At 39.0% G+C, this 144,179-nt stretch overlaps 2 protein-coding genes across 2 annotated transcripts; both read right to left on the bottom strand.

The window, feature by feature from the left end:
* Positions 1-13,391: 13,391 nt before the first annotated feature.
* Positions 13,392-96,911, bottom strand: PRRG1 (proline rich and Gla domain 1; the record flags this gene model as incomplete). The annotated part of the gene is made up of 4 exons (XM_079727995.1): positions 13,392-13,877; positions 76,726-76,886; positions 95,296-95,346; positions 96,689-96,911. 4 exons carry the CDS (start codon positions 96,909-96,911, stop codon positions 13,392-13,394), a joined length of 921 nt encoding a protein of 306 aa, XP_079584121.1.
* On the bottom strand, positions 59,837-67,810 carry LOC307069048 (ferritin heavy chain-like; the record flags this gene model as incomplete). Its single annotated transcript, XM_079727192.1, has 4 exons — positions 59,837-60,500; positions 60,531-60,662; positions 65,619-65,740; positions 67,796-67,810. The coding sequence occupies 4 exons, from the start codon at positions 67,808-67,810 to the stop codon at positions 59,837-59,839; spliced, it is 933 nt and encodes a 310-aa protein (XP_079583318.1).
* Positions 96,912-144,179: the final 47,268 nt, after the last annotated feature.

Raw genomic sequence — 144,179 nt, forward strand, 5'->3', positions numbered from 1 at the left:
AACAGCTGGTTAGCTGAGGAGACAGTCTGTAGAAATGGAGAGAATGGAAGATTTGAGACAGTGATATTAGAAGAGCATGAAGCAACTAAATGAATGAAGAGGCGTCAGAGAGGAAAAATTTTTCCTCTACCCTTCTGAGTTCTTCTGGCTGGTCTAAGAATTAATCTGACATGAGACAGATTGACAGCAGAAAATCAAACATAAATTTAGTAACATGTAGACATGGGAGAGACCCAGGAAAATGGAGTAACTTGCCAGAATGTCTGAAGCCCTCACCTTAAATACCATCTTCGGCTAAAGACAAAAGAGGATGTTGGGGGCAGTGGTTTGGAACTTCAACGGGGAGGAAGGCAATTCACACAGAGATGGAAAAGCAAATGTTTGCTAAACAAATGTTTGCTGGGCTTTGCAGAGATGATGCAGAAACAGAGTGGACCCCGATCTCTAGGCCCTGCTGTGTTTCCCCAATACATCTAGCCTGTGTTCTTTAGATATCTCTAGTGATAGCTCTATTCTGGGACAGGACTTCTGTCTAAATTCTTTTAGGCAGTGAGGTGGAAGGTCAAAGATTCTTCCTGAGTCTTTGGGCCTTGATGGTTTTCACCTTGAAATAATCCGCATGTCAAAGAGACACATTTTGGTGTGGCAAATTTTGTTCCCCTGTAGAGTAAAAGTGTTATAAAGGTATAGTGTTAATATTTTTAAGGGAAAGAAAGGAAGTGATAAGCCACAAACAAAATCTCTTAGATCAAGAAAAAGCCCTAGTGCAAGCTCCCTGATAGAAAAAAAAGCTAGAGATAGCTCATAAGCCCCCAATGTAGAAAAACTAACGTCACCCAAAAGACTGATAACATTAGCCCTAAAAGCCCTGTGGGACTTCAGAGTAGCCAAAATGCTCCAGAAATAAACAGGATGAGGTCAAACTAATTAATCTAATTTATGGCCCACGTTGGGAAAGAGCAATCTGGCAACTTCCTCACTGGATGCAAGAAAAATAAATTATTCTGTTTATATTTATTTTGGTTATATATTTTCTATGTAAGTTTAGCATCTTTTTTCAAATAAGTACTGCCCTTCCACTTAAGATTGATAACAGAGAAAATCAGGCTGGGGTTTTCTTTCTTATTGAGTTCAAAACTGAACAAGAAATGACTATAAAAGCTCAAGAACTTACAGTATAGACTCATGAAATAAGTTACAGAGGCGTGTAACTGAGAAAAGGAAGGGAAGAAGAGTGAGAAGATAAGAGCAAGGAGGGAAAGAGGGAAGGCAGAAGAGAGGGAGGATTTTTTTCTTAAGTTTTAAATAGATTTTGTTTTTAAAAGAAATGAGCCACATACGCTACAAGTTCTCAAATTCAATCTGAGACTCTCCATTACCAAAATTCTTAAATTGCTTTTAAAAGTTAAATTAACTGTTTAATTCTTCACAGTTTAGGCGTTCTAGGCATCCCTGTTGAGAACATTGACCTGATTAGTTTTTCACTTTACTTTTGGAAATTAGTTCTTTAGTCTGTAATTAAGCCATGTGCGTAGACTGAACAATGAACCCCAAAGATATTCACATCGCAATCCCTGGAACCCGTAAACATATCAGCTAACATAGTAAAAGGGTCTTCGCAGGTGTGATTACTTTCAGGATCTTGAGGAGGGGAGATGAGCCTGCGTTATTCAAGTGGGCCTTAAATGTGATCGCAAGGGTTCTTATGGGAGAGAGGCGACGGGAGATTTGGCAACAGAAGAGGGAATGCAAAATGGAAGCAAAAGGTTGGAGTGATGTGAGGAAGGGGATGAAAGGGACCACTAGCCAAGTGATATAGGAGACTTCTGACGATTGGAGAAGGCAAGGAGACAAATTCTCCCCTGAAGTCTCCAGAAAGAACACACCCTTGCCAACACCTTGATTTTAGACTTTTGCAGATTTTAGACATTTCTGATCTCCAGAGCTATAAGAAAATAAATATATGTTGTTTTAAGTCAGTAAATTGTGGTAATTTGTTACAGCAACAATAGGAAACTAATATAGCAAGCTGGTTTGAATGGATCTGAAAGTAAAAAACAGAAAAAAACAAGGCTCTATATAATGTATATATATGTGTGTGTGCATGTATACATGCATATATATGTTCACATTCATATATACATATATAAACATATATTAAAAAGCTATTGATATATATCCATATATAAAAAGCTATTCATATATATATATACACACACACACATATATGTATGAAATCAAGTATCTGACATGTTAGACTTTTAATAAAAATGGAAAATACAACACATTCCTCTGGAATCATGTGAAGGTGATGTGCATAATCACTATACCACTTTTACTACACTTCATCTTAGCCAAACAACCGAGAAGCAATTACTATACTGCTTGTGACTGTAGTGAAACACAGATGAGATTTAAATATGGCAGAAACTCTCTTCACTGACCTCCTCCTGAAGGAGTTGTGGATGAAATGATGATCATTTAACTGTAAAACACACTAACCCACGTCCACAGCACAGTGAATACTCTTGGGCAATAATACTCATGCCTACTTCTGTCCCACCAGTTAAGTGGTCTGCTCTTCGTTGCGTTTGTTCCCAAACCTATTTATTTCAAGTACACATTTGTAACTTGATCACAAATATTGTAATTCTGTATGTACAATTTAAATTCCATAATTTGACTAAACATTTCATAAATGGATGAAATATAAATTGGAATTCATGAAATTCCAACTGTTGTTTTCATGAAAATACTTTGGAAAGATTTAATGCAGATGAAGAGCTCGTAAAATTGCTGTTAAAATATGTATGGGGGAGACAACTTAAAAGTTTTGGATAAAAATCATAAAAGTCTAGGATTCTGTACTTAGACTGCTTCACAAATGCCTTTAGTTTTGTAAAAGCTCTTCTCTAAGGACACCCAGAAGTGGAAATTAGAGATGATGTTGTGCTGGTTAAGAGTGTAAACTTGGAAGACAGACAACATGTGTTTTAATCTTATCTCTACCATTTACTGACTGTATAACGTTAGGCAAGTTTCTTAACCTCAAATGTGAAATGAAGATGATAATAATTGCTACCTCAAAAAGATACTGGGAGGACTAAAAGTACATGACACATTGTAGGTGCTCAAATGTTATTATTAATACTGTTATTGCTACTATGTATATGGTTTATTCAAGAGTGACTACGGGGACCATCTATTGATGGAGCCATACTCAAAGAAGACCCCCGGGCTTTAAGTCAAAAGACTGATAAATAAATGTACATATAGCTTTATGTTAAAATGAAGTTTTCAATTCTCCACTTTAGCCAGCTTTGCCAATTACCAAACCAATTCCAATCCTAATTGCTTTTGATGAGGGAATTCTCCTACAAGTTGGCTTATTTTTCTGCAAATTATTAGCTTAAAAACACAAAAATAAGACCCAAATCCTATGAAAGTACAAAGCTCCCATGACAGGTAAGTATCACTTCGCTCAACCCTTCCTTCCATAGTTTTTTAAAGATTAAGAGTTTAAAACAGTAAAGCCATGTGCCTGTGGCCCATGGCACCCTGTACCAGTCTGGCTTCACCCTCTGTCCCTATGCAACATTCATCTTATAAAACAAGGGCCAAGGTCTTTTCAAGCTGAGATTGCCTTCTGTAGCTGCTGCAGGATTCCCATTGCACCTTGCTTTCAAACATTTCAATGTTGCATCTCTCTTGTTATCTTACCTTAAAAAATCATATTGAAGTAAATGGTGTCAGAACTATCCTAAGACCTAGCCTGTTGTATTGGCCTAGGTCACCCAGAGGGGTCTACCCACGATAAATGAAGGAAATTAATCACTACCTCCCGACAAAATAAGTGGCAGGTGAGCAGACAAGCCTCTCGGGCTGCTGAGTGCTGGTTGGCACCGATCCTCTGTGCAGGAATCTCTCCGCTGTGCCCTCTTTACCCCTGTTGCTGTGCTCTCCTCCGCTACTCCGAAGCTTCCCCCCTCCGCCACCCGCAGTCTCCGCCCGCGAAGGGGCTTCCTAGTGTGTGGAAACCTTTCCTGCTTCACGGCTCCCTCCCACTGGTGCAGGTCCCGTCCCTATCCTTTTGTCTCTGTTTATTCTTTTTTCTTTTGCCCTACCCAGGTACGTGGGGAGTTTCTTGCCTTTTGGGAGGTCTGAGGTCTTCTGCCAGCGTTCAGTAGGTGTTCTGTAGGAGTTGTTCCACATGTAGATGTATTTCTGATGTATTTGTTGGGAGGAAGGTGATCTCTGCGTCTTACTCTTCGGCCATCTTGAAGCTCCTCTCTGGATCTTGTTTTTTAATCCATTCATTTATTTTATGTCTTGTGATTGGAGAATTTAATCCATTTACATTTAAAGTAATTATTGATAAGTAAAGACTTGCTATTGTCATTTTTTTAAATTGTTTTCTGGCTGTTATGTAGATCCATTGTTCCTGCTGTCTTTGTATGTGTGTGTTTTGATGTCTTTTAGTATCTGTATGCTTTGAATTCTTTATCATGTTCTTTTGTGTAACTCTAAAGGTTTTTTTCCTGGTGGTCACCATGAGGCTCACATGAAATAGCTTAAAATTATAACACCCTGTGTTACACTGATAACAACTTAACTTCACCTGAATTTCTAAGCTTTACATTTTTACTTCTCCTTCCCCTCACATTTTTGGTTATTGATATTACAGTTTACATATTATTATATTGTATAACTAATAACAGATTATTATAGTTATGGTAATTTTTACATTTGCTTTTTAACTTTTAAACTAGAGCTGTAAGTGAATTAGCACCACCATTATCATAGTAAAGAATCTAACTTTGACTATATATTTACCATGATCAGTGAGTTTTACTCTATCTTCTTACGTTTTTATGATGTTTATTATTGTCCTTTTACTTTCACTCAAAGAACTCCCTTTAGCATTTCTTGTAAGGCAGGTCTAGTGGTGATGAACTCCCTCAGCTTTTGTTTGTTTGAGAAAGTCTTTATCCCTCCTTCATTTCTAAAGGACAGCTTTGCTGGGTATAGGAATCTTGGTTAACAGGGTGTTTTTTTTCCTTACAATATTTTGAATATATCATGCTATTCTCTTCTGACCTGAAACGTTTCTGTTGAGAAATCTATTGATTGTGTTATGGGAGTTCCGTTGTACATAACTTCTCTTCTTTTGCTGTTTTCAAAATTCCGCCTTTGTGTTTGACATTTGACAACTTAATTATAATGTATTTTGGAGTAGCTCTCTTTGAGTTCAACCTATTTGGCATCCTTTAAAGGCTCATGGATCTGGATGTCAATTTCTCTCCCCTGGTTTGGGAATTTTTTCAGCCATTATTGCTTTAAATATACTTTCTGGCCCTTTGTCTTTTTCTTCCCCTTCTGGAATTCCTATAATGTGGATATTGTTTCTTTTCATTGTGTCCCATATGTCCCGTCAACTTTCTTTACTCTTTTTATTCTTTTTTCTCCTCTGACTGGATAATTTCAATACTCCTGTCTTCTCAGTCACTGATTCCTTCTTTGGTATGGTTGAGTCTGCCTTTGAAGCTCCCTACTGAATTCTTCAGTTTATTCATTATATTTTTATATTTTTTAACTCTAGGATTTGTTTTTGTTTTTGATGGTTTTTATTCCTTTGAAGTTTTATTTTTGTTCATGTATTGTTTTACTGATTTCATTGAGTTGTCTGTGTCTTCTTGTATTTCACTAAACTTCTTTAAAAGGATTATTCTGAATTCTTTGACAGTTCGTAATTTATATTTCTTTACGATTAGTAATTGGAGTTTTCTTAGTTTCCTTTGGTTTCATATTTACTTGGTTTTTTATGATCTCTGATTCCTTACATTGGTATCTGCACATTTGAGTACATGGTTTCCTCTTCCAGACTTAACAGGTTTGCTTTGTCAGAGACAATTCTTCACCAGTCAGCTGTTGGGTTCCTGTACATGTCTGCTGGTAACATCCTTGGGCCACTTGGGCTTGCTGGGTCCATTTTGGGGTGAGGCCACTACATGAGCTCGAAGGTTGGGGGTGTGTGTTGCTGGCTGAGAACTGTTGGATAGGACTGTTGGCTTTGTACCCTGCCCACTTGAGGCTGTAGGATGGGCTCCACAGTTGCCTGAGTTTTCTCGTCAGGCTTCCTAGATGGTGGGGACTGGGGACTATACTGAGCAGTAAGGTGGAGCTATGAATTAATATTAAAGGATAGCAACTCTGGAAATCAGATTCTTCCCCCTCCTCAGGGTTTGTTTTTGCTACTTGTTTTAGTTGTTGTTTGTTGCTTTAGTAACGTTTTAATCTCATTTTGTAAAGTCTGTATTCTTTGTCATATGTGGTTGAAGTCGTATGTGGCTGAAGTCTGTACTCTTTGTCATGTGATAGAAGTCTCGTTTCTGTTATTGTAGTGGTCAGCTAGTGACTTGACAGAGTTCCCTAAATGCCTAGAATGCCCCCCCAAAAAAGTGTCCTAGTTTTGGCAGATGGGCTCTTTGTGTTGGAGGAAACCTTCAGCTGTCAGCCAAATAATATACAACTCTATCATAACCTTCACTTCTTGCTTATGGAGAACCTGAAGATCAGACAAAGGTGAGAGTTTTAAAGCCTCTCAGATTTTTTAAAATTTTATTTATTTATTTATTTTTGGCTGTGTTGGGTCTTCGTTGTGGTGCGCGGGCTTCTCATTGTGGTGGCTTCTCTTGTTCTGGAGCACTGGCTCTAGGTGCGCAGGCTCAGTAGTTGTGGCACATGGGCTTAGTTGCTCTGTGGCATGTGGGATCTTCCTGGACCAGGGCTCGAACCTGTGTCCCCTGCATTGGCAGGCGGATTCTTAACCACTGCGCCACCAGGGAAGCCCCAGCCTCTCAGATTTTTTAGAGCAGGTACCCAGCTTTGGATATGTGCTTGGCCTTCTATTAATAGATTCCTAAGACTATCTGGGAGTTTTTCAAAGTCCTTATTCTCTTCATTCCCTAGTCTTTCCTCCCAAGTTTTTCATTTTGTCTCTTGTTTATCCCAACTGTTACTTCTTGTCCAGGAGGTAGCAGCTAATGCTTTTACCTTTTAAGTATTTTTGAATGTCCCCACCCCACCCTGGTAGCTGCCTCCACCTTGGGAAAGTTCCAAGTGAGGTGAAATAAACATAAGCCCTTTGTGCTGGTACTTCAGGAAGCCAAAATAAAGGGCTAAACAACCAACCTCAATTCTTTGAGAATAAGGTTCATTTTTCTCCTTCTGGTACTAGGAACCTATACATGGAATGTGAGCTGTTGTCTTCCAAGATGCCACTGAGAAGGGAAGCAGGGGATAAGGACAGGGTAAGTTAAAGTTTTTTTTCTTGATTGGTTGCTATAAACTTTATTTCCAGAGTGCTAATGAAGTTGATTCTGACAGTTTTTGGCAGTTTATTTGCTGCTTTTGTGGAAGAACAGGCTTTTGGAGTACTCTGTCCATACTATTTTCATTGACATTACTCTATGCTTATTTTAAAATATGGTCTGTGGATACAATCAAACTATCATTTCCACAAATGCAAAAGGACTGAGTATTGAAAATGTAGCTAAAAGTATGGTGATGATGGAAATGATGTAACCAAAGAATCAGAACTATTAACATTACGTGGTGCTGTCCTCTGACAAAACTTTGATAGTGTTTGTTGGTGGCCAGTGCAGTATGCTAGGAACAGTTGGACCAGAAAGAACATTTTGAACCCTAAGCAGTGTGTTAGTGGAGGAGATTCTGTAGATTGCTTTTTTGTGTGTGTGGAAAAATGAGGGACTAAGAAATTGGACATCAATAGGAGACGTTATAGTGGTTTTCCAAGGAGATGTTTCAGTGGTTTTCCAGTTATGTTCATCAAATTCTAATGTTTGCAGAGGGAACTTGGACTGACTTGAAGTAAGGGGGATTGACAAGGAAGGTCACAGATGGTGAGGTTCCAAGCTTCCCACTTCTGTAGTCAACCACAATAGTCTCATCTGTTTAATATATTAGGGCTGTATGAAAAAAAATTTCAAATTTAGTTTCCATTGTTAAAAACTTATAAAAGTCACAACATAGCCTGCTATAAAGGACTACATGATAAAGATGACTGATTATAAATACCATAGAACTTTGGGCAAAAAGAATCTCTGTGAGATGGGGTAGAATTAGGGTTGCACTAAATTAGAAGATTAGGAAGTTATCCCAGTCTCATCCCCAGGGAGAAGGGCTATAGGCACCATTGCCTTCTAATCCCATTATTGTCTAACACAAGGTAGGTACTTTTGTAAATATCTATCATCTGAGCTATGGAAGGAAATAAGGTTGGATAAGCCTGTGGGGCCAGATTATAGCAGGTTTTGATCTAAAGGAAAAAAAAGTAGTAGATAAAGTAAATAAAATTCCTGAGAACAAAATGTTAGCATACAAAGTTTAAGGAAATGGCATGTGATAAGAATTTTAGGATGAAGACAAGCATTAAGGGGACCAGCCAGAAAGGTACTGATGGTTTGGTCAATTTATAGTATTAGAAGAGTCCTCACTTTTAGGTATTTGGTGTATTTGTGGAAGAGAGTTAAAAGCATTAAACATAATTTTGGCCCTCAAAGAGCCTCAGGTATGTAGAAAAGGCTTAGAATGAGTAGGTGAGTTCAAGGAGGGCCAAGAGATGGAAGAGCAGCTCTGGAACTTCTAGCTTGAAGTTTTTGGAAATTTTTTAAAAAAGGAAAAGGGGCGGGCTTCCCTGGTGGCACAGTGGTTGAGAGTCTGCCTGCCAATGCAGGGGACACGGGTTCGTGCCCCGGTCCGGGAAGATCCCACATGCCGCGGAGCAGCTGGCCCCGTGAGCCATGGCCGCTGAGCCTGCGCGTCCGGAGCCTGTGCTCCGCAACGGGAGAGGCCACAACAGTGAGAGGCCCGCGTCCCGCAAAAAAACAAAACAAAAACAAAAAGGAAAAGGGGCAAGTCCATATGGACTTCAAACAAGTATGAAATTTTAAAAACTGATATTTTATGATCAAAGTGAGAATAGTGTTCTCTTTAAGGAGGGGGCGGGGTAACAGGGAGCCTTCTCGGGTCCTGGAAATGTCTTGATCCAGGTGTTGGGTTTCATGGATGTGTTAAGATGTAAGTTATGTAAGTTTTAGAAATTGCTATATGTTTTTAAAAGTACCTTTCTATGACATTTTGGACAATTCTCTGAAAACTTATGCTTATAAAATGTATATTTAAACTTATAATTTATACCTAAAATTCTTCCTTGGATATGAGTAAACAGTTTAAATTTTTTTATACCATAAAGCCCAAGTCATATTTACATTTGCTTGGTTAATGACATGGCACATCAGCTTTTAGTCTTGAGGTAACTGCACTTAGGGAGATGCCCTGTGGTCACATATGTTTGTATCCTTTGCTTTCCTTTCTCATTTTCTCCTGTCAAATGCAAGCTATTCTGCTAAGGAGGAAAAACCCAGCTCCTTTGTATCTGCAGACAACACTAGTCCCAGTAATTTACAAACCACACTATAGCAGGGAACTCAATGTATCCCTTTGGAGCAAGTGTTCCCATTTTGTATCATTCCAGCATCATTCACAACTAGTACAGATGGTTCTTTCTTATGCTGAGAACAGCCTAAGTTTTCACCAGGTAATTTTTGATTTCTTTACTGACCAATATTCCCTAAATTCATAAGAAAAAATGTAATAATTTTACCATGTTAAAAAGATCACAATAAGAGCTTGTTTATCACCTAACCACAATATAGTTAACACATGGCAGAAGAAATTGCCTGGGTTTAAAAATAGCTTTATTTAGCATACCAAAAACACAGAAACATAAGAAAAACCTTACCTAGAATAAACATAAAAACAGTTAAATACCATAATTTAATGTAAACCAAGTGTTTAAAAATGTGTAATATTATAAAATACATGCTATTTACACAGAACCAAGTTAAAGCTACCTCCACAGTTATCCTATCAGATCATCAATCTTGAAGTCATCAGTAACAGTGAATCAAACATAGCATCTGTATTTGTACTGGTCAATAGGAAAACAAGAAATCATTTAATTTACTTTAAACAGATAACAGTTCATTGTAACATTCAAAGCAGGGAGGCAGAAAAGTGCCAGTTCTAGGATTCCAGACACAAGCAGTGCATGTGGAGGCCTGGAAACGGGTCCACTGGAAGACCCGGAAGCTCATTCTTTCATTTAAATGCACATTGGTTGATTCAATTTAGTTACTGCTTAAGGAAGGTACTAAATATATCTGTAAAAATAAACCTTTATTAAAAATAATCAAAGGTGAATGTAATAATCAGTCAGGTAAGAAAGGCCAAAGCATAAAAAATATATGTTATTCCAGATAAGCCCCTTTAATTATAACAAATGTTAAGAAACGCAGTTTATAAAACCAGATGGGGTAGCAAAAGGGTTTCTAAAAATGTCAAACCCAAACCAATATCAAACAAAACAAAGTAACCAAAGAGACTGTTTCTTGAAGAAAGTATTTATTTTGTTTATCTTAAAAATTTACTTATCCTGTCATTATCACCTGAATGCTGCCAGGAGACCTGTGGCTGATGCCAGTTATCACTGTGGAGTAGTGTGGTCTGTGACCAACAGTCTAAAAAGCTGTAGTCATTGATCAGTTTAATCATTTGGCTTTTCCTTCAAGGATCAACATTCATTCTTATACTGAAATTCGGGTATCTCTAAAGAGGCAGCATTAAGTCCAATACCAGGAGTTTAGAATGTAAAATAAAATTGCAAGAATACATACTTAGTAATAGAACATCCTGCTTCTTTGTCTAATCCTGTAATTCTCAAACTTTTGGTCTCCAGACCCTTTTATACTCAACATTTGTTGGGGATCTGGACACCAAAGAGCTTTTGTTTATGGAGTTTATATGTACCAGTATTTGCCATCTAAGAAAGTAAAACTGAAAAAATTTTTAAGTATTTATTCATTTAAAAAGTAAAAAGTCCATTACATGCTAACATAAATAACACTTTAAAGAAAATAGTTACGTTTTCTAAAACAAAAAAAAATTCATGGGAAGATGGCTTTTACATTTTTAACTACTTTTTTGAGAGAGAGAGAGAGTGGAAAGACAACTAATGTCTTGGTTATTATTATGAGAATACTTTTGATCCCACAGATCCCCTCAAAGGTTCTCAAGGACACCCAAGGGTTCACTGGCCACACTTTGAAAACTGCTGGTTTAATCTAAGGCCTGTTATTAATGACAAAAAAGTCCACACAAAAGGAGCCTTACTTTTGTTTTAAAAATAAACCAAAATACATACCTACACACATGCACACAAATCACTGGCTCAAACACTCCCACTCTCAGCTTTAAATAGAAGCCACAGATCACCATGAACTCATGACCAAATTCAAAATAATATTGTCATTTCTGCTGAGACCAGGTTCAAGATTTATTCATTTTTAGTCCATGAAAGCTATAAAACCTATTATCTAAACATAGACATCTTAGTTCCCTTTCCAACATTTGCTTAATCCTGTTTGTGCTGAGCTGGCAGTCGTCATTAGGTAGGCGCAGCATCGGTAGGGGCCAGAGAATGACAGGTGTTTAACTAAGAGCCCACACACCCAGATCAGGAACACGTTAGCCATTTATGGAGCCGCCTACTCTACTTCCTCACTCTGTGAAAACTCAGATACATTTTAGGGAAACGGGGAGAAAATTCTCCCTTCATAGGAGCAATGAGAACGATGCTATGACCTTTCACCTAGAGAGCTCTTCCTTCTTACAAATGACTTTCATGCACACCACCTCATTAGATACTTTTAAAGCCCCAGGAGAAAGGCAGGGCAAAGGATACTATTGCTGTTTCAGAGGGGAGAAATTTGAGGGTCAGATGTGGGTCTTTGCTAAGGTAGCCTGGCAAGTGTATGGCAGAGCAGAATTCGAATTCAGGTCATCTGACTCCTTAGTTCAGGGTCCTCCTTCCTTGGGTTTCGGGGAGTCTGGGTGGGCTGGAGATGGAGGCAGCAGGGTATGACACTTCCAAAACCTGCATTCCTGCTGCCTGCTCAACCATTTTATCCAACACTACGCAGTCATGGGAGTGGCACAGACATTTCCCTGACCGATATAATGAATTTTCCATCAGTGCATGTATAACTTTTATTTTTCCTTTCTGAGCCAGTTTATTCACAGCCTGTTCCCCCTGCTCCAAGGGAAAAGTAAAAATCCTGCAGTTAAAAAAAAATCTGATGAAAATACAAAATGAAATAGCAACAGTGAGGTCTGTGTGCAGGTATAACTAGATTTATTGTGCACGTGGCACAGCACAGACTTTGCAATCTTCCTCCACCAACTGGAGAACAATATAAAAATCACAGTTCTTAATTTAATGGAAAATTGCCTCCTAATCATCTTGAGACAAAGGCATCACTCTATATAAAAACATTAAGAAAATAATTTCAGGAATTTTAACTAAATTCTTAGGTGCTTGAAGATTCTGTGGTGGTAGGAGAAGGAGTAGAGTAAAGGGCAATGAAACGAGAAAACAATACTGTGGCCAATGGGCAAAGGAGAAATCTGCATCTGTTCCCTGTCATTAATACGTGTATCTACTTGAGAAATTATTCTTTTGCCAGGAAATCCACTCCATCAAGATGTTAATACAAATAGCATGAGACATGCAAAGATACTGAGCAAATACTGTTTAATTTTTGTGGGGGAGGCAGTCAATAACAGCAACAAAAATCCCTCCTATGAAACCAGCCAAATGCCACTAAGGACCCATGATTTTCTTGCTGTCCACTGAAATAAGCAAGGTATTGTTTATTGTGCCTTCCTTCTCTGTTGCCTTCTGAGATGTTCCTAAAGTCAAGATTGACTGCTTGCATTTTTCTTTCCTTTTAAGGTAGTTGAAGAAGGTTAACAAAAGCCTGTAAGAATTAGAAAACATGCTATGCTAAGTTCATCTTATTTTCAAAATTCAACAGCATGTTGCTACCTGTTACACAACTTGTTGGTGCCTTCTCCCCCACCCCGGTTTTGGTGAGTAATGTTCTAACTTTACAGGTGATTTAGATAGATGTTAATGGCTTTTTAAGACAGTTGCCCGTACACTGGGCTGATGTACAAACACATATATGTACATATATACATAAACATATATACGTACACACATGTACATCTCCTCACATGAAGACCTCCACTAGTATTTTTCCCTCTTAACATATTTCCATTAGCAAAAATGAGCATGGATAATGAATTTATAGTAGGAAACAAAACTAATGAAAATCAAATCAGAGGATGTGAAGTGGTATGCTGTCAGAATCCAATAAGTCAAATGCACATTTATGTAGTGGTAAAGTGCTAGAAAGTTCTTTCATTAGTATTTTAAAAATGATTATAATAAAAAGAAGTGTGCAGTTTCATTTGATGGTGGTGACCACAGGCACCATAGCAATGGCACTGGCTGAGTTGGAGTTGATGATGTCCTCATACTCCGGGGGTGGATCTAAATGAGGTTCTGTTTCACTCCTCCGCAGGTTCACCTGACCAGTGGCTTCCTCGTAGGTCGGTGGGGGATCGCAATTGGACAGGCGAGTGGAGACGGAATCTGAGCGCCCAACTACATATTCCAGAAAGCCTGGCGACAATCCGCTGCTATCAAAGACTTCATCTGGTGGTGGAGGCGGAGTGATAATATTGAGGTTCTGAGGGAAAGGAATATGGCCTTCAGTCACCGTCTGTCGGCGAGTTTTGTTTCTTAGGAAGCATCTCCAGATTAGGAAAATGACAAGGAGGATAATGAAGAGGCCAAAGATTAATGGAAAGGTAAGGTAAAACTGAAACCAGTCACTTCCTCTGTTACTCTCTCCTTGTTGTGCTTTTGTGTAAGTGTTCCAAAACTCCTTCTGAAAATACAAGACGAAATGAATTGAAAATCAGTGTAATCAAAAGATAGGAGATAGCAAATGAACACATATCTGGGTTCTAATTAACATGATGAAAACAAAACCCAAAACCAGACTCGCTGGTTCAGATGACCTATAGCCTATATTTTCCCTGACAAGAAATTACAAATCATGGTGCTCACTCTGGATCCTCCCCTAATATGGTCAGTCAGAACCAAAAGTCTTTAAGACTTGGTGTTATTTGTATTTTCAGTTATGACATATTACAAGGGGAAAAAAAGCATAAGGAATTTTCCTTTTTCCAAATATACCACATAATCTTCCCTTTAAAATCTAAGTTAAATACCATTTTCCATGTCCAATTACGAGCTTCTCATTCACGGATCCCATCATCATTGTGCTATTTCTGGCCGTTCAAATGCTTCACAGATGAATGCCTTGTTTTCTAATGGTTCTGTTTGGGATCCTCTTCTACCAGATATTCCTCCCCAGCCCCAAAGTACACAGCTCTAATGCATCTAAGGTAAGTCCCTAGCATATAAACATTGAATAAGTAGTAGTGATTATAATGAATTCTTGTATATCATAATCAAGCCTCTGCTTCAAACTGACTGATTAATGTATATCCCAAACCTTGGTACAAACACCACCCCCAACGCTATTGACTTTGTTTTCAAGGCTTAAACTTAGCCAATAATAGCTTTTTTTTAAAACAATATTTGCAGGCACTACAGGTCACTGATATTATTTAAATATCTGGCAGAAAGTAAGACGGTGGGCACTATAAAGCTGCTTGTTTTATAGTACTATATTTTCTTAGTCATAAAGGCTTTTAAAATACTCTGGGTATAACAAATGACCCACAGTCATCAATGTTCCACCCCTGAACTCAATCTCCTATAAGGTACATTATTATTCCACCATTCTGTGATTCTAAGATAAAATTTCAATATGCTATAAGAAATATGGTATTTACTAAAGGCTATGTACAGATGAAAATACACAAGGTGCACTATTAAAACAAGCCAAGATTAGAGACAGTATAATCCCAAATCATACAGCATTTATCTTAGGACAATACCCCAAACTTGAAATTATATTTTTATTCGTGAAACAATCACTTGATAATCACAGGTTGAAAACTCATGAAACACAGATACATGAAGCTTTTTTTAAACAATAAAACTGTACACTATTAACTTTTTGCATAATTGTTACTTTTAGGATTGCCAACTTTATTACAGAAAATATATATTACATAAAAATTTACTAATGCAGAAACATCTAAAAAAGAAAACCACTCATCTGCAATGAATTACATTGCAAAGATATAATCACTAGTAACATTTTCGGTTTACATCTACTCTTACTTCCAACTCACATTTGAATCCTTACACACATACACATTCTTTAGAAATTTGGAATCAAACTGTACTAAACCACAAGAAACTTTTTAATAATGTACTTACAGAGACCTACCAAGTATCTGATTTGTAGTTGATTTTCTTTACCTATATAGATGAGGATTTCTCCTCTCTTCCTAATCTCTCAGATCATCATCTCCTTCCCCCCCCCCCGGAATTTAATCTTAACCACAAAACACAATAAATGTGATTTCAGATAATTATCTAATGCTAATCTTAGATAAACACAATAAAATGTGGCTTTTTAATCTTGTCCAGTCACTTTGGGATAATCGAGCATCAATGATGCACATGAAAATGATTCTTTTTTTTCATGCTTGGCTTGTGTGATTCAATTTCTGTGGTTTCTTTGGCATGCTCAGAAATCTACAGACTAGTAATTTTTTTTCCTTTGGGAGAAAAAAACTTTAAAACAAAGTCACACTTTTATTTTCCAGGGTTAAAAATAAAGCTTAGGCAAAAATGGAATTACAACACTGATTTTTACTTTACCTATAGCAACTCAATTCTTAAGCCACACCCAATAATGAAGGTATAATTATCATCCCTACTTGCAGATGAGGAAATGGAGGCTCAGAGATGTTACCAAATTATAAAACCAAGGTCATTTAACACACAAATGTTGGGGCTGGGATTTGAATGCCACAGGCCTGGCGTCAGAGCAAACCAAAAAGCAATCTGCCCTGATGTATAAGGTTTTTTAAACCTGGACACTTTCCTAGAAAATTCAGTCTTCTCATCATGTTAAATGTGGAGTTGAAAGCAAGTAACATTGATCTGAATAAAAGGTACTGACAGATTTATTTCTTGGGAAACTAGCCTAACTTTGTCTTTGAGGCAAGAGAATTGGAGAAATAGTCACATGAGATCAAGTAAAACACTACAACTGCCATTCAAACAAATAAACCCAGTTTATGTCTTTCTGAGCTCTTTAGATTATTCTCTATCTATCTTACTGAAAACAGCCAGAACATATTCAGAAAGAGCAAATAAATGATTTCAAGACTTGGTAAAAAACCTTAATCTTTACTGCAGAAGGTATTCATATGGATTAAGACTTGCCCACCAGGTGAGTGCCAAGCAGCCTGCTTTATGAAGAAGGTATGATTGATCTCCAATGTGAGGTAACACAGGTTTTGTTGTTACTGATGCTTGTTTTGTTTTGTTCCTTCTTTCCATGATGGCTTTTACTTTTGTCATTTCTTAACCCTGGGTCTGGATCTTTCAGATTACATGTAAGGATCAAATTTAACTTGCATGGAAAATAATTTATAGCTAAGTGTAATATAATAATGATATATTACAATGTGATATTATAACTAATAAAAATATTATAATATAAAAGACTTGGTAAAACAGTGCTTTAGAGAGAATGAAAATTTGTTTAATGAAGAAAAAATTTTAATGAAAAAGATGAAAGGGATTCAGTAGTTTTAGATAAGGCTAAAATTACACAGATAATAAATGTAATCTGAAGGGACCAGACAGGTCTGACAATCATTTCAGATATGGAAAAACCCTTGCATCCCTGGGATAAATCCCACTTGATCATGGTGTATGATCCTTTTAATGTATTGTTGGATTCAGTTTGCCAGTATTTTGTTGAGGATTTTTGCATCTATGTTCATCAGTGACACTGGCCTGTAATTTTCTTTTTTTGTAGGATCTTTGTCTGGTTTTGGTATCAGGGTGATGGTGGCCTCATAAAATGAATTTGGGAGTGTTCCTTCCTCTGCAATTTTTGGGAAGAGTTGGAGAAGGGTAGGTGTTAACTCTTCTCTAAATGTTTGATAGAATTTGACTGTGAAGCCATCTGGTCCTGGACTTTTGTTTCTTGGGAGTTTTTAAATCACAGTTTCAATTTCAGTACTTATGATTGGTCTGTTCGTATTTTCTACTTCTTCCTAGTTCAGTCATGGGAGATTGTGCCTTTTTAAGAATCTGTCCATCTTATTGGCATAGAGTTGCTTGTAGTAATCTTTCATGATCCTTTGTGGCATGTGCTGTAACTTCTCCTTTTTCATTTCTAATTTTATTGATTTGAGTCCTCTCCTTTTTTCTTGATGAATCTGGCTAAAGGTTTATCTTCTCAAAGAACCAGTTTTAGTTTCATTGATCTTTTCTTCATCTCTATTTCATTTATTTCTACTCTGATCTTTATGATTTCTTTCCTTCTACTGTGGGTTTTGTTTCTTCTTTCTCTGTTTGCTTTAGGCATAAGGTTGTTTATTTGAGATTTTTCCTGTTTCCTGAGGTAAGATTGTATTGCTATAAACTTCTCTCTTAGAACTGCTTTTGCTGCGTCTCATAGGTTTTGGATTGTCATGCTTTCATTTTCATTTGTCTCTAGGTATTGATTTCTTAAGTGATCCACTGGTTATTTAGTAGCATATTTTTTAGCCTCCATGTGCTTGTGTTTTTTTTACACATTTTTCCTTGTAGTTGATTTCTAATCTCATAGCATTGTGGTTGGAAAAGATGCCTCATATGATTTCAATTTTCTTAATTTTAAACCGAGGTTTGCTTTGTGGCCCAGCATGTGACCTATTCTGGAGAATGTTCCATGTGCACTTAAGAAGAATGTGTATTCTGCTGCTTTTGGATGGAATGCTCTATAAATTTCAATTAAGTCCATCTGGTCTAGTGTGTCATTTAAGGCCTGTGTTTGCTTATTGATTTTCTATCTGGATGATGTCTATTGATGAAAGTGGGGTGTTAAAGTCCCCCACTACTATTGTGTTACTGGTGAGTTCTCCTTTTATGGCTGTTAGCATTTGCCTTATATATTGAGGTACTCCTATGTTGGATGCATATGTATTTACGTGTTCTGTCTTCTTCTTGGATTGATCCCTTGATCATTATGTGGTGTCCGTCCTTCCTTGTCTCTTTAACATTCTTTAGTTTAAAGTCTATTTTGTCTGATATGAGTATTGCTACTGCAGCTGTCTTTTGATTTCCATTTGCATGGAATACCTTTTTCCATCCCCTCACTTTCAGTCTCTGTGTGTCCCTAGGTCTGAAGTGGGTCTCTTGTAGACAGCATATATATGGGTCTTGTTTTTGGATCCATTCAGCTAGTCTGTGTCTTTTGGTTGGAGCATTTAGTCCTTTACATTTAAGGCAATTATTGATATGTATGTTCTTATTGCCATTTTGTTTTGGATTTTGTGGTGAAGGTCTCTTTTCTTCCCTTCCTCTTTTGGTCTGTCCTCTTGTGATTTGTTGACTATCTATCTTCAGTGTTGTGTTAGGATTCCTTTTTCTTTTTTTGTGTGTGTATCTATCTATTGTACATTTTTGGTTTGTGGTTCCCATGAGGTTTTGATATAGCAGTCTATATATAAATAAGATTGTTTTAAAAGTTACTGGTCTTTAATTTCAAATGCATTTGTACTCTCCTCTTCTCATGATTGCTGGTTGTGATATCATATTTGTGTGTTTGAGAGACAACCAAGAGCTAGGGCAGGGTTGAATGATGAGGTTCATCTCCTACATGAGGCTACTCCTTCAAGACTGAGAGAGGTGGTTGTTTCATCTACTATATAGAAACCAATATAAAGAGTCAAGGAAAATGAAGAAACAGAGGAATATGTTGCAAATGAAACAAGATAAAAACCTCAGAAAAAACTCCTTAATGAAACAGGTAAGTGACTTAGTTATCTGATAAAGAGTTCAAAATAAATAATGGTCATAAAGATGTTGTTGTACTCAGGAACATCAGGTAAGGAATGGATAAACTCAGTGATAACTTTAAAAGGAAGTCACAGAGCTGAAGGATACAATAACTGTACTGAAGAATACACTAGTGGGGTTCAACAGCAGACTAGATGAAGAAGGTCAGTGAACTCAAAGACAGGGCAGTGGAACTCAGTCAGAGCAGCAAAAAGAAAAAAAGAATGAAGATGATCGCTTAAGGGACTGTGGGGACATCAAGCTGACTTAACATTCACATTTTAGGGAGGTGCCAGGAGGAGGAAAGAGAGATAAAGGGATGGAAAGATATTTTGAAGAATATTTTGAAGAAATAATGGCTGAAACTTCCCTAACTTGGGGAAGGAACCAGACATCCAGATTGGGAAGCCTAGGGAGTTCCAAACTAACAAGATGAACCCAAAGAGACACACACCAAGACACATTATAATTGATAAAAGTTAAGGAGAGACTTTTAAAAGCAGCAAGAGAAAAACAATTTGTAACATACAAGGGAACCCCGGTAAGACCAGCAGTAGGTATTTTAGCCGAAATGCTGCAGGCCAGAAGGGAGTGGCATGATATAGTCAAAGTGCTGAAAGAAAAACTTCCAACCAAGAATAATCTGCCCATCTAAGTATTGATAGTTAGACAGAAAGAGTTTACTGGACAAGCAAAAGGTAAAGGAGTTCATCATCAGCCTTACAGGAAATGTTAAAGGAATTTTTCTTTAAGCTGAAAAAAGGCACTAATTAGTAACAAGAAAGCATATGAAAGGATAAATCTCACTGGTAAATATATAGTAAAATGGTGGATTAAAGCTAGTATGAACGTTAAAGGACAAAAGTAGTAAAAATAACTACAGACAGACATTATAGTTGACCCTTGAACAACACAGGGGTTAAGTGTGCTGACCCTCCACCCACTTGAAAATTTGCATATACCAGTTCCACATCTGTGGAGTCAACCAACTGTACATTGTGTAGTACTATAGTATATATTTAGTGAAAACAAATCCATGTGTAAGTAAGTGGACCTGGGCAGTTCAAACCCATGTTATTCAAGGGTCAACAGTATGTAAGGGATATAGAAGATAAAGAGATGTAAAATGTGATATGAGAAGCATAATGTGGAGGGGGGAGGAGTAAGAATGTAGAACTTCAGAATGTGTTCAAAGTTAAAATATAGACTGTTAAGTTGTTATAAGTTGCTATATGTAAGCCTCATGGTAGACACAAAGCAAAAACCTATAGTAGACACACAAGATAAAGCAAAAGAAATCTAAGCGTACTACTAAAGAAAATCATCAAATCACAAAGGAAAAGAACAGAAGAAATGAATAGAGAACTATAAAGCGGTAAGAAAACAATTAACAAAACAGCAATAAGTATATACCTATAATTCATTACTTTAAATGTAAACGGACTAAAGTCTGTAATCAAAAGACAGAGTGGCTGCATGCATTAAAAAAAAAAAACCTATCTATATGCTGCCTTCAAGAGACTCATCTTGCATGTAAGGACACACAGACAAAGTGAAGGGATGGAAAAAGATACTCCATGCAAATAGGAACCAAAAGAAAGCTGGGGTAGCTATACTTACACTAGACAAAATAGACTTTAAAACACACACTGTAATAAGAGAGAAAGAAGGGCATTACATAAAGGGGTCAGTCCAACAGGAGTATATACCATTTGTAAATATTTATGCACCCAACATCAGAGCATGTCAATATATAAAGCCAAGATTAACAGCCCTAAAGGGAGAAATAGCAGTACAATGATAGTAGGGGACTTTTATACCTCACTTTCATCAATGGATAGGTCAACCAGACAGAACATCAATAAGGAAACATCAGCCTTAAATGATACATTAGAACAGATGGACTTGAGAGATATAGAGATCATTCCATCCAAAAGCAACAGAATACACATTCTTGTTAAGTGCACATATAATTTCTTCCAGAATAGTTCATATGTTAGGCCACAAAACAAACCTTAATATATTAAGAAGACTGAAAGCTGCTATCAAGCATCTTTTCCAACCACAGTGGGATGAAACTAGAAGTCCGGTACAAGAAGAAAACTGGAAAATTCAGAAATATGTTGAGATTAAACAACAAATGGGTCAATGAAGAAATCAACGAGAAAAAAAAATTCCTGGGACAAATGAAATGGTAATAAAACATATCAAAACGTATGGGATGCAGCAAAAGCAGGTCTAAAGGGAAGTTCATTGTAATAAATTCCTACATCAAGAAACAAAAATTGTAAACAACCTAATTAATTTTATACCTCAGTGAACTAGAAAAAAGGAAAAAGTAAGGCCAAAGTTAGTAGAAGGAAGGAAATAACAAAGATCAGAGTGGAAATATATGAAATAGGGACTAAAAAAGACAATAGAAAAATCAGTGAAACTGAGAGCTGGTTCTTTGAAAAACTAATAAAGTTGACAAGCCTTTAGACTCACCAAGAAAAAGGGAGGACTAAAATAAAATCAGAAATGAAACAGGACACATAACAACTGATACCACAGAAACACAAAGTATGTAAGAGACTACTATGAACAATTACCTGCCAACAAATTTGACAACCTAGAAGAAATGGATAAATTCCTAGAAACATACAAACACCAAGACAGGATCATAAAGAAAGAAAATCTGAATAGACCAATTACTAGTAATTAAATCAGAGATGATTAAACTAGAGATTATTAAACAAAAAACCTCCCAGCAAAAGACAAGGACCAGACAGTTTCACTGGTGAAGTATACAACACATTCAAAGAAGAGTTAGTACCAATTCTTCTCAAAGGCTTCCAAAAAAAAGGAGAGGGAACACTTTCAAACTCATTTTACAAGGTGAGCATAACCCTGACTCCAAAACCAGACAAGGATGCTACAAGAAAAGAAAGTTACAGGCCAATATCCCTGATGAACACAGATGCAAAAATCCTCAACAAAATACGAGCAAACTGATTTCAACAATATATGAAAAGGATCACACACCATGATCTAACCAACTCAGGTGGGTGACCCCATCTGAGAAAGGGCACTGCTTACCTGAGGTCTGTTGAGCTGCTATGTGCTTTCACATACTGCCTCTGTTGCATGTTGCTTGTGTATCATGGCTGCTATAATAACTCAACAATATACCCAGAGCAGTGTAATCAAGGGCATATGGTCTAATAAGGTGGTTAGGCCACTAACTGTAGAGGCTTTAATGGACTATGAATGTGTGTGAGGGTACTCCATACCTCAAGGCCAAGGAGAACTTAGGAAGGTGGACTGGATCACCAGGCTATTGTCACTGACCAAGGAGAGGCTCTAGGTTAAAGGCAGGATGAAAGGATTCCTATAGGTAAGGAAGATAGGAGACGACTTCTTGTGAAAATTGAGTTGGTGGGTCATGCTTGAACTGTGAGCCTTAACCCAGAACAGTGAAATAGCCTCCTGACAGGAAACTGATGGCAACACAAAAGGGAAAATACAACAGAGGCCCACAGTCTCTGTGTCACTGCTTCACTCACTACTGTTGCTCTTCGCCTCCCAGACCTGATGAGATAATCATCCCTGCCATCATGTTGCTAAACAATTAATGGACAAATATTTATAAATGTCCTGTCCTGAACACCTGGTGCCAGCAGCTCCTAACAAGTCTAAGGAGGTGTACCAGCTCCTTGATAAATGTAAAACCCCATGGAAGCTTCCAGGGCATTTACTCAGTGCCAGCATACCAACATGCCAAGATTGTGGTATTATGCTCCAGAGGCTTTTTCCAAAGACCTTGTGTGTATCATGCTAGTGGAGGCACACCCTGGAAAGGAAAACAGCTGCCCACAAAAAGGGCTCACAGTGATGTCATTCAGAATTTTACAATAATAATACTTAAGACTGAGGCAATAGGAAAAAATCAAGAAGTACAACAGAAACAGATCAGAAACTATACCTTAACTAAATTCAAACCTTTCTTAAAGATTTTATGCAGCAGGAAGAAGAAGGGGAAGCTAACTGGCCATTGCAGGTTTTTGTGTTTTTGGGGGGGAACAAGCTCTGAATTGTTACTCATGGCTGCCAAAACGTGTTAACTGGTTGGTATCCCTGAAGATCCTAAAATCTATAACCTGCTCCTCTCCTCTATGATACCACAGATCCCGAGCCCCTCAGCTTTCCCCTGAATGAGGCAGAATGGAGAAACATGCCTCATGAGACATTCCTGCCACCAAAAGAAAAGCTGACGAGATTATCGGGGCCTCTAATGAGGAGGAGGAGGGAAAAGGGAAGGCAAAGGTTCCTAGAGCCACTGATACCTGTACCAGGGCCGTCCCTCTCCTTACTTGGATATTTATTGCCTAGCACCATCCCCATCCTTCCACCACAGTGATCACTGCTAAGCATCACAGTGAATGGAAAACATTAAGACGAGAACCATCTCCTGCTGCACAAAATTGGCACAGTCCAATGGGTTGATGGTTTCCATGACCAGAGTGACCCAAATGACCCCTTCTTCATTTCCAACCCTGAATGGGCCCCCTTTGACCCTGAGTCCAGAGAATTCTTTTTACAGGGTGCATCCCCCTAATTATTGGGGGGGGGGGGTGCCACTACCTTTTATTGGGATTCCTGAAATGATTCAAAGGGCACTAAAACTCCTAGGAGAAAACTTACAATCTTTCTCTGTCCCTTGAAGATGTAAATCTTAGCTCCTGGGGAGATTATATTTCAAAGACATGGTAAGTAAAACACTGCTCATAATCACCTAAGACAAGAAAAAGGGGGGGGATGCTTTTAATAATGCAACTGCCTTAAAAGCTCCGTTGCACAAAATCTACTCCATAGCCTCCATAATATTACTTGTCAAGGACAAATACAAATCTTTAAAGTCTTCTCCGAAAATATTAGTAAAAAGCTTTAGCCAGTGGAGCAGGTAATCCTAACTTGTTCCATCTGCCAGACACAATTTGGATTCAATCATTATTTATACACAAGTGAGTTTTGTATTGTTGTATCTTATTCATGGCTAAAATTTGGAATGGAAGCTATAAGGTCTCTGTGGGTCTATGTATGTCTTTGGATGCATGTTATGTATATGTGACCTTTTTTCTACCTCTGGGTTATACTGCCAAAATTAATTTGTTTAAAAAAGCTCTATAACATCACCTCACACTGGTCAGAATGACCATCAAAAATCGAACAAACAGAAAAGACGAACCAAGATGGCAGAGTAGGACGTGCTCTCACTCCCTATTGTGAGAACGCCAGAGTCATGGCTAGCTGCTGGACAATCATCAACAGGAGGACACTGGAGCCCACCAGAAAGGGTACCCCCACATCCAAAGACAAAGGAGAAGCCACAATGAGATGGTAGGAGGGGTGCAATCACAGTAAAATCAAATCCCATAACTGCTGGGTGGGTGATTCACAGACTGGAGAACACTTATACCACAGAAGTCCACCCACTGGAGTGAAGGTTCTGAGCCCCACGTCACGCTTCACAACCTGAGGGTCCGGCAACAGGAGGAGGAATTTCTAGAGAATCAGACGTTGAAGCCTTGTGGGATTTGATTGCAGGACTTCGACAGGACTGGGGGAAACAGAGACTCCACTCTTGGAGGGCACACACAAAGTAGTGTGCGCATTGGGACCCAGGGGAAGGAGCAGTGACCCCAGGGGGGTACTGAGCCAGACCTACCTGCTAGTGTTGGAGGGTCTCCTGCAGAGGCAGGGGGTGGCTGTGGCTCACCGTGGGGACAAGGACACCAGCAGCAGAAGTTCTGCGAAGTACTCCTTGGCATGAGCCCTCCCAGAGTCTGTCATTGGCCCCACCAAAGAGCCCAGGTAGGCTCCAGTGTTGGCTTGCCTCAGGCCAAACAACCAACAGGGAGGGAACGCAGCCCCACCCATCAGCAGTCAAGTGGATTAAAGTTTTACTGAGCTCTGCCCACCAAACCAACAGTCAGCTCTACCCACCACCAGTCCCTCCCATCAGGAAACTTACACAAGCCGCTTAGATAGCCTCATCCACCAGAGGGCAGACAGCAGAAGCAAGAAGAACTACAAATCCTGCAGCCTGTGGAACAAAAACCACATTCACAGAAAGATAGACAGGATGAAAAGGCAGAGGACTATGTACCAGATGAAAGAACAAGATAAAACCCCAGAAAAACAACTAAATGAAGTGGAGATAGGCCACCTTCCAGAAAAAGAATTCAGAACAATGATAGTGAAGATGATCCCGGACCTCTGAAAAAGAACAGAAGCAAAGGTCGGTGTAACAAAGACCTACAAGAATTAAAGAACAAACAAACAGAGATGAACAACAATACAATAACTGAAATGAAAACTACACTAGAAGGAATCAATAGCAGAATAACTGAGGCAGAAGAACGGATAAGTGACCTGGAAGACAGAAAGGTGAAATTCACTGCTGCAGAAAAATAAAGAAAAAAGAATGAAAAGAAATGAAGACAGCCTAAGAGACCTCTGGGACAACATTAAACACAACAACATTCGCATTATAGGGGTCCCTGAAGGAGAAGAGAGAGAGAGAGAAAGGACCAGAGAAAATATTTGCAGAGATTATAGTCGAAAACTTCCCTAAAATGGGAAAGGAAATAGCCATCCAAGTCCAGGAAGCACAGCAAGTCCCATACAGGATAAACCCAAGGTGAAACACACCGAGACACAGTAATCAAATTGGCAAAAATTAAAGACAAAGAATAATTATTGAAAGCAGCAAGGGAAAAATGACAACATACAAGGGAACTCCCATAAGGTTAACAGCTGATTTCTCAGCAGAAACTCTACAAGCCAGAAGGGAGTGGCAGGACATATTTAAAGTGATGAAAGGGAAGAACCTACAACCAAGATTACTCTACCCAGCAAAGATCTCATTCAGATTCAATGGAGAAATCAAAAGCTTTACAGACAAGCAAAACCTAAGAGAATTCAGCGCCGCCAAACCACCTCTACAACAAATGCCAAAGGAACTTCTCTTAAGTGGGAAACACAAGAGAAGGAAAGGACCTACAAAAACAAACCCAAAACAATTAAGAAAATGGTCATAGGAACATACATAGCAATAATTACCTTAAATATGAATGGATTAAATGCTCCAACCAAAAGACACAGGCTCGCTGAATGGATACAAAAACAAGACCCATATATATGCCGTCTACAAGAGACCCACTTCAGACCTAGGGACACATACAGACTGAAAGTGAGGGGATGGAAAAAGATATTCCATGCAAATGGAAATCAAAAGAAAGCTGGAGTAGCAATTCTCATATCAGATAAAATAGACTTTAAAATAAAGACTATTTCAAGAGACAAGGAAAGACACCACATAATGATCAAGGGATCAATCCAATAAGAAGATATAACAATTGTAAATATTTATGCACCCAACATAGGAGTACCTCAATACATAAGGCAACTGCTAACAGCTATAAAAGAGGAAATCGACAGTAACACAATAATAGTGGCAGACTTTAACACCTCACTTACACCAATGGACAGATCATCCAAAATAAAAAAAAAAATAAGGAAACAGAAGCTTTAAATGACACAATAGACCAGATAGATTTAATTGCTATTTATAGGACATTCCATCCCAGAACAGCAGATTACACTTTCTTCTCAAGTGCGCACAGAACATTCTTCAGGATACGTCACATCTTGGGTCACAAATCAAGCCTCAGTAAATTTAAGAAAACTGAAATCATATCAAGCATCTTTTCTGACCACAATGCTATGAGATAAGAAATGAATTACAGGGAAAAAATGTAAAAAAAACAAAACACATGGAGGCTAAACAATCTGTTACTAGATAACCAAGAGATCACTGAAGAAATTAAAGGAGAAATCAAAAAATACCTAGAGACAAATGACAATGAAAACATGACGATCCAAAACCTATGGGATGCAGCAAAAGCAGTTCTAAGAGGGAAGTTTATAGCTATACAAGCCTACCTCAAGAAACAAGAAAAATCTCAAATAAACAATCTAACCTTACACCTAGAGGAACTAGAGAAAGAACAACAAACAAAACCCAAAGTTAGCAGAAGGAAAGAAATCATAAAGATCAGAGCAGAAATAAATGAACTAGAAACAAAGAAAACAATAGCAGAGATCAATAAAACTAAAAGCTTGTTCTTTGAGAAGATAAACAAAATTGATAAACCATTAGCCAGACTCATCAAGAAAAAAAGGGAGAAGACTCAAATCAATAGAATTAGAAATGAAAAAGGAGAAGTTACAACAGACACTGCAGAAATATAAAGCATCCTAAGAGACTACTACAAGCAACTCTATGCCAATAAAATGGACAACCTGGAAGAAATGGACACATTCCTGGAATGGTATAACCTTCCAAGACTGAACCAGGAAGAAATAGAAAATATGAACAGCCCAAGCACAAGTAATGAAATTGAAACTGTGATTAAAAATTTTCCAACAAACAAAAGTCCAGGATCAGAGGGCTTTACAGGTGAATTCTATCAAACATTTAGAGAAGAGCTAACACCCATCCTTCTCAAACTCTTCCAAAAAACTGCAGAGGAAGGAACACTCCCAAACTCATTCTATGAGGCCACCATCACCCTGATACCAAAGCCAGACAGAGATACTACAAAAAAAGAAAATTATAGACCAATATCACTGATGAATATAGATGCAAAAATCCTCAACAAAATACTAGCAAACAAAATCCAACAACACATTAAAAGGATCATACACCATGATCCAGTAGGTTTTATCTCAGGGATGCAAGGATTCTTCAAAATTGAAGAATAAAAACCATATGATCATCTCAATAGATGCAGAAAAAGCTTTTGACAAAAGTCAACACGCATTTATGATAAAAACTCTCCAGAAAGTGGGCATAGAGGGAACCTACCTCAACATGATAAAGGCCATATACGACAAACCCACAGCAAACATCATTCTCAATGGTGAAAAACTGAAAGCATTTCCTCTAAGATCAGGAACAAGACAAGGATGTCCACTCTCACCACTGTTATTCAACATAGTTTTGGAAGTCCTAGCCACAGCAATCAGAGGAGAAAAAGAAATAAAAGGAATCCAAATTGGAAAAGAAGAAGTAAAACTGTCACTGTTTGCAGATGATATGATACTATACATAGAGAATCCTAAAAATGCCACCAGAAAACTACTAGAGCTAATCAATGAATTTGGTAAAGTTGCAGGATACAAAATTAATGCACAGAAATCTCTTGCATTTCTATACACTAATGATGAAAAATCTGAAAGAGAAATTAAGGAAACACTCCCATTTACCATTGCAACAAAAAGAACAAAATACCTAGGAATAAACCTACCTAGGGAGACAAAAGACCTGTATGCAGAAAACTATAAGACACTGATGAAAGAAATTAAAGATGATACAAACAGATGGAGAGCTATACTATGTTCTTGGATTGGAAGAATCAATATTGTGAGAATGACTATACTACCCAAAGCAATCTACAGATTCAATGCAATCCCTATCAAATTACCAATGGCATTTTTTTACAGAGCAAAAAAATCTTAAAATTTGTATGGAGACACAAAAGACCCCGAATAACCAAAGCAGTCTTGAGGGAAAAAAACAGAGCTGGAGGAATCAGACTCCCTGACTTCAGACTATACTACAAAGCTACAGTAATCAAGACAATATGGTACTGGCACAGAAACAGAAACATAGATCAATGGAACAAGATAGAAAGCCCAGAGAGAAACCCACACACCTATGGTCAACTAATCTATGACAAAGGAGGCAAGGATATACAATGGAGAAAAGACAGTCTCTTCAATAAGTGGTGCTTGGAAAACTGGACAGCTACATGTAAAAGAATGAAATTAGAACACTCCCTAACACCAAACACAAAAATAAACTCAAAATGGATTAGAGACCTAAATGTAAGACAGGACACTATAAAACTCTTAGAGAAAAACATAGGAAGAACATTCTTTGACATAAATCACAGCAAGATCTTTTTTGATCCACCCCATAGAGTAGTGGAAATAAAAACAAAAATAAACAAATGGGACCTGATGAAACTTAAAAGCTTTTGCACAGCAAAGGAAACCATAAGACGAAAAGACAACCCTCAGAATGGGAGAAAATATTTGCAAATGAAGCAACCGACAAAGGATTAATCTCCAAAATATATAAACAGCTCATGCAGCTCAATATTAAAGAAACAAACAACCCAATCCAAAGATGGGCAGAAGACCTAAATAGACATTTCTCCAAAGAAGACATACAGATGGCCAAGAAGCACATGAAAAGCTGCTCAACATCACTAATCATTAGAGAAATGCAAACCAAAACTACAATGAGGTACCATCTCACACCAGTCAGAGTGGGCATCATCAGAAAATCTACAAACAACAACTGCTGGAGAGGGTGTGGAGAAAAGGCACACTTGCACTGTGGGTGGGAATGTAAATAGATACAGCCACTATGGAGAACAGTATGGAGGTTCCTGAAAAAACTACAAATAGAACTACCATACGACCCAGCAATCCCACTACTGGGCATATACCCTGAGAAAACCATAATTCCAAAAGACACATGCACCCCAATGTTCATTGCAGCACTATTTACAATAGCCAGGTCATGGAAGCAACCTAAATGCCCATCGACAGACGAATGGATAAAGAAGATGTGGTACATACATACAATGGAATATTACTCAGCCATAAAAAGGAACAAAATTGGGTCATTTGTTGAGACGTGGATGGATCTAGAGTCTGTCATACAGAGTGAAGTAAGTCAGAAAGAGAAAAACAAATATCGTATTATTAACGCGTGTATGTGGAACCTAGAAAAATCGTACAGATGAACCAGTTTGTAGGGCAGAAGTTGAGACACAGATGTAGAGAACAAACGTATGGACACCAAGGGGGGAAAGCCGTGGGGGGGTTGGGGGTGGTGGTGGTGTGATGAACTGGGCAATTGGGATCGACATGTATACACTGATGTGTATAAAACTGATGACTAATAAGAAACTACTGTATAAAAAAATATAATAAAATTCAAAAAAACAAACAAAAAATCATACAAACAGTAAATGCTGGAGAGGGTGTGGAGAAAAGGGAACCCTTCTACACTGTTGGTGGGAATGTAAATTGGTACAGCCACTATGGAGAACAGTATGGAGGTTCCTTAGAAAACTAAAAGTAGAACTACCATGTGACCCAGCAATCCCACTACTGGGCATATACCCTGAGAAAACTGTAATTCAAAAAGAGACATGTACCACAATGTTCATTGCAGCTCTGTTTACAATAGCCCAGAGATGGAAGCAACCTAGGTGTCCATGGACAGAGGAATGGATAAAGAAGATGTGGTACATACATAACAGAATATTACTCAGCCATTAAATAGAATTAAATAATACCATTTGCAGCAACATAGGTGGACCTAGAGATTATCATACTAAGTGAAGTAAGTCAGACAGGGAAAGACAAATACCATATGATATCACTCATATGTGGAATCTAAAAAAAATGGTACAAATGAACTTATGTACAAAACAGAAACAGACTCACAGACTTTGAAAACAAAATTATGGTTACCAAAGGGGAAAGGTTGGGGGAGGGATAAATTAGGAGTCTGGGATAAATGTATACATACTGCTATATATATAAAATAATTGACAACAACCTACGGTATAGCACAGGGAACTCTACTCAGTATTCTGTAATAACCTATATGGGAAAATAATCTGAAAAAGGATGGGTATCTGTATATGTATAACTGAATCACTTTGCTGTACACCCAAAACTAAGACAACATTGTACATCAACTCTACTCCAATATAAAAAAAATTTTTTTAAAGCTCACATTCTCTCCTGAAAATCTGTCATTATGGCTAGCTTTTTAAATGTTTCATGAAATTTTCATGAGTAATCTGAATATGATTGTTAAGAAGAGGTAAATTAGGACTTCCCTGGTGGTGCAGTGGTTAGGAATCTGCCCGCCAATGCAGGGGACATGAGTTAGAGCCCTGGTCTGGGAAGATCCCACATGCCGTGGAGCAACTAAGTACATGCACCACAACTACTGAGCCTGCACTCTAGAGCCTGCTAGCCACAACTACTGAAGCCCGTGTGCCTAGAGCCCATGCTCTGCAACAAGAGAAGCCACTGCAATGAGGAGCCTGTGCACCACAACGAAGAGTAGCCCCCACTCACCACAACTAGAGAAAGCCTGCATGCAGCAACAAAGACCCAATGCAGCCAAAAACAAATAAATAATTTATTTTAAAAAAAGAAAAAAATAAAAATAAATTTTAAAAAGTTAATTAAATAGACATAAGTGGGATAAACATTAAGTGAACTTTTTCTACAGTAATTATGTTTTATGGTATGTCTACTTAAAGAGTTACTCAAATCCTTTTGGAACCTGAAACCTTAGTTTTTCTAAGTTAAGATAAATGATAGAAATTCAATGAATATCTGCATCATTTCCAAATAAGATAAAATACTGAAAGATTAATTACCAAACATAGGTTTATTCACCCTTGACTTCTCACTACAGAGAAACTAAAGATACTTGGATCTGTCAGCAGACATGTACCACATTAAAAAATTTATACTATGAGAAAGCATATGCTTCTAGAAATTATGAAATGTGTTCAGAAATTTTCCAATCTACAGTATACTTCTATAACAATTCACAATTGCTTACCTCTTAGTTTTCACTAGAAGTTAAGGTTTTTAAGGGTTAAGAATTCTAATTAATATATGTAATTAAAACTACTTAGAAAAACTAAGGGAAACATCACTATGCAAGGCAAGCTGGATGTTTTGGCTAAGAAAAGGTATGAAGTATGGAGATGCATTTTTTTAAAGGGAAATGAAAGTAATTTTGTCCTAAAGTAGAACTGTTTGTTTCATAGTGAAACGAGAAGAATAAAGGTCAAAATGAATGGATATAGAAAGTTCGGGGCAGGGAGAGAGAACTTTATCTTGGGTAGTCAAGTTAGCTAAAAATGGGATAAATTTATCGTAAGGTTTTTTTTTTTTTAAATAAGCTTTAGTAAGTAGTGTATGTATGTGAATCTAAAACTTAATTTTCTCTCATCTGCTAAAAGGACAAAATTTTCGTGGGCTATTAGTCTGCTCCTGACAAGACTGTAAAAGGTTTTTCTTTACCTTTTAATAAATTTGCCTAGAAAACAAAGATTGTGTGTTTTATCAAAATAATTTCCTGTGCTTCATGTTATCTTTGTCAGGTCTTTGGCAACTTAAGAAAACTGAGTCTTCTCTATTTAAAGAGCTAAGTTGTTGTTTTTACAATTTTGTAACTTTCTGTATTTGCCTGCTAAGTCTTTGTGACTTTGATTAAATGGATAACTAAGTATTGTTTCAGAGAGACCTATGATCCTATTTGTTCTAATATTTTTGATTTTTTTTTTTTTTTTTTTTTTTTTTTTTTTTTGCAGTATGCAGGCCTCTCACTGCTGCAGCCTCTCCCGTCGCGGAGCACAGGCTCCGGACACGCAGGCCCAGCGGCCATGGCTCACGGACCCAGCCGCTCTGCGGCACGTGGGATCCTCCCAGACCGGGGCACGAACCCATGTCCCCTGCATCGGCAGGCGGACTCTCAACCACTGCGCCAGCAGGGAAGCCCCTATTTTTGATATTTTTTGACAAACTTTCCAAAAATCAAATTCTAAATGACATCTTTTTGACCTTGAACTAATTTTGGGACTTTCCAGAAGGTCCCTGGAACATGTCAAAAGATCTGTTGTCTCTCCTTACAAAAAGAGAGACTTTACTTAGGTTTATTTGATATGCTAAATTACATGGTAGACATTAATAAATAAGTAGTAATGCTTAAACCTTCTTTAGGTTATATTTGATACATATATGTTACTAATATAATAGTAACATATAAAACTTGCAGAAGTTTTATAAAATTCCTAAAAATCTGATATGTCCTAGTAGAATGTTATTAGTTGTAAATCTAATTATTATCTTAAAGTGTTCTATGTGACAGGAATAACCAACTATCCGTGTGAACTGCATTATAATAAACTCTCATCACATTTTTAATGATGGACATTTCTTTTTGTCATTACAGATAGTTATTGCTTATTGCTTTTGCCAGAGTATTCCTATACAAAGTGCTTCATCTTCAAGGACACTCATGGAAAGCACTCTTACTAGTAGAGGTTTCTGATAACTTTCAGGTCTTTAAAAAAAAAAAAAACAGGAGGGAGGAAATCAAGATGGCAGAGTAGGAGGAGGCTGAGCTCACCTCGCCCCATGAACACCTCAAAAATACATCCATATGTTGAGCAATTCTCACTGAAAACAAACTGAAAACTGGCAGAAAGGCTCTTCTACAACCAAGGCTGTAAAAAAAGATCCACACAGAGTTGGTTAGGAACAGAGGAGAAGCAATCAGGTTGGGACCCACGTCCCTAGGAGGGAACACAGAAGGGGAGCGGGATATCATGGGATTGGAGATTCTCCCTGGGAGTGAGGGGTTTGAACCACTTATTGGGCACCCCAGCCCTGGGGTCCAACACCAGGAAGATGAGTCCCGTTAGCTGGTTTGAAAACCAGTGGGCTGTAAGAAATTGAGACTTCACTCCTGAAGAACACACGCACAAGCTTGCTTACTCCTGAAACAAGGAAGAGGAAGCAAATTGAAACTGCCTAGGGCTCTGGTCAGTTTCCTGTGACTGCCTTGGCCTATGATGAATGCCTGCTGCAGCCGCTCTAACTCTGGTACAGCTCCCCACCAGGGCAAAGGCTGCCATTGCCGAGAAGAGTGCATACTTGTGGAAGATGGAGCCGGCTTGGACCCAGCACCGCATCTGAATGGGGTGAAAGCAGCCATTGCTGGTGCTTGGTGGAGGCAGTGGATTGGTAGCTGCCTGGAGCTCTGACTGGCGTGTGGGGACCATCCCATTATGCACCCCAGCCTTCACAGAGCACCCACTGCAGCCCCTCTTGCTTCAGTGCTGCTCCCCTCTGGGGTGAGGGTGCTATTGCCAGGAGCAGGGAGAATATATACTTAGGTGGAATAGAACTAGCTTGGACCCGACCCTCAGGGCTTCTGCTCCAGCACCTTAGGACCTGCCCCCACCCCCAATAGGGCAGTTATGGCCGCTGAGCTTAGGAGAAGCCCTGGCTCACACCTGGCACTGGCTCTAGCCCCTCCATCTCCAGCCCACCTCCCACCAACATGATAACTGCCAGCACTCCATAGGCAAAGATTTGACCTGTGCTCACTTTAGATCCAGCTCTCCCACCAAAGCCACTGGGCACATGCAGATTGCATAGGGACACTGCCACACAAGGACACCCCTTTAAGACTGGGATAGGTAACTATTTCACCTAATTTCATAGAGACAGAGAAAGTTACTTCAAATGAAAGAAGGAAAAAAACCATGAAAAAACAACTAGTGATAGAGAACTAATTTAAAAGATAAAGAGTTCAAAGCATTAATAATAAGACTTGCCAACTGAAATTAGGAAAAGAATAGATGACCACAGTGAGAATTTTAACAAGGAACTAGAAAATATAAAAAAGAACCGGTCCAGCTGAAGAATACAATAACTGAAATGAAAAACACTCTAGAGGAATTAACAGCAGACTGGGTGATACAGAAGAACACAGAAGTGATCTGGAAGATAGAATAATGGAAATTACTCAATTAGAACAGCAAAAAGAAAAACAAATTTTAAAAAGTGAGAGTTTACGGGACCTCTTAGATAACATCAAATGTCCTAACATTCACATTATAAGGGTTGCAGGAGAAGGGAGAGAGAAAGGGGTCAGAAATGTATTTGATGATTTCATGGCTGAAAATTTCCTGAACCTGAATATGGAAACAGATATCCAGATATAGGAAGCACAGAGGGTTGCAAACAAGAAGAATCCAAAGAGACCCATTCCAAGACATATCATAATTAAAATGGCCAAAGTTAAAGATGAAGAGAGAATTCTAAAGGCAACAAGAGAAAAACAGGGTCATATACCGTAAGGCTATAAGCTGATTTTGGGTGGAATGACAATGTGCCCAGTTACTGGTGATAAGTCATAATTATTCTACATCAGTCATGGCCGTTATGTTCTCCTTACAATAAATGGTTCTGGGGAAAACTGGACCACTATCTTACACCATGCAAAAATTATCTCAAAATGGGTTAAAGACTTGAAGTATGACCTGAAACCATAAAACTCTTAGAAGAAAACATAGGTGGTAAGCTCCTTGACATCAGTTTTGGTGATGATTTTTTGGATTTGACACCAAAAAATGGGCAAAGAAAGCAAAAATCAACAAGTGGGACTACATCAAACTAAAAAGCTTCTGTACAACAAAGCAAGCTATCAACAAAATGAAAAGGCAACCCTACTGAATGGGAGAAAATATTTTCAAATCATATATCTGATAAGGGGTTAATATCCAAAGTATTTAAGGAACTCATACAATTCAATAGCAAAAAACTACAAATCCAAAAAACCATCCAGTTAAAGCATGGACAGAGGATCTGAATAGACATTATTAAAAAAAGACATAGATGACCAACAGGTACATGAAAAGGTGCTCAACATCACTCATCAGGGAAACGCAAAGCAAAACCATAAAGAGATATCACCTCATACCTGTTAGAATGGCTATTACCAAAAAGATAAGAAATAACAAGTGTTGGCAAGGATATGGAGAAAAGGGAACACTTGTGCACTGTCAGTAAGCATGTAAATTGGTGTAGCCACTATGGAAAACTTTGTACGGAGGCTCCTCAAAATATTAAAATTAGGGCTTCCCTGGTGGCGCAGTGGTTGAGAGTCCGCCTGCCAATGCAGGGGACATGGGTTTGTGCCCCGGTCCGGGAAGATCCCACATGCTGTGGAGTGGCTGGGCCTGTGAGACATGGCCGCTGAGCCTGCGCATCTGGAGCCTGTGCTCTGCTAAGGGAGAGGCCACAACAGTGAGAGGCCCGCATACCGCAAAAAAAAAAAAAAAAAAAATATATATATATATATATATATATATATATATATATATATACACATATATAACTACCATATGACCCGGTAATCCCTCCACTGGGTATTTATCTAAAAGAAATGAAAACAGGATCTCAGGGAGGTATCTGCACCCCCATGTTCATCTGCAACATTATTCACAATAACTCACAAATGGAAACAGTCTATAAGTGTCCATCAACAGATGAATAGATAAAGAAGATGCGGTATATATACACAATGGAACATTATCCAGCCATCGAAAAGAAGGAAATCTTGCCATTTGCGACAACATGGATGCACCTTGCGGGCATTATGCTAAGTGAAATAAGTCAGACACAGAAAGACAAATACATGATCTCACTTCTACGTGGAACCTAAACAATCAAAATAAACAACAAATAACTGAGCTCAGAGATACAGAGAACAGATTGCTGGTTACCACAGGTTTGGGAGTAGGGTGGGCAGAATGCTTAAAGGGGGTTAAATGGTACAAACTTCCAGTTACAAAATAAGTCATAGGGATGTAATGTACAACATGGTTACTATAGTTAATAATACTGCATTGTGTATTTATGTATTTGTAAGAGAAAAGATCTTAAAAGGTCTCATCACAAGAAAAAATATTTTGTAACTATGTATGGTGATGGTTTTTTTTTAACATCTTTATAGGAGTATAATTGCTTTACAATGGTGTGTTAGTTTCTGCTGTATAACAAAGTGAATCAGCTATACAAATACATATATCCCCATATCTCCTCCCTCTTGTGTCTCCCTCCCACCCTCCCTATCCCACCCCTCTAGGTGGTCACAAAACACCGAGCTGATCTCCCTGGGCTATGCGGCTGCTTCCCACTAGCTGTTGGTTTTACATTTGGTAGTGTATATATGTCCATGCCACTCTCTCACTTCTTCCCAGCTTACCTTTCCCCCTCCCCATGTCCTCAAGTCCATTCACTATATCTGTGTCTTTATTCGTGTCCCCTAGCAGTGGTCTTAGCTCTTAGCTCTACTTTTTATCTCTTTTATCAATGGGAGGCAAGGAGCAGGAGTCTGTATATATACTTATAATTGTTGTATCTTCTTCTTGGATTGATCCCTTGATCATTATGTAGTGTCCTTTTTTATCTCTTCTAAGAGTCTTTATTTTAAAGTCTATTTTGTCTGATATGAGAATTGTTACTCCAGCTTTCTTTTGATTTCCATTTGCATGGAATATCTTCCCCCCCTCATTTTCAGTCTGTATGTGTCCCTAGGTCTGAAGTGGGTCTCTTGTAGACAGCATATATATGGGCCTTGTTTTTGTATCCATTCAGCCAGTCTGTGTCTTTTGGTGGGAGCATTTAATCCATTTACATTTAAGGTAATTATCGATATATATGTTCCTATGACCATTTTCTTAATTGTTTTTGGTTCGTTATTGTACGTCTTTTCCTTCTCTTGTGTTTCTTGCCTAGGGAAGATCCTTTAGCATTTGTTGTAAAGCTGGTTTGGTGGTACTGAACTCTCTCAGCTTTTGCTTGTCTGTAAAGGTTTTAATTTCTCCATCAAATCTGAATGACATCCTTGGTTGTAGGTTTTTCCCTTTCATCACTTTAAATATGTCCTGCCACTCCCTGCTGGCTTGTAGAGTTTCTGCTGAAAGATCAGCTGTTAACCTTATGGGGATTCCCTTGTATGTCATTTGTTGCTTTTCCCTTGCTGCTTTTAATATTTTTTCTTTGATTTTAATTTTTGATAGTTTGAATAATATGTGTCTTGGCGTGTTTCTCCTTGGATTTATCCTGTATGGGACACTCTGTGCTTCCTGGACTTGATTGACTATTTCCTTTCCCATATTAGGGAAGTTTTCAACTATAATCTCTTCAAATATTTTCTCAGTCCCTTTCTTTTTCTCTTCCTCTTCTGGGACCCCTATAATTTGAATGTTGGTGCGTTTAATGTTGTCCCAGAGGTCTCTGAAACTGTCCTCTATTCTTTTCCTTTTTTCTTTATTGTTCTCTGAAGTAGTTATTTCCACTATTTTATCTTCAGGTCACTTATACATTCTTCTTCCTCAGTTATTCTGCTATTGATTCCTTCTAGAGAATTTCTAATTTCACTTACTGTGTTGTTCATCATTGTTTGTTTGCTCTTTAGTTCTTCTAGGTCCTTGTTAAACGTTTCTTGTATTTTCTCCATTTATTTCCAAGATTTTGGATCATCTTTACTATCATTATTCTGAATTCTTTTTCAGGTAGACTGCCTATTTCCTCTTCATTTGTTTGGTCTGGTGGGTTTTTGCCTTGCTCCTTCATCTGCTGTGTGTTTCTCTGTTTTCTCATTTTGCTGAACTTACTGTGTTTGGGGTCTCCTTTTTGAAGGCTGCAGGTTCGTAGTTCCCATTGTTTTTGGTGTTTGTCCCCAGTGGCTAAGGTTGGTTCAGTGGGTTGTGTAGGCTTCCTGGTGGAGAGGACTAGTGCCTGTGTTCTGGTGGATGAGGCTGGATCTTTTCTTTCTGGTGGGCAGGACTGCGTCTGGTGGTGTGATTTGGGGTGTCTGTGAACTTAGTATGATTTTAGGCAGCCTCTGTGCTAGTGGGTGGGGCTGTGTTCCTGTCTTGCTAGCTGTTTGGCATAGGGTGTCCAGCACTGGAGCTTGCTGGTCGTTGAATGGAGCTGGGTCTTAGCAGTGAAATGGAGATCTCTGGGAGAGCTTTGCCAATTGATATTACATGGGGCCAGGAAGTTTCTGGTGGTCTGATGTCCTGAACTCAGCTCTCCTACCTCAGAGGCTCAGGCCTGACACCCAGCCAGAGTACCAAGACCCTGTCAGCCACACAGCTCAGAAGAAAAGCGAGAAAAAAAAGAAATAAAATAAAATAAAATAAAATAATAGTTATTAAAATAAAAAATTAAAAAAATTGTTAAAACAAAAAAATTAAAAGAGAGCAACCAAACCAATTAACAAATCCACCAATGATAACAAGCGCTAAAAACTATACTAAGATAAACATAAAAATCAGAAACTAGTCAGTCGCAGACAGCAAACCCCAAGTCTACAGTTGCTCCCAAAGTCCATCTCCTCAATTTAGGATGATTCATTGTCTATTCAGGTATTCCACAGATGCAGGGTCCATCAAGTTGATTGTGGAGCTTTAATCCGCTGCTTCTGAGGCTGCTGGGAGAGATTTCCCTTTCTCTTCTTTGTTCGCACAGCTCCTGGGCTTCAGCTTTGGACTTGGACCTGCCTCTGCCTGTAGGTCGCCTGAGGGCATCTGTTCTTCGCTCAGACAGGACGGGGTTAAATTAGCAGCTGATTCGGGGGCTCTGGCTCACTCAGGCTGGGAGGAGGGACGGGTACGGATGTGGGGCGAGCCTGCAGTGGCCAGCGTGACGTTGCACCAGCCTGAGGCGCACCGTGTGTTCTCCCTGGGAGGCTGTCCCTGGATCATGGGAACCTGGTAGTGGCAGGCTGCACGGGCTCCCGGGAGGAGAGGGGTGGAGAGTGAGCTGTGCTCACACACAGGCTTCTTGGTGGCGGCAGCAGCAGCCTTAGCGTCTCATGCCCGTCTCTGGGGTCCGTGCTGTTAGCCGCGGCTCGCACCCGTCTCTGGAGCTCATTTAGGCAGTGCTCTGAATCTCCTCTCCTCACACACCCCAAAACAATGGTCTCTTGCCTCTCAGGCAGGTCCAGACTTTTTCCCGGACTCCTGGCTAGCCGTGGCGCACGAGCCCCCTCCAGGCTGTGTTCACGCCGCCAACCCCAGTCCTCTCCCTGCAATCTGACCCCGAGCTTCAGCTCCCAGCCCCCGCCCGTCCCAGCGGGTGAGCATACAAGCCTCTTGGGCTGCTGAGTGCTGGTTGGCACCGATCCTCTGTGCAGGAATCTCCCCGCTTTGCCCTCCGCACCCCTGTTGCTGTGCTCTCCTCCGTGGCCCTGAAGCTTCCCCGCTCCGCCACCCACAGTCTCCGCCCGCGAAGGGGCTTCTAGTGTGTGGAAACCTTTCCTCCTTCACAGCTCCCTCCCCAAGGTGCAGGTCCTGTCCCTATTCTTTTATCTCTGTGTTTTCTTTTTTCTTTTGCCCTACCCCGGTACATGGGGAGTTTCTTGCCTTTTGGGAAGTGTGAGGTCTTCTGCCAACGTTCAGTAGGTGTTCTGTAGGAGTTGTTCCACATGTAGACGTATTTTTGATATATTTGTGGGGAGGAAGGTGATCTCCACGTCTTACTCTTCCGCCATCTTTGGTGATGGATGTTAAATAGACTTATTGTAGTGATCATTTTGCAATATATATAAATATCAAATTATATTTTATACCTGAAACTAATGAAATGTTATGCCAATTATATCTCAAATAAAAAATCCATTCTTTTATATTGTAAAGGATGGAGAAAAAATCAAGATGCAGGATCTTTGAATTATGCTACTATTTAGGTTGGAGGGGAGGGTATGAATCCATATATGCTGAAATATACATGAAACAAATGTAAATAAGGATATACAGAAAAGTCCCAGGAAAAGCTTACCTTCAGGGGGCAGGGGAGGAACAATTGAGAGCCTAGGGACAGGAACAGGAGGAAGGCTTTCACATAGATCATTTTATATGTTTTATTTCTAGATCTTGTGGAAGTACTACTTCTAAACTTAATACTAAAAAATTCTTCCTTTTAAGAAAGTCAACAGATACAGGTAAACCTTTCTAGAAGCCTGGCTATGAATTAAAGGTTGAGATAGCAGTCAGTTTGAGATGCAGATGAGGTTTAGGGACCTGTGTTTTTAATGAATATTGAACATTGAGGGAGAGAGAGGTCATTCAGGGCTGAGTGTGACAAGGAGAGAATGAACTCTAGGTCTGAACGCCTGGAAGGGATATGCAAACACTGCCCATAAACCAAACTGCATTACTTTTTATTTAAAGATAGAGGTAAAGCGACTCATTTCACAGGGCTATTGCTTAAATAAAATCACCTGTGTAATAAGGATCATGTAGCACAAGGAACTGAGATTGATAGCAAAGTAGAAGTGATGCAAAGACATTACCCCCCTCCCCTGAAACCAGATGATTCTGGCTCTATCACTTTGTAGGTATGTGGTTTTAGAAAATGACATCACTCTGAACCCATATCTCATCAAATAAGATCCATACCTTACAGGATTGTTGTTAACAACAACACAGAAAATGTCTGTAGAGCACCTGAAACAGGTGCTGTATCTGAAACCTCACATATAACACACATTTACAATACTGCTTATTTAAAAAGGGAAGGAAAAGGTAGATTTAATTTTGAGTGAGGCTAAACAATGCCTTGCCCCTATAGTCATCTTACGTCTGTTAGATTAGCCACAAGTAACAGAATACACACAAAGTACTTAAACAATAATGTCAATTGTGTTTTCTTATTCAAGAAGCCTGGGTGATAGAAAACGCTAGGGTTGATGACTCTGGCAAAAAGTATGACATGGTCTACACTGATGTCCTGCAATTGTCTCAGCCTTTTCTCATGGTTACAAGGTGGCTCTCTCTGCTTCTGGCATAACGTCCTCATACAAGCATCCCAACAAGGATGATCAGAATGGTGGCAAAATGCTTTCTTTTCACAAAACTCTATCTCTTTTATCAGGGGAGCAAACTTTTCCCAGGCAGCCAGAAATCATTCACATGGCCGGCCCTAGCAGCAGGAGAGAACAAAAAGCAAATACCTTTTAAGGAGAACATAAGTGCCATGATGGATATAGACTAATTATGACTTATCACCAGTAACTGGGGACATTGTCATTCCCCCCAAATTGGTGTTGCCTTAGCAGGGAAGGAGGAATGAAATGGCCATTGGATTAGGTAACCAGCAATGTCTTCCATACTTCTCTTGGCTGGAGATGCTATATTAAATCATTACCCTCCTAGATTCAGCATATACAGTACATGGCTTTCCTTACTGCCAGAGGGTGACAATTAGACTGCAATGTGAGTATGTTGGCGGTATAAAGACAGTTGAAAGTTTTTAAATATTTAGCATTTTAAATATTTTAAATATTCAGGGCCTGCGACAAGTTAGTATAAAACGGGTTGGCAAAATTTTCTGTTAAGAATAAGATAATATTTTAGACTTTGTGGGGCATACAGTCTTTTGTCGTATCTACTAATTGTGTAAGCATCTTTTGGCAGAAAAGAGCACTTTGCAGGAAAGAGCTGTCTACAGGAGGCACCTTTTGCCTTGTCACTTTAGCAAAGCTATATTTTAACTAACCTCCAGCTGAAGCACACCCTTCAAATCTTTTGATCACACAAAGCCTTGCCTAACCTGTTGGTTCCTTCCTTAGATCAAAGAAGTAGAAATGAAGAATAAGTAAATTAACAGATGACCAGTTCTCTTCCCCAGCTTCCCCTTCATTAATCTCTCAAACTAGCTGTGTGAATTAGATAGCATCTAAAGAAAGATCACAAGGAATTGACAAGCCTGAATGCAGTGGGAGATGGCGATGAGTCTGACCCCCTATCTCAATGATTAACTAAGATTACTTCCCTTTTTACCCTTTAGAAAGTTTCATGGCCGAGCAGAATCTTTAGAGTTGTTTTGGGACACTAGTCAGCCTTCTCTCCAGATTGATGGCAACTTTTTTAAAGCAACTTTTCCGACGTTCCAGTGGCAAGCAGCCGGACCTGAGTTTGCTAACAGTTGTACCACTGTAGCAGGAACCCAGTAACAAGCAATATGTAATCAAATGGTCATGCATTTGTTCCAATAAAACTTTATTACAAAAGTAGATGGTGGGCTGGATCTGGCTTGTATGCCACAGTTTCCAATCCATGTTTGTGATAAAACATATGGGTTGCCAACCCATTTATAAAACAGAGTGCTTAAAGGTGTGTGTGTATGTGCATGGGCAAGTATGCAACATCAATGGAAATGAGAGGTTTCAAAGTCTTTTTTAGTATTTGTTAATTCAACAATTGTTGAAGTTACAGTAAGTTTTTAGCATGTTTGGTCTTGTACGTGCATAAGGATATACCTAGATGAGTTGTTTAAATCTGAGCATCAGTATGATTTTCCAGCATCCCAGATTATCCCAAGGTATAGCCATCATTGAGAACTAGGATGCTAAAACAGTGCTTCAAAAACTTCAGTGTGCATATGCATTACCTGGACTCTTATTCAAATGTAGATTCTGGGACTTCCCTGGTAGCACAGTGGTTAAGAATCCGCCTGCCAATAGAGGGGACATGGGTTGGATCCCTGGTCGGGGAAGATCCCACATGCCGCGGAGCAACTAAGCCCATGTGCCACAACTATTGAGCCTGCGCTCTAAAGCCCACGAGCCACACTGCTGAAGCCTGTGCTCCCTAGAGCCCGTGCTCTGCAACAAGAAAAGCCACCACAATGAGAAGCCCGCGCACTGCAACGAAGGGTAGCCCTCGCTCGCCACAACTAGAGAGCCCGTGTGCAGCGACGAAGACCCAACGCAGCCAAAAATTTTTTAAAATGTAGATTCTGATTCAGTAAGTCTGGGGTAGTGCTTAAGACTACTGAGTTTCTAACAAGCTCTCAGGTGCTTGTTAGACAAACTCTTGCTGCTGCTGCTCTACAGACCACACGTTAAGTAGCAAGGTGCTAATGCTGGTTCGACTGCCTGGGATGCCTAGGTCCCGCCCCCAGAGACTTATATAATTGGTCTGGGATGTACCCTGGAGGTAATTCTAACGTGCAGCAAAGCTTGAGAACCCCCATGGCAAAGTGTGTGGTGATTTATCAATTTTAGTTATTATTTTGTTAGTAGCTCTAATGTGATCCTGTTTGCCTACTCCTCAGCCCCCCATTTGCACCCACCCATTCCTCTCCTTTTCAGATCCCAAACTGCAGATGACAGTGGGGAATATGATTAACGATTAGCACTTCATCCTTTTGCTCTTTTCCATCTCTGAGAAGTGAGAGGTAGTTCAGGATGGAAAAAACAGACTTGGGCAACCTGGAATTGGGAAGGATAAGCAAAAAGTGTTCTGCGGGGTGATTTAAAAGGGAAGCTCATTGAGACAGAATGGGGAGGATCACCAGGGAAAACTGTCATAGCAAAATTCACTTGTAGTCTTGGGCCTGAGTTTGGGGCAGTGAAAATAGCAATCTACCCTCCTGAATCCTGGCAACACCTGACAACTAAGCAGCTACAAAGAGTTTTTCCTTCTAAATATGCAGGGTAACGAATGTTGGTCAAAATGCAAGAGACCCACCAGTGGCAAAGTACAGACATGAAATCTTCTCCCCAAAGCATAAACAGCACAAAAAAACTTAGAAGTGGGTGGACCATGAGGATGGTGATGATAAATGATGACTAACACATAATGTACCTACTATATACCAGACACTGTTCAAAATGATTTACATATAACTCATTTAATTGCAAAAACCCAATGGGATTGACACTTTTATTATCTCTCTTTTACATGTGAGGAAACTGAGGCACAGAGAAGTTAAATAACTTGGCCAAGTTCACCCAAGATAAGTAAGTGGATAAACTGGGATTTGAAGCCAGGTAATCTGAGCTTAAGAAATCAGTACAGCAAACTGCCTCTCCAAATCAGGAAAATAAGGATCCTCAGTCAATTTACAGTTATAAACACAAATAGCTGCTTACACTGTGCTTCCTCATATCTAGGAGTACAGTTAATAGGTAGGATCTGAGTCAAGGTCAGAGAGAGGAGGGGTCCTTCAAGCAAGCAGAGAAAGAAAGAAAGTAAAAAGACCAACTTTGACTAAGAAGAGGTAAATGACAATAGCATTTTCTGGAAACTGAACTCACAGGGCCATAATTTTCATTTTTTAAAAAAGTGTTAAAGTGCAGTGATGAATTGTGGATGGTAATTACTACGTAGATAAATGTATTCACATTTTATTAGATGTTCAAAGCAATCTGCTAGCTTTAAAAAGACTCACACTATTCCTGTAACCTTGAATACTGCATACAAAAATCTGTAATTTTTAACTTTTATCTTTGTAACACACAGGCAGCTCAGAAGAAACAAAATATTTTGAGAATTTTTTTTCCCAGACATGGACAACCTTAGAGTTTTCATAGGTACAGATTTCATCTGGTCATACACAGTGGACTGAGTGAGAGACTGAGGTTTTGAAAGGGAACAGAAAAAAAAAGACATATGGAAAAGGAGATCACTTCCTTGGGGAATCTTCTTTTAACTGGGAAATAATTTCTTTCTATCCATAGCCCTGAAGACAATGTAAAGAGCTAACTCTTTTTCACATCCTGAAAGGAGAAACCAGAAGCCAGGCTGATTTGGGGCCACTGGGTGTGGACACAGGTGGTCACAGTCTGGAATGAGGTAATGGTCCAGGTGGGACCAGCAGCTCTCTAATGTTAGCTGCCCTGGGTGCGCAGCAGGCTGCGCCATACTCTCTCTCCACTCTCTTTCTGGTAAGCTTCTCCAGTACCTTGACCTCAACATCATCTATAGCTGATGCCTCCCATATGTATATTTCAAAACAAGACCTCCTCCTGAGCTCCAGATTCATTTTTCTGGCTACCTGCATGATAATTCCACTTGGATGTCTAAATATGCATCTCAGATTTTTTTTAGATGACATGCCTTCCCCACCCTTCCACCTCCAATGTTTCCCCAGCAGAAGTCCCCAGATTAATAAACAGCACTACCATCAACCCAGGTGCTCAAGTCCAAATCTCTGAATCTAGATTTTCTCCATTTCTTATTTCTCACTTCCAAATCCATGAACAAATCCTATCAGCTTATCCAAAATCCATGTGAATCTGTCTATATCTCATTTCCTTAGCCACCCCTGTCATTCCAACTACCATGGTCTTTCACCTGGACCTCTGCAATACCTCTTACCTGGTCCTCTTGCTTCAACTCTTCCCCAAACCCAACATCCTTCAAAACAGCCAGAATCATTTGCCTGCTTAAACCCCTTTACAGCCTTGCCGTTGCACTTGGAATATAATTTGGACTACTCTAATACTGCTTACAAGACCCTACATCTCCACCTTACCTTGTACAACTCTACCTCAATTCATTATGGTTCAGTGACATACACCTCCTCCTTTCTGATACCCTAACACCTAAAATGCCTTCCCTTGGCTATTATATGCTGACTCTCACTTATCCTTTGGCCTTCAATATAACATCAACCCACAGAAGTATCCCTGATCACCTTATTCAAAATAATGTCTCCTCCAGCAATAGCTATTCTCTATCACAGTAAACTGAATATTTATCTATGGTTTTAATCCCAATTGAAATTAATCATATTTATTTACTTATTTATTTTTAGGTTTTAAGTTCCTTTAAGACAAGGGCCTTTGTCTGACCAGGCTATATCCTCATTGATGAGTATAGTGTGTGATACACAGTAGGCATGCAATAAATACTTGTTAAATGAATTATGAACAAAGAAATGAATGAAATTAGGGCAATTATATTCTCACTCCATATCATATACAAGTAGAAATTAGCAAAAAGTGGTAATCCCAAACATCTGTTTTAAATTTTATAAACATCTTTCTAAATTTCTTGAGTTAAAGGGAAAATAAAATTTGATATTCTAAGCTATTTAGAAATTAAAAGCAGTAAGAGAATTACATATTAAAATATGTTAGGATGGCCAAAATGGTATGTAATGGCAATTAATATCTTGAAATCTAAGTTAGGAAGAATCTTGATAGATTGCTAAGTATAATAAGATTATCTATTTTTACTTTTCATTTATTCAACAGATATTTACAAGGCATCTATTACAAGTGATTTATTATTGTGGTAGAAAACATGTAACACAATATCTACCCTCTTAATTAAAATTTAAGTGTACAATACAGTATCTTTAACTATAATCACAATATTGTGTAGCAGGATATCTAGAACTTTTTTATTGTGCATAACTGAAACTCTATACACATTGAACAGCAAATTCCCAGTTTTCCTTGCCCTCCAGCCCCTGGAAATCTCCATCCAACCTTCTTTTTAAGAGCTTGACTACTTTGTATATCTTCTATTAGTGGAATAATGCAGTATGTGTCCTTCTGTGATTGGCTTATTTCACTTATCATAGTGTCCTCAAGGTTCATACATATTGTAGCATATGAGAGGATTTCTTTCTTTCCTATTTGTATTTTCTTCACTGCTTCTTCCTTATCCATTCATCCATCAAGGGACACTTGGATCATTTCCACCTCTTGGCTATTGTGAATAATGCTGCAGTGAACATGGCAGTGCAATTCTCTCTTTGAGATCCTAATTTCAATTCTTTTGGATAAATACTCAGAAGTGATATTCCTGGATCATATGGTAGTCCTATTTTTAAGTTTTTGAGGAATGTCCACACAGTTTTCAATAGTGGCTGCACTATTTTACATTCCCCAAAACAGTGCACCAGGGTTCCAATTTCTCCACATTCTTACAAACACTTGTTTTTATCTGATTTTTGGATAATGGCCATCCTAACAGGTGTGAGGTGATACCTCATTGTGGTTTTGGTTTTGCACTTCCCTGATGATTAGTGATATTAAACAACTTTTCATGTACCTGTTAGCCATTTGTATGTCTTCTTTGGAGAAATGTCTATAAGTCCTTTCCACATTTTTTTAATTGGGTTATTTTTCTGCTATTGAGTTATATATGTTCCTCCTGTATTTTAGATATTAACCCTTTATCTGATATATGGTTTGCAAATATTTTCTCCCATTCCATAGGTTACCTTTCCATTTTGTTGATTGTTTCTTTTGCTGTGCAGAAGCTTTTTAGTTTGATGTAGTCCCACTTGTCTATTTTTGCCTTTGCTGCCTATGTTTTTGGTATCCAAGAAACAATTGACAAGACCAATGTCATGAAGTCTTTCCCCTATATTTTCTTCTACAAGTTTTATAGTTTCATGTCTTATGTTAAAGTCTTTAATCCATTTTGAGTTGATTTTTGCATTTCATGTAGTCTAAGGTTACAGATTCATTCTTATGCATGTAGATATCTGCCTTTCCCAACACCATTTGGTGAACAGACTATCCATTTCCCATTTTTGGCACCCTTGTTGAAGATGATTTGACCGTATATGTGTGGGGGCTTATTTCTATTCAGTCCTAATGGTCTATATGTCTGTCTTTATGCCAGTACCATACTCCTTTTATTACTGTAGCTTTGTAATATTTTTCAAAATCAGGAAGTGTGAGGCCTCCAGCTCTGTTCTTTTTACTCAAGATTGTTTTGGCTATTGGAGACCTTTGTGGTTCCATGTGAATTTTTTAAATATAAATTTATTTACTTATTTATATATGGCTGTGTTGGGTCTTCGTTGCTGTGTGTGGGCTTTCTCTAGTTGCGGCGAATGGGGGCCACTCCTCGTTGCGGTGCGCGGGCTTCTTGTTGCGGTGGCTTCTCCTGTTGCGGAGCACAGGCTCTAGGCGTGTGGGCTTCAGTAGTTGTGGCACGTGGGCTCAGTAGCTGTGGCTTGTGGGCTCCAGATCGCAGGCTCAGTAGCTGTGGTGCATGGGCTTAGTTGCTCCGCAGCATGTGGGATCTTCCCAGACCAGGGCCCGAACCCATGTCCCCTGCATTGGCAGGCGGATTCCCAACCACTGCGCCACCAGAGAAGCCCCCATGTGAATTTAAGAAAAAATAATACTAATCCTTCTCAAACTCTTCCAGGAAACTGAAGAGGAGGAAACACTTCTAAACTCATTTTATATGGCCAGTATTACACTACCTCCAAAGTCAGAAAAAGAAATTACAAGAAAACTACAGGCCAATATCTCTGATGAATATAGATGCAAAAAACCTCAACAAAATACTAGGCAAATGAAATTCAACAGCACATTAAAGGAATCATATATCATGACCAAGTGGGATTTATCCCTGGGATACAAGGATAATTGAATGTATGAAAATCAATCAATGTGACACAAAACATTGCTGAAAGAAATTTAAAAAGAAACAAATAAATGAAAAGACATAGCATTTCATGGATTAGAAGACTTAATATTGTTAAAATATCCATGCTACCCAAAGCAATCCACAGATTCAATGCAATCCCTATCAAAACCCCAGTCATTTTTTTTCACAGAAATAAACGTATCTATCTTAACAAAAAGAGAGCAAATCCAGATCATGTTAATGGGAATTCTACTAAACCTTCTAAGAACAAAAAACCTATGACACGAAAACTATTCCAGAGCATATAAAAATGGAGAAAATTTCCCAATTTGTTTTACAAGGGCAGAATAATCCTAACACCAAAGCAGGACAGGGATGTTACTCACACATATTTTTTAAAAATCTACATGTTAAAGTATGAACACAGATGAAAAATCATAAGTAGAAATATTAGCAAGAGTAATGTCAGCACCATGGTGAAATAAGAGATTTACTGTTTTCGTCCCCCCTCAAACTACAGTTTGGCATCCACTCATGGACAACAGTGCCTTTGTGGGAGCTGTGGGATGATGCAGCTCCATATGCTAAATGTCCCAAAAGGAGTCTCAACCACCCACACACTGGGTAAAGGGCATATTGACTTGGTCCCAGGTATGGCTCCTGGGGTAGCCTGTGAACCAGTTCCAGCTTCTCTTGGCCACAGTCCAGGAGCCCCTGGAAAACACTGTCTTAGACAATCACCCACAGATGTGAAAACCTTTGTGGAAGTCCAGATTTCCAGAGGAAAAGTTCCAACACACCATTGGAAAAAATAATACAAAGTTCAGACACATTGGAGAGGAATACTGAATTGTGAGCTTCATGACTGGGGGTCAAGGAGAAGCTGAGAGAGTGGCAGATAGGCCTCTTAGAGGGTATTAAAGGGACATGGATCCTAATAATTGTGTCTTGGACTCCATCAAGAAGCCTGCCCACAAGCACTGGTTATGCCTTGCTCATGGATGACCCCAATTGACCCGTGGGTACCCTCAGTACTCAGCATGCCTCCTCTACACACACACCCCCACACACTTTGGTCAGCTCCCTGTGTGTGCTCCCAGTGGTGGTGGCAGGGTGAGCTTTGGAAAATGGCTAGTGAGCACGTGCAGAAAGTCGCCCAAATCTGCAGGCTAGGGAAACACCACAAACTTGAGACTTAGTGTCACTTCTTGGAAAACAAAAGTGAGACTGTCAACACCTGGACTGGTGCAGTGCAGGAACAAGAGAAGGCATAAGAGAAAGCTTAAGACTTCTGCCACAAGAGGGAGGAAGAAGTGTGGAGCAGCTATATCCATAGGAGGTCTGAGAAAGCCTCAGAATCACTACCAGGGCTCAGAGCAGGTATTTCTCTCCTGAAGGCAATTAGTAAAGACTGTAGGAGGTGACTACTGCTTCAAATGAAAAGACAGCAATGCAAAACTTCAAGGAACATGAAAAACATCAAGGAAACATGACATGATCAAAGGATCACAATAATCATCAGTAACCAACCCCAAAGACGCAAGGGAAAAACCTGTGTTAGATACAAAAAAAGATTATAATAAAGGAATCAAAGCATACCACTATAAAAAGTCATCAAATCACAAAGAAAGACAGCAAGAGAGGAAAAAAAAGGAACAAAGGATGTACAAAACAGAAAACAATGAACAAAATGGCAATAGTAAGTCTTACCTATAAATAATTATTTTAAACATAAAAGGATTAAATTCTCCAATCAAAAGACATAGGATGGCTGAATGGATAAAAAAACAAGATCCAATGATAAGTTGCCTACAAGAGAATTACTTTAAGGACATACATATATAGCAAGTGTAGGAGTGGAAAAAGGTATTTTTAGCAAATATAACCAAAAGAAAGCAGAGGTAGCTATGCATCTATCACACAAAATAGACTTAAAGCTAAATATGGCAAAAGACACAAAGTCTTTATAATAAAGGAGTCAATTCATAAAGAAGATATAACAAGTGTAAATATTTAGGCACCCAACACAGAATGCCTAAGTAATATAAAGCAAATACTAAGAGATGTAAAAGGAGAAATAAATAGCAATACAATAATAGTTGGGGCCTTTAATACTCCACTCTCAACACAGATCACCCAGACAGAAAATCAATGAGGAAAGGTTGGACTTTACTTTAGGTCAAAGGGGTCAAATAGATATATACAGATCATCCCATCCAACAGCAGGAGAATACACACATTCTTCTCAAGCACACGAGAAACATTCTCCAGGATAGATCACATGATAAGTCTCAGAAAAAGTCTTAGCAAATTTAAAAAGACTGAAATCATACCAAGTAGCTTTCCTGAGCACAATGGTATGAAACTAGAAGTCAGTAATGGAAGGAAAGCTGGAAAAATCACCAATATGTGGAAATTTAAAAAACATACTCCTGAACAACCAAAGGGTCACAGAACAGTTCAAAAGGGAAATAGAATATTATCTTGAGGCAAACAAAAGTGTAAACACAGCATATGAAAACAAATGGGATGCACAAACAACAGTTCTAAGAGGGAAATTCATAGTGACAAATGCATACATCAAGAAAAAATTAATGAAATTGACAAGCTTTGGCTAGACTAAGGAAAAAAAAGACTCAAAATCAGAAATGAAAGAGGAGACATTACAACTGATACCACAGAAATACAAAGGATCATAAGAGGTCCTATAAACAACTATACACCAACAAATTGGAACCTAGAAGAAATGGATAAATTCTGAGAAACATGCAACTACCAAGACTTTATCAGGAAGAAACAGAAAATCTGAACAGAACAATAATGAGTAGGGTAATTGAATCACTAATGAAAAAGCTCTCCCAAAGAAAAGCCAGGACCAGATGGTTTCCCTGGTGAATTCTACCAAACATTTAAAAAAGAATTAACACCAGTCCTTCTCAAACACTTCCAAAAAATTGGAGAGGAGGGAACACTCCAAAAATCATCTTACAAGGCTAGCATTACCCTAATACCAAAGCCAGATAAGGACACTACAAGAAAAAAAACTACAGGTCAATGTCCCTGTTCAGTATAGATGCAAATATCCTCAACATAACCTTTGCAAACTAAACTGAGCAGCACATTAAAAAGGTCATGTTCTATGATCAAGTGGGATTTATCACTGGGATGGAGGATAGTTCAACATATGCAAATCAAAAACTGATCCACTACATTAATAGAATGGAAGATAAAAATCATATGATCACCTTGATGAAGAAAAATAATTTAATAAAATACAACATTCTTTCATGATAAAAATTCTTAAATTGGGTATAGAGAGAAGACACCTCAATATAATACAAGCCATATAGAGCAAGTCCACAGCTAACATCATCCACAATGATGAAAAGCTGAAAGCTTTTCCTCTAAGATCAGGAACAAGACAAGAATCCCACTCACCACTCCTATTCAACATAGTACTGGAAGTCCCAGCCACAGCAATCAGGCAAGAAAGAGAAATAAAAGGCAACCATATTGGAAAGGAAGAAGTCAGAATGTCTTTGCAGATGATATGATTTTATATATAAAAAGTCCTAAAGACTCCACCAAAAACCTGTTATAACTAATCAAGGAATTCAGGAAAGTTGCAGGATACAAAATTAACATAAACAATTGTATTTACTATACACTAACAAAACATCTGAAAAATAAAGAAAACAATCTTATTCACAATAAAATCAAAAGCAATAAAATACTTAAGAATAAACGGAACCAAGAAGGTGAAAGATATGTACACTGAAAATTTTAAGACTTTGATAAAAAAATGTAAGACCCAATAAAATGAAAGATATACTGTGCTCACTGAGGAAAAGAACTGATATAGTTAAAAGGTCCACACTAGCCAAAGCCACCTGTAGATGCAGTGCAATTCCTATCAAAATTTCAATGGGGGAGAGGGGAAGATGGCGGAAGAGTAAGACGTGGAGATCACCTTCCTCCCCACAGATACACCAGAAATACATCTACACGTGGAACGACTCCTACAGAACACATACTGAATGCTGGCAGAAGACCTCAGACCTCCCAAAAGGCAAGAAAGTCCCCACGTACCTGGGTAGGACAAAAAAAAAGAATAGAGACAAAAGGATAGGAACGGTACCTGCACCAGTGGGAGGGAGCTGTGAAGGAGGAAAGGTTTCCACACACTAGGAAGCCCTTTCGTGGGCGGAGACTGCAGGTGGTGGAGGGGGAAGCTTCGGAGCTGCGGAGGAGAGCACAGCAACAGGGGTGCGGAGGGCAAAGCGGAGAGATTCCCACACAGAGGATCAGTGCCGACTGGCACTCACTAGCCCGAGAGGCTTGTCTGCTCCCCCGCCGGGGCGGGCGGGTCTGGGAGCTGAGGCTTGGGCTTCGGTCAGAGTGCAGGAAGAGGACTGGGGTTGGTGGCATGAACACAGCCTGAAGGGGTTAGTGCACCACGGTTAGCCGGGAGGGAGTCCAAGAAAAAGTCTGGACCTGCTGAAGAGGCAAGAGACTTTTTCTTCCCTCTTTGTTTCCTGGTGCGCGAGGAGAGGGGATTAAGAGCGCTGCTTAAAGGAGCTCCAGCGACAGGCGCGAGCCGCAGCTAAAAGTGTGGACCCCAGAGACCTGTATGCAGAAAATTATAAGACACTGATGAAAGAAATTAAAGATGATACAAACAGATGGAGAGATATACCATGTTCTTGGATTGGAAAAATCAACACTGTGAAAATGACTATAGACTCAAAGGAATCTACAGATTCAGTGCAATCCCTATCATACTACCAATGGCATTTTTCACAAAACTAGAACAAAAAATTTCACAATTTGTATGGAAACACAAAAGACCCCGAATAGTCAAAGCAATCTTGAGAACGAAAAACGCAGCTGGAGGAATTAGGCTCCTGGACTTCAGACTATACTACAAAGCTACAGTTATCAAGACAGTATGGTACTGGCACAAAAACAGAAAGATAGATCAATGGAACAGGATAGAAAGCCCAGAGATAAACCCACGTACATATGGCCACCTTATCTTTGATAAAGGAGGCAGGAATGTATAGTGGAGAAAGGACAGCCTCTTCAATAAGTGGTGCTGGGAAAACTGGACAGGTACATGTTAAAGTATGAGATTAGATCACTCCCTAGCACCATACACAAAAATAAGCTCAAAATGGATTAAAGACCTAAATGTAAGACCAGAAACTATCTTAGAGGAAAACATAGGCAGAACACTTTATGACATAAATCACAGCCAGATCCTTTTGGACCCACCTCCTAGAGTAATGGAAATAAAAACAAAAATAAACAAATGGGACCTAATGAAACTTCAAAGCTTTTTGCACAGCAAAGGAAACCATAAACAAGACCAAAAGACAACCCTCATGATGGGAGAAAACATTTGCAAATGAAGCAACTCACAAAGGATTAATCTCCAAAATTTATAAGCAGCTCATGGAGCTCAATAACAAAAAAACAAAGAACCCAATCCAAAAATGGGCAGAAGACCTAAATAGACATTTCTCCAAAGAAAATATACAGACCGCCAACAAACACATGAAAGAATGCTCAACATCATTATCATGAGAGAAATGCAAATCAAAACTACAATGAGATATCATCTCACACCAGTCAGAATGGCCATCATCAAAAAACCTAGAAACAATAAATGCTGGAGAGGGTGTAGAGAAAAGGGAACACTCTTGCACTGCTGGTGGGAATGTGAATTGGTACAGCCACTATGGAGAACAGTATGGAGGTTCCTGAAAAAACTACAAATAGAACTATCATATGACCCAGCAATCCCACTACTGGGCATATACCCTGAGAAAACCATAATTCAAAAAGAGTCATGTACCAAAATGTTCATTGCAGCTCTATTTACAATGGCCAGGAGATGGAAACAACCTAAGTGTCCATCATCGGATGAATGGATAAAAAAGATGTGGCACATATATACAATGGAATATTACTCAGCCATAAAAAGAAACAAAATTGAGTTATTTGTAATGAGGTGGATGGACCTAGAGTCTGTCATACAGAGTGAAGTAAGTCAGAAAGAGAAAGACAAATACCATATGCTAACACATATATATGGAATTTAAGAAAAAAAAAAGTCATGAAGAACCTAGGGGTAAGACAGGAATAAAGACACAGACCTACTAGAGAATGGACTTGAGGATATGGGGAGGGGGAAGGGTAAGCTGTGACAAAGTGAGAGAGTGGCATGGACATATATACACTACCAAACATAAAATAGATAGCTAGTGGGAAGCAGCCGCATAGCACAGGGAGATCAGCTTGGTGCTTTGTGACCACCTAGAGGGGTGGGATAGGGAGGATGGGAGGGAGGGAGACACAAGAGGGAAGAGATATGGAAACATATGTACATGTATAACTGATTCACTTTGTTATAAAGCAGAAACTAACACACCACTGTAAATCAATTATACTCCAGTAAAGATGGAAAAAAAATTTCAATGGGATTTTTTACAGAAATAGAAAAACAATCCTAAAATTCCTAAGGAGGCACAAAACACCCCAAATAACCAAAGGAATCTTGAGAAATAAGAACAAAGCTGGAGGCATTATATTTCCTGATATTGAACTATAATACAAAGCTTTAGTAATCAAAACAGTATGGTACTGGCATAAAAATCACACATAGTCTGGTGGAACATAATCAAGAGCTCCGATATAAACCCATACATATAGGGCCAAGTAATATTTGACAAGGGAGCCAAGAATATTCAATGAGGAAAGGATAATGTCTTTGTTAAATGGTGTTTGGAAAACTAGATAACCACATTCAGAAGAATGAAACTGGACTCCTATCTTACACCCCTCAAAAAATTAACTCAAAAAGGATTAAAGACTTAAACATAAGATCTGAAGTCATACAACTCCTAGAAGATAACATAGGAGAAAACTTCTTTGACTTTGGTCCTGGCAACAATTTTGTGGATATGACACTAAACGTACAAGCAGCAAAAGCAAAAATAAGTAAGTAGGAGTACATCAAACTAAAAAAAAGGTCTGTATGGCAAAAGAAACAATCAGTAAAGCAAACAGGTAAATCATGTATCTGATAAAAATATCCTAAATATATGAAGAACTCACACAGTTCACTAGCAAAAAAGCCAAATAACCTAATTAAAAAGTGGTCAAGGCACCTGAATAGACATTTTTCCAAAAAAGACATACAAATGGCCAACAGGTACATACAAAGGTGTTCAACATCACTAATTATCTGGGAAATGCCAATCAAAACCATGACGAGATATCACCTCACACTTATTAGAATGGCTGTCATTAAAAATAAAAGAGGTAACAAGTGTTGGCAAGGATGTAGAAAAAACAGATCCCTTGTGTACTGTTGTTGGGAATGTAAATTGATACAGCCAGTATGAAAAACAGTATGGGCGCTCCTCAAAAAATTAAAAGTAGAACTACCATATGATCTTGCAATCCCTTCTCTGGGTATTTATCTAAAAGAAATGAAAACAGGATCTCAAAGAGATATCTGCATCTCCATGTTCAATGCAACATTATTCACAAGAGCCCACATATGAAAATAACCTGTGTCTATCAGTGGATGAATGGATAAAGATGATGTGATATATATATATATATATATATATATATATATATATATATATATATATATATATATATATATAAACACACACACATACACAATGGAGTATTATTCAGCCATGGGAAAGAAGGAAATCCTGATGTTTTTAACAACTAGAATGAACCTTGAGGGTATTATGCTAAGTAAAATAAGTTAGACAAATATTGTATTCTATCACTTATATGTGGAATTTAAAAAAGCAAAACTCACAGAGTAAAATGGTGGTTACCAGAGCCTTGGGGTTGGGGAAAGGGGGAGATGTTAATCAAAGGGTACAAACTTTGGGGATCTAATGTACAGCATGGTCATTATAGTTAACAATATTGTATTATATACTTGGATGTCGCTAAGATTGTAAATCTTAAGTATTCTGACTACCAAAAAGAAACAGTAATTATGTGAAGTGATGGAGGTTTCAGCTTAGGCTTTGGTGGCAATCACTTCATAATATGTGTATCAAATCAACACATTGTACATCTTAATATTATACAATGTTACAGCTCAAAAAAATTATACTAAAACAAATCAAGTGACCAAATATCATTCCAGGAATAATAATTCCACATAGGGAGATCTATTAATCTAATTTAGAGTGTTGGTATAATTAAAGGAGAAAAATATATGATAATAGTATTTGGATGTAGTTAGCATTTTAAAAATATTTCTTGCTTATTGTGTCCCCTTCTACACAACCCTTTATTTTCTCCTTCTGAAATTTCTATTGGTGGCTATTAGTTATTGTACACGGTTCTTCTATGACTCTTAATTAGTTCTCTGACAGAGATTCAATCTACTATATATTCATTATCAAAAATTTGATGTTGGGCTTCCTTGGTGGCGCAGTGGTTGAGAGTCCGCCTGCCGATGCAGGGGACATGGGTTCGTGCCCCGGTCCGGGAAGATCCCACATGCTGCGGAGCGGCTGGGCCCGTGAGCCATGGCCGCTGAGCCTGCGCGTCCGGAGCCTGTGCTCCGCAACGGGAGAGGCCACAACAGTGAGAGGCCCGTGTACCGCGAAAAAAAAATTTTTTGATGTTCAGCAACTATGTTAAATTTTCAACGCTTGTACTGAGTAGGGTTTTCTTTTTGTACTAAATTATTAGTAGAAATTGTACCAAAAAAAAGGAAACAAAGGCAGAGGTTTTAGAACAGCAGCATGCGTGCCTGGCACTGCTAACTATATGAAGTCATAGCTGTGTCTATGGAGAAGCCAGCCTAAGGCACAGTTCCCGAAATCACTGACAAGGGCAAGTCTGCCACATAGGTACTCCACTATGCCAGTTTTCAAGGCCCCAGATTGTTACTGAGAAGTAATAAACATTAACACTTGCATAATTTAATAAGCTAAAATACTTCAGATAATGTTGAAGACTCCATTTATTTAATCCCTGCCCAATCCCGTTTTTCACTTCTTCCTGGGAGGCAACCGCTATGATGCATTACAGAACATGTTTTTATCCACATTTTTACCATACATTACCATACACATGCACCCACAGACACCAGAGCCCCAAACCGCCCCTCACCTCACCCCACATAACCACACTGTTTATAAGGGGAAAGTAGAGGTTTTCTGAGGACAACTGCATGTCCTGCATATAGGACCAGGGGAAGACAGGCTAAGGCTCACTTTCCCTTAACACTGTAGCGCAGGGTGAGCTTTTCAAAGAGGGACTCTGCCGTGTTGGCTTCCAGGGCGCCCCATCTTGCTAACTCAGAATTAACCATTAACATTTCAAATAAAGTGAAGACCCCCTTTATTTCAACCCCTGCCCAATCTCATTCCCTTCACTCTTTCCCCTGATCAACCCCAATCATGATTTTCAGGCCATGTTTTTATACTTTAACTATGTAGAGACGTCCACATTCACCAGGGCCCCAGGCCACCCCCACATTGTTTATTAGGGGAAGACAGATTTTGTGTTTTCCAGGGTCCCATGGAACACCTTCTCCCTCCCTCTGTGGAGATCCTGAGCTACATGTGGACCGGGCATGGGTAGCTGGAGAGACTCCTGGATACTTGTTTTAACACTTAAAAGGTAAGAGAGTTGCACACACGAATCAACCAGGCAATTGTTCTTATTTGATCCCTTCCACCCTTGATCCTTTTTCCTTTCAGTGGACTCCATAGTAGGGATAAAGAGAAAAATGTCATTTACTACCCTAGAAGAGCTATTTACTGTAAATACAGTGAAGGCTGGTAAAAGTGTGTTGATAATAAGACATATTAGCTTAGGTTCTCTTGGTGGCAAATAACAAAAACGAAATCAAAGTTGGATATATGAAACCCAAGGGCAGAAATACAGCCAGGTTCAGGAAAGGTCTAGGAAGCAGCTATATCATTTCCAGTAATATGATCACCGAACTGCTTTTCAACAAAGGGTGTCTTCCTAAGCAAACATTCAGAATCTAGTCTAGACATGCAAAATGAACTCTGCTGCTGGTTGGAATTAAAATATATATATATATATATATATATACACACACACACGCATGCATATATACGTATGATACAAAGGAAAGAAAACATATAAGTGGATGTTTTGTTATTACAACATGCATGCCAGGCATTGGTGACCACGGGAAGTCACCCTCGTGTTTCTGAGCAAGACAGCCTAACACTCATTTTTCCATTATCACTGTTGCCCAGAGTGAACTTGTCAAAGAGATACTCCACCATTCAGACTTCCAAACCCCTCCACCCCCCATCTTGCTACTCATACTTAACCATTAGTATTTGCATAATTTAATGAACTTAAACATTTCAGGTGAAACTGAAGACTCCCTTTATTTTAATCCCTACCCAATCCCATTCCCTTGACTTCTTCCCAAGAGGCAACTGCAATCATGATTTTCAGGCTATGGTTCTATACCTTTTACTATGCACATGCACCCACATTCACCAGGGACCCCTACCTCACCCCACCCCAGTCTACCCCCATATACCCACATTGTTTATAAGGGGAAGATGGATTTTGCACTTTCCAGGGCCCCATGGAATGCCTTCTCCCTCCCTCTGTGGAGATCCTGAGCTGCATGTGGGTGGGGCATGGGTGGGTGGAGAGCCTCCTGTTTTAAAAAGTGAGCGATTTGCACACAGGAACCAAGGAGAGACCTTTATTTCTTTAGGAACCAAATAACTTTATTGGAAGAAACGGAAAAAGTGGAAGAAAAAAACTTAAGTGATAACGTAAAGTCCAGGAAAAGAGAGTCCTGCACTTGTTGCAAAAAAAAAAAAAAAAAAAAACCAAAAACTTAAGCGAACTTCTTCTGAAAGGGCAGTATTGCCGTCTGCATGGCAGGCACGGTGACCAGGGCTCTGGTCACCCCGTGGCTCTAGGGAAGTCCAGTCCAGGCTCAGTTCTTGTCGCTGTCGCCCAGGGTGAGCTTGTCAAAGAGGGACCCCACCAGGTCGATGTCCGGGGCCTCCATCATGCTCAGGGTGGTGACATGACCCTCCAGCTCTCTGATGAACGCCACCTGCTGGCTGAGGTAGTGAGTTGCCAGGAAGTGGCACAGGTGGTGGTCACTCTTGTCGGTGGCCAGCTGGTGCAGGTGGAGCAGGCTCTGGTACACGCGGTTCTCCAGGAACAAGGCGCACTTCATGGCCTTGAGGCTGCTCTTCCAGTTGTCACTGACTGGCTTCCCGATGTCGTGGAAGTCGAGGCGGCCCCTGCGGTCGTTCTGCAGGAATATCAGGTTCCAGACCCGTGAGCTGTGCTCGCCGGAGCGGTACACGAAGAACCAGGTGAAGTACTTGAAGGCCACGTCGCCATCGCGGCGGAGGTAAAAGGCCACGTCCAGGCAGAACATGGAGGCGTGGAACTCCAGGGTGAAATGGCTGTTGACGGCGGCCTCGCAGTCGGGGTGGTAGTTCTGGCGCACCTGCGAGGGCGGCGCTTGCTTCATGGTGGACGGCACGGGCATCGTGGCGGGCGTGAAGGCCAAGGTGAAGGCGAAGCCGCGGGGCCTGCGGTCGCTGCCTCGGAGCTCTCCCGTGTGGTCGAAGAGGGCGGCCGCTCTGGGACAGACCGGAAATGGGGTCCGTTACGGGAGGTAGGCGGTGGGCTTGCGGTTCTGTTGCCGGAAGTGGTCGCGTGGGGTGGGCGGGGCACGAACGCTGCTCCCACGTTCCCTCACAGCCTGGGTGAGGCAGGGTGACTTTGACCTGCGCACCTGGTATCTATTAAGTTTTTAACTTTGCAAAAATATTTCAGTTTCCAAGGACTTTCTCTTGTTCTCTAATTGCGCCCTCTTCTCATTTTATAAACCCACTATCTTCCTTAAAATTCGGAGAATATGAATTTGGATTTATTCTGTTTCCTGTATTATATTTGCTTTTTCTCCAGAAATAGTTGTGTTTGTTCATCATGATCTTCTCTTTTACTTTCCTCAATGTCTGGCAAGCCTTTTTGTTCATTTAAACTTAGGAAGAAAGAACTCATTTGATTAGCCTCAGTAATTAGCATGGATCAGCTCTAGAGTTGTGACATCCATTTCACTTATAGTCTCCTCCTTGGAATGGGAGGGCAGAGCATGTCAATTATTCAGTGGCCTCCTTTGCGGGAACATGGCATGGAACTTTCAGGTAGGCTAGAGACCCTCACTGTTGCCAAAAGAAAGATGTAATTTCTCACATCAGAAGACAAACGTTTTTCCCTTCGAGGTAGCTGTGTCCTGATGTTTCCCTTCTGTGCAGGCCTACAGGTATCTTAAGCTCATTCACTGTCTTTGGAGTGCAGTTTTGGGAGATTAAAGGTGGTCAAATGGCACAGGTGCTTATGCCCAATGGAAGCAGGGGTGGGGGAGGCTCAAGGCAGGATGAAACATGTACCGTTCACAGATTAGCTCTTTCATCTCACTGCTGACCTAGGACTCTGTACAGTGCTTCAGTTTTGGTGACTGTTCCTAAAGTGTGTCTGAATGGCCTCAGTTTTCTACTGCAGATGTTTCAAATTCTCTGAATTAACTAATTTGACTGCATCTGCCATTTCCTATCTTCCAAGAATTCCTCATATTTCTGGTGTGCTAATGATACCCTTTAGGGTATATGTGTGTGTGTGTGTGTGCGCGCGCACGCGTAGATGTTTTTGGTGTGTTTAACTACTACCATGATTCAATTATCATTTTTTAAAAATTTCTAAAACTGTACATAATTTTCTGAATAGGTAATATAGTCATCACATGGTTCAAAGCCACACTGGTCTCCTTTCTGCAGGCAACCAGTACGGTATTACTTCTTATAAATCAGGAGGAGAAAAGGAAAAGAGGAAGAAATAATACTCATGAAACAGAAGAAACTTTTAAATATATTCTTTAGAAGCACATTCTTCTCAAGTACACATAGAATATTTACCAAGATAAATCATATTCTGGGCCATAACCAAGTCTCAATAAATTTCAAAGGATTCAAATCACACAAGATTAGAAAAGAAAAAACATGTAAAATCAAAAACCTAACCATCTCCCTTAAGGAACAAGAAAAAGGAGAGCAATAAATACCTAAATCAAGCAGAAGTCAGGAACAACCAAGAAAGGAAAATTCAGTGAAATAGAAAATAAACAAAAAATAGAGAAAATAAATAAAACCAAACACAGACTCTTTAGGATTAAAGAAAAGATAAATTTCTAGACTGATCAGGAAAAAAGAGAGAAGGCAAATTACCAATATCAAGAATGAGGGAGAAGACATTACTACAGATTATGAAAAGGGAACAACATTGCTGTGATTAGTCATGGCAATGACTAGACTAGACCAGAATCATGATTAGACTAATTATGATTCACCTCTAGCACCTGGGTATGTTATTACTCCCCCAAATTGGGGTTCTCTTAGCAAGGAAGAAGGGGGTAAAATGGTTTTTAGATCAACTATCTGCCACACAGACTGCAACTTAGAATACATTAATTCAGGCAATTACTTTCTTATCTCACCAAGAATGGTGGTGGTAGGACAATTCAGACCAAACTGCAATGAGCACAGGATTTCTAGTATAATGGAAATGAGTAATACAAGAGGTGGTAGAATGGAGAAGGCAAAGAGCATGGCATATACTGGAACAAAGTATCTCTTTATAGTAAGTTAAAGAGATATTACAATTCCTAGTAAATAATTATTTATCTCTGTTTCATCTAAAGTTTACCCTGGGTATTTTTTCTTTTTTTTTTTTTTGAAGTATAGTTGATTTACAGTGTTGTGTTAGTTTCTGGATTTTAATACTTTAAAATACAAAACAGCAAAATGGAACAGTTTTAATGGAAAACTAATATAAATTCTAGATTTGTGGGGAATTATTGTTCTTACTACTTTATCTCATTTTAGTTATTAGTATGTACCTGGATCTTTATAATGTAATCTGTCTTTCAAAGTAATAAAAATGAATCTATAGAATTGAAAAGTTTCACTAACTTTAAATAGAATTCTTTATCATCCCTTCTACCTCCTCAGACATTACTCTAGAATTATAATGAAACCTCATCAGTTTATTTAGCTTAAAGACAGCTCCCTTGAAAGTGATCTCACCCTTAAACCAAACAAGTTCAAAACTTTCTAAGAGTTCAGGTTGCCACTTCTCAGATAGTAACAGGAAATTTCAGCCAACCTCTATATTCTTTCCCAATTGGCCCTATTATATTGCAAGTTCTATTAGGTTTTCTTTTTCTTTTCTTCCTGCCTTGTGCTCCAACTGTGTCAGCTACATGGTATGATGCTCAGGAGCACTTGATTAGGAATCAAAAGCCACGAGTTCCAACTCCAGTCAGAAATCAGGCGCATCATTGGTCTTTTTGGCACTCACAGTATTGGTCTACAGATGCAAAGAATGTCACCCGCTTTGCCTGTTCTAACGCATTTTAAAACAGTAAAAATAAAAATACAGCTAAGAGTATGAACCAGCCACCAGTTTTTCCATTTCAATCATATCTGGGCTTGAATAAGCATATTGTGATGTGCCTTTACTAATGGCCTAATAAGAACTGGCATAAGAAGCCTAGAGATAAATTGTTCCACGGTGAAACCCCAGCATAACCATCACCCATTAAATTAGGAGGGAATTGTGTTCAACACAGAGGGAGGGGAGGGCAGAGCAGGGAGACCTGGGTCCTACTTGGGGCTGCACCAATCAATATCTTGCTGTGGGGAAATGAGCAAACTGACAAGTTCTCTGAGGCTGTTATTTCCTTCTTTGTGAAATGAAGAGCTTGACCTATTTGGTTTTCCTGGACCCTATCACAGTTATAACAATGATTGGAGCCTATTCAATGAGTCCTTTCTTCAATAACAGAATGGAAAGAAAAATCAGGCTTTAGTCTATTCATGATGAACAGTGATTGGTATCAAATATTAGCTTTGGGAATGGGGTAATATTTTAACATTCAAATAGTAATGCTATGTTAAGTTATGACATTAGTGCAACCCTCTGAAGCATACAATTCAAGAAAAGGCGGAGCCCTCTTTGCTCTGCAGGTGGCTGTGTGTGCACTAGGGGAAGAGATGCCCTGTTTCAGCTTGATGGTACTTAAGACCTATGGCTGAGAATATAGAGCTATTGCAAAGTTCTAATTTCCTTTGCCACTGATTTTATTGTACCTTGGAAGTGGCTAAACGGAATCTTTTTTTAAAATTAATAGTCATTTTATTTATTACATCTTTATTGGAGTATAATTGCTTTACAGTGGTGTGTTAGTTTCTGCTGTATAACAAAGTGAATCAGCTATACGTATACATATATCCCCATATCTCTTCCCTCTTGTGTCTCCCTCCCACCCTCCCTATCCCACTAAACTGAATCTTATTTTTACAGCTGCTGATATTCCAACCATGAGAACCATGGTCAGAAGTCTTGCCCTGGGGGACGTGCACCCTAACACTAGAGGAACTGTGCCCTAACACTGGGGGAAAGGACCAGTTACCACCCCCAATATTAAATAAGCAGCCACCCACTGTAACAGAAATTGATTTACAGTAGTGGCCCCATCCAGATGGGAATCTCTGAGGAGTGCGCAGGGGTGGTGATTGGCTGCTGTATTTTATCAAATATACCATGAATTGAAATCTTCTTTTACTTCTTTGGAGAGAGAGGTTTAATACATTAGGCTAAGGAATATAATTCCTTGGGTAACAGGTAAACCCCTGTTCTCTGAATTCATAGCTAACCTCCTCCTAGCATGCCATGGGAGGCATGTGACACCATCTTTCAGATGAAATAATAGGTGCGTTAAACATTTACCAAGCAAAGTTGCTGATTTAGGGTTCTACTCAAATCCCAATTTGAATGTGAAAGTTTCATTCTCATCAATTCCACTGACTGAACGCCACTCACTATTGGATAACGTGAGCCATTTCTAACAGTAACAGTATTGCCTAGCAAGCAATCAGGCACTCCAAAGCAGTGGCACGGTGGCTGACGGGGCCACTAGGATCACCACTGCACATGCTAGGTTTGTTGGTCACACTTTCATAAATTCAAAGTTAGTGTTTAGACCCTAAGACCCTAAACTACTAAGGGGAGCTCCAAGAAAGCCACATGTAGGGTACCTGCAAGAGGAGAACACTAACAACCATACCCCAAGTGGACATCCGCTTAAGCAGTGGAATGGCCGATGTGCCCCCTGTGCCCACAGGAAGGGCAGGGTGGATATGAGGAAAAGCAAGGTGGGGAACAGGGTTAGCAATAGAGCAGACTCCTTCCAAGGATTAAAATGAGGGTATAAGTACTTCCCATAAGTTAGGTGGATACTGGGCAAAACTTGAGCTATGTTGCTGCTACTCTGCCCCAGAGGGCTGTTTGCCAGGCAGAGCACCTCAACAACGAGGAAGTGAGGTGTGCATACCAGGATAGGAGCCAGCTGGGGAAGGGTGCAAAAGAGGCCAGTACAGAGTCATGACTCCTATTCTTGGAACTGTGTTGTGGGGAGGCTTCTTCTAGGAGCCCTTGAAGAACACTGTGCCTCTCCCACCCAACTTATAATTAGGCCCACCAAAGAATTAGTGACAGCCAAGAGGGGGTGACAGCAATACCAATTAAGTTAGAGACATCTGTCCCCTTTTCCCTTCCTTCTCCCAGGTCCTCAAAATACCAGAGGAGAGAGAAATGGGAAGGGGCAAGGGTTAAAGAGCAGATCATGACCGTCTCCTTACTCCACGATCTTCAGGTCAAGGTCTAGCAGAAGCTGAAGGAGCAGAGGAGGAAACGGTGAGCGAATCCCACACTCAGGTTTCAAGTGGAAGAGATGGGTAGGAAGTTTTATGTCCCAAAGTGCCTAGAAAGGTATGAGATTTGCCTGCCTTCAAGGAACAAGAGTCTAGACTGTCAAACTAGAGTGGGCATGCAAGGCAGGGTCTTTTCAGACACCTGATTCATCCATCACTTATGTGACCTTAAACTCTGGTGGATATTCCTGTGGAACCCTTGAATTTCCACCAGCTCTATTAGGAGAACTCCTTCTGGCAAACTAATTCTAATGAGTACTGATGAGTTTTGAAATTCCACATGTGTCTTGAGGGTAATCATGGGTAAATAGCAGCATATTTGAAGGTTAAACAGGGCATCACTAAGTGGACATTGCTGCCTAAGATATGCAGAGTTACATTAAATCTATGGTGCAGATGATTCTACAAATGACAAAAAAATGGACCCCTCAGCCCCACCAGTACCCAGTCTCTGAGGGGAGGTCTGAAAAAAGATTAACTGGCATTAAGACAGGAAACGTGATGAGGTAACTTCAGGTCAAGGTTAACAGACTACTGGCATGGGCAGGAGAGACCCACACTGGAGCAAGTCCACTGCTTTGTTAATATTCAGGCTGAAACCCTCCAAATTAAGTTACTACCATAACCTGAAAGGAATAACTGAAACTACATAGGATTTATAATCTACAAAAGGGCCCAACTGCCAGAGAATAAAGTTCACCACAAATTTAAAAACAACATCGACAATAAAGTCAATAAAAACTTACCTTAAATGATCATATAATAGACAACATGCTGTCAGACCTTCCTGATAGCTCAGAATACCAATTCCACAAAATAACAGACTTTGGTCCTGTTTAACTTACTCTCAAGAGATCCCAAAAGAAACAGTGACAGGGCTTCCCTGGTGGCGCAGTGGTTGAGTGTCCGCCTGCCGATGCAGGGGACACGGGTTCGTGCCCCAGTCCGGGAAGATCCCACATGCCTCGGAGCACCTGGGCCCGTGAGCCATGGCCGCTGAGCCTGCGCGTCCGGAGCCTGTCCTCCGCAACGGGAGAGGCCACAACAGTGAGAGGGCTGCGTACCGCATAAAAAAAAAAAAAAAAAAGAAACAGTGACAAAGCCCATGGGAGCCCCAGGAAATACCCCTTGTGGCTGAAAGGGAACTTCACATTTGGCTCCTCCAAGAGGGTCTGGGATGGGTCCAGGGAAGGTGTGGAAAGATTGGATGGAAATGCATAGAGTATGACTGGGAGACAGCCAAACTGATGCCCCCTGTTTGGCCCCTATATGTCTATGCCCAGACTCGACTCTCTACCTTCCTAAATTCCCTCAGCTCTCAAAGGGCAAAGCTCTGAATCAGTGGCTCAAGGGCCATCAGTGGATCATGAGAAGCTAAGTGAAATAGGAGTTCCCCTAACAATGTCAAAGAATCCAAGTTTCTGCCTGCAGGTGTGACGAGTAATCTCCAGGGAACTAGTGACCAACTGTTAAATACCTCAGACACTGAGCACTTCTTGTTAATCACCACCTTCACCCACAAGTGTCTACATGCTATGTACGTCCTGCCGTGGGCTCTGAATTCAGAGATCCCCTATGTAGCTTTTGTAGCATATCCTAGTATGAAGGGGCACGGCATATCTCTTTCTTCAATTTCTCTTTTAATAATTTCCACACAAGAGAAATTTAAGGCAACACTTTGGAATGAGAGGTATTATCCAAAAAGGAATAGCTGGACTTAGACTAAAATCCTTGGACTTAGTTTCTAAACTGCAGACACAGCTTGGGGGAGGAGTGGAGCATGGAGTGCACAGGGCATGGGACAGCCCCACACAGGACAATCGTCCGCACCCCCACCAATACAACCCGCTGCAAAGCTTTTTGAGCATTCCAACTAAGCAGTTTTAGTTAAACTATTTGCTTTACAATCTAACAAAATGTAATCCGCTGATCACCTACATTAGAATCCCCAGGACTGCTCATTAAAGCAGATTCCCTGGCCCTATGGAGACCTGTGGACCCTGGACTGTGCATTATTAAAATAAATTTTTTTTAAATTTTGGAGTAATTTGAGATATACAGCAAAATCGCAAAGATAGTACAGAGCATCCCTCTGTACCCCTCACCCAGTATCCCCTCATGTTAGCATCTTACATTAGGATGGCACATTTGTTATAATTAATTAACTAATATTGGCCCATTACTATTAACAATGGATTTGGATTTCACTGGTTTTCCCACTAATGACCTTTTTGTTCCAGAATCCAATCCACATTGCACTTAATCGTCATGTATCTTTAGTCTCATCTGTTCTGTGACAGTTTCTCAGTCTTTTCTTCTTTTTCATGACCTTGACAGTTTTGAGGGGTCAGGTATTTTGTAGAATATATCTCAATTTGGATGTCTTCGGTAATTTTCTCATAATTCCATTGGGGTTATTGGTTTGGGGGGAAAATACCACAGAGGTGAAGTCCCTTCTCATAACATGCTATATATGACTTATCACTGATGATGCTAACTTCGATCATCCTGTCAAGGTAGTGGTTTGCCAGCTTTCTCCACTGGCAAAGTAAGTGGAGAAGTAAGGTATTTCCCTCCACTTTCCATACTCTAATCTTTGGAAGCAGATCATTAAGACCAAGCAACCCTCAAGAGAGGCAGAGAATTAAGCTCCGCCTCCTGGAGATGGGGGTATTTACATACACAGTTTGGAATTCTTGTGTACTGTAGATTTGTCTCTTCTCACCTGTTTATTCATTTATTTGTATCATTATGGACTCAGGCATTTATTATATGCTTTAGGTTATAATCCAATACTACATCAGTTATTTTGTTATTCAAACTGTTCTGCCTTTGACCACTGAGAGCTCCTTCAGGTTGGCTCCTGTGCCTCTTGGACATGCTCTCATTTGCTCTTTGAGTACTTCCTTACTTTCTGTTACTACAGTACACTTCAGCTCATCTTGTATTCTCCCTGCTCCAGCCCTTGAATCAGCCATTTCCCCCAAAGAGTCCTGATTTCTTTTGCTGTGGTATAGTATGAGAGACCCAGATCTCGGCATTGAGGGGGACTGCGCAGTTTTGAGAAGCAACCAAGCCGATTCTTAATGCACTCTCAAGTTTGAGGACAGCCATTTTGGAAAGTCAAGCACAAATAAACTAGAAATAATTTGTCAAGAAAAGTTCTGAAATGGTTGTTTTAAAGAATTATTACTATTTTCTTCATGTTAGTTCAAGATTAAAACTTCCAAAATGCAAAGTACCCTGGGGGACTTGTAGAGAGGAAAAGAGAGAAAACAATGGTACAGATCGAATAATGATTCTGAAATAAAGTGATTATAATTCAGCACCTAAAAACTAGAATAAAATATATTTATCAAAGGCTTTCTCTGTGCCAGGCACTAAGCTAAGTGCACAGCTCCAAACCTAATGCTGAGGGTGTAATTTCTCCTTTTTTAAAGGTACAGAAATTGAGGCCTAGAAAGGTAAAGTGTTTGCACAAAGCAATACAGTCAGTAGGTGGCAGAGCTGAGACACCAAATCAGGTCCATGTGATCTTCCAAGCAGAGGATTTGCATTCTGTTAACTACTACTGCTTATGTGAGTATGCAGGCTGTTTCTCCCAGATCTCAAATGCCAGGAGGGAGGGTCAGCTTATTCACTGTTGTATGTTCTGTGTCTGTTATACAGTAGGCACTCAGCAGATAACATCCGAATAAATCTGACCAAATTTCTACATTGGTGAAGAGGAGGACCATGAAGTATAACACATTTTCCTCTATTGTATCTTATAATTAGACTTATGTTCCAAATTAGGTAAGAAATTACCAAAAAAGAATTTTTACTGAAAGCATACTTCTAACTTCACACAGTTCAGATTTGGGGATGATGAAAATTAAGTATGAGTAAAACTGTCCTGAGTGATAAATTTTAGTAAACAAAAAGATAGTTAGTATGTAGTCTAAGACTAGAAAGCAAATGCCAAAAGTCAATAATTTTCTTCACTGCCTGGATTAATCAAGTGAACTTCAAAGATGATACTATGTTATTCAAATTCTTCTTAACACAGAGCAGATCCTTCTTAACATATAACAAACAATATTCCGAAATAAATGTTCTGAAATAGATCAAGGATCAGAATACCATTTCTATTACACTTACTAGACCAAAATCCCCTGATTACACCTTTTTGTAAATGGCATGGTTTCAATGGCATAAGCAAACTCAGATGACAGGCCTTAAACCATAAAGAAGGAAAGGAACCTAACACCAACATAATAAAAAATACATTTTAAATTAAGTCCACATCTATCAGCTAACTTGTGAACAAGTTTCAGATCACTACTTCCTGTGAATTAAATGTACTTCATAATATGCCAATCCATTCGTTCATTCCTTCATCAAATATTTATTTAATTCCCATTATGTGCCAGCACTGTCTCATATGCTAAAGACCATAGCTATGAACAAAACAGAAGAGAAACACTGCTGTCATAGAGCTAACAGTTCTGGGGGGAAGAGCAACAATAAACAAATACAACAAATAGATATCAAATGGTGGTAAGTGCTGGGAAGAAAAATAATCCTCAGAAGGGGCAAGAGGTTGTAATTTAAAGTAGGATACTTCCTCACTGAGAAAGTGAACTTGACGGGGAGTGATGAGGGAGCTCAGAAACATCCATGTGGAAGAGGAAAGAGCAAGTGCCAAAGCCCTGAGGCAGGACACGTGCTATGTGTCTGTAAGGAGCCACAAGGAATCCATAGAAAAGTGATTAAGGGGTGATGTGTCATAGGAGATGAGATAAAGAAGTACCTGCAGCCATAGTGGAGGTGTGGAGCGGAGAGGGATGAGGACTGATCGTTTAGTGCCTTGTGGGTGATTCTGAGCACTTGGATGTGTACTGAGGAAGACAGGAAGCCGTTACAGAGAAGACACTTTAAAGGACCGCTCTAGCCTGCTCTTTTGAGAATGACCTATGAGGAGGGGGACAAGAAGCCATACGAATGAGAGAGTGATGGTGGCTTGGATGTAAAGTGGTAACAAGTAGAGAGGCTGAGAGGTGGCTCTACTCTGAATATACTTTCATGTTAGAACCAACATTGTTGGCAGATGGAGTGGGGATATGAAAAAGAGAGAAGAGTCAGGGATGGCAACAAGGTTTGGGGCTTAGCAAAGAGATGGATGGATGAGTTACTACCACATACTGAGATCAGAAAGGCTGTGGCAGAAGCAGATTTGGAGGGAGGGGACACAAATTTGTCTACGTTTAGTTTGAGAAATGTATCCAATTCCAAGAGGAGATGTTGAGTAGGCAGTTAGTCACCCAGGTCTGCAGTTCAAGGTAACCCTCCAGGATATAAATTTGGGAGTTATTAGCATTTCAAGCCACAAACTAGGAAAGCTCACCAGGGGAGTGAGTACAGACAGAGCAGAGTTTCAAGAAATGAGGTGACTGCTGAAGGGAGATGTAGGGTGAAGAGAGTTTTTTTTCCTAAGAGGTGTGTAGGCTAATGAGAATGATTCTATAGAGAGGAAGAGGTGATGCTGGAGAGTGCAGAGCACTGCTTGAGCAATTGCTGAAAGAGTTCTTCTATTTGCTTCGAAGACTGCTGAAATGCAGCATCCTGTCTCTGAGGGCAGGAAAGGATACAGAGAAGCACTGACACTCATAAGGGCCAGAGAGGGAAGCAATAAAAACATCATCATTCACCTTGAAAGCAATAAAAGAGGTCGGTAAGGTAATAAGGTATACAATTAACACATAAAAATCAATAGCCTACAACATGTATCTGACAATGGATTTGTATCTAGAATGTACAGAAAACTCTCAAAACTCAAAAATACAAGAAAACAAACAATCCAATTAGAAAATAACCAAAAGACAGGAAAGGAGATTTCACAGAAGAGAATATATAAATGGAAAATAAGCATATGAAAAGATGTTCAACATTACTGGCCATTAAGGAAATGGAAATTAAAACCACAATGTGGTATCACTACACATCTATCAGAATGACTAAAAAAGGAAACACAGTAACAGCACCAAGTGCTGGCAAGTATGAAGAGAAACTGGTTCACTCAAACATTGCTGGTGGGAATTTAAAACGGTAATTTATACAATGACAGCTTAGTCTGTCAGTATCCTAAAGAACTATACATATACTTAGCATACAACAATTATACCCCAGAGAAATAAAAATTTATGTTCACACAAAAACCTGTACACAAATATTCATAGCAGCTTTATTTAAAATAGCCCCAAACTGGAAACAACCCAGATGTGAGTGAACAAGTGAATGGTTCAACAAACTGTGATACATCCATACCATGGAATACTACTCAGCAATAAAAAAGAATGAACTATTGATATACACACAACTTGGGTGAACTCAAGAGCATTATGTTGAGTGTAAACAGGCAATATTAAAAGGTTCCATATATATGATTTCATTTATATAACATTCTTGCAATGACAGAATTACAGAGGTGGGGAACAGATTAGTGCTTACCACAGGTTAGGAATGGTGGTGGTGGTAGGGGGTGCAACTATTAAGGGAGATTTTGTGCAAATGAAAGAATTCTGCATCTTAACTGTAGTGGTGGTTACAGGAATCTACACAAGTGATAAAATGGCACAGAACTATACACACGGATTGTACCAATGTCAGTTTCCTGGTTTTGATACTGTACTACAATTATGCAAGATGTAATGACCAGGGGAAACTGGGTAAAGGCCACATGGAACCTCTCTGTATTATCTTTGCAATTTTCTGAGAATCTATAATTATCTCAAAAGTTTAAAAAAATCTAATGCATCCTTGCAAGTATAACTTGGACCACAGGATTTCTTAGAACTCAAGTCAAATATATGGTTTATTAATTTTAAAAAATCAATAACCTAGTACATGAGTGTTCATAGCAGCTTCATTTGTAATAACCCCACACTGGAAACAACCAAAATGTCCATATACTTATAATGATATACTACTCAGCAATAAAAATGAATAACTATTGATATGTGCACTATGGACATCTGAACATAATCATGCAGAGTAAAAGAAGTCAGACAAAAGAGTGCATCAGGTATGATTTCACTTAGAAAACTCTAGAAAATATAAACTAATCTACAGTGACAGAAGTCAGATGAATCATTGCCTTGGGGTGCTCTTGATCATGGGGAGAGGTGGGAAGGAGGAATTACAATGGGGCAAGAAGGACCTTTTGGGAATGATGAATCTGTTCACTATCTTGACTGTGGTAATGGTTTCATAGGTGTATGCATATGTTAAACTTACCAAGTTGTATAATTTATATATGTGTGGTTAATTGTATGTCAATTATAACCCAATAAGGTTTAAAAAAAATCAATAGCTTACACATTCACAAATAATAACCAGTTAGAATATATCATGGAAAAGAACCCATGTACAGTAGCAACAAAGAAATAGTTAGGAGTCAACCTAAGAACCATGCAAAACTTGTATGATGAAAACAATAAAACATTCCTGAAAGAGAGAAATACTGATTTCAACAAATAGAAAGAAATCTCTTCTTGTAGAGGGTGATTTAATATCTTAAAGATGTTAGTTCTCCCTAAATTAATTTACAAACTGAAAGAAATTCCAATAAAAATACTGACAAATGATTTTTTTCTGTGCTAGACAATACTAAAATTTATATGGAAAAGCAGGCATGTAAGAATAGCTCACAAAACATTGAAAAAGAAGAGCTTATAAGGAGAACTAGTTCTAATTTATACTAAGTATACTGAAAATCTTCTATAAATAAAACAGTGTGGCACTGGCATTTGAGCAGAAGGATGGACCAATGGACTAAAATATAAAATCCTGAAATTGACTAGGCACATACTGAAATTAGGTATATGATAAAGGGTAATTAAATCACTGGGGCAAAGAGGGATTTCATAATAAATTGTGTTTGGACAACTGGATACCTATGTGAAAAAAAATCAGATCCATAACTCACACCACACCCAAGAATAAACTGTAAGTGAATCAGAGATCTAAATGTAAAAACTCAAAGATGTTAGAAGAAATTGGGTGAATTCCTCTATAACCAGGGCATAAGAGGATGGTTTTCTACTGATAAAAATCTGGATTTAATAAAACATTTCTTTAATTTATGGCTACAATGGAAATTAAAAACAATTGCATGAGAAAAATCCATAAGCAAAGTCAAAATATAAATGACAACTGTAAGCAAATATTTGAAATATATCACCAATAAAAGCTAGTATCTCTAATATACTTATTAAAAATTCAGGGAAAAAAAGACCATAAATCTGATACAAAAATGGGCAAAAGGCAAAGACAATTCACAAGACAGATATAAAAATGGCCCATAAACACATGGCAAAATACACAGCTTCACTCATAAGAGAAATGTAAATTGAAACAACACCAAGATACCACATCACACCCAAAAGATTGAAAAGAATGTCAACACTTTAAAAATACACTCTGCTGGTCAGACTGTGAGGAAATAGGCACTCTCAAATACCTGGTGGGAATGTAAAATAGTACAAGCTATACAGAGGGTACTCTGGCAATATCTAACAAAAGTACATATGCATCAATCCTTGACGAGCAATCCACTTCTAAGAATTTACCCTGAAGATATACTTCCAATAATGCAAAATTATTTACTACAGAATTATCTTTAATTGCAAAAATACTGGAACCTACTTAATGCCTAAATACAGTAGACTGGTTGAATAAACTGTGACACATCCTTACAAGGAAGTACTATACAGATTTTTAAAAATAGGATAATCTCTGTGAATACATATGGAGTGACTTCCAGAATGGATAGATGGATGGATGAATATAAATGTTTTCCCCCTCCCTATTACGATATGGGTATTAAAATTCTGAAACCACTGTATGTGTGTTGTAGAACTGGGCAAATGAGTTAATATATTGATGTTACTGAAAGTCAGGGCCCTCGTTGTGGAAGAATATCTACAAAGAATATCTACATCGCACCTAGAAATACAGAATGGGGAAAACAAAGAAGAACCCTGAGGGGTATTGGAATCGGAGATCAGCAGGATGAAGATGCAAGTCCATACACCACACACACGCACATACACACATTTATATGCATACATGTGTGTAATTATTTTCCTAGCTCTGTTGCTGGAAGGCCCAGAAGCAATGATACTCTGAGAGCAATGAGAACACTCTAGCTCCCAGATCTTGGTTTCTAAATATTATTCCTAACTATAAGTAAGAAAGGCTCCTCAGAGAAACAGCCAATTCCAAGACTGGGGCAGAGAAAGTACAAGATTATCCTGGAACACCTTGTTGGGCCAAAAAGTAAAAAAGTGCAAGAAAAACTGATAGAGACATGTCAAAGAGACAGAGAAGCCAGTTTGAAGAAACTTCCATTAACCAAATTTGAGACATTTTGATCAAAACACTGACAGCAATGCACTATAACTCACTGAATAAAATGATCTATGAAAGATAGATAAGGGGAAAGTTCCTGCCCATAGTGGAATGCCAACTAACAAACGTACACAGAATGATGGAGTCAGAAATCCACCATTTGGCGTTATATTAAACTACAACTTAATTGATTCAGTCAAGAACTATCAACAGCAGACATTAAAACTAGTGGGTAAGGTTGGAACTCATTTGAAAATACAAAATAAGGGAAACAAGACATAAAAAACCTGTGGACTGATTGCACTCAAGATCAACTCTAGGAACGAGTGGAAGGAGAAATTCTACTGAAAAGGAAAAATAAAGTTGATTTCTACTTGTATCTCACAAATCTTAGGACTTTTAATAAACCCGTTATACATATTTCTATGATAATCTGAACTTAAACTTAGCTGAGGGGGGAAATGTATGTGAGAGCAAAATGCCATGTAAGGTGGGCAGAAATCATGTCTGATTAATGTGTACGATCCACAGCCAGTGTATAATTACAAAGTTTATTTAAGTCCTGACATATTCCATAGTTCAATCTCAAAGTATTAAACTTCATGTAGTACTAAGAATGCTGTTTGATGATTGTGAAAATACTAGTACCTGGAGAAAAGCCTAATGACGTTTAAAGATGCTTGTTTTTAATAATGTTCTGGATTCAGAAAGGAAATTCAGGCTCAAAATTCTACATGCAATAAAAAGATTAAACACTAAAAAACCCCCCAAAAAACTAGTAGGTAGAAGTTTGGTGGAGAACAGAATATTTACATAGTTTCAAAGTATCTTCCCACTAAAGTTCTTACCTTTCCTTTAAAGGAGAATGATAAAGCAGGATGAAGTCATTAGCTTTATGAAAACCACAGCAGAATATCTAAAATTTGTATTTTTTGGAAAATCACAATTATCAAAAACTAAGTTCCATTTAAGTACATGAGCTAGTTTTTTATTAAAAACTGCATGCTACAAAGCACCATTTATACCATAATCCTATTGTTCTTATAAAAAATTATATACTAACAATAGGCTAGAATGATAAATACCAAAATTATAAAACTGATGGTGCTAAGAATTCAACTGATTTTATTCATTTTATGTTTTAACTACATTTTCAATTTCTCTACAATGAACATATATTAATAAGGAGAAAAAATGTGTAAAAAAAACCCTGCAAGAAGTAAGCAGATACAGAAGAAAAAAGCTGGAAAGAAATTAAAAAGCCAACAGTGCTTTGTGATTGCATAATGGCATCATGGGTGATGTATTCTTTTCCCTGGTTTTTTTTTTTTTTTTTTTTTTTTGTGGCCTCTCACTGTTGTGGCCTCTCCCGTTGCGGAGCACAGGCTCCGGAAGCGCAGGCTCAGCGGCCATGGTGCACGGGCCCAGCCGCTCCGTGGCATGTGGGATCTTCCCGGACCGGGACACGAACCCGTGTCCCCTGCATCGGCAGGCAGACTCTCAACCACTGTGCCACCAGGGAAGCCCCGGAAGGGTAGTTTTTAAATGATAGCAATGCACACAATTTGGGAATGCAGGTTTCAAATATACATCACAAAGGTAGGCAAATCTGTGAACATTTAAAAAAGATTGCCAATATACTTACAGTTTTTTCATTATTTTCAAAAGCTTCTCTTGCTTCTTCAAATGTGCAGACTTCTTCTTTGCATTCACGTTCAATATTGCCCTGCCTTATCTCTTCAAAAAGTCCATTAGCTCTTGGGTAGCGTTTTAATACTGAATTGGCTTTTTCTCCTGTGAGGAAAACTAAAAAGAGATATAATAATAAGAATAAAATTGTAATTAAAAAAATGTGGAAAGTTAATATACAAGATGAAATCTGCTAGATACTCTTTACAAAACATAGCCAACACCCTAAACCTCTTTCTCTAGGTCAGCAAAGTGACATTCAGCTCTCAACCACCAATCTGCTGTCTTCCTCATCATGTGTCACAAATGTGTCCTTTCAGTAGCAGTTGCCCTGGGCAGGGACAGCAACATGATTAACGATGTTATATCCAGACTTTAGCACATTCCTGCTAACCATGGGTGTTTAAATATAGCAATAATGATACCAGTACTTGTGCTCATTACTGTAAGAGGATGCCCCCAGGCATTCTGCTGTTGGACAGCAGCAATGAAATCAAAATCCAGTCTGTGGACTACCAGTCTTCGTCCCCCTAACTAAAAAAAAAATAAAATTCCAATTGACCTAATATAAACCCAGAGAACATTTACTTGTATGAAAGGAAGAGTTGACAAAATAATATCAAGAAATTAAGACAAATTTGGCCATAATTCATTTCAAGGGATATTAGTAATAATTTTGTTCTAAATGCACTTAAATATATTTTGACACTTTAATATATTTAACCCCATTTCAATGTCCTTCAGAAAAAGAAAATTGTTCTGCATGACTTATAGGGGCATTTCATATAAACATTCAAAATGCATATTTATGATACCCAGTAAATTAAGGCAATGGTTATATGCATACTCATGGGGAATTATTATTTTTTTTTACGTACAGATTCATTTTAAACTATACTTCAATTACATTTTTCTAAAACTGTCCTGCTTGTTTGGAGAAATAAATAGAATGCTACCAGAATTTAATCTTTGCTAATGCAAAGAAATTAGAAAATTCCCTAATCTTAAAGACCTCTGACATGAGAGAAGGCACATTACAGATCCTTCAAGATGTATTTAAAAAAAAAAATAAAGTCTACATTTTGCAAAAAACATTTTGAAGTAAAATAAAAAACGGTAAATGCTCTTTTAAAAATGGCCACAATCGGGGCTTCCCTGGTGGCGCAGTGGTTGAGAGTCCGCCTGCCAATGCAGGGGACATGGGTTCGTGCCCTGGTCCGGGAAGATCCTACATGCCACGGAGAGGCTAGGCCCGTGAGCCATGGCCGCTGAGCCTGCACATCCGGAGCCTGTGCTCTGCAACGGGAGAGGCCACAACAGTGAGAGGCCCATGTACCGCAAAAAAAAAAAAAAAAAAAAAAAAAAAAGGCCACAATAGCAATGAATTTAAGGTTTACCTCATTTTAGAAATGTGTATTTCACTTCATAGAAGATACGGATTCATTACTTAGGATTCTTTAAAGTATCCAAATTGATACCAATTAGATGGCTACATTGAAAACTACAGCAGGCCTTCCATAAGTGTTTCCTTCCTTCTGAACTTCAGAAGGGTAACCATCAATAAAAATTAATCACACAGTCATAAAATATCATTAGAAGAAATCTTAAAAAATAAAAAAATAAAAGGATGCTGTTGAGTTGGAGAGGAATAGTAGAGTTTTCTCTCAGTGCTTTTCACAGTTTAGCAGCATCAGAATCCTATGCTGGACTTATTATCACACATATTGCTGGGCCAACCTCCCAGAGTCTCTGATTCCGTAAGTCTGGGGTAGGACCAAGAAGCTGCATTTATAGTAAGATCCCAGGTAACACTGGTGCTGCTGGTCCCACTCCCACAGTTTGAAACCACTACTCAAATGGGAGCTCCTTAGAAAACTAGTTCTGAGGAAGGTGTTTATGGAATGCTGGGATTAACAAATTTAAAAAAGATCTTTTACTGCATGACTTTTCAGGACCTTTAATATGAATTTAATATATATTTTAAATCTCCAGAAAACAAACATGACACAGGCATGTGTCATATTTATTTGACTGTGGAGCCCTTTTTCAAGGAACATTTCACTGAATTAACAACTTCCTAGCCATTGGTTTTATTTACGCTATGACAAACAATTCTCTTCCATATAATAGGCCAACTAATTCATGAAGACAGTAACTGATTTCTCTCGAGGCTTCTCTTTTCTAGGATAAACATGTCTAGTTCCTTCATCTGTTGGTCATATAAAATAGATAAGAGTCTCCATACTGTCTTTACCTCATAAAATATTGTATTCTGCACTCAGTGTGGTCTGACAAATAAAAAACTGATCAGGGCTATTGGCTTCCTTGTTTCTAAACACAATAGATATGTCAATAAAGTCTAACGCATCTTTGGCTTTTGGGACAGTTTTCTTGAAATTAAACCAATCAGTAATAATGCATTTTTAAGCTTTTAAGAGGAAAAAAGAAACCTGAATTCTCCTAAGAGAAAATGTTATATACACTTTCTCCATAAAGGGGTCAAGGAAAGCAGCTAACTCTTGAAACCAGAAAGCAGGCCAATTCAGAAGGTTAAGCAACTATAAGGTAATGTATAGCAAGACACAGCCCTTCTTATTCCAGCCTAATCAAATTACCAAGAGCATTCCACAAGCACTTTCTGTGTATTTTCTTGTACTGGGAGGCAACATGATATAATACTGAGAACTCTAGATGGAATAAGCTGGCAAGTAGATTTTATCTCACCTGCCAAATGTGCTCAATTAGAAGATACCACGTAGAGTAAGAGTCCGACCAGTAGGAAAGATATTGTTACAGATTAGTTCCGTCTGCCATATATTAGGGAATAGGAAGTTGTGGCAGAGTATTTGCTGTTCCTCATCAAGGTAATTTGGAAATCTCATGGGTGATACCAGAATTGGGATTCTTTCTATGTGGAAACAAAATAAAGGGAAAGGTGGCAGCTTGGACCTATAGGATAAGATCAGACTATTTCTTCCTAAAACACTGGGCAGTTTCCACGATGCTAGGGCTTGTGTTTGGACTTAATGTTTGAAACGAAAGTTGATTACTTCCCTCTACCTCCTTCTCATCAAAATGTGTGAGTTACCCCACAGCTGTCCAGAATCATGTGTATGCCTTCATCAGAGATTACATGATGTGGCAAGTATACAGACTGTAAATTTACTCTGAGAACACAACACTGAGGTATTAATCAAACATGTTCTTTTCTCATTAAAGGACATAAAGAAAAACCTAAGCTGTTTTCTTTAGATTCAGTTAGGAAACACCCTTACTAAAGAAAATATTTAAACTCTAAGTCTGGTAAACACATAAATGACCACAAAATAAGTATATTAATTCAAAGAATGTAACTACTTTTTCATAATTTCAAAATAAATAGCTCTCATCCATGCTTTCTCTTCAAAAGAAAAGAATAAAAATAAATGAAATAAGATAGCTTCTCAAGTAACTGTAAATTACTGCCTTAAACCGAAATATGTAGTCATGTTATATATTTTTAATGCATTGCAGCATACTAAAACTGACATTTTAATGCCAAAAATCTTTATCTAGGCAAAATCATGTCCGTACATTTGCTGAAAAACAGCAGATGGTAAGGCCTGAAATTAACAGCCCACGTGGAAAATCTCTACTCCACTTATCTAATCAGTTCTCTAATCTTGGGTCTCGATTCATTGAAACAGCCATTATTTAAAGTTGCAAATGTTTACATTTTTCTTTTAAGTGAACAAAATTCCTTCTTTAGGACATATTTACTGAACACAGACTATGTACAATGAGATCACGACAAGTCACAAAGATGAGTAGGAGACTGCCTTTGACCTCAAGGTTCTTCAGTGCAAGAGATAATGAAGATAAAAGAGATACAAAAACAGCTCTAACACAAGATGAACAAGGTAGATGCTCTCTGAGGTCAGCAGGCAGGCGTACTTCTGCTGGGTAGGTGTGTTTCAGGATGGGAGAGGGACCTGGAGAAGGGCAATTGAAAAGTATATTTGGGTTGGCCTTTTAAAAATTGGCAGGATTGGAGCATGCAAAGATGGTGAGGAAAGACATCCTAGGAAAACAAAATAGTGAGTGAGGGCCTGAAATCGAATAAACCTATGGCCATAAACGAGGAATATAAGCTGGTCAGTAGGGCCAGAGTACACGATTCAAAAGAGGAAGAGAGGGAAATGAAACCGGAAAGGGGCCTGATAGCCATGTCATGGAGGCATTTAATGTTACGCTAAGATATTTAAACTATTCGACAGCATTCAAGAGTTTAGACCGATACTTCGTGGAGAATAACCTAGAAAAATGTATAAGTACAACAGATTTGGGGGTAGGATGAAGAGAAAATGGAGGGATAAAGGCAGGAAAAAGGCTACTTACAACAGACCAGGTTAAGAAATAATGAGATCATGCATTAGAATGGTGGCAATAGGAAGGGAAAGAAAGGGACAGATGTGAAATATGGGTGACCTCTTTGGCCACTACACCCATCATGTACCTTATTCCTCAGTCAAACCAAATCTTAACATCCTTCATATAGGTTCTTTTATGCCTCCATAATTCTGTACCTAATATTTCCTCTGCCTAGCAAACTCCTATTCCATTCAGATGTAACATCCTCTAAAAACCTTCCCCAGATTCTACTCCCCACTTCGTTAGACAGAGCTGCTACAGACTCTCAGTATTTACGTATACTTCAATTATAGCAATTAACTAAACTATATTATAATTTTAATTTTTGGTATGCCTATCTGGTTCCCCCTCAAGACTTGAGGGCAGGGCCCATGTATTATTAATATTTTGATCCAACATCTGTCTTTCATAATACCTAGTAAAGACCTTGGTACAGAACATGATTCAATAAGTGTGGAATAAAGGAAAAGGCAGAATGGGAGAAACTTGATATCTGAATGACTAGAAGCTGGGAAGCCATGGACCATGCCTCTAATTATGAGGCAGCATCGCAAACTTAATATATGATTATGAAATCAATACATTTACTGCAAAGTTTCTAGTGAGACAGCACTTGAATATCCTTTTGCAAGAGAAACTACCTTTTGAAATTTGTACAGTACTTCTGTTTGGGCTCTGCTTGGAGCACATTTTTTTTTTTTTTTTTTTTTTTTTGCGGTACGCGGGCCTCTCACTGTTGTGGCCCCTCCCGTTGCGGAGCACAGGCTCCGGACGCGCAGGCTCAGCAGCCATGGCTCACGGATCCAGCCGCTCCGCGGCATGTGGGATCTTCCCGGACTGGGGCACGAACCCGTGTCCCCTGCATTGGCAGGCGGACTCTTAACCACTGCGCCACCAGGGAAGCCCTGGAGCACATTTTTTGTTGTTCTGAAAGAACCACTAATTTGCGGTAATACTTATGTAGAGGGAGAGTAGCTGGACAACTACTGCTGTGGGAAGAGGGCACAGTCAGATGCTTTTTGGCTTGGCAAGGAACTAGCACCTTGGCTCTCCAGGGTGCTGCAGTGAATTCATGAAGAATGTGCAGGATATTTTACATTTTTGGAGAAGTGCATTGATACTTAACATCTGTTGGATACCACACAAACTATGAGCTTAAGGTAATTCACAGTTTCATTATTAGATAGTTCTACACTCCTTTCCTTTGTGAAACTGAATTTTCGGCTATGATTTAAAAAAGAAAGTACTGTGTTTGACAAGAAGTGAGAAGGTTTGAGAAGTTGTGCGGTGCCCAACAGGTACACACATCCAATTAGTAAGTAACTGCATGGCTATTTAAGATAGAAATATCGAAACAAAGCGAGTCACATGAGCTTTTTGGTTTCCTAGTGCATTTATAAAAGTTATGTTTACACTATACTATAAAGTATGCAATAGACTATTAAGTATGCAATAGCATTATGTCTTTAAAAAGCAATGTACAGGGCTCCCCTGGTGGGGCACTGGTTGAGAGTCCGCCTGCCGATGCAGGGGACACGGGTTCGTGCCCCAGTCTGGGAGGATCCCACATGCCGCGGAGCGGCTGGGCCCATGAGCCATGGCTGCTGGGCCTGCACATCCGGAGCCTGTGCTCCACAACAGGAGAGGCCACAACAGTAAGAGGCCTGCATACCGCCAAAAAAAAAAAAAAAGCAATGTACGTACCTTAATTAGAGAATACTTTATTGCTAAAAATGCTAACTATTACCTGACAACACAGGGTTGCCACAAACCTTCAATTTGTAAAAAACCACAATATTTGCAAAGTGCAATAAAAGGAGGTATGCCTGTATTATTTTTTCAAATGGCTACCAAGCTGTCAGGATATAAATACCTATTAAGTTGTTTGGACCTAATTACTTAATAAATGGAACTATTAGGCATTTCTTTTGGCCTATGGCTGCTGTGAAAAAGTCACTGCAATAACTAAGGGTACCTTAAACTCAGAAAGTTTGGGAACCTCTGACCTAGGGGTTCTAGAGGCTGATGGAGTCCTGCCACTGCTCTCCCAAATACATCTGGCACACCATGCTTGAATGGGCTGGGAAGTTCCTTCTCTTTGAGGAAGGAAACGGAGATCCCTTTTTACAGTTACTGAAACCTGTCACATGGGTTACTGTGGCCCTGATAAGAGCTAGCAGGAAAAGAATATAGTATAGCCCCCCGCATCCAGTCACACCCCTCAACTGTAGGTTATCCTAAGGTCTCCCTCAATTAGCCACTCTGGTTCTGTGAGCTTGCCTGGGAAAGAGACCAGGGAGATGAAAATGAAACAACAGGGTCACTAGGTAGCCGGAACACCGGGCAATCGGGCCTCCTGTGTTACGGAGCGAGCACAGGTGAGTGAAATGCTGGGTAGAAAGGTGCCCTCCTCTTCTCCCAGCACTGCTGGTAATTACTACCAGCCCAGCAAAGGCAACCTATGCCACAGTTCACAAAGTGACTCCTCTACTGTCCTTGGAATTGTCCTGGGTACCAGAAAGCCTGGTTTGAGTGCCCTGGTTTTAATGTAAGACTAATCGCTGGCAACAACAGCAAGAACGTGAAGAGCAAGAGAATGGGGACTTCCTACAAATGCACCTAGCATTCCATTATCTTTCTTCAGTGCAGGAGGCAGGGCACACTCCTCTCTTTGTGGGAGAGGGTGAGCTTCATGTCCTACTACTCCGCCATCTTGATTGCTCCTCCCAGGGCGTACTCCTCTAGACCTAAGGTGCAACCCTAGAGTTCTTCAATTTCCCATGGGAATAAGGTTGGCCAGGGAAGGAAGACAGACATTCTCATATTTCCAGGGGCTGTGGCTATTTAATCTGAGTAACGAATGTGATCTCATTGGTACTCCAAGCTTGTTAAATGGTACACAGCAGTTACTCATTTAGAAAGTAAGAAAAAGTTGTTAAAGCAAACAGCTATGTGAGGAAAGCAAAAACCCTACGCTTCCCTTCCTCATCCGTAAAATTGGAATAACAGCACCGACGTCATAGTTAAAAATGAGGTAATGGACATAAAGTGCTTTGCTCAGAGCCTGGCAAAAAATGGAGCTCAATAAACAAGAGTGTGATTCATTGTCACCATGAGAGCTGTCATGGTGGCAGTTATTCCATTAAAGGAAAAACAAGAGATTTACCAAGATGATACAAAAAATACACTTAGAAAATAAAGAATAAATGATCAAGGATAGGGTTAACTTTCAGTGAGTCTGTATGTTTAACTCCAGGGATGCCTAGAAGTTTGGTTCCCTTGGTCAAGATTGGGATGAAATGTACTAGCTTTATAAAGTGCTGTTTAAAGCCCTTGGAGGCACTCTGTACTAGCTTGTCTACACTGTTTATTGAAAATGTATAGATTGATGGTTTGCACTGATGGTATGCAGCCTAATTTCATCTGTATGACCATTGGGTATCAAAGATTCTCAGTAAACATGTGCCTTGGCTCCCCTGAGACCAAGGTTATCTTGCATGTATCTCGACTGTTCACAATTAGAAGAAAAAGCATGCCCTGTGTGACTAAAAATGGCCCTAGGAGCCATCTTTCTCCTGCTGCACCATACCTTTAGCCATTATTAAAGCCTTATGAGAGTCTCATAGGTCCTTTCAATTGGCTAATGTTGAGTAGTGCCTACTTTGATGAGTCATAAATATTTTGAGGATATCATGAGATTTAAAAGTTTCAGAAGTTCTTCAGAATGTAATTAAGGACTATTTCTGGTCCTTATTTAGAAGGACTTGATTTTGTAAAAAACTCATAAGCAAGTATCCTTTACCATACCTTATATGTTTACTTTTATTAACTTCAACTTTGATTAAATGTATGCTGATAGTCTATCATCATGAGAATTTTAATAATAGATCACAAAGAGGCTCTTAAGAAGGACAGATTAAGAAATGAAAATCATACACATGACAGATATATATGTTCAGTGAATCATGAATGAGTTGCTACAACAAAATATACTAAATAAATTATTTTCCATTGATACTTGGGTTATTTGATAGTTCAGGTAGCTATTCAATATTTGACATAATCACTGTGGATATTAAGGACAGTAAGACATTATTTATGCAGAAGTCACTCAAATAAATCCAGTCTCATAAACTGAGAAACAAAAGATGACCAAGGTCATGCATTATAACTTATCTTATGTTTTACCTACAGGTGAGCCTCAGCTCCCTTAGACTAATCAAGGATCAATTTACTCAACCCTCATCCACGAGCCTGGCTATAAGACTTGAAAGCCTCACTGCACATTAAAGCTGAGAAGTAGAAGGGACTGGGGTGGGCTGAACTAGATCAACACACTGACAGCAACAAGAAGTGAAAGCTGATGAATCTGAAGACAAGAGGAAAGACAGACAGAAGGCCCTTTGAGGGTTATTTAGAGTAGGTCCTAACCCTGCTCACACTAACAGCTCCCAAAGCTGTAGGCATCAATGATTATGTTTATGATGGTGAACCTGAGTCACCAAGAAAGGACCACATGATGTTCACGATATTGTTCAAGAAGGCAGTAAGGTATATTATGTATTTTAGAACTATTTCCATAAAAATAGTTTTTAAAAAGTTTTTTTAACAATTTAAAAAGGTGAGCATGAGCAATCTGCAAAATGTATTTAGTCAAATGGAAAGTTCATTCCTAGACAGTGTTGTGTAAATGCTGGTGTGCCACAGACTGAAACTATAATGAGTCCACATGCTAACCAGGAAGCTGTTTCTTTTCTGAATAAATCTCTAATATCTTGTTTAGTTGTGAATTTCTCATAAAAGACTGCATAAGATGCTAAGCTATCCACTTATTTGAGCTTTCTGTTAGTCATATGAAAACTGCCTTTTGAGGCTATCTTGTTGAAGTCTGAGAAAGCCAATATCCATTCACCACTTTCACTAACCCTTTATTGAAACAAATGAAACTGCAGGCAAAGAGAAGAGTATGGTAGGGTGAAAAGGTCCTGAATTTGTAGTCAGGTATTCGAATTCCTGTCCAGCTCTGGCACTAACCTGGCTGCATGATTCTGCATTTGTTGCTTAATTTATCTGGGCCTGTCTCCTAATTTGTGAACCTAAGGTGTTGTATGTATGTGATTTCTTAGGTCCTTTGAGCTGTAACTGTGAAGTTTTATACTTGGAAAGATTTTTGTTAAGTGGGAGTAGTGTATCACATCCAAATTCTTTGGGGATATGAACACACTATTTTTCAGCCAAGAAACCACCATCCCCCAAACCAACAACAACAAAAAAAACAAACAAGAAGCAAAAATCAACAAGAAGCGCACCAAATCCTGCGTTCAGATTTATATACTATAAAAGAAAATCTTATGAAGTGTCATACTCATAATTCTTTGTTTTCTTGCTTCTAAGCCATTTTGATACCATCATTTACTCAGTTGTGTGTGCATACGATGCCTTCAAGGTTTTTTTCTGCTGAAATGGGTATTAAATAGGCATTTCTTATCAGACTGATGGATATAACTTTCCCTAGAAAAACAGTCTCACTAAAATTCTAAAGTGACATTTCACCTCCTAAAAACCAATATTATGCAAAATAAAAAGATCCTATTTGGATTATCTTCCTATTAGTTATGGAGGTGGAAAAACCAGATTACTTCCCAATTGTATTTCACCACTGTAACCTATTTGTGGAAATTAAAGGTTAATTTTTTCATAGAAGGTAGGTTTGTAATTCAGAATTTGTTGTACAGTGGTGCTCATGTGCCCAAACAGGTTGTCACAAACTTACAGCTTAGTTAGAATGGCATATAGTACATGTATTCACAGGAACTAGGAAGCTAAAACCCACTCAAGGACTGAGATATTTGAAAAAAATAATGTGAAGTTACAGGACTGAGCTAGTGAGAGTGGGGAGCCTCAGGGTTTGAGAGAAGAAGTAATTAATATCTTTAATATCCTGAACCTGCTTCTTAAGGACAATGTAGTGGTTATGATCACTACCTAAAACTTTAAAAAAAGATATCTTTGTGCTACCGGAGGTATGCAATGAAACGCCAGACGATAACAGGCAGGTTTCCTGGAATAAGTGTGGAGAAAATGCCAGAAATGGATTTCTATAAGAGAGAAGACAAAACAGGTAACATACGTCTATAAAGTCAATATTTTTTAAAAACAAAACAAATATGGCTCCCCCCCCCCGCCGAGTGAGTCTTGCTAACTCAATATGGTTTTCTTAAAAGCCAAATTTTACATCAAATATTCAGATGTCTCTTGTCTAACGATTTTACGCTTTATAAGGAATAATGAGATACAGAGAAAAGATCTAATAGATTCTCCCACAAAGGAAGGTAAAAGGCCAAATTTTCTTTGAAGGAGTTCTACAATTCATAACGCCTTATCAAAAAGAATTCTTCATGAAATAAGGATGACTGCAATCAAGTTACTAGCAATTGCAATAATTGGTTTAAATGTATGGTATGGTACTCTAACACATGATATTTATAGACTAGGGGCTGTGCCTTACCCACAGGAAACAAACAAATATGGAATTAGAAAATGGTCTAATTTGCACAAAATTAAGCACACAGTCAGGTGGAATCATGAAAACACGGGAATTCCAAAGATAGGTATTTCTCCTATCACTAGTGCCTCAACTATTATCAACAAGAATATCGTTAGTCTTAGAGTTTATAGTTGTCACGACCATAAAACTTTGTTTTTAGCTTATGGATCTGATTTACACTGATTACAGTTCTGTCCCATATGGAAGAAAATGGAAACAACTATAACAATCACCAATTTAATGGGGGGAAAGGCATGTAGAGAGACTCAGCAAATATGGAATACAGTTTTAAATACATAACTCTATGTTATAATCAATGCTTCACAATCTGTCAACATAGACAGTATGGTATTATCTATGTGATAGTTAGCTGTAATCTAGATGTTAGGAGTGAATAATTGTCCTAATAGAACACATACTACATTTAATCAAAAAGCCACATTTCAGAGGTGGTTGTTCAGACAGCATTCAAAGATAGTATTCAGCTATCTTTCTCTTCTGTGCACAAACAGCAGAGCATGATGGATTTCAGAAATGGAGTCTCATTGACAAATTAGTGCCTTTGTTAATTAGCACATGGATTTCAGAAATGACTTTTCGCTGGTGAAATCAATGTTATTTATACGTGAATTTGCTCTAGAAATGATAGAATTCAAACTTTCGCTTGCTCTGTCTGAAGGGGAGGTACTACATACCAGGAGTGCTCTCTTTTCCTCCCCTTCTCTCATAGTGGCTCCTCAGGGACCCCTTTAGAAAACCTGGAGCTTCACTGAGCAACACTGGAAACCACTGATCCATCTCAATCCCTTCATTTTACTGACAAGAAAACTGAAATCCAGAGGTTAAGTGACTTATCCAAGGACACAGCTGCTTGATTATAGACCAGGACTGCACCTTGGTTTCTAGAACCATAACAAGAAAATTTCACATACTGCTGCGGTATGGGAAAGTCATTCTGGCTTATATATGATTTAACTCGAACTTTATGGTAACTAAAACAGCCTGTTTGTGGCCTATCAAACATGCATTGTACATCTGCCTTAATCCTTAAAGAAAAGGGTGCATTGGCCAGAAGTAAAAAATGTCCATGTTAAAAATAAAGATGAAATGCCTCCCTTCCTGGGTCACCAATGCTGCTATGCCTTCAGTGACAAGACTTCCTTCCCAGGTGCCAAGGCCATACTGAGTCCCTGTGTATATGCTGATGTGTTGTGGCTGTTGTTTTGAAATCTTGAAGGAATGTATCCCTGACTTCTTTGATGTTCTTTGTTCTGACAAGATACAAAACTGTGCTGAAAACCATGTTTCTTCAGACTAGTTACTCAGAGTTATCTGAGCTGCTGTCTACTGGGCTACAGTTCTTAGTTTGGCTCAAATAAAACTTCTTTTTGTTCCTATCATAGATCAGTTTATTGATTATTTCTGTTGACAACCATATGCATTTGTCCCTCTGTAGCCATGGGGGATTCATTGCAGGACCCCCTATGGATACCAAATTCTGCAGATGCTCAAGTCCCTTATGTGAAATGGCATAGTATTTGCATATAACCTATGCACATCCTCTCATATACTATAAATCATCTCTACATTACTTATAATAACTAATACAATGTAAGTGATACATAAATAGTTGGAAACACAATGTAAATTCTACGTAAATAGTTGCTGGCATGCAGCAAATTCAAGTTTCACTTTTTTGAACTTTCTGGAATTTTTACTTTTTTCCAATATTTTTGATCCATGGTTGGTTGAATCCATGGATGTGGAACCTGTGGATACCTGCAGACACAGAGGGCCAACTCTAGTGCTCTCTTTTAGACTTGAATTACTTCTATGAAAATCATAATATGTTAATTATGGCTTATCTCTAAAGATTTCCTTCCCTTTATTCTAAATCAGTGGTTTTCAATCTTTGGAGACATTGCACCCCAGGGAACATCTGACAGTGTCTGGATACATTTTTGATTCTCACAACTTGGGGGGGCAGGTGCCACTGGCATGTAGTGGGGAGAGGCCCCACGACAAAGACTTACCTGGCCCCAAATGTCAATAGTCACTCCTACATGTATGCCCCAAAGAACTGAGAACAGATACTCAAACAAAAACTTGTACATCGATGTTCACAGTAGCACTGTTTAGAACAGCCAAAAGGTGGAAACAACACAAATGTCCACCAACTGATGAATGACTAATCACACTGTAGTATATTCATACAATGGGATATTATTCAGCCATAAAAAGGAATAAGGTACTAATACAACATGGATAAACCTAAAAACCATTATGCTAAGTGAAAAAAGCCAGACACAACAAAAGGGCACATATTGTATTACTCCATTTAAATGAAATACCCAGGATAGGTAAATCCATAGAGCTAGAAATCAGATCACAGGTTGCCAGGGCCTGGGAAGGGAGAAATAGAGACTGACTGTTTAATGGGTAGAGGGTCTCCCTTGGAGGTGATGGAAATGTTTTGGTACAAGATAGTTGTACTGCATTGTGACTGTACAAATGCCACTAAACTGTACACTTTAAAATGGTCAATTCTATGTTATGTGAATTGTTTTGCCTATATTATGTGTTTTGCCTCAATTTTTTAAAAAAAATGTCAATAGTGCTAAGGTTGAGAAACCATTCTAAACTTACGTACCAAAGTTATTTTCTTCTTGAATACGTAAAAGGCAGAGAGGACTGCATCAAAGACAAAAAGCATCAAGCACTATAATGAGTTAAAAAAAAAAAAGCAGCCTGACCCTTAAATAGTAAGCTCATTTTTTTTCTGATAGGAAAAACTTGCCAGGAAAAAATAATGGCTGTTGTCAGCCCCAAGCAGATTTGTTTTACTGTTATAAAATTATGAAGCTTGACAAGGGTTTACAATAAATTGGTGACATCATCTGAACTGCAGAGGCATGAATATGCTACCATAATAGAGAGACTCTCAGATTTAATATAGGCCAGAAAATGAAATAATTGTCTTTAAATGTGTGCCTTCACTTGAACTGTAAACCTGGGAGCTGTCAAATAAAATCAGGCACTACATTACGAGACAGTCACTTTACAAGGCTTGTCAGTTTGAACACTCATTCCCTGTTTGAAAACATGGAGCTGTATGCTCAGAATGAAAGTTCAGGATTGGCCTCAACTGAACAGTAGTTCAGCAGTGACTCAAAGAGCTTAGAAATTTACTGTGGTAGCTATAAACCATCTTTCCTTCCATTAAGTCTTAGTAAGTGGAGGGGACATGTTTGGGTTCTTTGAACTAAAGGAGCCAAGTACATCCAGTGACCCAAAGGAATGATGCTGCTATGTTTTAATAATAATAAAAAAAGAGTGTAACTGGTAGCACTGTCTCTGTTTCTCTATGGCACAACAGTATGTTCATGTATACTAGGACATCAAGGGCATGTTACCATTAAGCATGGAAAATGAAGATGAAACTGACTTTGCAGATTAAGAATTTATAGACCTAGGGTTACCTACTAGGCTAGGTAAAAGCTATCTCCAAAGATTGAATACTGAAAGAGGAGAAACAGAAACAAATGCTAAGGTATCTTTATATTTTTATGTTAATTATTCTTCACAAATAAGGCCTGTCTGCCTGCTATCATTCAGCTATTCCAGATATTGTTTTCTACACAACAAAGCAAAATTAATCAGTTTGAAGATTCATGGCTAAATATTATTCCTATTTTGTAAAAGATGAGTAGGAACATCTTGTGGTTTGCTATTATTGAGGAAACATGATGAATTTCTTCCACAAGCTTTGTTATTAAGGTAAAGACAGTGAAATTAGCCATCATAACTGCATATTAGAGTAATAAATACCATAAATTGCTGCTATAGCACTTAAAATATGCAGTAAGAGAAGTGTGTTCTGACAGAAAAAAATCAGATGGAAAATAGGTGTGATTCAAAGTCAAATTCTACTCAAACACTGTAACAAAAACAACAACCCCCAAATTTTTTAGCAAGACAACTCCCAAGAAATTGCTTTGTGGAATACTGAGACTTTTGTCATTTTATCGTGAATGTACCAGTTATTCGGGGGGAGGGGGCGGGGGAGGGGCGGGGATGAAAAGGTAGGATAAAGTTTTACTTTCCATCTGAAGATGATTACTGATAAATACTCTCTAGTATTATGTACATAATATTTGGTAAGCCTATATATACATATTTGCAAAATCCTTACATTCTCTTCTTTGTGAAAATGTTAATTCTCTACTAAAATATTACACATAATTTTATTTATACATGCTGTTGTTTTTTTGTAACAGCATCTCCCCTTGTCATCTACATGCTGTTCTGGTATTCCATGCTGTATTTTATTCTTTGTGTTATGAAGAACCACAAATATAAAAACCTATCAGTCAAGAAGGGTGACTTTCATCACAGAAGTGGTGTCTTAGGCCCCTTACTTTGGGCACCTCCCACTGTGGGCTGTGTACAGCAAGCTTCTGAGTTGAATTATCTTGTTATCTAGCTTGGTGACTGCCAGTCACTGCTGCTGCCTCTGAATTACTGCAGCCATGGACCACCGCTGCTCAGAGGATTTTTTTGTTTTGTTTTGTTTTTGCGGTACGCGGGCCTCTCACTGTTGTGGCCTCTCCCGTTGCGGAGCACAGGCTCCGGATGCGCAGGCTCAGTGACCATGGCTCACGGGCCCAGCCGCTCTGCGGCATGTGGGGTCCTCCCGGACCAGAGCACGAACCTGCGTCCCCTGCATCGGCAGGCGGACTCTCAACCACTGCGCCACCAGGGAAGCCCTGCTCAGAGGATTTTGATACTTGAGGCACTCCACTATCTGACACACGTGTTTTAGCTCTTACCATAAATGTTGATGAACACTGAGCCATTTCTCTTTTCCTATCTGCCCACTCCCCCATGCTGTGAGAAACATATGAATATCATCGTAATTCTAAGAAAATATTTTCTTCCATACCTTTCACAGCATCAGATAGCTCCTAAGTTTTTAATCAACTTTATACACTGCTGATGACTAGGGTGCTCAGAATACAATTTGTTGGAAGAAAATAAAAACTGGATATGACATAAGGAGACCTAGGTTTGTCTTCTGACTCTTCATTTATAAACTGTGGACTTTAGATAAGACTTTCTCGCATAACCCTCAGTTTTATAATACATAAAATGAAGATAATAATCCCTATTTACATTATAGGGTTCTCTTACAACTCAAATAAGATAATGAAGGAGAAATATGTACGAGTTATGAAATGCTCTACAGATACTTGTTAATATCAAAATAATTATATATTCATAAAAGTCCTGAATTCTAGCTAAATACTAAATCCCTATATAGTAAATAGGATTTCAATGCCACATACAATGGACACAATTTGTAAGAATTTGTTTATGAATTTTTTCATATCACATAAATAAAAGAATGATTCCTCTAACATATTTATAAATAATTTCTTCATCCAGTATCAAAGAATACTAAAAGAAATTCACCTCAATTTCATTTTAATTTTTCATCTATACTGTATGGTTTCCCAGCTGTGTTCTTTGTTTTCATGGCTCCTTAATTAATGAGGCTAGTGCCGTGTCTTTGTGATATTTTCCTCTGCTGTCCCTTTGTATGACACATTGAGCTATGTTTGTGAGAATCTTTGCCAAATCCACTAAAAACTCCATTGTACACTGCCAGAAAAGGAAAAAAAGAGCCCACAGAAGCACCTTTTTTTTTCACTAAGCATCCTTTTTTTCAGCAATTAACAAGTATAATCAGACAAGCTAAGTAAAGCTTAGAGTGTAAAGGATAGATTCTTTGAGATTCAGGATTTTAAGGATGTTTTTAAAGTGCTTAACACAGTCAAAATGCTGCTATTACACGCTTCCATGTGTTTGTAAAAGTAGTATTTCTTTTGAAGTACTTCCCTTATCTCATCTCCAGGTTGGAAACATGCCCATCTTTGCAGATTACAGTACCATGCCCTGTCCTTTAGCAAGAACTCTATTAATTACCTGACCATTTAAACAAATACTTGGTGGGGTGCCTTTTAAAGCAAGCACCGAATGATCTCCCTGCTAATAACCTGATGACCATTCTGAAAAGGAAGAATGAAAACAAGAAGTAATGTGTTGCCCTGTCTCAGTGCAGCTTTCTTCGCCATATGGCCATGATGAAATCCAATCATCACAACATTCTCCAAATTCACTTGAAGCTTGGAGAAAGTGAGGATTAAACCATGATGAGTCACTCTGGAAGGTTCTGTCGACAGCTGACTTGGAGTTAGGACGTGGTATGGATTAGTCCCAGAACTTTGACCAGTTTTTTTTATTTAGTCATTTTAAAAAAATTTCTAAACTATCAGAGATTGGTATCTTTTGTGAAGGTTGGGAAAGAACCAGAATACCCAGGGAAGCATTGGAGAAAACACACAAAAGCTGGCTCATCAAGGTTCAGGAAGATATTTTCTATCTATAATCCTTGGGGCTGCCTACCAGGGCCCATACTGACATGGGGCGAGAAAGATGCCTAGAGCATAAACATAAGGAAGCACTCTCTGTCACCTGCACAACCCTAGTCCCAGCCCTGCTGCCTACAGAGGCATCTGATCAAATAACTTCATTTTAACTACTGAAAGACATAACCAATGAAGATATACTTATTCAGTAAGGACACCAACGAACATACCACTGCACACTTCCATTATACTTCAGAGTTCTCAACACGCTTTCATATATATTATCACATTATGACAACCACAATCTCCTGAGGCTAATAGGGCAGAATGTTTTTAATCCCAACTCAGAGATGAACAAACAAGTTTAGGGGAACGGTAGGATTTGATCAAGATAGTAGAGGTAGAACTTGAATTCAGGTCTTTGACCTATGTCCAGTACTCTTCTCATTATACTTACCCAACACCAAGTCTTCCTCTGAGGTCCTTTATAGCATCAGATTTTTATGGTATACATTGATTAGAATTATTTATGAAGTCACTGCAGTGGCTGGTTATTAACAACTTAACAAAGAAATGACCTTAAATTTGTCTATTGTTCACTGCCCATATAATAGCCTTATGAGAAAGGAAAAATAAAAAGAATTCATCTAATGCTTCTTAATGCCAGGCTTAAACATTTTAGGGGCAACCAAAGCCATTTATAAGTCAACCTCACAGATGAATTTTTTACTACTATCATTGGTTGCATAGTACAATCATATTTTTGTTTATGTTATTATCAGCAAGGCTCAGAAACCATTAGCAGCATATGGGTTACTTTGCTAAGAGTTGTAAAGAAGCTGGGATTAGGGCAGGTTTATATAATATCAAGTTTGAGCCTTCTCTCCCTGTACTGGAAGATGTCCAGAAAAGAGTAGGCGAAACAAAAGACCCTTTCCAGTGAGCAACATGAGATCTGTTGGTCTTTTTATGCACAGCCCTGCTTCAAACAAAACCTTTCTAACACTAACCAGAAATATGATTTAGGTGTCCACAAAAAAAAAACCCCAAATACAAGCTTCGAGTTGCAAATCGAATTTCCTGGATATAGTGGATTAATGTGGAGAGAATCTAAGTTATTTAAAAGTAAAGAGAAACTTACTTCTCCCCATGTTTTCTTGTGGTCTCTGGTAGGTCCTTGGATGATGATTCCCTGTAAAAAACACAGCACACACAGTCAGATTCAAGTTCCATTAAAACTTATGTTGTCAACATGAGCATTTCATTTCAGTGCATTCAATCTTGCCCCCTTACCTAAATAAAACAGATATTGAACCTCAGAGGACAGAAACACAGTATTCTGGAGGCATGGGCTCTACATCAGCTTACTATGACCTTGTTTATCTGGCATTAGTTTCTGCCCTTGCCAAATAAAAGTCATCAAATTGGTCACCAGCTTATCTCTTAGGAAGGCAGTGATATCAATAAAAAATGGTGGACAAAAATGCCAAAAGGCCCAATTTTAATAACAAGGCTAGCATGTTATTAGTCTGCCTATCCCTGGTTTCTCTTCAATGTCACTCTGTGACAAATCCAATACCATTTACAGTGTAACATTTTCCTGAATGGTGTCAAACAGCAGTACCTCTAATCAAATTATCCCTGCAGCAAAGCAGCCCACAGAGTTACTACCAATAAACAGTATGAATCAATAACTATGAGCTACTGACAACAGAAACTCTGGAGGAAAAAAATACATATTGCAAATGCAGGTGTGCATGGAAGAGCAGCAATTCTGTTTCTTTATGAAAATACATACACCGAAGCTAATTTATACTATAATGCTTTATTTTCTCACAGGGTTTAATCACAGAACTACCACACATCTATTGTTCACCTGCCACATTCCCAGTATGGACCTAAGCACCAGAGAGGCAAAATTATAAGACATAATTTATCACTACGTTAAGGAATACATAATCTACTTGAAGTCAAGCATATAGAGGAGAGTGATGTCATCAAGATGGTCACATAGATCATTCCCAACTTCAGTCCCCCTCACAAGAAGACCACCTAGCAACTATGCATAGAAAAGACTCCATTGTGAAGATGTTAGAACCTGAGGGTAAGGCTGAAGCACCCTGCTGGACAACAGAGACTGAGAAGGAGCACGTTAGAAGGGTGAGAGGACTGGATATACCCTGGCCACATCACCCTCCTCCCTGTGGGGAGAAGTGGGAATATGGATTCTATAATGGGAAAAGAGAGCCCGAGGTGGACATCCAGCTCCCCCAGCATATGGGACACTTCCCAGGAGGCCCACTCAGGTCTTGCCTCATGGAGATCACCAGAGGAATCTGCTGGGCTTGACTACTGGGGATCAGAGAGAGATGGAGAAGGGGGGCAGGGCTTACAGCAAACAGTGCTCAGGCTCTGGCAAATGGCATTCCTGCTCATATCAGTGCCTGAGCAAAGATCCCAGCCAGCAACTCTGGCCATCTGCAGAGCTGAGCCAGTGGCCCCTTCTGGCTAGGGAGCTCAGTTGGCAGTTCTACCTGATTTGGACCAATAATCAATGGGCCAGACTGCAAATGGAGACTGTTCTACCATCCACCCCATGAAGGCAAGCAAATACTCAGCCTCGCCCAAGTGCTGAGCATAGCCTCCAGTCTCTCCTTCCAGGAAGCCTGGCCAGGGAACTACAGCAGCCACAAGCCCATCATATAGCCCCACCTGGTCAGGCAGCCAAGCCAGCAGCCCTGCCCAACTGCTGAGCATAGCCACTGGCCCTGCAAAACCAGAGAGCTGGAACAGTGACCCTGGGTGACAAGGGAACCCAGCCTATGGGGCTGCTAGAGAGGGAGAGACTAGCCTACAATCCCACTCAGCCATGGATCCCAGCCTTACAACCCTGATAAGCAGAGGAGCCCAGTCTACGGCCCTGCCCAATTGCTGAACACAGTCTGCGGCCTTGCCCAGGCAGGAAGCCCAGCCAGTAATCCTGCCCAACCAAGAAGCATAGCCTGTGATCCCACCCAACAAGGAAGCTCAGCCTAGCAGCAGAGCACAGTCTACTGATCAGGAACACCAGAATGCAGCCCTGCTCAACTTCAGGGCACAGTCTGCAGCCCCACCTAATCACAGAGCGTCGAACCAATCTGTCCTGCCTGGGGTCCTACTTAAACATAAAATCCAGGCAGCAGTACCACTTGGTGGTGGAGCACAGTCTGAGACTCCATACAACAAGGGGTGATTGCTAAACCCAACCCACAGCCCTGCTGAATCATGGAATCCAACCAGTGGCACCACCCTACCAGTGAACACAGCCTGGGACTTTACCCAACTGGAGGTGATTGCAGAAGCCAGCTAGTGGCCCCATCTGACTGCTGAGCAAAACCAGTAGCCCCACCCAAACAGGGAGATGGTCACCCAGTGGTCCTGCTTGAACATGGAGCCCAGCCAATGGGCCTACCCAACTGTGAAGCCCAGCCAGTGGCATCCCCCCAACCTCAGAGCACAAGCAATGGCCTCATCCAACTAGAGACCCCAACAGCAAGCCCTGCTGACTGTGAAGGCTAGCAGCTGACCTGTCCAGTAGCCTCAAGCTATCATGACTGGTGAAGGTCTTTCCCTACAGAAGTGAACCTGTAAAGTCTGGAGGAGGAGACTGTTTAAACAATGCAAGGAATCAAGGATCATGAAGAAAAGAGGTAAACATAACATGACACCACCAAAAGAAACTAATAAAGCTCCAATAACTGACCCTAATGTAACAGAGGTCTATAAGCTGTCTGAGAAAGAATTCAGAATAATCCTCTTAAAGAACTTCAGTGAACTACAAGAACACATAGACATCTAAAGAAAATTAGGAAAACAGTACACAAACAAAACAAAAAGTTCAAGAAAGAAATGGAAACTATCAAGAAAAAAAAAACAGAAATCTTAGAGCTGAAGAATACAATGGCTGAAAAATTCAATAGAACAAAATGGCAATACCCATCAAAAATTACTTTAAACATAAATGGATTAAATTCTCCAATCAAAAGACAGAATGGCTGAATGGATAAAAAACAAGATCCCAATGATATGTTGTCTACAAGAGACTCAAGTTTAGTTTAAAGGACACATATAGGATGAATTGATAGATATTCCAAGCAAGTGGTAACCGAAAGAAAGCAGGGATAGCTATACTAATATCAGACAAGGTAGACTTTAAGCTAAATATAGTCATGAGAGACAAAGGTCATTATATAATGAAAACAGGGTCAATTCATCAAGAAGATATAACAATTGTAAATGTTTTTGCACCCAACATTGGAGCACCTAAATATATAAAGCAAATACTAAAACAAATAAAATGAGAAATAGCAATACAATAACACCTGTTGACTTTAATATCCCACTCTCAGCAATGGATAGATCATCCAGACACAGAATCAATCAGGAAACAGTGGATTTAAATAACACTATAGACTAAATGGATCAAACAGACATATATAGAACATTCCATCCAACAGCAACAGAATACACATGCTTCTCAAGTACAGAGAAAATTTTTATAGGATTGATCATATGGTAGGCCACAAAATAAGTCTCAACAAATTCAAGAAGACAGAAATTTTATCAAGCATCTTTTACAAACACTATGTTATGAAGGCAGAAATCAGTAATTGTTAGAAAACCAGAAAAATTTCAAATACATGGAAATTAAACAACCCACTCCTAACCAACCAATGGACCAAAGAAGAAATCAAAAGGTAAATAAAACAAATTTTAAGACATACAAAAATAGAGAAGAGCTTCAAGATGGCACAAGAGTAAGAAGTGGAGATCACCTTCCTCCCCACAGATACATCAGAAATACATCTACACGTGGAACAACTCCTACAGAACACCTACTGAACGCTGGCAGAAGACCTCAGACCTCCCAAAAGGCAAGAGAAACTCCCCACATACCTGGGTAGGGCAAAAGAAAAAAGACAGACAAAAGAATAGGGATGGGACCTGCACCAGTGGGAGGGAGCGGTGAAGGAGGAAAGGTTTCCACACACTAGGAAGCCCCTTCACGGGCAGAGACGGGGGGTGGCGGGGTGGGGGGAGCTTCAGAGCCACAGAGAAGAGCGCAGCAACAGTGGTGCGGAGGGCAAAGAGGAGAGATTCCCGCACAGAGGATTGGTGCCGACCAGCACTCACCAGCCCGAGAGGCTTGTCTGCTCACCCACCAGGGCAGGCGGGGCTGGGAGCTAAGGTTCGGGCTTCGGAGGTCGGGCCCCAGGGAGAGGACTGGGGTTGGCTGCGTGAACACAGCCTGAAGGGGACTAGTGCACCACAGCTAGCTGGGAGGGAGTCCGGGAAAAAGTCTGGACCTGCGAAGAAGCCAGGGACTTTTACTTGCCTATATGTTGCACAGTGCATGAGGAGAAGGTATTCAGAGCGCCACTTAAAGGAGCTCCAGAGACGGGCGTGAGCTGCGGCTATCAGTGCAGACCCCAGAGACGGGCATGAGACGCTAAGGCTGCTGCTGCCGCCACCAAGAAGCCTGTGTGTGAGCACAGCTCACTCTCCACCCCTCTCCTCCCGGGAGCCCGTGCAGCCTGCCACTACCAGGTTCCCATGATCCAGGGACAGCCTCCCAGGGAGAACACACGGTGCGCCTCAGGCTGGTGCAACGTCACGCTGGCCACTGCAGGCTCGCCCCACATCCGTACCCGTCCCTCCTCCCAGCCTGAGTGAGCCAGAGCCCCCGAATCAGCTGCTCCTTTAACCCCGTCCTGTCTGAGTGAAGAACAGATGCCCTCAGGCGACCTACATGCAGAGGCGGGGCCAAATCCAAAGCTGACCCTAAGGAGCTGTGCGAACAAAGAAGAGAAAGGGAAATCTCTCCCAGCAGCCTCAGGAGCAACAGATTAAATCTACACAATCAACTTGATGTACCCTGCATCTGTGGAATACCTGAATAGACAACGACTCATCCCAAATAGAGACAGTGGCCTTTGGGAGCAACAATATATATATATTTTTCCTTTTTCTCTTTCTGTGAGTGTGTATGCATATGCTTCTGTGTGTGATTTTGTCTGTATAACTTTGCTCTTACCATTTGTCCTAGGGTTCTGTTCGTCCCTTTAAAAAACAATTTTTTTTTAGTATAGTTTGTAGCACTTGTTATCATTGGTGGATTTGTTTTTTGGTTTGGATGCTCTCTTCCTTCTTTCTTTCTTTTTTTCCCCCTTTTATTCTGAGCCATGTGGCTGACAGGCTCTCGGTGCTCTGGCTGGGTGTCAGGCCTCTGCCTCTGAGGTGGCAGAGCCGAGTTCAGGACACTGGTCCACCAGAGACCTCCTAGCACCACGTAATATCAAATGGCGAAAATCTCCCAGAGATCTCCATCTCATTGCCAAGACCCAGCTCCACTCAACGACCAGCAAGCTCCAGTGCTGGACACCCTATGCCAAACAACTAGCAAGACAGGAACACAACCCCACCGATTAGCAGGGAGGCTGCCTAAAATCATAATAAGGTCAGAGACACCCCAAAACACACCACAGGATGCAGACCTGCCCACCAGAAAGACAAGATCCAGCCTCATCCACCAGAACACAGGCACTAGTCCCCTCCACCAGGAAGCCTACACAACCCACTGAAACAATCTTACCCACTGGGACCAGACACCAAAAACAACGGGAACTACGAACCTACAGCCTGTAAAAAGGAGACCCCAAACACAGTAAGTTAAGCAAAATGAGAAAACAGAGAAACACACAGCAGATGAAGGAGCAAGATAAAAACCCACCAGACCAAACAAATGAAGAGGAAATAGGCAGTCTACCTGAAAAAGAATTCAGAGTAATGATAGTAAAGATGATCCAAAATCTTGGAAATAGAACGAAGAAAATACAAGAAACGTTTAACAAGGACCTAGAAGAACTAAAGAGCAGACGAACAATGATGAACAACACAATAAATAAAAGTAAAATTTCTCTAGAAGAAATCAATAGCAGGATAACAGAGGCAGAAGAATGGATGAGTGACCTGGAAGATAAAATAGTGGAAATAACTACTGCAGAGCAGAAGAAAGAAAAAAAGAATGAAAAGAATTGAGGACAGTCTCAGAGACCTCTAGAACAACATTAAATGCACCCACATTTGAATTATAGGAGTCCCAGGAGAAGAAGAGAAAAAGAGAGGGACTGAGAAAATATGTGAAGACATTATAGTTGAAAACTTCCCTAATACAGGAAAGTAAACAGTTAATCAAGTCCAGGAAGCACAGAGAGTCCCAAACAGGATAAACCCAAGGAGAAACACGACAAGACACATATTAATCAAACTATCGAAAATTAAATACAAAGAAAAAATATTAAAAGCAGCAAGGGAAAAACAACAAATAACACACAAGGGAAGCACCATAAGGTTAACAGCTGATCTTTCACCAGAAACTCTGCAAGCCAGAAGGGAGTGGCAGGACATATGTAAAGCAATCAAAGGGAAAAACCTACAACCAAGATTACTCTACCCACCAAGGATCTCACTCAGATTTGATGCAGAAATTAAAACCTTTACAGACAAGCAAAAGCTGAGAGAGTTCAGCACCACCAAACCAGCCTTACAATAAATGCTAAAGGAACTTCTCTAGGCAGGAAACACAAGAGAAGGAAAAGACCTACAATAACAAACCCAAAACAATTAAGAAAATGGGAATAGGAACATACATATGGATAATTACCTTAACTGTAAATGGATTAAATGCTCCCACCAAAAGACACAGACTGGCTGAATGGATACAAAAACAAGGCGCCTATATATGCTGTCTACAAGAGACCCACTTCAGACCTAGGGACACAGAGAGACTGAAAGTGAGGGGATGGAAAAAGATATTCCATGCAAATGGAAACCAAAAGAAAGCTGGAGTAGCAATTCTCATATCAGACAAAATAGACTTTAAAACAAAGACTATTACAAGAGACAAAGAAGGACACTACATAATGATTAAGGGATCGATCCAAGAAGAAGATATAACAACTGTAAATATTTATGCACCCAACACAGGAGGCACCTCAATACATCAGGCAAATACTAACAGCCATAAAACGGGAAATCGACAGTAACACCATCATAGTAGGGGACTTTAAGACCCCATTTTCACCAATGGACAGATCATCCAAAAGAAAATAAATAAGGAAACACAAGCTTTAAATGATACATTAAACAAGATGGACTTAATTGATATTTATAGGACATTCCAACCAAAAACAACAGAATACACTTCTCAAGTGCTCATGGAACATTCTCCAGGATAGATCATATCTTGGGTCACAAATCAAGCCTTGATAAATTAAAGAAAACTGAAATCGTATCAAGTATCTTTCTGACCGCAATGCTATGAGACTAAATATCAAGTACAGGAAAAAATCTGTAAAAAATACAAACACATGGAGGCTAAACAATACACTACATAATAACCAAGAGATCACTGAAGGAATCAAAGAGGAATTCAAAAATTACCTAGAAACAAATGACAATGGAGACACGACGACCCAAAACCTATGGGATGTAGCAAAAGGAGTTCTAAGAGGGAAGTTTATAGCAATACAATCCCACCTCAAGAAGCAGGAAACATCTCGAATAAACAACCTAACCTTGCACCTAAAGCAGTTAGAGAAAGAGGAACAAACAAACCCCCACAGTTAGCAGAAGAAAAGAAATCATAAAGATCAGATCAGAAATCAATGAAAAAGAAATGAAGGAAACAATAGCAAAGATCAATAAAACTAAAAGCTGGTTCTTTGAGAAGATAAACAAAATTGATAAACCATTAGCCAGACTCATCAAGAAAAAAAACGGAGAAGACTCAAATCAAGAGAATTAGAAATGAAAAAGAAGTAACAACTGAAATTTCAGAAATACAAAGGATCATGAGAGATTACTACAAGCAACTCTATGCCAATAAAATGGACAACCTGGAAGAAATGGACAAATTCTTAGAAAAAGACAACATTCTGAGACTGAACCAGGAAGAAACAGAAAATATAAACAGACCAATCACAAGCACTGACATTGAAACTGTGATTAAAAATCTTCCATCAAGGGCTTCCCTGGTGGCGCAGTGGTTGAGAGTCCGCCTGCCGATGCAGGGGACACGGGTTCGTGCCCCGGTCTGGGAAGATCCCACATGCCGCGGAGCGGCTAGGCCCGTGAGCCATGGCTGCTGGGCCTGCGCGTCCAGAGCCTGTGCTCCGCAACGGGAGAGGCCACAGCAGTGAGAAGCCCACGTAATGCAAAAAAAAAAAAAAAAAAAAAAAAAAAATCTTCCATCAAACAAAAGCCCAGGACAAGATGGCTTCACAGGCGAATTCTATCAAACATTTAGAGAAGAGCTAACACCTATCCTTCTCAAACTCTTCCAAAATATAGCAGAGGGAGGAACACGCCCAAACTCATTCTACGAGGCCACCATCACCCTGATACCAAAACCAGACAAGGATGTCACAAAGAAAGAAAACTACAGGCCAATATCACTGATGAACATAGATGCAAAAATCCTCAACAAAATACTAGCAAACAGAATCCAACAGCACATTAAAAGAATCATACACCATGATCAAGTGGGCTTTATCCCAGGAATGCAAGGATTCTTCAATATACGCAAATCAATCAATGTGATACACCATATTAACAAACTGAAGAATAAAAACCATATGATCATCTCAATACATGCAGAAAAAGCTTTTGACAAAATTCAACACCCATTTATGATAAAAACCCTCCAGAAAGTAGGCATAGAGGGAACTTACCTCAACATAATAAAGGCCATATATGACAAACACACAGCCAACATCATCCTCAATGGTGAAAACCTGAAACCATTTCCTCTAAGATCAGGAACAAGACAAGGTTGCCCATGCTCACCACTATTATTCAACACAGTTTTGGAAGTTTTAGCCACAGCAATCAGAGAAGGAAAAGAAATAAAAGGAATCCGAATTGGAAAAGAAGAAGTAAAACTGCCACTGTTTGCAGATGATATGATAGTATACATAGAGAATCCTAAAGAGGCTACGAGAAAACTACTAGAGCTAAGCAATGAATTTGGTAAAGTAGCAGGATACAAAATTAAGGCACAGAAATCTCTTGCATTCCTATACATTAATGATGAAAAATCTGAAAATGAAATTAAGGAAACACTCCCATTTACCACTGCAACAAAAAGAATAAAATACCAAGGAATAAACCTACCTAAGGAGACAAAACACCTGTATGCAGAAAACTATAAGGCACTGATGAAAGAAATTAAAGATGATACAAGCAGATGGAGAGATATACCATGTTCTTGGATTGGAAGAATCAACACTGTGAAAATGACTACACTACGCAAAGCAAACTACAGATTCAATGCAATCCCTATCAAACTACCAATGGCATTTCTCACAGAACTAGAACGAAAAATTTCACATTTTGTAAGGAAACACAAAAGACCCCGAATACCCAAAGCAATCTTGAGAACGAAAAACGGAGCTGGAGGAATCAGGCTCCCTGACTTCAGACTATACTACAAAGCTACAGTAATCAAGACAGTATGGTACTGGCACAAAAACAGAAAGATAGATCAATGGAACAGGATAGAAAGCCCAGAGAGAAACCCACGCACATATGGTCACCTTATTTTGATAAAGGAGGCAAGAATATACAGTGGAGAAAAGACAGCCTCTTCAATAAGCAGTGCTGGGAAAACTGGACAGGTACATGTAAAAGAATGAAATTAGAACACTCCCTAACACCACACACAAAAATAAACTCAAAATGGATTAAAGACCTAAATTAAGGCCAGACACTATCAAACCCTTAGAGGAAAACATAGGCAGAACACTCTATGACACACATCACAGCAAGATCCTTTTTGACCCACCTCCTAGAGAAATGGAAATAAAAACAAAAATAAACAAATGGGACCTAATGAGACTTAAAAGCTTTTGCACAGCAAAGGAAACCATAAACAAGATGAAAAGACAACCCTCAGAATGGGATAAAAATATTTGCAAATGAAGCAACTGACAAAGGATAAATCTCCAAAATTTACAAGCAGCTCATGCAGTTCAATATCAAAAAACCAAACAACCCAATCCAAAAATGGGCAGAAGATCTAAATAGACGTTTCTCCAAAGAAGATATATAGATTGCCAACAAACACATGAAAGGATGCTCAACATCACTAATCATTAGAGAAAGGCAAATCAAAACTGCAATAGGGCTTCCCTGGTGGTGCAGTGGTTGAGAGTCCGCCTGCCGATGCAGGGGACACGGGTTCCTGCCCCGGTCCGGGAAGATCCCTCATGCTGCGGAGCGGCTCGGCCCGTGAACCTTGGCCACTGAGTCTGCGCGTTCGGAGCCTGTGCTCCGCAATGCGAGAGGCCACAACAGTGAGAGGCCCGCGTACCGCAAAACAAAACAAAACAAAAACTGCAATGAGCTACCACCTCACACCAGTCAGAATGGCCATCATCAAAAAACTACAAACAATAAATGCTGGAGAGGATGTGGAGAAAAGGGAACCCTCTTGCACTGCTGGTGGGCATGTACACTGATACAGCCACTATGGAGAAAAGTATGGAGGTTCCTTAAAAAACTATAAATAGAACTACCATATGACCCAGCAATCCCACTACTGGGCATATACCCTGAGAAAACCATAATTCAAAAAGAGTCATGTACCACAGTGTTCATTGCAGCTCTATTTACAATAGCCAGGACATGGAAGCAACCTAACTGTCCACCGACAGATGAATGGATAAAGAAAATGTGGCACATATATACAGTGGAATATTAGCCATAAAAAGAATCAAAACTGAGTTATTTGTAGTGAGGTGGATGGACCTAGAGTGTGTCATACAGAGTGAAGTAAGTCAGAAAGAGGAAAACGTATACTGTATGCTAACATATATGTATGGAATCTAAAACAGAAACAAAAATGGTCATGAAGAATCTAGGGAGGAAGGGAATAAAGATACACACCTACCAGAGAATGGACTTGAGGACACGGGGAGGGGGAAGGATAAGCTGGGACAAAGTAAGAGAGTGGCATGGACATATATACACTACCAAATGTAAAACCGATAGCTAGTGGGAAGCAGCCCCATAGCACAGGGAGATCAGCTCTGTGCTTTGTGACCACCTAGAGGGGTGGGATAGGGAGGGTGGTAGGGAGGGAGATGCAGAGGGAAGAGATATGGGGATATATGTATATGTATAGCCGATTCACTTTGTTATAAAGCAGAAACTAACACACCATTGTAAAGCAATTATACTCCAATAAAGATGTTAAAAAAAGGTACTAAAAATAAATGAAATCAAAAAAAACCCCAAGAAAAACGAAAACAAAAATAGAAACACAACACAAGAAAAACAATGTGATGCAACAAAGCATCTCATTGCTTTTGAGAGGAATGAGTTCTAAGAGGAAGTTTATAGCAGTAAACTTTTAAGAGAAAAGAAGGATCGCAAAAGAACAACCGAACTTTACCCCTCAAGGAATTAGTAAAAGAAGAACAAACTAAGCCCAAAGTTAGTAGAGGAAGGAAATACTAAATATCAGAGCAGAAATGAATGAAATAAAGAAGGAAGAGATATGTGAACATATGTATATGTATAACTGATTCACTTTGTTATAAAGCAGAAACTAACACACCATTGTAAAGCAATTATACTCCAATAGAGATGTAAAAAAAAAAAAAAAAGAATAGGAAAACAATAGAAAAGATTAACGAAACTAAAAGTTGGTTCATTGAAAAGATGAACAGAATTTACAAATTTTTAGTTAGACCAAGAAAAAAAAAGGACCCAAATAAATAAGAAATGAAAGAGGAGATATTACAACTAATACCACAAAAATACAAAGGATCATGAGACTACTATGAACAATTATACAACAACAAATTAAACAACCTAGAAGTACTAGCACAGGAAACAAAACAAAACAAAACAAAACAGACAGACCAAAAGAACAGAATCCAGAATCCAGAAGTAAACCCAAGCATATAAGGTCAACTAATATTTGACAAGGGAGCCAAGAACACTCAATGGGGAAAAGACAGTCTCTTCAATAAACGATTCCAGGAAAACTAGATATTCACATGCAAGAAAATGAAAGTGGACCACCTACCTTATGCCACTGACAAAAATTAACTTGAAATGAATTAAAGACTTAAATGTAAGACTTGAATTCATAAAAGTCCTAGAAGAAAACAAAGGGAAACAACACAGGCAAGAAAAAGCACAAATAAATGAGACTACACCAAACTAAAAAGCTTCTGCATAGCAAAAGAAATGATCAACAAAATGAAGAGGTAACCAAAGGAATGGGAGAGTTTATTTGCAAACCACATATCCAATAAAGGGTTAATATCCAAAATATACAATGAACTTACAGAACTCAACAGCCAAAAAACAAATTTAAAAATGGGCAATGAATCTAAGTAGACATTTTTCAAAAGAAAACATACAAATGGCCAACAGGTATATGAAAAGGTGCTCAACATCACTAATCATGAGAGAAATGCAAATCAAAACCACAACGATACATCACACCTCACACCTGTTACTATGTCTATTATCAAAGACAAGAGATAATAAATGCTAGTGAGAACATGGAGAAAGGGGAACCCTTGGACACTGTTGGTGGGAATGTAATCTAGTACAGCCACTGTGGAAAGGAGTATGGAAGTTCCTCAAGAAAATAAAAAAAGAGAAATACCATGTGATCCAGCAATTCCTCTTTGGGGTATATAGCTGAAGGAAATGAAATCACTATCTGGAAGAGATTTCTGTACCACTATGTTCACTGCAGCATCATTTACAATAGTCAAGACATGGAAACGCCTAAATGCCTACCAACAGATGAATGGATAAACACATACACACACACACACTGGAATATTATTCAGCCATAAAACAGGAAATTCTGCCACTTGTGACAAGATGGATGAATCTTAACGCATTAGGCTAAGTGAAATAAGTCAGATACTGAAAGACAAATACTGTATAATCTCACTTATATGTGGAATCCGAAGAGAACGAAACTCATAAAAATAGAGAGTAGCCTGGTGGTTGCCAGGAGTGGGGGCAGGGAGTGGTGGTGAGAATGGGTGAAGATGGTCAAAAGGTACAAACTTCCAATTTTAAGATGAGTAAGTTCTGGGGGTGTAATATAGAGCATGATGATTATAGTTATCAATACTTACTGTATATTTGAAAGATGCTAAGCAAGTAGACCTTAAAAGTTCTCAACACACCACACAAAAAATTATAACTATGTGAGGTGATGGATCTGCTAACTAACCTTATTGTGGTGATGGATATGTTAAGTAACATTACTGTGGCAATCATTTCACAATATATCTATGTATCAAATCATCACATTGTACACCTTAAACTTATACAATGTTATATATCAATTATATCTCAAATAAAGCTGGGAAAGAAAGAAATTAAGCATATATGAAATAGAGACAATCAGGGAATAAATATGCGACTGAAACCTGAGAACTAGTTGTGTAACACTGGAAAATTTTCTATCTCAAGTTCTTTGCGAAAGGAGGGAGCAGAACTAGATGAGTGTTTCCCAAATTTATGTCCACAGGATGTTAAAAGGTGCATTATTCAGAAATAGGGCTCTGATCAAATAAATGTAAGACATGCTGTCTTAAGGTTAAACAGGTTTATTATAAAACTTTTCAGAGCCTTAAAAATGCTAATAAGCAATGTGACAAAAGTATAGCCTCTCAATGTATTTGGCTATACAATCCTTTTTGTGAGCAATCAGTATTTCTTAGGAGTTGTATTCTTGGGAGCTCAGTTTGGGAAACTGGACAAGATGACTGCTAAAACCTCTTGCAGCTCTGAAATTTCATTACTTTCTAACAAGGCATTAATTGTATGGAACAAAATTAACCTAAGGTGAATCAAGAAAGAAGTCAAGGGGGCTTGATTCTCAGAGACTTTTGGAGCCAAAAGGAACTTGAGAAATCATCTAATGATTTCTCATCACCTCACCTTTTATTTAAAGCAGCAGATCCACTCTCAAAAAATCTTATGCAGAACACTAATACATAAAATGGGTTAGGGCCAAAGTTTTCAGGTTGAATTGAAGTGGAGGGCTGTAGTCCCATTCACTGGGATTTCTCCTTGAGGTAGCCTAGAAACACCTCGTCAGAAAGCAAGAGTTTAGTGAGCCCTGACCCTTCAGATGAAGCTATTCTGGGAAGGCTTTAGGAAAGAGCTGGAACTCTCATACATATTCACAGGAAGGTCCTTCACCCTTCCCAGTATCATCTCAATTTTCACTGTCACCCCTCCAAATCAGATAAGTAAAATAAGCGTTAGGTAAAGAGAATTATAAAACCTTTTTGACTCCAAGAAAAAACACAAGAAAGTCAATACACTAAAATGCAATCCCTACACAAACAAGATGCTATGAAAGAGTTAAGCCAGGGAGTCACATGGCTAAATTTGGATTTTAAGAAGTTCTCTGTGGTGACAGCAGGGAAAGGAGATTTGACTGGCAAGGCTTCTTGTGTTTTATTTCTTGTTTATTCTTTAGTATTTAATAGTCTTTTTGAAAAGAATCAAGCCATTCTCAGTTGTGTTAGGGGAACCACAAAGGAAAGGGTTGTCAGTCATAGGCCAGGATTTTCAAGAGGACTTGCCTCTCCAGAGGTCAACATGGTGGAGAGAACAGGCTTCAGAGGCAGCTCTCTTCCAGGCGAAGACAAAACCAAGGAGGTAAAGATCAATATTACCCGTCAGCTGACTCACCTAGTGTTCCAGTAGTAAACTTGCCAAGATCTGAATCTTGTTTTAAAGAAGACAGTTTCCTTACAGAGGTATGGAGTTTAAGGCCTACTGCCAATATTGCCCCCAAAACCCTGTATTCCCCCAGTCCCAGGTTACTACCCTGCTTCTTCTCCTGTTGCCAGGGTTTAGCTTTTTCTTTCTACTCTGATCCCCTCTTGCTTTATTCTCTTCTTTCGGCTGCTGTGTGTGTGTGTGTATCTAAGTCTGTATACCTCTCTAAGCAGCAGTATTCATCAATCTTGACTCTTAGTCAGATCCTCATCCCAAACTAAATATCACTTCTAAAGTAATGGCAACACACTTAAAAACAACAACAAAGCAGCTTTTAGCCAGACATTAGGAAATCTAAATAAAAATCACTGTTCCATGGATTTACCCAGCCTGGGATTAAACATTCTCGACAAGCAGGTTCCACCTTCATCATCAGCAGTCACCCTACATTGCAGCCAAAGTGGCCTCTACTCATCCCTTAAGTATGCTTTAAACTGTTCCAGCTCTATTCCTCTGTGCTTTTTCTCTGCAATGTCCATACCTACCAAGATTCCGTTCATCCTTCACTATCAGTAGTATGGTCTTTCCTCATCACATGAACAGGAAGTAATCTTTGTTTCCTTTGAACTCTCATACAATATGGAACTTAGGTGCTATGTCATACAGATGTGCATACCTTACAGTATCCATCAGACTGTCCAGTTTTCAGAGGGTAAGCAATTTGTCTTCAACATCTGTGTCTAGGTTGTACAGGACACCAGATCATTCCCAATGAGGGCTCTAGGGGCCGGACTTAGAGGAGGCTCTCATACCTGGCATATTCAGGACACACTGTTTGCCTAAGTTTCCCTTAGTATAGAGCAATGCATCAAACTCCAGTCATTTACATACCACCTTAATCAATTTTATGATTTTTGCTAAATGCATTTATTGTCTACACTTAATGTTTCCTTCAATTAAGCCATTTTTTTTTAACTTCAGTATCCACTTTAGCCTTGTCCTGTAAAATACTATGTGAAATCATGGGTTCAAAACGTTATCTTTTTCTAATGCATATAAAAATGCATAACTATTAGAACTTTTTCAAGGTTCCCTCTAGTTATCTTGCATATCACAAGCAGTATACTTTGTGGAACACCATTCACTTTCACTCCTGTCTTCAGTCAATTAAAAAAATACTGGGGGTCTTTTAATTGCCAGGCACTGTTCTATTCTTTAAAAGGGCATTTGTTCTCAACTGGACGCAATTTTGTCCCCAAAAGACGTTTAACAATGTCTAGAGATATTTTTGCTTGTCACAACTGGGGAGGGGTGCTACTAACCTCTAGTGGGTTGAGGCCAGGGATACTGGTAAACATCCTACAATTCACAGAACAGTCCCTCACAACAAAGAATTACCTGGTCCAAAATGTCAACAGTGCCAAAGTTGAGAAACCCTGCTTCAGAGAAACATGGCAAACAAAAGAGAGACAAATTCTCTGCTTTTTTGGAGCTTACAATCCAGTAACAACGTTACAGATGCTACTGTCTTCCAGTACATTCAGGTAACATTCATCAGTCTACAGTTTTTAGGATTTCTTCTCTGTGGTGTGAATTTCTTATATACGGAAGGCACGCTGGTACTGAGCAGATTTCCAGAACTGTGGCCTCTTAAATAATAGCAGGTTACGTATATCCCGACAAGAGCTCCCCAATCAGGTCAGAGTGTGGGCTTTGCCACCACATGTACCAGGGTTTGAGGCCTGCCTTGCCAATCACTAGCTATGTGGCCTTGTGCAAGTTATTTAACTCTCTAAGTCTCAGTTTCTCCATCCATAATGGAGTTATTATTGGTAGCCCTGATTTCACAGACTTTGAGGGAAGATTAAATGAGAACAGCTGGAACAGTTCTTGATAACAATAAATAAACAGTGAGCAGGACCTGTGAGGATCATAACAAAGACTTCCTTTTCCTAGAATGTCTTGGTTCAATGTAGTTCTGGTGGTCAATCTGGTTCACTACATTAAGTGTAAATATTACTACTTAAGACAGAGAGTAGAATAATATATATTTTATGACCTGAATTTTTAAAAATAAAATTTGATTTTAAAGTTTTAGCTTCAGTTGCATGTCCTATTTAAGTTTGAAATGTGTGCCCTCAATTCTTTAAGAGCCTCCTTTGCCGTTTTTGATGTCCTTACACACGCTTGCCTCTCTCTTCCCAGCCTTCCAGTGACAATCACAGCCTGGAAACTCCTAATCCCAGTAGTGATTCTTCTTCCAGTAATCCTCTGAGATTCAGTTATATCTAGCTCTATTATTAGTTCTGAAACACTGCAGGGTACATTTTAATTTTTAGAGAAGCACTTCAATGATGGTTTTATTTTTAGCCACATGGCTCTCTCATGGTTGATTAGCTAGGTCAATCACTTCACTGTCCTCCACTGTGGAGGACACAGATATGCACTTGCATTAATTTCTGGCCACCTTACTAAAGGCTTTGCCAGTCCTAGTCTCCTGCTCTTCCCCAAGCCCCAAAGTCCTTCCAATTTTTAAGAGTAAGAGGGCCTAAGGGCCCTGTGGCATACTCCAGAGACAGATGAAGTCCATTGTCTCCTAATGGTGTCTCTTAAAGCCTCAGCTCTCTTCAGCTGCCTAAGGGCCCTTCTGTAAGAGATGGGTTTATTCTACTAGGTTTCTCAGAGCTTCCTCTCTGTACCTTCTCCACTTCCACATCCTTCAAATAATAAAGATTCAACTGGTATATGATGAATATCTACAACAGTAAGACCGTTTCACATACATCATCTTATCAGTGCTCACAACAACCTTATGAGATAGGTATGACAATACGTCTTGATAACTGATGAAACTAAATTTCAAAGAAATTGACTCACTCATGTTCACATCATCAGTAAGCAGGGGTATCCCAGGATTGTTTTTAACTCATCAACACATCTGCATCAAAACTGCTCGTAAGTGTACAGCTCAATGACTTCACAAACACACCTGTCTAACTGGCATCCAGATTAAGATTCAGAACACATTCCACACGATTTTAACCTAGGGGTTCTGACACCAAGTCTAGCACTCTTTAAATCATGTATGTAGTCATTCAACAAATATTTACTTACTGCTTACTAAACGTCAGAAATTTGGTAAGCACTGTGGACTTGATGGTGAATAAGACAGACTTGACCCCTGCCTTAATAGAGCTTAGAATCTATAGGGGGCCATAATAGTTAAAAACAAAACAAACAAACAAACAAAAAAACCCCATACATCGGGACTTCCCTGGTGGTGCAGTGGATAAGAGTTCACATGCCACAACTAAGGAGCCCTCGAGCCACAACTAAGGAGCCCACCTGCTGCAACTAAGACCCAGCACAACCAAATAAATAAATAATAAAATAAATAAATATTACAAAAAAAACTATACATAAAGGAACTTATGTTATTAACGGAATTTAAAGAAGCTCAGTATGGCTTCAGCATGGCAAGCAAGAGAGAAGAGGTTGGAGAAAGAGATAAACAGTCAAATCATACAAGGATTTACTGGTTGAAAAATAGTTTGGATTCTAAATGTAGTGGAACACTGCTAAACAATACCCCTGCATTCATAAAACAACCTATTCCTAAAGAGCTTGCTTAATTCTTCAATTACTCTAACCTTTGGGTACTTACTCCACGCCATTCACTTCACTAGGCCCGTGAACCTCGATGTATAAATATAATAACTGACATAAAGGCTTTGTTTCGGTCTGTTCTCCAGTTATCCTCAGATTTGGGTAGAGTAATATGTAGCCAATTCAGCACAATCATTTCTTCAATTCAGCAAATATATCCTACGTGACTACTCAAATACATGTTGTGCTTCTACCACATGCCTAGGTACTGGGGAGACAGCAGTAAATAAAAAAGACAAAAATCCCTGCCCTCATGAAAGTTACAACCTAGATCGGAACCTGTGACTTGTTTATTGAAACAAGCAAAACACATAGCATACTAAATCGTGATAAACAGTGGTGCATACAAAGGATAAAAAAATAAAGCAGGAAAGGAAGACGGGGATTATTAAAATGACTATCTGTGTAAACAAGCACTTCTTTTTGAATACTTGTCTTTTAGTAGTTTATCAATGACACAACTGTTGGTGGTGTGTACCAGGGGTCAGCAAACTTTTTCCGTAAAGGGCCAGAGAGTAAATATTTCGAGCTTTGCGGGCCAATTGGTCTCTGCTACAACGATTGGACTGTGTTGTAGCACAAAAGCAAGCACAGAAATGCATTTGTGTGTGGCTGTGTTCTAATAAAACTTTATTTATGGATACTGAAATTAGAACTCTATATCATTTTCATGCATTATGAAATTTCCTTTTAAAAATTTTCAACCGTTTAAAAATGTAAAAACGATTCTCAGTTCACGGGCCACACAAAACAGGAAGCAAGCCATTACTTGCCAACCCCAGGAGTATACTGTGAAATGGCTTACTGAATTTCCATAAATCAACAAGTCAAAAGAAATACAAGTAGGCCCAGGATAAATATTATTGAAATATAAAGATCTAGCACTATCAATAACAACAGCTAGAAAATTCTCTAATAACTTTTAAGTTAGAGATATTAATTTTATATGATAGTGGGACTTATATTTCAAGTACAGAATAAAATATTAAAGACAATGGTGTAACTATCTAAATAAATCATGCTAATGCTATAGAAGTACCTCAGTGAATAAAAAGAAGTCATCACAACTTACATCAAATAATCTAGATGCCCTATAAATCACTTGATGAAGTCATCGGTATTTCCTAACAGAAACCATTTATTTCATCCACAGTAATGTTTCAATTATCACTTCCACCCCCAATAAAATACAAAGCCATATATCCAGCCTTGACCTTTCCCCTAACTTCCATAATTCCAAATGCCTCAGAGAAATCTACACCTGGATATCGTGCCACCACCTGAAACATCACGGATCTAAAACCAAGTATTTTCTCCACCACATATATAAAGTAGCTTCCCCTCTAAATTCCATAACTATATTATTGATATCGTCATTATCTCATTCAACCCAAGTGTTGTGGGATTGACATTTTAAGGTATTTAAAGTTTTATTTCTCCCAAGAGTTCATTTTTTTCCTTTTCTTTCACCCTTACCTACTACTGCCTCCACAAGCAGCTAAGCCATTCTGTGCTCACTGCTTCAAATGAAAGATAAGCTTGGGTCAGAAAAAGAGAGAAAAAAATTCCTAACTTTGTCTTCCAAGGTACAGCTGAGACAATATGACTGAAGAATGTAACGAGAGCATGGGTTCCCCCTTCAATCCCATCCATTCATTCCCCCATCCCAGGCTAGAAAGGCTCCCTTAGGTTAAAGGGAGGAGAGAAGTCAGTGGGCCATAGGACAGAAGGGCCAGATCTGCAGGGACCAAACAGGTGGGTACCGCTGGGCCATTTTAGTGAGGGGCATTACCTGAATGCCCAAGAGTCCCTTAGGAGTGGTTTTAGCATCAACAGACCACAAGTGCAAGCATATGGACAGAATCTTTCCTGGTGGTGCACGGTGAGGGCTTCTCTCGGATGGTGCTCATGCCCTTGCTGATGACCTCCCTGCTAGAAGGATGCCTACCTATGCCTGAGGCTTTATTCAGTCCCCAGCCAATCTGCCATGTAGATAGCCCACTCTGCAACTTCCCTGGACCATAAATCCTGAAGAAGAACAGAGCCCCGATCGCTCCTTGGAGGCGATGGTGGTAATGGTGGTTACGGTGATCAGGGCAAGCCCTGTACTCGGAATTAGCAAGGTGAGGAAACTGGGGGTGGAGGGGTAGGCACCTGTAACTGCTAACCTGATTTCTTACACCATAAATGAGTTTTGCGTGTTTTTTGATCTTCATTTAAATGGAATCATAGTGTATACTTAGGGAGTTAGCTTCTTCCACTCAACTTCATGTTTGTGAACATCTATACTGTTGCATGTGGTTGTAGTACATTCATCCTCACTACCCACTCCCTATTAGTTATACATTCCTATTTATTTATTCATTCTATCACTGATGGAAATTTGGGTTGTTTCCAGTTTAGGGGAAGTAGTAAAACACACGCCTGTTTCATGGTTTACAGCAGTGGCAGTATCCTTGGCTCAATCTGACATAAACAATCAGTAAGACCTACTCACTCTTCCTTTGCTGTATCTCTAATACCTGATCCCAGTCTTTCCACACTCACTACTTCAAAATATAATCTTATTTCTTCAAGTTGATAGTAAGCTTCCCAAGGACAAAAATATCTTAATTCTTTGGATCTTTCACAGGATATATACTTAGCATATATTCAAGGAATAATTATTGTACATGTATAACCACTACTATCAAAGTGACCACTAACAACTTTTAAGGTAGAAATATGCAAGTGGCATTCTGACATCTTGACTCATAAGGTTTTGGGATTTGTAAAGCATCCTATTTTGGGTATCTCTCAGCAAATTAAATGTCCCTAAGACATCACCTAAATACCAAAAGAGCCTGGCATTAAATACATACCTTTCCTCATCTTTAGTAAGGAACTCAGAGGGAGGTGATACAGAAGAAACAGGAGTGAAAGGAAGAAGTAGGTGCCAGTAATATATTTGAAGGTAGGACACTATCAACTCACAGCTTTAATATCATCAGGAGCAACTGAGAACCCAGGCTTTTAGCATAGCAACCCACGAGAACAGTAACAACAGAAGACAATAAACATAGTGCTTTGTCATCAGATCATTATGTATATTAATTCCTTTAATCTTTGTAATCTTATGAGTTAGGTATAGTACTAGCATTAGCAAGAGAGGTACAGATAAGGAATCTGATGCAGAATAATTAAGCAATTTGTCCAAGGTCATACAGTGTGCACAGTGGCAGAGCTCAAATTCTAACCCAGGCAATCTGGCTTACATGTTCTTGACTGGGAGAGGGGGATTTCTTCCTCCAAATGGGGTGGAAGTTCTACAATTTAAACAAAAGGTCAGACTGAGCTACCTGTGAGCATACCTAAGTGTGGATTTTAAAGATGCTTTACATATGTAAATAAAACTTTTCAGCCATTAAAAAGAATGAGAGGAGGGATTATGATAAAGAGACAGGAGGAAACTTTTTGGGGTGAGAAGTTACTCATTATCTTGATTGTGAGGACAATTTCATGGGTGTATACATGCACAAAAAATTATCCAGTTGTACACTTCAATTATGTGCATGTATGTCAACTGTATGTCGATTATACCTCAGTAAAACTATATGCAAAAATGATGAAATAGATCTATAGATGAGCCAGTCATAAAAAAATGGACGCCCACAATGTAGAGTGGAGAAAAAAATTATGACAGTATTCATTATAATTCATTAAATACATTTAAACATGTAAAAACATTATACACACATATATGTATATAAATAAATGAGCAAATAAATGTTATCTGTGGGGTTTTTCTTTTTTCTAGTCTGTGGTAACATAAGGAGCTTTCAGTGAGGCCTCTGTCAACAGGTAGATGACTGAGCCACCTTGAAGCAGATCCTCCAGCCCCATTCGAGCTGTCACATGACTGCAGGCCCCAGCTGACATGTTGTTAGCAACCTTGTGAGAGACCCTGAGCTAAAACTGCCCAGCTTACCTACTGCTGGACCACTAACTCTCAGAAACTTGGGAGATAATTATTATTTTAAACTGCTAAGTTTTGGGGTAATTTGTTATGTAGCAGTAGATAAATAATACAGTACTTATTATTCGCTTATATAAAATATTATTAAAATAAAGCATACATACATAAAAGTGTACAAATCATAAGTATATTCCTTGTTGAATTTTCATAAAGTGAGCACAACCCATGTAACCAGTACCCAGACCAGAACACCGAACAGAATACTGGCACCCCAGAAGCCCCCCCAACCCCCCTCCTGTCTAGTCACTACCTCACAGCAAGGGTAGCCACCAGCCTGAGTTCTTACATCATAGATGAAGTTTGAGTGTTTTTGAACTTCATATAAGTAGAATCACAGTGTATACTCTTCTGGATCTAGCTTCTTCTGCTCAACATAATGTTTGTAAGATTCATCCATATTGTTCCATGTAGTCATGGTTCATTAATTCTCACTACCAATTCCATGTTAGGTATATATCCCCATTAATGTATTCATTTTACTACTGATGGACATTTGGGTTTTCTCAAGTTTAGGTCTACTACAAATAGTGCTATGAACATTCTTGTACATGTTTTTTTATGAATGTATGTAACTGTTTCTGCGTCTATGCCTAAAAATGGAATTAATGGGTTCATAGGCATACCTATATTCAGCTCTACTCATTACCTGATCAACACTTTTCCAGTGTGGCTGGACCAATACACACTGCCAGCAGCACTAGAGCAGAGTTCCAGTTGCTCCACATTTTCACAGACTCTTGGTATTGTCTTTTTCATCTTTCCTACTCTGGTGGGTGTTAATGGTATCATATCATATATTTTCCTGATGAGTGATGAAGCTGAACACCTTTTTGAACATTAAATTGGTCATTTGGACATCTTACGTGAAGTGCCTGATTCAAATCTTTTGCCCATTTAAGCAAATATTACTTTTAAGATGAGCAAAATGCCATAATTTTCTAAACTAATAGGTTCTCTGTGGTATTGTGAAAACAAGTAACTTTGAGCAGAAGAGAGCCATCAAAAATAAAAGTAAAGTTAGAACTAACAGCAGGAATATGGTTAGGTACCTCTTCTAAATCTAGAAGTGTTTTGAAAAGAGAAACAAGAAAAGCAGTAAGTCGGAAAGAACCTTCAACGTGGAAATGAGACAAAAAGGGAGAGGCTATTATGAAGATAATGCTTGTGGGTAGGATTTGCTTCGCTTTGGCGGATGGGAAGTGCAGCACACACAGGACATAACTCATGAACCATGTTAGCCATAGTCACTGTCCAGAAAAGCTCTTCTGAGGAAAACAAGGGGCACAGATGGGCTTTACCCCTATTATATAGTGCTATATAATTCAGAGCAGTTCAGCGCTAGTAGGGAAAACAGTAAATATCTGCAAATGGAAGAGTGTATCACCTACAAGTGTGGTCCCATTACATCACACTTCTCAGAGAGAAAAAAAGGTAATTTACATATATCCTTGAATAGCCAATAAATACATACTCACCTTCCTTTAACCTCACAAGCCCACGTTAGGTTTTACTTTCTTTTTCTCTTTTATGAGTTACCAGAATGCACTATGGCATTAGCTGCTTATTTTTAGTTTACTGATTAAATTTTAATATGACTCTTCAGATAGCAGAACAATCAGTTAAAGAAAGTTAATACTGCTGGACAAGATCAATGCATAATGGACACCATGTGTGAGTGAAAAAGTAAAAGAATAAACAATGTGGCTTTGGTTGTATTACCTTAGGCAAACCACAGCACAAAATCTTAGCCCTAAATGCAACAATACTGGTGCTTTAAATGTGATCATGTAAGTAATTCAGGTTTATAATTCTTTTAAATAAATGAGATCAGATATACTAAATAACTTCAAGAGCTCAACATTTACAATTCAACCAGAAAAAAAATCCGTTCTCACATTTTTAACATTCCCACTATCCTACTGTGAATGCACATGACAAAAATGGCATTGAAATATCATAACAAATAGTATATCGAACAAATCTGATACACCTCTAAGGTTTTAGAAGGAAGAGCTCTTTCTATGACATGTAATAAGTTGCATCACTATTTAACAAAGCATATCATTGTAGTGAATATGTTCAAGGATATTACAGTAAAGCTACTGGGAGAACCAAAATTTAATGGTTTGACACGGACCATTAAACATTAAATTAAAACATTAACCTCAATTCTAAAGAAGGTTTATTTTGCAGGATGACTTTCCTAAATAAATAAGATTTATAGCTTCTTCAGTAAAAACTATTTCTGAGTAAAGGTCCATTTCCTGTAAGCATCATTCAAATTTTTTTAAAGGAAATTTGTCTCAAGAACAAAATTAATTTCATAATGCTACCCAACAATAAGAATCACATTCTATAAAGGCTCGTGTCAGGTAAAACTAAAAAAATGTTTTTTTCCTTTGCAAACTAGTATCTTCTCCTGCAGAAGGAGCCCACACAAACTCACAAGGACAGATTTCTAGGAGAAGCTATTATACTGATGTCATTGGGCAACACTGACCACATAGGTTAAAAAAAATAAAAATCTCAAGATGATGGGGAATGTCAGGCTTGAATTGTCTGTTGCTATTATTTTTAAATTCTACCACTCAATCTAATTGAACTGGAGAGCTATGAATTCCCAGACAAAAAGCAGAAGAGAAATGAAACCAAGGTCCTGGAGAATCCACAAACTAGAAAATGAGCTTAAGCACATTTGACTACAAATCACCAATCCCCAAAGGGAGATTTAATTTCATAATCATGCCCTATTCTGTTTAATGCTGGCAGGGATCATGAATATCTTGTTTGATTCTATATCCTCACACTCATCACTCTACTTGACACACACTAGACATGCAAAATTTATTGAATAAAAAATTTATTGAATAAATAAAATACTGTATTTTAACAAGTTGAGCTCATATGATACTCCATTTTGTGTCCAACTTTTTTCATTCATATATCAAAATAATCTTCCTATGAAATTAAATATTTCATAAACATGATTCTTGATGGCTACATTATATTCATGTACCATAATTTAATCATTCCCTAAATGTTCTACCATTCAGAAATAAACTTTGTCCCAGAGATAAACCCACGCACATATGGTCACCTTATCTTTGATAAAGGAGGCAAGAGTATACAGTGGAGAAAAGACAGCCTCTTCAATAAGTGGTGCTGAGAAAACTGGACAGCTACCTGTAAAAGAATGAAATTAGAACACTTCCTAACACCACACACAAAAATAAACTCAAAATGGATTAAAGGCCTAAATGTAAGGCCAGACACTATTAAACTCTTAGAGGAAAACATAGGCAGAACACTCTATGACATAAATCACAGCAAGATCCTTTTTGACCCACTTCCTAGAGAAATGGATATGAAAACAAAAATAAACAAATGGGACCTAATGAAAATTAAAAGATTTTGCACAGCAAAGGAAACCATAAACAAGACGAAAAGACAACCCTCAGAATGGGAGAAAATATTTGCAAATGAATCAACGGACAAAGGGTTAATCTCCAAAATATATAAACAGCTCATGTAGCTCAATATCAAAGAAAGAAACAACCCAATCCAAAAATGGGCAGAAGACCTAAATAGACATTTCTCCAAAGAAGACATACAGATTGCCAACAAACACATGAAAGAATGCTCAACATCATTAATCATGAGAGAAATGCAAATCAAAACTACGAGATATCATCTCACACCAGTCAAAACGGCCATCATCAAAAAATCTAGAAACAATAAATGCTGGAGAGGGTGTGGAGAAAAGGGAACACTCTTGCACTGCTGGTGGGAATGTGAATTGGTACAGCCATTATGGAGAACAGTATGGAGTCTCCTTAAAAAACTACAAATAGAACTACCATACGACCCAGCAATCCCACTACTGGGCATATACCCTGAGAAAAACCATAATTCAAAAAGAGCCATGTACCACAGTGTTCACTGCAGCTCTATTTACAATAGCCAGGACATGGAAGCAACCTAAGTGTCCATCAACAGATGAATAGATAAAGAAGATGTTGCACATATATACAATGGAATATTACTCAGCCATAGAAAGAAACGAAATTGAGTTATTTGTAGTGAGGTGGATGGACCTAGAGACTGTCATACAGAGTGAAGTAAGTCAGAAAGAGAAAAACAAATACCATATGCTAACACATACATACGGAATTTAAGCAAAAAAAAAAAAAAAAAAAAAAAAAAGGTCATGAAGAACCTAGGGGTAAGACGGGAATAAAGACAGACCTACTAGAGAATGGACTCGGGGATATGGGGAGGGGGAAGGGTAAGCTGTGACGAAGTGAGAGAGTGGCATGGACATATATACACTACCAAACGTAAAATAGATAGCTAGTGGGAAGCAGCCACATAGCACAGGGAGGTCAGCTCGGTGCTTTGTGACCACCTAGAGGGGTGGGATAAGGAGGGTGGGAGGGAGGGAGACGCGAGAGGGAAGAGATATGGGAACATATGTATAGCTGATTCACCTTGTTATGAAGCAGAAACTAACACACCATTGTAAAGCAATTATACTCCAATAAAGATGTTAAAAAAAAAGACAAGAAATAACAAGAAAAAGAAGAAAAGAAATAAGCTTTGTTACATTCATACAATAAAAATTTATGCAGCCATTAAGAACTGATTCTATTTTTTGCTGTCATAAATAATGTAGCAGTGTATATTTTTAAATATAAACTGTTATTCTCATTTCTGATTATTGCCTTGGGACAGATAAATGGGAGAACTTGGATTTAGACATCTAGAGATAGAGCTATCTTATCTTTTGGGGCAAACCGGCATATATTACTAGGAAAATCAGAGGGAGTTATCAACTCTTCACACATGTAAATTAATTTAATCAGCTTGCTTCTTAATACCTAGCTGAAATAGACTACAAAAATTGGAGTTTTCCCATGGTAAAATAGAGATGATATGGCAATGAAAGAGTTGGATCATATAGGGTGGGCATGGGAGAACTGATCCTGATCCAGGAACGTGCACTCTGATAGTCCTTTGTTCTTGTTACTTATTGAGTTGTGAGAAATATCTGGAACTCGGTTTCCTCTTCTATAAAAGGCTTCCTGGTGAAATGAACTGAGACTTGAGAAGCTTGACAGGAAAGGGCAGATATAACTTGTGCATACCTTGAGGTATTCACTGCAGGGGTTATTGTAGGCATATGATCATTTGTTGCTTTACCTCTCCATTCTATCTTATCTAAAAGTTCAATTGTTATATACTTCAGTAGATCACCTACTTTGGCATCCTACATTACCACCAAGTCATAATAAATAACAAAAGCAAAACAGACACCATTTCAACACATTAAACTTAACATTTCAGTATCAAATTAATTTTATTTACTCATACCCTACCTAGTTCTGGAAAGAATTAAAGATGATCTATATAAAATCAGATAATAAAACTAAATTAAATTAAAAAACAAAAAGCATTTGAGGAAAATGTGACAAAGGGAAAAATCAAGAATAGAAGAGTTTCAGGATAATATAGCCTCAAGAGAGAGAACTGAGATTTGTATAGAAAAAACTTGCTGAAGGGTTCTGTATCTTTGTTAAAGAAAGAGATAAATCTCTTAGTAGCCAATGCCAAGAGAAAAACACTATTAGTTACATAAGCCATGGCATCCCTACGATAAAAACAAACCAATTGCCTAGAAGCCTTATCACTTATGATTTTGAGATTAGAGAGAAAAATTATCCGTAGTGTCATATTGTAATGAACAATATCTTCAACATCCATATAGTAAATACTATAAGGTTTGGGTTTTTTTTTTAACTTTTTGGCTGCACCACATGGCATGTGGGATCTTAGTTTCCCGACCAGGGATTGAACCGGTGCCCCCTTGCAACAGAAGCACAGAGTCTCAACTGCTGAAGCGCCAGGGAAGTCCCTACTATAAGGCATTTTACAACACAATTTCAATAGTTCCTTTGTTATAAGTAGGCCAATGGCAAGGTAGCACAGAAGCAGTGTACTCTACATTTGTATAATATATTTAGAAATGGACCCACTCAAATGGCTTCCTAAAACTTCCTAGATACAATCAAAAACACACCAGGCCCAGAGGAATGCCCATGCCAAAGGAAACTCACTGCACCTGGCTGATTCTGACAAATATCCTGATGGCCACTCTATAAACAAATCCTAAGTGATCTGACTCACTCTGCTGGCCTTTAGCCAGAAAAGAGTGGCAGCCCTGAAAAAAATGCTGATAAGCAAACCCATGGGCCAAGAGAATTCAGAATATCATTCTACACTAAAAAATTAAGGATGAGGGACTATAGTTCATCTGGGGGTAGCCTTGGGTCCCTAAGAATTACTACACTTCGGAAATACATTGTGAATGCCTGTCAAGTGAGTTTACCAAATCTGTACAGCCCTGGGATCAACTGGCCAAAACAAAAGAGGATGTTTGTTACAATATAATCATGGCTCAAAAGCAACCCCCAAATCTATACTGGAGTCCAACTTTCTGGGGACAACACACTAAAGATTCTGGTATTGGGTGGGGGAACGTTTTTCTGGACTATTGTCATGTCAGTACTCAATTTTCAGGTGGGTTCAAATTTCTCTATAAATCCTTTATTTCCCTTAGTTACATACCTTTTCATCAGAGTTGAGGTTGAGGGAGCAGAGGGTAGAGGGGGTTCTGTCTGAAGATGTTTTTTGCCCCTCCAACACTGCATCAAGAAGAATCTTTATATCATTTTACTTGATCTGCACATTAGAAACCCTATGAATTCAGTAAGGCGAATAATATCATACTTGTCTTACAGATGAGGAAACCAAGGCTTGGTTTGGTTGTAACCAAACTCTGCAGAGTTGCTGCTTGGTAGACCCTGCAGCACATCCTAGATCTGCTTCTCACTCTACTGCTGTCCCCACTATAGTAGTGAACCAAGAATGGAAAAACTTCAGCTTAATTTCGTATGTCCTACAGTGGATTTTCTAATACTAAAATGAACATTTTTGTGACTTGCAATTAAAAGCAACAAACACAACTACATGCAAAGCTGCATCAGAGGTCTGAAGACAAGGGTGACATTCTAGGCCGAGTACTGGTCCTTGTTAATTGTTTTTCCACTCCAACAAGAATCCTACAAATCAAGGCAAGCCAGCTCTCTACAAATGCTATATGCTTTCCCACTTCCAAGCCTTTATTCATACCATTCCCCTTCATTTAAATACGATGTCCCTTCCTTTTGCCATATTGGAATCCAAAAGCCATTATTAATGACAGTATAACTTCCTGCCTCCTTAGAAATGCATCTCTATCAGCCCAGCAGGACATAATCTCTCTGTCCTCCGAATTTCTATAGCATTCAAATCTGTAGTACTCATTTGTCAAATATTACTCTCTCTTGTTTGTTCACCAATTTTCTGTGTATTATCTCCCCCAGATCACAAGCTGCTTGAGGGATGAGGCCATCACTTGGCCTTTCTGCACCCAAGTGACACAGAGAAAAAACACTCAATAACTGATGGCTAAGACACCAAGTCCCCTGAACAGCCTAAACAAACCAGCTGCCGACTTCACTTTCTTTCATTATAAACTCAACTGATCTGTTAATTTTCCATTTTCCCCTTTACCTTTCTTTTTCTACTTTAACTGTTCATAACACAAAACCAAATTATATGTTTTACCATTGCACTGACTACCGATTCTTGCATGACATGTATGGGAAATATTTTCTACTCAATGATATATACATAGGGCAGACAACTTGGAACACACATAAATTCTCATCACTACTTCATAATCCATCATATGAATATTTATCATTTATGTAACCAGTGCTTTAGTGGTGCTCATTTAGGATGGTTCTGTTTCTTTATTATAAATAATGTTGATATGTACCCACCTATATTTTTATGCACATCTTATTGTTTTCTGAGATTAAATTCCTAGGTTGATTGATACATATTGCTAACTTGCCCTCCAGAAAGTTTGAAGCAATTTCATTTTTACCACCAGTATACGAGAATGCTTGTTTACAGAAAGTGGCTGCCTCAGGTTGGCTTTAGGGAGGCTGACAGTGAAGGAAGGAGGGAGGAAGAAACGGAACCAGATTAGGGAGGATTAGGCCTTTAAAAAAGATCCAAAATAAATAAAATAGTAGACATAGAAGTTTTCATCATACTGGCTTCTCTACTTTTCAGTATGCCTAACCTTTTATAATTAAAAAACTTTTAAAGACTATTTCTCACACTTGTCAACAATGAGTATGAGCATTTTGTTTTTCAAATTTGTGAATTCAATAGATTAAAAATGGTATCTCAGGGGCTTCCCTGGTGGCGCAGTGGTTGAGAGTCCACCTGCCGATGCAGGGGACATGGGTTCGTGCCCCGGTCTGGGAAGATCCCACATGCCGTGGAGCAGTTGGGCCCGTGAGCCATGGCTGCTGAGCCTGCACTCCGCAATGGGAGAGGCCACAACAGTGAGAGGCCCGCGTACAGCAAAAAAAAAAAAAAAAAAGGTATCTCATTGCTTTAGTTTACAATTCCTTGATCACAATCAGGTTGAATAGATTATATATAATGTATATATGAGCTAGCTATATTTCTTCTTTTATAAACCTACAGCTTTTGGTTAAAATTTTGTGCTCTCTGCTCTTTTGGGGCATTTACGCTCTGTTTTTAATTGCAAAAGCATGGATGAAGAACATTTTCTCTCAAAAATAAAACTTCTACCCAAAAGAACTACCTTCTAAGTAGGATCTTTACATGTGTGGCCCTTATTTGATCTCTTCCTCCTTATATATGTGGCCTTCGAAGGAAAAAAATGTGTCCACTACCAAAATGGATATAAATTTCCTAGAAGCAACTTAAAAACTGCTTCAGAAAACCTCCAGAAAACCTCCTGCCTTTCCTAGAACAACTAAAGGGAAGGACTGTGGAGGAAAGCTTGGTCTCTGAGGAAAGGGATTTGTCTAATAGATATGACTGTAGTGTTTCCCTGTTGCTGCCGTAAGTAAGGACAAGGGAATTTACGGCTGAAAAAAACATGTATTTGGATAAAGAAAGAGACATTACAATTCACCACTATCTAGAGAACACAGTAAGGAATACAAATAAAGTCACGAATCACAGGAAGGAGTGCCCTAAGAAGGCAGTAGAGAATAGGAGTGGGGGCAGCAGCAGCAAGGAGTAGAGGGTCCTAAGGGTTCCCAGATGCCCTCAGCTTCATTCCAACCAGTTTAAAGAAGAGGACACCCGGAAACTATTTGTTGATACAGAAATTAAATATACTCACACTACAAATAAGGGGACCCATCAAGTGCTGCAGCCCCTCCCTCTGTCAAATGCGATTCATAAAAGGAAAAAGGAATTGAAGGACATCTAGAAATCACAGAACCCTAGGAAGCAGACAGACTATTTATGGAGTCCATCACTTACAGGGAAATGGTTTCCATACCGCTGGGGCCAAGTTCCTAGAACCACATTCTCTTGTACTACTGCTTATTTCCATCTCTGACCATAACCTTCATCTTGAAAATGGCCAAAGTAAGTTTAATTTGAAACCAAGAGCCAGACCACACTTTTAAAATAGATGCAAAGAATCTGAAGAAATAGCAAAGAAACAGATTTTGTTCTTGAGATTTAAGATGGTAAGCCTACTACTAAAATATGTTCAATATGTGACATAATTGGTTGGACATGTGCCAGGACATTTTTGAGGGAGACCCCAATCATCAACAGGAAATTGTAGACTACCTACACAAATGCCATCCACAATGCCTTTGCCCCGCAGCCTTTCTGTAGGAGGAGGGCTGGAAAAGTTCTCAGACTCCCTTGTAACTAAGGGTGTACATGTGACCCAGTTCTAGCCAATGTGATGTAAGGGGAGAGTCTTGTTTTCAAGAGGACATACCTCTGCAAACCCTTCTGCCATTTGCCCTCTTTCTTCCTGCATGGAATACAGATGGGAGGTGTGGAGTATAGCCATTGTACAATCATGCGAATGAAAACCACATGCTAAACTTAATGGGTTGGAAAAACAGAAAGGTATGTGTCCTTGAAGACATCCACCCTGAATTGCCTACCTCCAAACTACTTTTGTGAGATAACTACACTCTTATCTAAGCCTCTATTAATTGCATTTCTGTTAATTGCAGCCAAACTCATTCCTACTAATATACCAAGGGTAAACAAACAAACTGTAATTGAGCTCCCCACTGTGGTATAAAGAGGCAGATACACATCAAAAATGAAATTAAAATGTCATAGATGCTATAAAAGAAGTAAAGGATACATTAAGGGAAGAATGGTCAGGTTAGTGGTAACCAGAAAAGATATGAAGTCTTCACAGACCAGGCAACACTTGAGAGTCCTGAAAAATGACTTGCTTGCCAGGGGCAGGAAGGAAAGTCTACACGTCAAGCAACCTAGGACACTGCAACACAACAGACTTCCCATTCTTCTAACAAAAATGTATCAGGATCTACCACAGCCAAGCGTCGTGCCAGGAGTCCGATTACCAAAATAACATAAAACCTGCCTTCATGTTGCTTAGTCTAATTGACTTTTTTCAAGGCTATCTCAATAAAACAAGTAGTCACAACTTGGTGGCTGCATAACTGTATCACAGATATACTGCTGTGTTTGGCCTATAAGAAATCTGGTTTTCCAAGTCTTCCAAACTGAAACCTACACTTTGTTCCTTATCACCGAGGAATCGCCTCCCTCCTAGAACAAAGGGAAAGACATCGTGTTGTCACTTGTTTTCATTAAAAATCTCGGTGCAATTATGAAGCTGGCAAATATCCCCAGGAGATCAAATCAGTCTATTTTGTAACTCACAGCTTCAAAGCTTCTGGAGACAATCAGGATCCAAGTACTTAAGAAAATTACCTCACCATCTATTCACCTCCTTGGAAACTGCTTCTGAAATGTCTGCAATGTCTTGCTTTAGCTACCAAGGAACACCAATCTTAAGGAAGGTTCCTCCCACATACCAATTTATTGATAGCTACTAATTTGAGGAGAAAATTCTCTTTGGAAAAGCATTTCACCAAACTTCATAATAAGCGTTATAGGATTTAACACCTTATGCAGTTTATTGTAAAACAGATTTTCTTCCTGTCCTTCTTATCGCACAGACACTGTGAAACACAAGGAAAGTCCCATGAAAATACAGCCCCTTACCACCCGTTGAACTGAAGCATTTATCTACCTCAGAGATGGGTAAGACAAAGGGACATAAAATGATGTGGTCTGGTACAGAACCAATAGGAATGTAACTGGGTGCTCAGAAGAATCAAATATAAATTCATTAAATTATAAGCGAATCTTTCAGAATCATCTGGAAAAAAATTGAATCCTGATGGCAACATGCATGAATATCCATAAAAACATTCTTTGGCCTTACCTTGTTATTCTGGTCTATAATTGTTTTCACATTTTGAGTGCTCACTCATGCAATTCAGGCCTCAAAGCAGCTTTGGGGCACTGGATTTCAACCTCAGAAAAGGGGTGCATACAGGGGCATCCATAGCTACAAGTCACTAGAGCCAACAGCAAGATAGCTACCACACAGCCCCTTCAAAGGCCTTAGCCTTCTCAGGGTTCACCAATCTGCCTATAGCACTGAGTAAATGGAGACCTAGGGCAGAGAATTGAATGAGTTTCTGAGTTATGATGCTGAATACTTGGATTAATCTTAGGAAACAGCTCCATACTGCATCTCTTTTACAATAACCACACTGACAAGTCAATGCCAAATCTCTCATTTTAGTGACAGGCCAACATGGCTGCTTTGATCTCATTCCCATTCAATAGTGAGTAGCACCTACAGCACAGCCTGTGATTTACCATAATGCTATCAAGACCCCACATAATCTCTTACATGTGAATTTACAAGAGGGTAATGAGCCAAAAGTATTGTGAGTTTTATTTTGATGAATTTTATATTTTGTATGTGTGCAGACATACATGCAGAACACTTTAACCCCATCATTAGATAAACCTTAATTCTTTGCTCTCCTATCATTGTAAATTCCTTGATGATTTCTACAAGCCTCCTAATTACTGTATGCATTCTTAAGGCGTTCAAGTTAATAATCTCATTTACTCTGGCTGTCATATAAGGTAGAAACTACAAAACGAACTTTATTTAATTATCTAGCTCACTATTCCCTACAGTCCTTCAGCAAATGAGTTAGAAGAAATAACCATTACAGGGACTTCCTCCCAAACGCATTTATATAGCACTATATAACAAAGTATACCATGGACAAAGTAATCTTATTTAAAATGGCTTGAAATATATCAGCTGCGTATCTACATGAGTACAAGAAGAAAAATATACAAATATATTTCTTTAATTTTCTTATTTCTGAGATAATCAAAATGCTCACTCTTAGTTAATTTATTAATGGTGAGTAATTTATTATGGTGAAATAACATTTACTGAATACCTACTACAAGCATTGTACTAAGCAGAGTAGAATCTAGCATTTGACTTAAAACAGCTCTAAATAGGTTTTTTTTTAAATCTCCAGGCTTGGTGAAAAGTTATTCTATTTTCAATACAACTTAGTGAGGTGGGAATATATAGGTTGCTCATAGCCCTTAAAGGATTCTGCTTATCTCTAAAATGTCTCTGCCCCCTGCTCCCTTTTGTATGGAAAACAAGAATCACAGGATTCTGTCTTACCAACATTCACTAAAGGAACACATGGTCTTGGTTTCTAAGAGGTTATTCAGTAAAGTAAATTGGTTTTTTGCCCTCATGGAAATATTCCTCAAAACTTTCCATTTCTGGATATGATAAACTCAGAACCTATAGGACTCTCTCCGTCCCCTGCACACATACACACAAAAAACAACCACAAAACCTAGGTATCATAGAAAGAGAAATGAACTTAAGGTAATGGACAGTGAGCAAAAGCATACGGACTCTCACAGGGAACTCACAACTGCTGGGAGGAATAGAGACAGGGAACTATGTCAGTAAGTTTTAGTCACCATGGCTTTTAGCCTGGGGCTAAGTGCAGCATTTGTGATGAACAGCAGCTAGTGGAGGACAGGGGACACATAGAAAAAACCCGACATTATCCTGGCGTAGGGAACCAGAAAAGGTGAGTTGGGAAAATGCTGAAGAAGTGAGGGAATCCCAGAAGGAAGACAGCCAGAGAGGGAACCCCCAAACTCTGTATTCAGTTACATCTGTAATTGAATCCTAACTATGGTGGTATAGAATAAATGCAAAGCAAAAGAACAAATTTTGAACTAAGACTGTAACTGCCACCCAGAAGGTGCTGATGAGTGAAGAGAAGCAGACAGACACTGGCAGATTGTGCACTCAGTTGAAGGAGAGGAGATGATGTGCCTTTTAGTCTGGATTTAGGTGAAGTCCAAGTGCTCCCAGCAGAAGTATAAGCATGTGTGAAAAACCCAGTCATTCAGACCTGAAAAACCAGATAAAAAGAATCCAGGAAATCATGAGCATTGAAGAGAAAGACCCAAAGAGTAGATCCCTAATCCCTAATTACCCACATCTCTGACTAAACCCTGAACAACACTTGCACAGCCCATCCAAAAACAGCAGATCTGAACAAAGACAAGAGCTACTATACAAGAGTTAGCTGTTCAAGCCCAGCCAAGAAAACTGGCTGCTAAAATAAAGAAATAGTACTTAATGGATAAAAATAACATAGTCCAGAATCTCCTCAATTTAACATTCATAACATCCAAGATATAATCCCAAAGTACCCAGCATACGAAGAATCAAGAAAATATCACACACACACAGACACACACACACAGACACACACACAAAATATAACACATTATCAGGAGAAAAGATAATCATTCTAGTCCAACTCCAAGATGAACCAGAACTAACAGACAAGGATGTTAAAGTGGCTATCCTCAATGAAATACAAGAAGACATGTTTTCAATTCATAAAAACCTGACTTCCGACCTTGGTATAGAAGGACTTCGGAATTTATCATTCCCATTCTCACAACAAGAAAAAAAGGTGAACAAACTGAAAGTCAACAACTCTTTCTAGATCCAGCAGAGCACTGAGCTCACAGTGCAAAACACTGCCCCCAAAACTGTAGAGACAGACAGGTGCATACAGAAAATCCAACTTACCAAAGCAGAGGCCCAGGAACAGAAAACTCCAGAACCAGTACCAAAGTAGAAAACCTAAACTGTAGCTGATTGCTAGAAGCTCAGTGTGGACAAGTTTGAGAGTTAAAAACTTCAGGGGGGCTTGATCTTAGGGGGACCCTCATACTTTTGTGAGTTTTACTACCAGGAGCCCTGCCAAGTTCTCACAGTGAAGATCAGAGAAAAATTCCCTCAGGCTTCCAGAAGTGGGAGGGGGAAAGTAGCTACTTTGTAATATGCCCAGAACATTCTCTACCTCTTAACAAGGTCTGCCCTCAAGAGAAACTACTTAACAGAGCCTAATCAACCTTGGGGAAGTGAAATACTCAAATTGGCTCAAAATACCCAAATACCCAGTTGGTTCTAACCCCCTTTAGCCTTCCACATGGGGGAAGGAAATCACCCAATTCCAGCCCCCATCTAGCCTACCTATTTCACCTAAGGGTGAAAAACAAATGCTGAGACGCAGTCGTGAAGGTCACAGCCCAGAGATACAGGCTCACTAAAAGACTGAGACCCAGTCTTAGGATTATAAAACACTTCCCCTCTCCCCACACCTTCCCACTACATCAGGAGAACTCTTGTATAATGAGAGGGGAATAAAACTGAACGAATAGCTCATCCCAGACCTTATTTAAGAACAAGTCCCTAGGAGAACCTGAAGACAATAGGGGAGTGAAAAACAAAGACACCAGCGGAAGGTTTATCCTGTCACCTACAGCTACAGTACATACTACACACAGTCTAACTTCTAGCCAGATAAACATCAAACTTCACACTAAAGGCCTATTTACCTCAGTTCCTATTACTCAGTACATGATGTCCAGTTTTCAACAAAAAAATTCAAAGCATAATAAAACAAAACAACCTAGTTAGATGAGACAAAGAAAGCATAAGAACTAGACTCAATTATGGCAGAGATGTTGGAATGATCAATTGATGAAAACTTCAGCAGAGAAACTGGAAGTCTCAGCAGAGAAACAGAAACAATAAAAATGAAATTTTAGAACAACAAAAACATATAATTTCTGAAAAAATCACTAGATTGACTAACATCAAATAGATATGACAGAGGAATGAGTAAGTGAACTTAAAGACAAATCAACAGAAATTACAGAAGGTGAAGAATAGAGAGAAAAAATTAAACAAAATGAACAGAAGCTAAGAGACCTGTTAAATGATATTATACAGTCATAAATAAATGTAAATAGAATACCAGATGAAGAGGAGAGAGAAAAAATATTTGAAGAAATAATGGATAAAAATTTCCCAAAATTGATGAAAGAAATTCGCAGATACAAAATACATGAATCAAAGCACGATAAACAGAGAAACCCAGCCACAGTACATAATAAACCATTGTAAGGCAAAGATAAAGAGCAAACCTTGAAAGCAGCCAGAGAAAAATGACATATCACCATCAAGAGAACAATGATCTGATTAATGCTTAACTTCTCATCAGAAACCATGGAAGACAGAAAGACTGGAACATCTTTAAAGTCTTGGGGGAAAAAAAAAGGAAATGTTAACCCAGAATTCTGTATCCAGCAAACATATCCCTGAAGAGTGAAAACAAAATAAAGATACTTTCAGATAAAAGAAAACTAAAAGCATTTGTCACTGGCAGATCACTATAAGAAGTGCATTTGCTGGCAGCAGACTTGCACTGTAAGAAATGCTAGAAGTTATTTACATGTAAGGCAAATGATACTAGATGGAATTGGGACACTCAAAAATGAATAAAGAGCATAAGAAGTAATAAATGGAGAAATAAATACAGAGGACTATATTTTGCTTTTTTCCTCTGAATTTCTTTATAAATCAAATAACTGTCTAAAACTAAAATGGTAAGTGTCTTCTGGAGTGTGTGTGTGTGTATGTGTGTGTGTTTACATGTAACAACTATAACAAAAAGGACAGAGGTGTGGACCTATAAGTTTGTAAGTTTTTGATGTTTTACTTGAAGTAGTACATTATTAACTAATGTACTAAGTAGTACATTATTAACTAATTAAGTGGACTGTGAAAAGTTATTTTTGTATATTATAATCCCTAGGGCAGCTGCTATAAAAAGAGTACGAAAAAGAATAGCTAAAATATCAAAAGACAAAATAAAAGAGAATTCTGAAAACATATTCAAATCCTCTACAAACAAGGCAGGATGAAGAGAGGAAGGAAAAACAGAGAAGATGTGTAGAAAATAAAAAATAAAATATTAGGCCTAAGCCCAATCATGTCAATAATTACATTAAAGATCATTGAACTAAACACTCCAATTAAGAAGCAGAAATTGTCAGAAGGCAAAAATAAAACAAACTACACAAGTCTACACTGTTTACAAGACACTCATTTTAAATATAAATACACAGACAGGTTAAAAATGAGCAGATGAAAAACATACCTTGCAAAGAGTAATAAGCAAAAGGCTGCAATGGCCATTAACATCACAAGACAAATTTCAAAACCAAATGTATTACCAGAGATAAAGGAGAATGATAAAAGAGTCAATAATGATAAAAGAGTCAATTCAACAGGAAGGGATCAACCCAAATGTGTATGCATCCCATAACAGAGTTTCAAAATATATGAAACAAGAATTGACAGAATTAAAGGGAGAAACAGACAATTCTCCAACCATAGTTGATGACTTTAACACTCCTGTCTCAGCAATGGATTGAACTAGAAAAAAAAAAAGAACAATCAGCAAAGCCATAGAAGATATGCACATTATCAGCCACTTTGACCTAATATATATTTATAGAATGATACACCCCAAAACGGCAGAATACACATTCTTTTCAGATTTACATGGGATAGTTACCAGGAGAGATCATATTCTAGGTTATAAAACAAGCCTCAATAATTTTTTTCTTAAAAAAACCAAACCTGAAGTCATATGGAGTATGTTCTCTGACCACAAAAGAATCAAATTAGAATACCATTTTAGGGCACACAGGACCACCCTCAAGTTTGTGATTCACCACGGAAGAGTCAACAGTAGGTTATACTCATGGCTGAGATTTATCACAGTCTAGGGTACAGAGTAAAAGCAGGAGGAAAAAGGTTATGCATTGGGTAGAACCCAGAGAGGTCACAGACCTTTTTATACATACTTTCTCTAGAGGCAAAATATAGGAGTATATGCAAAATACCTCTGCCCAGGGAAGAGCAGAAAGAGCAACTGAGTCTCAGCTTTCATGGCTTGTATGAAAGGCTGGTCATACAGGCATATCCTGTTACTTGACCACCATGGTAATTGAAACTCAGGACCCCAACAATGAAACTAGGTACACTTCATCAATCTGGATGTTTGCACAAAGCAGTTCTGACAAACAGGTACAGCACGGTCTATTGCTCCTGGTGTTCAAAACTAAATCAACCATTAACATAAAAACATGCAGAGGGCCACATTCCCAGGGGTTAACCAAGAGTCAATCATGGTTCCAGGTTCCCTTAGAGACACGAAGGAGTCAGCAACCAGACCCCCTGTGTTAACATTTTCCTCACAAACACCAATATGTAAACCAGGAAAACACTACATATTTGGAAAGTAAACAATAAAACTCTAAATAATCACTGGATCAAAAATAAATTACATATATGCTAACTTCTCTTATGAAAAGGATCTGATAAATTGAAGGAGTATTACTGTATTAGAATAAAAATTATAGTAGTATGTAGTGAAATGTATGTGACTGCATTTGGATGAAAAGCTTTCAACAAAGGGAAACACACAAAAAACAAAAAATCAATTACAAGAGAAATTGGACAATATTTTGAACTAAATGGTAATGAAAATACAACATAAAATCTGTGGAATGCAGTTAAAGTTGTGCTTAGAAGGAAAGTTATAGCCTTAAATGTCTATATTAAAAAAGATCATAATGCAAAATCAACAAGTACTATACAGAAAAATTTTCAAAAATATATAAGTAGAAATTACCCTCCATGTTGTCTTCCATTTTTCCCAGATCTAATGCCAGAATAGAAATGTTTTTAGGTGCTTGTAGGGTGAAACATTTGGTTTCTTTGGAAACCAAAATATCACAAAATCTATGAGCAAGAGGGAACCACCTCCTGAGTAGGAATGTACCATTTAAAGTACACCCTAACCCTAACCCTGGTAGTCCAGTGGTAAAGAATCCACCTTCCAATGCAGGGGACGCGCGTTCAATCCCTCATCGGAGAACTAAGGTCTCACATGCCACGGGGCAACTAAGGCCACGCGCCACGACTACTGAGCTCGCGCACCTCAACAAGAGCCCGCGTGCCTCAAACTACAGAGCCCACGTGCCCTGGAACCCGCGTGCCACAACTAGAGAGAGAGAACCTGCATGCCACAACTAGAGAAAAGCCTGCATGCCGCAATGAAGAGCCTGCTCGCTGCAATGAAAAGATCCCGTGTGCTGCAACAAAGATCCCACGTGCTGCAACTAAGACCTGACACAGCCAAAAAAATAAATAAATAAATAAAATAAAGTACACAATTCTGAGTAGGCCCAAACACTGTGATTATTCTGTTTCCTACCACACTTAGAGAGATGTAGAGGCTGGGGGCAGGGGGAGGGAGGGAGGCGGGAGGCAGGTGTTAGGGGTCAGCTTTAGAATTTGTGTGGTCCTTCCAGTTGTATAAAAAGCCTTTCTGATGAGCAGATTTTAGTATTTTTGTTGGCCTGGCAATGTGAGAAAAGGGTAACTCCAATAGGGGCCTCACTCTGCCCAGAGACAAGTACAAAGGGTCAAAGGGTAACCCATGGTACATATAGGAGCCGAGTGTTTGGCCAGTGAGAGCCCCACTGCCCCACTGCGTCACACAAACATTCCCAAAGCAGCAACTCAGTGGCTCACAGGGCCACAAGTATTACTAGTACAGCTATTAGGTTGGCTTGCCACACTTCCACAGATTAGTCTGGTAAGGAGATAATGAGCTCAAATGGATTCAGACAATTTATTACTTAAACACACAGCAAAAGCAGAACCAGCAGTGTCAGTGTGCCAAGCCCTTAATCCCACATGCTGACATCAAACAGGAAGGGCCAGATGACAGATGTTCAAGCGATGTGTCATGCTGCTGTCAAGGAGCCACCTCTAAACTAAATCCAAGCAGTTTTACAGACTTACAGAGACACCTCAAGGGTACAAGGTACAAGGAGGAGACCCCTGCACTCAGCTGAACGAGGAGATGGATGAGAAATGGACTTATGACAGGTTCCCACGAGGGACGTTAGGAGAAACCACCTAGTGACAGCTCCTCACGGAGCCGCTTACCTCCCCTTGCTCCGGGAGGAACCACAGGGCATTTCGCCAAGGCTTGAGTCAGACTGTGGTGAAGCATTGCCCACGTGGCCTGAATGAAGACGTGCAAGGTGGGCAGGGTGCTGCATAGAGAAGCTCTTCCACAATATGTTGATTTTATGTGCTTTTACTAGAGTGATATTCAATGCCAAGATTTCTGAAGCACTCACTAAGAAGTGATACTGAGCGTTTCAGCTGGGCCCTGAATTAACTGAAAGAAAGTCATGGAGGAGGACAGAAAGTGTGAAGTTTTTAATAAAATATCCTCTGTCACCTACCCATACAGGCTAATGGAATTAACCACTCCAAATACAAACACCCTTGAAGCAGGGGGCCTATTTGTGGGAGACATGTGTAGTGCACAATGAAGGAAGCTGTATGCCAGCTATATGACTTCCCTAACCACTCACTCTTGGTCCTACAGAAGGACACTCTCAGGGTCTTGTAACACTCTGTGGTGTGGAATTAATGCTGTTCCGTCTGGTCAAACAGAATAAGGTCAGATCAAAGGCTGTGGTTCTAAAACAACCAGCGTACTATAATCAGCAACATCTACCCCAGACAGTGTTAGAACCTTAGGCTGTAAACAAACCCATCTCAGAGCTCTCTGAGACAGTCTGCCTTTGTCCTGGCTAGCTGGGGAACCTACAACAAAATGAGTTTTGGGTTTTTTTTTTTTTTGAGCCAATGAATTAGACAAGCTTTATGTTGATTAAAGACAAGACAAGATGCTAAGCGGTGAACCAAAATCAAAACAAACACTGATGCACAGTTTTGCTAAGAGAGCTCTCTCTCTAGTAAGTTTAGAAAATGAACACTACGGTTATATACCCTTAAAATAAACAGTGAACTTAATCATTATAGGTAGCTTAAAAATATTGATTGTGATCAGTGATCACACACTGTATGAAACTAACAAACTATTTAATATTCTCATTTTTTTAAGATATGTAGAGAACAAAGGTATTTAATTATGTTTGTGTCCCAACCGCTTACTGACAAATTTTCATCTTACAGTGAAATAACATATACTATAAAAATGATAATAACATCAAACAACTTTCACCTTGCACCAGACAATCTAACACTACATTTACCCTTTTTTTTTAACGTTTTTATTGGAGTATAATTGCTTTACAATGATGTGTGTTACTTTCTGCTTTATAACAAAGTGAATCAGCTATACATATACATATATCCCCATATCTCCTCCCTCTTGCGTCTCCCTCCCTCCCTCCCTATCCCACCACTCTAGGTGGTCACAAAGCACCGAGCTGATCTCCCTGTGCTATGTGGCTGCTTCCCACTAGCTATCTATCTTACGTTTGGTAGTGTATATATGTCCATATATACACCACTCTCTCACTTCAACAAAATGAGTTTGAATTACGTTTCTTCAAATACAGATATGGACAGACAGACAGTAGATGGTCACACAGCAACTAAGATTTACCTATGCCAAAGTGGAGGCTAGATTTGCATTAACTTTTGGTCATCTTATAGTAAACATTTTGTAATAAAAAGAATAAAATACTCCTTATAAATTTCTCTTTAATATGACTAAATGTAGGAAGGAAATGCTTAATATTTCTTTGCCAACATTATACACAGACAGTGTCTGACTTGACTAAGGCTGTTTGAAGACATTTCATATACAGTTTTAGACAAATGGGTCCCACACAAATGTGATGAAGGAAAAAAGAGAAGCAAAACCACATGCCATTGTAGTAATGTAACAGGAAAAAACATAACACTATCAGCTGAAGTCCAGTGACTCTAGCACAAGAAGGGGAAACCATGAATAGGCCCAGAGAAATAGGTAAGAGTTAACCGCACTGTGTCACTGGGCAGGCCTCCTGTGAGGACTCCAAGTAACAGGAAAAATAACTCACAAAACAACTTATGGTCTATTATCCAGCCAGGAAAGAAACAGACAATGGGGGAAAAATCTACACAGACCTTGAGAGAGTTCTATGGATGTGATAATCAGAGTACATTCTCTCACACATCATGCTTGAGAAAGGAATGTAATGAGAAAGAGGCCTCACTCTCCTGTCATCCCTGCTTGCATCGGCAAGGAGGAATAGAAGGTCAGCGGCACAGAAAAGCACCAAAAGACAAAACTTGTTTGGAGGGGGTGATGTAGACCACTGTTAGCCCCTTAAGTTAGGGGGTCTTAACTCTAGGTCAACACTGATTTCTCCAAAGCAGTGGCTAAGGGAACCCCATGTGGTCACATTCGTGATTATACTGAGGCTGCTTCTTACCCAGTGGTCTCTGTCCTGAATACAGAGTTTCCTCCCCTTTAACAATATGAGACACAAAGGAGAAGCAGCAGATATATACAAGGGGTAGTGGGCGGGGCGGGAAAGTTCTAAGACATTTTAGTTTAAGGTAGACAGTCATTTACATGACCCTGGATTGTCAAGGAAAACTTCTGCCTAAAACATTCTGATATAGCTGTGGGGATTGTCAGTGTGCAGAATGTAGCTGGTTATGAGAATTAATGGCATTATCCAAGGGCTAGGGCCAAAGTCAAGGAAGGAGTTTTAAGGAGTAAATAAGTGAGAGGTCGAGTAAGATGAAGTAGGTAAATGAAGCCTTCTCCTGGAAGTGGAGCTCATCATAGGATATCAACTACTCTTTGAGGGATACAAAGGAAAAAAACATCCATTAAAACCCATCTTTTCTTCACCAGAAGACTAGATCTATCACTCAAATACTTATAGTCATCATCATGTTTTAATAGAAGGGTGCACTGGATAATCTCATTAATTCAACAATATTTGAATGAATAATCTCATTAATTCAAATATTTTTGAGCACCTACCGCATGCCTGCCACTGTGTTAAGCACAAAGAGATTGCCCTTTCTAACAAATTTACATAGTATCCTCTCATTCATTCATTCATCAATTCATTCAACAATCATTAAGCACCTAATGCTTGCTAGACCATAATGTTTGATGCTTGAAATGCACGCATAGTAAGTGTTCAATATATATTTTCTCTTCCTGAACACAAGAGTTTTACTGTATAAAGCTGAAAATGGAAAGAGGCAGCCCAAAAGCATGCTTCATGCACTGGGGCCTCCTGAAAAAAGCTCCAAGATTTAGTGTCAGAGAGCTGGACTGGAATTCCAGCTCTACCACATACCCCAAAGTGACCTTGAGCTCTTAACCTCTCTGAACTGCAGTGTCCTCAGTATACAGTGGGGGTAAATGTCATATCCCCTACAAGGCAACAAATATAATAAAAGTAAAATGTGTGGTACAACACAGAGGGGTTGTCATTGCTGTGATTATCATTATTAAGGAAGATAATCTGTGCGGTCAGGAGTTGCTTGAGAGATGAGAAGAAAAAATAATATGGGCAACCTTCTGAATAATGAACTCACTATACTCCCGTGAAGGACAGGGTTGCTAAGAGTGTGTTTGGGTCCCAGAGGAAAAAACAAAATCCCATTCTAAGCAGGATTTACCCCAGTGCCCTTACTGGTCTTCTGAAGGCCCTGATTATCTTCTTCCTCTTATCGGCCCCGATGAAGTACACTAGAGGCCACCCACTCTAGTGGCAAGGAGTCGCGGGGTGTTCAGAATCCTGATTCCCAACCCTAACCAGGCAGAGACCAAGTAGTCAAAGACAACAGAGATGCTCTGACCCCTGGCTAATGAGGGTGAGATTCTGGCAGAGAACTAGCACCAGTTCATTAGTTAAGAACTGAAATGCAAATGAGGAATTCAGACAGAAAAAGCAGAAGCCAACTCAGAAAGGTTAGGCATATACAACCTTTTAAAAAAAGTAAAGAGGTCAGACTTTAGGGGTGGGTGGGGCTTTCTAGAAGCACTGTGAAGGGTGGTACCTGTAGGCTGGAGGCTTTCAGTATCTGTGGATGGGCAGATCTGCGTTAAGCACTGCTAAGAAATGACTGAGGAGACCAGTAAAAAGGATATGATTAGAGTGTTAGGAAAGAAGTAATGAACCCTGAACAAGGACAACAGAGTGGGGATGGACTATTGAAAACTCTGCAAAGGTCAATTCTGTAAACTAGGTGAACATTCAGAGTTGAGAGAATGAAATATAAAGAACATGTTAATAAATATGAATGTCTACCATTTGTATTTTAAGTTAAAGGAACTTTAAAATACAAGGAACACTAAATTTTGTATAGTTCATATTAATGCAACAAAAACATTTGTATTTTCAGACTAACTGCTTATGAGCCTAAAGAAAGAATTTTATTTTTACTCTTCTATATAATAATATTTTCTTGACAAATCCTAGGGAAAATATGAGTGAGATACTGAAGTATGATAAAATTACACAGGAAAGTAAATATACTCTTGCCAAAATCATTATTCTGGTCCCATGAGTAATACTAACACAGAGGAAAAAACTAGGACTATATTCCATTAACTTTTTTTCTGCAGTGACAGCAAATTTTAAACTAGGCATGTGTTTCTAACTTTGCCAGCTTTCTCCCTGAAGCAAACGTGTCAGAGAGGATTACTGTGGCAAGTTAGTCATATGGAATTTTTTTTTTTTTTTTTTTACAAAATGGTAACACATAACATTAGAAACCAAACCACAAAGAACAGGCTCTCTAGAGCCAGACTGGAGCACATACACAGAACATACAGTGCTTTGAGTAACAAGGTTTTGTCACTCAAAAAGGAGGAGTTTGGTTACCTAGGATTCCAGGAAATAACACATATCTTCTAAGACACAAAGAAGGGAAAAAACAGAATGCAAGGAACTTATTCCAAGGCAGGAATATAAAATAGAATACATTTTCCTAAAGAAATCCTAGGTTCTAAATTCCGAGGCACTGAAAAAACGTACCTAAGAAGCTCAAATTGTTATTTAAACTCTGGCCCATTTAACTGCCAAGACTTTCAAGAAGATAATGAATGCTATCAAAACTTCATCATAAGTATGTGAATGAGCTTGAAAAGAAGTATACCAGCTATTTCCATGCAATAATAGAGAAAGCAAAGCAACCACTGAGCATTTTTAAGAGCTCTGATTATCTCTGCCTTGTGGAAATTTATTGGACTCTCACTTCATTATGCTCAATAACATTCTTGAGAAATATTTATGTTTTTGCTTTACAAAGGGTAAAGCATACCCCTTTCACAGCAAAGGTGTTCAATAAATGCTAAATAAAATTTTGACATACGTTGTATAAAGCCATTTCTTTAAGAGACTCTAAAAGTCAACTTGCACTGACAATATTATTTCAAGGTTTTCAGGATAACCCAATCACTTTGCCATTGTAGGAAAGGTATTGCAATACCAAGAGGTTGTCTTCTAAACCCTGTGAAAAGGGAGAAAAATCAAAACAAAACCAGAGTCAGATACGGCAGGAATGCTGGAATCATCAGACCAGGAATTTTAAAATACTAAGAATAACATGCTATAGGCTTTAATGAAAAAAGTAAATAACATGCAAGAAAAGATGGATAATGTAAGCAGAGAGATGGACATTCTAAGAAAGTATCAAAAAGAAATGCTACCAATCAAAAACGCTGTAACTGAAATAAAGAATGCCTCTGATGGGCTCATTAGTAGAATGGACACAGGTGAGTAAAGAATCTCTAAGCTTGAAAATATGACAATAAACACTTACCAAAACTGAAAAGAATATCCAAGAACTCTGAGACAACTACAAAAGATGTAACATATGTGTAATGGGAATACCAGAAAGAGGAAACAGAGAAAAGAACAGAAGCAATATCTGAAGTAATAGTGAGTGAGAATTTCCCCAATAAGTGTCAGATACCAAACCACAGATCCAGGAAGCTCAGAGAACACCAAGCAGGATAAATGCTTAAAAACAAAACAAAACAGAGAAACAGGGCTTCCCTGGTGGCACAGTGGTTAAGAATCCGCCTGCCAATGCAGGGTACATGGGTTCGAGCCCTGGTCCAGAAGATCCCACATGCCGCGGAGCAACTAAGCCCATGTGCCACAGCTACTGAGCCTGTGCTCTAGAGCCTGCGAGCCACAACTACTGAGCCCACGTGCCTACAGCCCATGCTCCGCAACAAGAGGAGCCACCGCAATGAGAAGCCCGCGCACCGCAATGAAGAGTAGCCCCCACTTGCTGCAACGAGAGAAAGCCCATGTGCAGCAACAAAGACCCAATGCAGCCAAAAAATAAACTAATTAATTAATTAATTTTAAAAACCAAAAAGTTAAAAAAAAACAAAAACAAAGAAACAAGCAAAAACTATGCCTAGGCATGTTGTATTCAAATTGCAGAAAATCAAAGACAAAACAATCTGGAAAGAAGCCGAAGGGGGACAAAAAAAAACTTACCTATGGAGGAACAAAGGTAAGTTGATCCTTGAATAACCTGGGTTTGAACTGCCCGGGCTCACTTATATGCAGATATTTTTCACTAGTAAATACTGAAGTACCACACGGCCCATGGCTGGTTGATTTTGCAGATGCAGAGGATGCAGATGCAGAGGGATGACTGTAAGTTATATTCACTTGGATTAACCCCCACATTGTTCAAGGCTTAACTGTACCTCTGACTTTCCCTCAGAAACGAAGCAAGCAAGAAGGGAGTGAAGAGAAGTATTTACAGTGTTGAGATTAAAAACAATCCACCAATTCAGAATTTTGTACCCTGAGAAATTATCTTTCAAAAGGGAAGGAGAAATAGACTTTCTCACACAAACAAAAACTGAGGAAACTTTTAGCCAGTAGATCTGCCTGACAAGATATGTTAAAAGAAGTTCTTCAGAGAGAAGGAAAATAATATAGGTCAGAAATAAGGATCTACATAAAGAAAGGAAGACCATCAAAAAATGAATAACTAAAGGTAATATTAAAAGTTTTATTTTTCTTATTCTTAAATGATCTAAAAGATAACAATTTGTTGAAAATAATAGCAACAATGTATTCAATTATGAATGCTTATATATGTAATATGCTTTTGTATAAGTGAAATGAATGATAACAATGATACAAGGAATAGGAGGGAGGAATTTGGAATATTTTTTTATTATACGGTACTTGTATCACCCACGAAGTGAGACAGTATTATTTGAAAGTGGAATTGGATTAGTTGGAAATGTATATTTAGC

This window comes from Hyperoodon ampullatus, assembly GCF_949752795.1.
Source record: "Hyperoodon ampullatus genome assembly, chromosome: X".
NCBI lineage: Eukaryota > Metazoa > Chordata > Mammalia > Artiodactyla > Ziphiidae > Hyperoodon > Hyperoodon ampullatus.